Consider the following 136,777-nt stretch of genomic DNA (forward strand, 5'->3'; position numbering starts at 1 on the left):
ATCCTGAGTGACCTGGCTGATCACTCTGATCACACTGGAGGTGATCGTCATCAAAATCAAAGATTATGTCCGCCCGTCTAAATCCCGGGTACCGTTTTCCAATTTAGCAAACCACTTTTAAGCAGTTCTTTTAGAGACAGCGTTATCACCATAGACAAGACAAATGTCCCGGGCTATTTTAGTCTCAACGAAATGCAAAGTACAAAACGACTCGCAAATGCACTTAGAACACAAGATCTACTTTTAAACGGCATACCAAAAATATATAACAAGTGAGGAAAAGCGGTAAAGTTTTTTAACGCAATAACTTGTTTCCAACCTGATATATCAGCGCGGACGATGCTGATAGCTACCTTGGTGTGCGCAAACGCTGATGTGTCATTGCTTTTAAATATGAAAATGGGCAAAAAGTTGCTGGTTTATGATCAACCAAATTAATATTACGCTATACGAAAAAGCGAACTATATCCAGTAGGCTTTACCATCCTAGCAGACCTTTCTAGGTTACAACTCTAGAAACCGATAAGCTCATCCCAACAGGACCACTCTAACCTGCTACTAACTACACTACAGGGTAATGGGCTAGACGGGAAAAATAAATGCAACGGGATAGCTGCGAGTGCGTAAAAGTACGTCTAGCATGAGCTATCTAAGAGAAGTATCAGGGTAATGCGTTTTCTAATAGGGCGAAACCTGCTACTTAAGACTTAGTAGAGCGTAATATCGACTGTGTATTTGACTCGACGGGCCAGTCGAATTCCCGTCGGGCCTATTATGCTGGTAATTCAAAAAAAGGTCAGCGACTGGTACTACAGCCAGCCTGGTGCAAACTATATCACTTATCTTGTCCGCTTAACCCGTTGGTATTTAGCCACTGTTTCATCAGCCTGTTGTAATCTGAACGGATCTGATTCGCCGGACACCATCTGGTATGTACCATATAAATTAGCCTACAGCAGCTCTGCTCAAATCTCCTGAGATCCCGCAATACCGAACGCATCATCCTGTTACGCCAACTTTGTCTATCTCGCTTAATTTTTTTTTACCAATGGTCATCCCGTGACAGCTATTCCACGTATACTTTTTTTTTCGTTGTATTATTGAAACATCCTACTGCGATTCTGCAGTTGTGCCATAACATGCTCTAATGCTTAGTACAAGTTACATCGAACATTCCAGCTCTCCTGAGAACATACTGTGTAAATTGTGTCCACCGTTGAAACTTTCCAGCTAGAATATTACTGTATAGCACCCTATACTAGCAGAGAACGGGTACCTAGCTGCAATGATGTCGTTTTCCTATCATTTTTGCGTATTTTTTTTTTCCAAATAATTCATTGACGCACTGCATATATCTTCTTATTCAAGGAAATAAGTCAAATTAACTTAAACATATTTACTAGAAAGCGTGCATATTTCACTCAGCCTGTGCGTGTATGATAGCTTCCAGCCTTACACACCTTAGCCTAGGACCATACTCTAGTTAAAACTAGTACTCTTTCCCAGTTGCTCCAAGTTTTTTTTATGGGATCTCTGTAGAAGATCAGCTCCAACCTCGTCTAGTAATCGTCGGTTAGTATCAACAATGATGCGAGTGTCTCCTCAGACTTTAGCTGTTGCTAAGTGCCAAATATATGAATTGACTTTATGAAATATACCTTGTAAGGGCTCAGCGATGGCTAGACGGTCTAGATGACAGAAGATGTAGGCGGCTGTGCTGTGTTTTAAACAAAATTTCGTACAAAACATAACATACTATTACTCCTACCTGTATAGTTTTCTCGCAAGCGTTCGAAAGTTGGCACAGTTGTCCGTGCAATATAGTGATAGTCTTACAAAAATCAACCTTACAACCGTCGCCTCACGTTCACAGTAGGCAGGACGTTGATCAGCCTTGTTGTCTGTCATTGCCTGGTATCAGATCGAGTGGAGTTAAATAGCGTGGTAGATGTAAGGAGTGGTCTGTGCGGGGAGATAGACCTATGTTAGGTCCTTATTGTGGACGTTTTTTCAGGACTACGTTGTACCAAAAAAATCAGTCCAATCTGCACTCGCGAACAGGCCTATTTGTGTCAGACAGACTTGCTACCGTAGACATTTAATAGTTAATAAATAGATAGATTTTCTGTTCTCGTGTTCTATACGCATGCTAACAGAACGCTCACAAGACTGTTAGGCCATTTCGCCAGTAGTATAAAAGTATTTGTTACTTAAAGAGGAGTTTGTATACGGTATTGCAATTGATGCTCAGTGGTCTTCAGTTTCAGATGCTCAGTTTTGGAAACGAGTCTATATTCGATAACTAAGCGGTCTATCAGTAGATAAAGATATGAATACAACATATGAGGCACAATAATACAATTTTTTTATAGTTTTCGCAACCAAAAACATTTCCTGCAGCAAAGGTTATATGTAAAAATTTGAAATCACAGGATGATTACGACACGCATTCTAGAAATTCTCCCACTCTCCCTCAATTGTAAGGTAGAGACTTAAATATATTAAGGTTAAAACATTCATTAGCGCTGCATAGTACGTTTCATGTCGTAGACATATATGATCAAAACCTTAGAACTAACGAAAGGGTGCCAACGACAGCCTCAGAAATAATAGTGAGATACATTGTAGGTTTCTGGTTATTTCATCCAAGGCGTTTCGTTAATTAGGTCGAAGCTATATAACAAGGGCACGACAAATTTGAAATGATACCCTTGTGCTTTAACGGTCAATCTAATCATTCTCGACGAAAGAGCAAATAGTCACCGGCGCACCGGTTTTCGTAAAAGAAACACCTTCTTTTTTCCGGCATAATACGGTACGTAAGTTCCTGGTAGAAGCGTAGCTGGAAACAAATATTAATGACTCTGTATTTTTACTGAATGAGTGGCTCTTTTAGCTTGCTTATTCTCTAACACACTCACGGGTGCAAAATAATATTTTTTTTTTTATTCGCGAATGTCATGCCATCTGTTACATGGAAAACGAATTAGGGTAAAAAAACATCAATTCAATTTATCCCTCCTATATCGCTTATGTAACCTAGGTAATCTAACTATATAGTATCAGGACTAAATTATATCGGTACGCCTCGAAACATCCTCGCGTGCAGACTTTCCGTAAAGGACGTTCATGTCAGCAATGATAATGTTAACCTAAGACATTGCCATCTCATAATCTTCTTAGATCAATACTCGTTTAAGAGACGTTATCAACCGTGGCTGTTGTATGCAGCCAACAACGCAACAATGCAGATGGCGCAGATCTCTACGGGTCCCTAGTGGGGGTGTAGAGCGCGCCAAATAGACGCTGCATGTATACATGCAAGCACAAGCCAGATACAGGCAACACTGCCTATGGTGAGGGCTTAGAAAGCCAAAAAAACCCTAATCGTTGGCCTAGCCTTGTTAGCTTGGCCGTCTTATCTGGTGCTTATATCCATACGGCTGCGCTGTTTTTTGCCTTTCTCTCAACATAAAAAAAAAGACGACTCTTGTAATTAATCTGTACATTGGCGATGTTACGATTACTTGCGGGTGGTCTGGTCGCGTTCACGCATCCTCTGACCTGAATCCAATTAGGTTATAGTCAGAAAATGAAAAAACGCTTGCCATACACAGGTCAACGACGCGGTTATATTTAATTATTATCTGAGCATTGAAATGCGCTATTGTATGTACGGAAATTACTCCTAAATACTGTTCTTCGTTCTTCGTAGCGCATGAGTGAATTGAGAAGCGTGTCAGAACGAAACAGTTTTATAGTATAAATGACCGGGGGACTTCCTCTTGAAAGTCACACATTAATTAGGTGCAGTCTGAGCTCATTATACTTGGGCAAAAAACAAATAGACCAACAAAATCATGATGAAGAAAAAATTCATAATGTGCTTATCTACCGACAAATTACACTAATTAATGTTATACTATATATATATATATATATATATATACCTGTTCCAATCAAAGTTGTAATGTCTTGGATGCAAAATGAGACACGTTAGGTGCTCCAGGAGCAACGGGAAAGTTGTCTAAGTATTTCTATATAGTTATACGACATGGAATATTAGTGTACTTTAATTCCTAAGACTTTGATAAGTAAAACTTGAAACATGATTTTTTCTGTTTTATTGAAGCTTCTGCATATATGAAAATAATCAACTTGGCAATACATTGTCCGTTCGCCTTTTCTACTACCTGACACTTTGAATAATGAAAAGATTTGATAAGATACTTTCGGGCAACCTTAAAACCCAACATCAAACGTAAATATCTTTATTTTAAACGTAGAAGTTTGCGAAGAAAAAAAAACTAGCCTATTTCTGGTGTGTGTATAAGCCTGTTTTAGTTGATTGTTGGCCAGACGAGATGAGAGTCAATGGAAAGTTATGTTTCACTTCGCTTTTCGCCCAGTTTATGCGGCATTCAAGCTCGTAATGTCTAAATTAGTTCCTAAGGCCCAAAGATTTAAGGTGCCAGCCGATAGACAGATGACTAAAACTCGATTTTTTGGGCAATTTTCATCTTCTTTCCTGTATATCCTCCTGTAAAAGTGCCTTTAAACGGTCTTCATTGATTTCGAACGACCGGGGCAAGGCGCACCCTTCAGTGTCACAACGACATTACTTCATTGAATAACCCACCTTTCAGTGGAACTTCCAGGCGTGGGGGTCCACACCTTACATGACACAAGTATATTTTAGCAGCTTGCCGACTTCGGCAAAAGGCGAAATAGACAGATGGTTGGTGCTGAAGATGCTTCTGAGGCTTAAGTTCGGGTGTGCCCAGTGCGCAATAAAATTAACAACAAGCTTACGGGAAAGCGAGAGAAGGAGGATGCTTTTGAATCCTGGATGTAAACGTAAACAGACAATGGAGGAAAAAAAAGGACCATTTGAAGACAAACGCCATTACTTCTGTTCCAAACTGATAGCTTTGGCGTTCTTCAGACAGTTCGGCCTTTTAAAGGTCCTTTATTAAGCTAAGAAACTCGTAAGACTAGCGTAGAGGTTCTCGAGGTTTTAGGTAGCATTAAGGACATGGTAGGTTTTGTAAATATAGTGGGCATATACGATACTTTAATCGAAGACCAACATTATAAGCAAAAATACTGGCTAATCGCGTTTACCGGGAGAACAGTGGCTGTTTTTCGAAAAGCGATGAAACAAATTTACTGCCCTAAAAGCTAGGCCTAAACAGAAAGCTATCGGCCTGCTCGTACACGACTCACTCCGCTGATTCATCTAGACTGAACTACTCATTTTGCGGTTCCTAGAACCGCCTTTTGTATTGCTCAACCAGATTCAATGATAACTTCATAGTTTTAATCACGATCCATTGGAAAACGAGGCATGTAAAACACTCGAGCTGAGAAGTAGGTTAGGTTCAGAAACTAGGATATTTTTACAGAAGTAACCCGATTGAAATTTAAAAAACAGCGATACGTAGTAGGGCCTAATATAGACAAGCCTCGTCTTATATCTTGTTATCTGTAACTAATTTAGGACGAAATGTTTCAAGAACTAAAAACGGCCGTCACAGAGACAGCCGTAAACTTCGGCCCATTACCAACTGATTGGCGATTGATGTTGCACGGCAGAACCGATTAGACATTGTTCTGTTAGCGTTTATTCTTACTGGCGGTTCTCGTTGTTCCCTTGAAAGATGTCGAACTTAATTAGTACATATACAGCCGGATAGGCATATGGAGAAATGAAGTCTAGCTTAAAGCTCTTAAGCTTATGAGCACTACGAAACTCGATAATTGATCTTAGCAATTTTGCAAACCACATTTAGCGATTTTTTTTCAATACTTTTCCGAAGAATATAGATTGTTCTAGAACAAATGAATTCGTTTAAGTATTTGCTTAATTGGCTCGATAGCACGAATACTACATTTTTTTTTTAAATTGTTTCTTCTTTTTTTTTTTTGCTAATTCTAGCCTAGGGATTGTATGAACTGTAGAAATTGCGCCGTTTTCTATCGCATGATAGATAGTAATTTACTATGATGATAAGTAGACCTTCTCGGTTCATCGTCACACTCTATAGCACGGAAGGTCTATGCGAACAATATTCTTAGACGAGACATGTTCAAGCTGTTTTGATTTTGTGTCATCGTGAAAGAGATCAAAGTGCAGCCCTTCTGCACCGTATAGTCTAAACGAGTGAGAAAAGCAGCATTTTAATTACCTAATATTATAGAATCTTTTAGTTACTACGTGATATATGAACTATACCAGCTTTATATTAGGCTTGAAAATATATTTTTAGAATATGATTGCATCATGCTTTACAGAGAGGAGTGCTACCCTATGGAAGTGCCATGGTCTGTAGTTCCGGACGATCGAAACGAAAAACTTTTGGAATCACTTTGTTTTGCCCTGATTCCTCTTGTCGAGCAGCGACTGAACCCTTCGTAAAGTTTCACCAATGATAATATGATTTCGGCGACTTACTATAACAATTCCTAAATACCGTTGGACAAACCTAACCTAACCAGTTAGTCATCCAGTTGTGCTGTCTTGGTGTTTAGTACCCAATATTGATTAGGAAGTTTGTTATGGTTATATTGTTGGATTGAGGTCGCCCGTCGATTTCATATTGCTATATGCAGGACCGATTGAGGCGTCGCAGGGTCAAGGTCATTTGAATCAATAAGAATCCTTGGAAGCTGAAAGCCTTCATATTTGATCCTCGAACCGACTCACCTCGTTTGTTAAAGTCAGCTCGGTTGTCACCTCATAGCTGTAGAATTCATCACATATATATAGTTCACTTATGCACACACTACCTACGTAATAGAAAAAAATTCAAGCCATACTTGAATTTCAATAGAAGGAGCCCAAGAAAATACTCGCATGTGCTAGAAAAAACCTACCTTAAGAAAGTCGAAAGGCTAAAAATGATGCTCTTTACGTTTCTCTAGCATTCTCTAGCACGGAAACACTATTTATGCGGAAGCGTACGGGCATTTCTAAGTATGCGCCTGTTACTATTTCAGTCAAGAACGTTACACAATTTTAAAATAATGTAGTTTGTACTGCGTGTCTCTCCACACGGTACACTGCCCTACAAGTTTGAAACATATCTCGCTAATTAAAACGGTTCTGCCCTTGAATGAGCTGTCCATATATCATCGGTCTCGTATTATTCCGGTAGACCAACGGCCATAAACTATATTTAGTTGACGATAACAATCGCAAAAATAAACTACTAATGCAAATTCTAAGCCCGTGTTAGCGTGGAGCGTCTCGTTGCGCCATGCCTTATAAAATCGCACGCGGTGAATCTTTGGTGATTGCTCGAAAATTCGTTTTTAATGAAGTGGCCACCAACAGATATATAGAATGTGTAGAATAAATGACCAGATGACTGGCAATCATATCATTTGTCGTAGCAGAAAACACTCGCTCGCTATTCTTAACATTAAAAGATAGTTGTTTCTAAAACAAAATCACAAGTTCACCATTCCGAAGGCAGAAGGTTCGCGTCTAAACGCGGACATGAGCGCAGATTCATTATGGTCTAGTGCTCTCACGCCGGACGAACTATCCGTCGAGATTATGAATTTCATTAATTGCCCGAAGCCTACGATTGAAGTCATTCACCTTTAAAAATGGCCAAAAAAACGCTATTTGTAGTGATAGTGTCGATGCAAAGATCAAGGAATTGTTTTTGAGAGGGGAGTATCAATCATTAATTGAAGAGTTCAAATGGTGCACACGATCAACAGATTTTTTATGCGCCTTTTCGCACCTTCTGTACCCTTGAAATTTTAGAGCTTTAGCTCACTATGAGCTCAAATTTGAAATCCGTTTGATTTAAATATTTACGCTAGGCTTATTTTGGCCAAACCTTAACGGGTCTACACTGTTATTTTTCCCACTGTTATGATTAGTTTAAGGCAAGCAATGCTGAACAATGATTTAAAAGCATGATCGACATGAATGGCAGTCACGTTAACCAAACACGTCGATAAGGGATGCCTCTGTCAGTATATATAAAACGCTTAATTCAACATTTTGCTTCATGCAGCCTCTAAACAAGCAATGATAATTTCTCCTTAACTTGTCCCAGACACTGTGACGATACAATTAGGAATTTACTAGAGTGATCACGGTAATAATACTTCACTGAATAAATAAACCAGGCGCATGTACAGAGAAGTGGATCGTTGAATGACTATGCAGTGCCATAATAGAACATTACTATGACGACTCGACTGTAGCAAGCAGAGCAGCATGTATGATAAGTGCTTGTTGCTTTGAATAAACTGGCAAGTTAAAAATGACTGCAATATTCGTGTTTGGGAGCTCGATCATCACGCGAATCATGACCCTCCACACTCGAAACGATCTTGGTGCAGGAAATTTTGCCCGGTAGGAGTGCATAGATCAAATATAAAGTGGAACTGCTATACCTAACTGTGTTTGGGCATATTAATGCCTCACCTATTTTTAGCTAGCATGAACGCCTAATTCGTTATACCACGTCTCTAAAGGTTTCTCTTAAGTTTTTATGCGGATCCATGCACCTACAACATTAGCTGTTAAACAACGACAAACATGCTACCTCCAAAATTTCGGATCGAACAATTTAAATATAATACGTAGATGTTTGAAACCATTAACAACACCGATAAACCGTGATTGATATGATCGTATCCTCAAATTTAGCTACTATAATGAATATCTTTTAGATTGTATGAGTCGGGAACAAAAGGTATATACGTCATTAAATACTCCTACTTCAGCACGAATATTTAGATATATGCAATAAATTATATTTTAATAAATAATAAATATCCCTTTACGGAACCATAACCGTTCCGACCGTTTATGTTTCAAAGGTTGACACAGTTTTTTATTTGAAGCTCCATGTTGCATTGGTAAAATACTAAAAGTGTGCATTATTGACATGATAATGTACAGCACTGGCGAGAAACAGATGGCTGGCTACAACTTGGCATGATATTACAATGATCTATGCTCCGCTTAGTTAGAGCTATTCATGGAAAAGGGTGCCTTGCGAAGCGTAATGTTAATTAAAAGCTAAATGCAGACAGAGAACTATGTGCTGTGACAGCCATTTTGGATAGCATCAGTTTAGCCCATTTGTAGCTCGCCTAAATGGTCAGATTGCCCAAGCTAATTTCGAGCTGAGCCGCTTACGTTAATGTTTATATCGCCCATAATAAGTTTCCACCTTTCTAGCTTATCTGGGTAGTCACGGGAATACAACCGATAATTTTTAGGGGATATCTATCTCGTAGAAGTTGTCCTTCCATATATATAGGTATATCCATCCATATAAATATCTGTCATTACGCCAGTGTGAAGGCAGGCAGGGAGATGTATGCATACGAAATGTGCAATATTTCTATCAAGCTCGTGGCCGTTTTACACGTTGCGCAGTTGCAGAGCGTGAGTCGAAACAAGCTTCTTTTGTGAGGAAAGGATAGAAGGAAACTCGCCCTTTCCGATTCAGATAAATCTATATCCAATCATTTCATCATCAGAGGGCAGTCCAGACAAAGAACGAGGGAGAAAGAAACGAAGCTGTGCAGAAAGAAGCATTCACTCCCTTAGCGGAATCCTGATTTATAGCAGGAAAGCGAAAAATAGCAGGAGCAGGCCTTGAAATCGGACAGATAAACATGGTTCGACTGAGCTATCGGAGCCACTCGGTCCTGGTTTTTCAAAAAAAAAGCAACAACCTCAAGACAAATAAGAAGTTTTCAACCGCTCACAACTTGAACCAGGAGGTAACCAAGTAGATGATCATGCGCAGTGATAAACTCTGTTCGAAAGCAAATTCAAAAGCAAGACGAAACAATGAACTTGGAAAACTCCTACTATTATGTTCTCTGTTGATATGTGCCTTCGCACGAAGTTTACTTACTGAAAGGGAAAAGGCTAGCAGTATACTTATCGAGGTCAATGGTCCTGAAGTAAAAAGGGACTTATAAACCCTAACATTAACAAGAATTGGACGGAGATATTACGCAATCGTTATATATATCGCAATATTACTTAAATATCGTTATTGCTTTATAAGTTGCTAAGAATTGTTTTTTTTTAATTAGAAGGTAAAGCTAAGCACTGGAAGATCCCATAAGTAAGATGGGAAAGGGAGCGTACATTTTGAGTGTTCTATAAACAGCGCTAACGTTATAGGTAATAGAGTTTGGATAAACATGAGATCTCACATCGCAAATAACTGAAGCAGAAACGTACTAAACAGGCTTATTCGCGTACCTTGCTAACATTAAAGAAGATCAAGTTAAACAAATGGATTTGGAGAGTGAGGGTCGAATAGGTATGAATCAGTGACCTCAGACCTGTATGTATGTTCCTAAATAATTTTTACTTAACTGCTGATGGAGTTAGCTTAATATGTTGTACACATTAGTGATTAATTGATAGCCCGATAGAGCTTGTACAGTAGACATTGAGATCGATAAGCAGTTTATCAGACAATCTCACACATTTCTACTGGCCTATTAAAGATCACAGAAATACGTGGGTATGGCCTCACGTTTTCAAGTTTTCGCAAAACGTTGATATAACACGACCTTTGTGAGGATCGATGTGCACTCAATTGTGGTACAGCCGCCAATCACACAACTGGACTTGCTAGAGGCACCTAAACAAACAATTAATGAATAACTTCATCATTAATAAACGCTATTGGTAGAACAGTTCATTTAGATGTAACGTGATTATTAGGTTAAAGCATAAATACATAGAAAATCTGGTTCATTTTACGTCATAAAAAAGGCAACATTTCATTCAAATTCTACTACAAACAAACACAACTCCTCATAACTATCTGTCACCTTCCAAACCATTTATTGATTTATTCTTTCCGCCAGAAATTTTAAGGTCGGGCACTAAAAAATTCATCCAGCCAGCCTTTAAGAACTTCTTTACTCCAAAATGTGTAATTACTAACTTAATTGATTCGAAAAGATAATTATCTATCGGACTCATGTCTGGAAAATCTGGTGGATGGTACAAAACTGGCCATTCAGGTTTTTGCGGAGCTGCTGTCGCAGTCCTGGCACTGTCGTTGAGAAGAATGACTTAGCCCCGTCTATTGGGTTTGTTGTGTTGGTTAGCCTCGGTCACCCAACATAACTGGACCATATAACTGGACCAGTCTTGTCAAACGTTTCTCAACAGAGAAGAAAGACCCTTTAGCTCTACCAGATACAAATCATAATTTTCTTGAAATAAAGATCTCGCTAAGTTATTGGCGTATCTTCTAAAGCTATCCTTTATTATCTGCTTTATACTGACGTGAAAGCGCCACTTCTCGACACTAGTGAACACGCTGTGGAGAAACTTCTCTTCGTGTCCGTGTCTCAGTGCCGAGCGAAATGTTGGGAAGCCTCATTTCTTTGTGGTATTCGTTTAGTTTATTTAGCGCTTAGACACCTCATTTTTGAGTAGGTATAGATCTAAGGTGCTTGTTGATAATCATATGACTGCAGTTCGTCCAAGTTAAAAAATTGTTCGCACACTATATTCCTCTAGAATACCTTCACTCGATCCTTATCGATCTCACACGGCTGGTCAGACAAATGTGCACCCCGCAGTTCGAAGATGCTGTCCTTTAATTTTGCACAATTTTGAACGAACCTTTTTGTATAGGTATAAATATCTCGTATTGTTTTTATTTCGGTAAAATGCGTAGTAGGGCAGGCGTCTAAAACGCACCCTTTTCATATGCACCTTTAAAACCTGAGCTCGATATGAAATATCATTAACTCCACAATGAAACTCCAATGCATTTACGGAGAATGTTCGATTAAGAGATAAAAGTAGAGAACTAAAAAAAAAAGTAACATTAAGGACTTAAGGATATAAAAAAGGATTTAAAAGCATTAAGGATTTAAAAAAGGTGCTCGTGTTTCAATTTTATAAGCATTATGATAAATTATTTTTGAAATCCTATATTGTATTATTCATGTAGTACTATTTCAAAAAAAATTATCTATATTATTCATTAATTATTTTACGCTACCAAGTTAGTGGCGACGATTAAAGCACACGAATACGAGTAGCAATACCATTAGCGACGCTTTTAAACTCGAATTAACGATACAACCTGATCAACTAACTTCCAAGCACAACCATATATTCCGAACACAAACATATACTACGGGACAGCAGTTTAAAATTTAAAATTGCTTCTTTACTTGCATTGGATAGTATTTATTAGCAGTCACTGATTTGGGCCTCTTGGAATTAGATTTCTCAAAGAAACGGTGAATACAAGCCCTGGTAATCAAGTGCCAAGAAAAAGGCGGCAAAGGTAGCAGCCCCTTCAACCTCCGCTAAAATTTGATAAAGATTGTTCTGATTTTATTTGTCTCATTTGTAAACTCAACTAATACCGATTCAAGTCGTCAAAGAGAAATACATACCTTTTGACTTTTTAACAATGCATATACCGCATATTAGCTAGCTTTGACTAACGCTAATCGCTTTGTTTTTTAGGAACCGTTGCAATTTATTAGTGGGTAGCCTTCTTAATGCGAAACCTTTCATTTTATCCGGCTAGACGATATATACTGTTGATCTAAAATTTTTCCAAGGTAATCATGGTGAGTCAGTTATATATTGGCACGGCGCCATATACAGCCTAGAGCTAATGTATAGATTAGTATTATTGTAAAAGCGTATTTCTAACAGATGCTGTATTACGGCGCTTTGTTTGTTCGTAGCAGTCATTGCTAAATAAGATGAAGCCTATTCCATGTTTGGTAGTAATATATAGTTGTATAGTAGTGCATAGGCCAGTTTGGTCCAGCCTTTCTAGATCTTTTCTTGATTTGTCGACGTATTATTAGATTTATTGCGAGCGTCATGTTATTTATTTACAATACTTTAGTTCTATATCAGAACTACACAAATACGTGTTCTAACTTTATCGTGCTACAATGAAAGCATACATGGCTAGTACCTAAGGCAGCTATTTAAAAATTCATCTATTTCCGAGCTTAGTAGATAACACGAAAAAACTAAATTTCCTTTCCTATGCTTTACTTCTATCGTATCCTTATAATTCATCGACTTCAAATGAAATGGGCAATAAGGCTGTTTACGCAAAGGTAAGCTTCAAAAAACATATCGATATGATATCTTCATCTTGAACGTACATATGAGTTTACTTGTTGCTGAGATAAAAGCTAATTTTGATCCCTAATATGTACAAATCTGTCACCTAATTTCGTCCCTCATAACTGCATGTCATTCATTAGATAATAAGATTCCCCAGCTGTTTGCCAAAAAAACTGCGCTGGCTTAGTATAATCTATCCTTGTGTGCAGGGCCGTATTCCACGAATTTAAGTAGGCTTGTAAACCTATGACATCATTGTGCTTATGTTAAATCAGAAATTTCGCCTGAGCAAGTTTATACACGGAATGCCTAATAACTTAAAGAGGTTAATCGATGTGTTATAATATATTGCAGCTTCTAAGTAGATCCTAGCAGTACCCTCATGGTTTCAGTAGATATAACTGTTTGAGTGCTATATGAAACGTAGCAGAGCCAAGCGAAGACAATAATGCAGAAAGATTTACATATCAAAACACAGCATCCAGTTAAGCACCCGGACGAAAATGACGCTCCTCGCCTTTACTACAGCAAACAACATAAGTAAGGAACTATTTTTATTATCTACTCAACAATCTAAAACACCACGTTTACCAATAGACAACTTTAATATGAAAAACAAAATGACCAGGCTACTCTAATACTATGAACGTCAAACAGTTAGAAATAAATAGCCACTCTTAATATTATTCAACCAGCTATATAGATTTTTTCAAAATGGGTGACAGAAGCGAATCGTAATCGCCAATTGGGCTACTTTATGACAAACTCTTTTTTTCAGCAAAAGGAATTACGTTTTACTGGACGATACGCTACTGATAATAAATAAAAAATTAATTAAAGAGAATCTCTAGCTTATATTTTAAATCGTGACTCCACAAGCAGACTTCTCTTAATGTCCAGCGTGGCTAGCAACTTGAAGATAAAATGGAGTACAACTTATATAAATGAATACAACTTGGCTAATGAAGCACCTGTTTTAAACATAATATGCCTAACGCACGAATATATGACATAATTATGTTTTTAGTCACTTCACAAAAACCTAAACTTACTTACTATTCAAGTTGAGGAAATTACTTGATTCGGTTTTGATAAAAGAGGTCTGTGAGTTTTTGTGTTGTATTAGGCTAAATACCCCAATGACTAACTTCCCGTTGGTGTATTTGTTTTATAGCCGGGACTATTGTATTTAAGTTATCGGAATAAGCAAGAAAGCTTCCACAGTACCATAGCCTTCTCTTCCCGACAAAAGCCATTCTCTTAGCAGTGTATCTAAAATTACTGTCAAAAAACTATGATAGTAATTCATATCGAAGCAAGGAGGTTGTTATTACTTAATTCTTTCGGTGACGAGTAGTGCCACACATATGTAATATTCGCCTATTTTACATATACGCGCTGACAATAATAAATATTTATCGGGTGTAATCCATACTGCTTGCATACACTGGACGCTATCCAACACTATTTTGATCATTTTCAGGATCTAAGTTAAAGCGAGGAGAAACCGGCTTGGCCTGAAGTAGCAGTCTAAAGCCAGCGTTAGTGTATCGCCGTTGACCTGCCCTTATTCTCCAGTTTTAGTCATCTGTGTTGTTCTATTGAACTTCACTTCAGTCATTTTACCCTCATAAACGGTCTGCGTTCCTTCAACTTTTTCAGTTTTTTTAGTATTACTTCATTAACCTCTTTAGATATACAGGATATGACAGCAATGATTAAATAAAGAAACAAATATCTTCTTTAGCAACTTTTTTACATAAAAATCTTTATTTATATGAATAAACAAATAGTATTTGAATAGAAATTATTTCACATTATTTGAATCTTTGTTATAACCTTGCTCCGATTATTCAATAATACTGACTAAAAGAGGTAAATCGAAATTTTACTGGTCGTTTGTTCGACCATGTGCAAGCCGTGTTCCAGGATGTTTTTCTTTACTGGAGAAGGAATGTCTTATGCCCATATAGGTTTCATGACAAAGATATTTGCCTGTAATGTGAAATTTCAGCATTTTAAAGACTGAAATACCTCTGCTCACTTTCCATCTTTGAAAAGAGATACGACAAGATAGCCAGTTCTGTGCTTTCACCTTCAGCCGCAGCCTGTACTTGCATTGACTGGCCGCTCTGTCACATTCAGTTCCTGGCAAACTTTTTGGCCAGATTCTATAAGAAGCGCTTTTTCATAAAATGACATGTCCAATCATGATATGAAAGGGAATTGGAGTGGTTCAGAAGTGTGCTTAGGTATTAAGGCCTCGAAATCGGTTATGCGGCTTTCAAGCGTGTGCTGAACGTCGCCATCATACGCAGAGCTGCACAGCGAACGTTTTGCTTTACAAGTTTTATCTCTATTAAATCTGCAGTCTAGGAAGGAACAGCACTTATAGAACATAATAATCTCATTTTTCGAAAACACTGTACTTTCATTTCAATTGGAATAAGCACCATTATTATGTATGGCCTTCTACCACTTCGACGGTAACTTATTTACTCCACGATTGTCTGGATTTGGAGGCTAAGAGCTTATAGAGTCGAAAAACAATTACTACTATGTTGAGATTTAAACAATTTTCTCATGAAAAACATCTTGACAAAAATTCTGACGAGAGCAATGTCAGGTCAGTATAATGGATGACAAAAGGCTTATATTTTCACATCTATCTGAGTGCCAACATCCGTGTACTTATGCATGTTTGTCACAGTTACCTTCTGATCGAAGCCTCAACCAGATTCAATATGGATTTCAGAAATCCTTTTTTACAGTTGTTGAAACCGACTCACGATGTTTTTAATATTTAATATTTCACCGGATACATAGCTCATTCGGCGATATCTAAACATAAGTGTGAAAGTAAGTTGAAAACAAAGCAAAGTTACCAAATACCGCAGCACTAAAAATAGCGTGTTTCGGACATATGAGCTTAGGGTTTCGCGTGTGGTATACTGAACGACCCAATATTTACAAATTTTGACTCGTTCCAGACCTTTTAATAAAGTTATGAGCTTAAATATTTATTTATAAACATACAACTTACCACTGGTGGTCACTTTGACTGTTCTTATTTTTCTAGAGATTCAGATATTATCGGCACTGAATTTAAAACTACGATTAATTTACGATCATTAATCACGATTGGTATAGCTCTGCAAGTGCCAGTACGTTTAGTGTTAATCTAACGAATCAAATAAGATCGAATCAATTCTTTTCCCCTTTTTTGGAATTTTGATAAAGATTACGCTACATGTAAATGATATAAATACATGAACTTTCTTTATTTATAACTTTCCTATTCAAAGTACATCAATATGATAATTATAGCTAAATCTGTTTATGTCAATAATATAACAGACAACAATTATTGGCAACACAGATCACTGCAGTTATCATTTTAAAACAGCCTCTGTTTTTTGTTCTTTTCATTTCGTTTCTTGTTATGTTACGTGATGCTAGATTTAGAGATTCAACATAACAATTTAAGTATCTAATTTCTACTTATATTTACCAATACCGCTGTGTAGGTCACCGTTTAAATATCATGATTCAACCATGGCGTATCATTGCCTCTAAAAATAGACTGCACAAAATTAGTTCGTAATACTATGGCAATGATACTAGCAAAGGTTAACTGCTTCGTCTTATTGACTGCTGCCTCGAATAGTTCAGGTGCACACATGAAGTACGCCCCTATGTTAGAACCAGCATTCCAGTTGCTTTGCTTTATTGATGTCCCTTTAATTATCTCCTCATATACATGTTTGTATATATACGTTTTTTTTTAAAGACACTAACTCTAATTTCCTTTTCGGTGGTTATGTTAACGAAACCGTGGACCAAAAGAGCAATTTAAAACCAAGAGCAGCACCACGTTTCCCATGGGCGTTATGCAGAGTCATCCAGCCAAAATACTTTGCTGCCTTTCTTCTATTGCTTACTCTATTGACGGCGATCCCACTGATGTCCAAAAGGGTAGGTCACAAATGCACGAAAAATGCAACGGAACATTTCGCGTAGCCTGTTCTTGTCGTCATGTCTAGAGCACAAACTACCGAACAGAGCTGATGTTATCCTCGTCTCTTCACAACATCCTTTATACGTAATCGATATAATTGTTAGTTGTCGCGTTAGACAATCTATTCCTGCACGCTATTGTCTGACCACTATTCAGCTATCTTTTCAACTGAATTTTCCACATATTGGCCAGTTCCCATTCTTTTTCATCTGCTTGGAAGACAGCGACCCAACGCCTTCACTTTTAGTACTAAATATTTTTGTAGAAATATGCCTAAAAACAAAATTAGCAGTTGTCCGAGGTCTATACGCGCAAAATTGAGTCGAGTTCGTAGCTAATCGCCGTTATTGTCTTAACTGAATTTACGTTTCTCTAAGGGCCGTTTCACAGCGAAACGGCCTTATATTCGAGCTAGTTTAGCGACAGCACTCGGTGATGAATCAATCGACTATAAAGTTTTTATATGGATACAGGGAGGCGTCGTAGCAATAATTCAGTCCCGATTGCTAGCCAGGTGCTCCAACTGGTAATAGCTGGTGTGCGCACCACTGCTACCAGACGATGCTTGCTGCTGAGGCGTATAATAATAATAGTTGGAGCCTGATGCTATACTCCCATTGACGCTTGCACCGCTACTGGCACAGTTACTACTGGCTCCAACTCCGCCTTCCGTTCCGCATAGATTTGAATAGCTGATGTCCGGTCGGAGTTTGCCACCTGAACGAGCCATATCGTCGGCCAGAGCATCGAGAATGGCCAACAGTAAATGGCGCGACAGCTGACGCAGGCGGGACACCTAGTAAGAATGCAAGCAAAACCAAGCACGTCGAAAATTATCAGTAATGGCTTAAGGTAGGCGGGGCTTCCAGTAACTGAAAAAAGAGCTAAGATGCACACATTTTTTTATGTGGGATAAATAAAAATCAAAATGGTGTACCCATCAATGATGCAAACAGTTGGATACGTTAAGTGGCGATCCAATACTACCTCTTCTTACCTTGGCCACACGCGGGTACTGTTTCACGATCAGCGAAAGAGCATGTTTTTTCATATCCACCGCCTGGATTTTATCGGCGGCTTCCAGAACCTAGCAATACCCATAAACATGCCCATTGCGTTACCATATTAGTAATCATTTAGTACAATGTAACGCACGCTTGTTTTTTGCGTCAGTTTTAAAACAAAGCTTTAAGTAAGATAATAAATTATGTTTCTTTCCCACATGTCCTTTTATTCATCCAAAGATGACTGCATCATGATCACATGGATTAAGATAGCTGACGAAAAGGACAAAACGGAGTCCTAAAATCATAAATAAATTCACGAATCGACAAACCAACCTGAATGACGTTGTCTGTAGTGACATTCCTTTCGAGGTTCTGCTTACAGGCTGCCTGTAGGCGATTATTCGCAAAACCGTAAAAATACGGTGCCGAAAAGAGGTAAAGCGAATCCTCCGGAGGCATGTCCACCGATCCATGGTAAATAAATCTGTTAAATATAAAGACATCTGCCCTTTTAACTGATAGACTACCTTTAGACAATGCCATGACAAAAACGAATGTGAAATATACAATGAGATTCAAGAATATGAACATAGATTAAGCTAAAATCGAGTTGCCGTTATCGAGAGACAAACGTCTATATTACTCTACTCGACTAGGTTACAAAAAATAGCTAAATATCAGTCATGATTTAATGTGCGCATCGTGTTATGTCATCGTGCACTTGCTTTATTCAATTGTAGTATGACTGCAATGTAATTATGATTATTTATTATAAAATGTGAATTTAATATGGCTTCTTTACTGGCACATAGGCGACAGAAGCGAAGTTTTACCTCTACCCGAGAAGCCGCGCTGATGATGCGCGAAGGATGAATGTGAAGATCATTCAAGAGATTAGCAATGCAACAACATTTAAACGCAACATAGTCATTGGCGAAATAAATAGGTTCCTACCATCAGCATAGTCTTCGTTACAAACCTGAGCAAAGTGTGAAACGCTTGCGCAGAAGGAACCATCTCGCCGATCGCGACATTCACAACGTTATCTGAAGGCATGAACGAGCGGAACATGGCTTCGAAATACGAACACCTGCCAACATAAAACAAACAATCATTATTAAAATCACTACCTAAGCTTAACAGCTACCCCGAGCCAATGGTAAGTAAATAATAGGAAATAAGCCACTATAAAATTAGACTTAAATTAAATAAAAATTAATTAAAAATTAGATAGAAGCTTAAATCACTTAATATAACATCACGTTTTTATTCTTGTAACAGTAAGTTATAACGTTATGTATCCACTGTTACTATTCATGACTCTCTGGTTTCTTTTCTTTTAATAATACACACCTCCTCGCTAGAAAGTAGCGGGTTTTATCTCGAAGTTTTCTAGCAACATTTTAAGTTTTTAGCCCGCGTCGAAGGTAAGGCAACAAAGGTGACTGTGTGGAAATGACGGGAATGATTTTAAAAATACAAAAATTGCAACAGCCTTTCATGTGAAATTCAGGAGCATTGACGATCTTCATAAGGTGTGGTTTTGCATTGTCATGAAGCAAAATAATCTGACCTCGCTTTTCAGGTCTCTTCTCTTGAATAGTTTAGATAGTTTGATATAACTAAACCAAATAAACTTTTTTATCAACTGTATGGTTAATAGGAAGTAATGGCCATCGAATCAGGTCCTTCCAATCCCCCAAACGGACAGCAAAGATTCGTTCGAATAAAGGTCCTGTTAGGCCCCGCGCCTTGGTTTCTCCAGGAGCCACCCATTCCGTGCAAAAATCGGTAATTGTGATTGTATGATACTTAAAACGTAGATGTTGAAATGTAGCGTAAAGCTGTAATTTCTTATTGAATTGAGAGAATTAATGGGGTATCCAAGCTCTAAGACTTCGTGTAGACCTAAAAAACTTTAGGTGGTCAACGACGTTTGTATGCCTGTAGCACACCTTTTGGTTAAATTCTATTTCTTCAAAATTTCCTCAAAGATGTCTTCAGGTGCTCGTCATTAAACTCACTCAGCCAGCCGGAGTGGGGGCATCCTCCAGCTCTTGGATAATGTTGGCAGACGACCCTTGAGCAATTTTTTTTAGCGATAGCATCCTTATCGTAGATGTATATGTGTAGAACCATACAAACCTGGCGGCGAGAATACACTTGTGAGCCCTAACGGGCTGCCCATCTAGCATAAGGGTGATGTCTGTAAAATCTCCACCAGGCCCGCCCACCTCTCGAAGAAGGGCAGCCATGTCCTGCTCCAGGTTCGAACCCCCGCTCCCAGCACCTCCGGCCGCACTACCACCACTAGCAGCACTTGTTGCAGTAGATGACGACGACACTGTCCCATCGGGCCCTCCCTTGCTGCCACTACTTCCTCCTCCTACAAGGCTGTTTCCCGAAACTCCACCACTTATCATAGGACCCCGATGAGGAGGTGCTTGACGTCTGAAAATCAAACGGAAATTCCTCATTTCATGCAAACAACAGTCTACGCGACAGTTACATTCAATTAAACTGGAAGTAATAAAAAAACGAATAAAAATTGAAGACGCTAGTTAAAATTTGCCATAAAGCCCTTTTAGTCAATTTATCTCCAAAACCTAACGAATTTCGTTTGAAAGTCTACATCTACATTTCAGTTTTAAACTCAAGTCATACACTGCCTAAGAAAAATAAAGTAAATTAAAAATGTACAAATATCCTAAAGGTCAACTAATAGTACTTGTTAGCTTATAGCAGTAGTATTCTATTCTGTATTAAGCAGCTTACCGTCTAATAATTTCGACCATGAGAGGTTGTGAAATGGTCTCAAACTCTTTGGACATAACTATTTGGTTATAATTACATTCCTTCACAATGAAACGTAAACAAAACTCCTGTAACGCAAGAGCAGCACCGATGATATCACTTAGCGTCATATTAGATAATTAACCTTCACTATTTAAATATGTTTCTATCTGTGCGTTTTGATTAAGTATCTGTGTATTGGATCAGTTTGGTCCAACTGATTCGACAGCTCGTAAAATGAAGGGTTTGAGTTTATAACAGTCTCAACATATTTTTATTTTACCATAACGTCCTTGAAGAACAGCATAAGCTATACTTTTGAACTGTAACGCTTTCACTAACCTTAATCGAGTCGAGTTTAAGCTGTGAGGCATTTTGCAATGCTAGAAGAACATTACGGTGCTTGATAGCTGCTTCAAGGTACTGCACCGTGAGCTGTTCCAGCTGTCGCATCTGAAACTCTACTGATAAGCGATATACCTATATCACAAAACGATAAAGCCGTATATGAGTTAGATGGTTTGAGGGCATGTAATCACCTGGAAACCCTACCATACACCTGAATGGTATCTATTGTATAGTAGATATGGGTGCATATCATATGGAACAAAATAGTAAAGACTAATCTGTTTCAACAAACAAGTACCTGCATCATGAGCAAAACGATATGGTTAGAGCCTGGCTCCCATTTGTGACTGACGTCACCATCAGTGGGATCAATACAGTCAGTGTAAATGTACGTAAGGACTAGCTGAAACGCCTCCGGGGGTACATCCGGAAGGCGGACCGAAAGCATCGAACACGTATTTGTGTCACTTGGTCCGTTCCCTTCGAGCAAAGCCCGTTCTTCCTGTTCCTCCTTAAAATCAGTTAAAGATCGCAAAAATTAGGTGATCCACACGGATTGCTATTTCAGACCGAAAATACACAGTTTTTGGTCTATTTATATGCATATTGATAAACGCATCGATAACTTTTATTATATGAGATATGCATAGTTACTATGTATCGGAATAAAAACAAGGTGAAAAAGAGGTGAGTGTATAACAAAAAAATAAATACCTTTGCCCTGAGAATTCTTTCCCTTAGGAAAGTGGACCTCGCTGCAACGAATGCCATATGGGCAGGTACCACGATACCTTCTTGACCTACCAAAAACTCAATGTCGCAAAACAAGCGATTCCGCAAAAGACGGCTAAAGTCTTCATGCAGGGTGCACTTCGGATGCGACGAGAATTGAAAACGATACATCTCTCGCGACCTGCAATCATATCAATTTTTACACTTAATTTATTTGTAATCTGTTATACTCTACAGATTTCAGCAGATTACCCTAAATTCCTTTAAAACTTACTTCAAATACCTCAAGACATCGTTTTTTCAAGAAACTTATTGACTGACAACATATCACTGGTAAACAAGAAGGTAATCAACATTCTGAATAACTAAAATCATCTACACGATATTTGTAGCTAGCAAGACTTCGAAGGCTCTTATAACATTTACTTTCTAAACACAATTACCCAATATAATAATAATTACTGTGATTATCACTATTATTATTATTGTATATATTCAAAAAGTTTTCATACCGGGTATTGTTATCCTTAGTTCCTCCAAAGATGTACATAGCATCGCCAATAACTGCTGCGCTATGAAAGAGGCGACCCGAGGGAACCTAACGCGCAAATCGAAGTGGTGTTAGCCTTTAGGGCTTAGAGAGTCTGTATAATGGATATTGATCGAAAAGTAAACAGACAGAATTATAAGGGGTCAATAAAACGGCCCACGACTTGAGTGCGTTTTTCAATCCACACTTGATGCTAACGGAAGGATTAAGTCGCTGCTACTTACGACGCTGCTAGTGGCAGGTTCCACCACGCTCCACATTTTCTCGTCCAGATCAAACGAATGCAGGTCGTTGCTTTGAATACTGTCAGCAGTGCCACCAAACACGTATAGGTGTCTAGAAATTACAGCAATGAAATTGACGACATATTATATGCGCTATATTGTTCCAAAAGAAGTTTTCATACTTTTCAACGAGAGCCAGCCAGTGTTCATATTATCTTTTACACTATGTAAATGAATACTAAGCGCACATGTCACTTATGGAGCAGCGAGCCTGGTTGGCCCTTTAATATATAATATTGATAATAAAGTGGCAGCGTTATCCACATAGCGCGTGTAGTACGATTTACATCAAAAGTCCACTCATTATAAATATAGTTTTCTGTAGTTTTAAACATGAAAATGATTTCTAGCCATGGGGTATTCACTCCAGCGTTTCCTCTACAGACCGACTTACCTAAACTTATCCATACATATATTGACATTTAAGTAACAACGTGCGCAACTACACAGGTTCAACACGCAACAATTTTTACCAACAAATACAAGCTTATGGATATATCCATCCATATTACAGGTATTAAACATATTGAGTGTTCACACCAGGAGCTACCCTACACTGTCCTACTGCTTTTTGCAACGAATTCAAACGCGTCCTACCTAAGTTCTTGTTCCCACCTACAATTCGTAACAGGTGTTTAATAATTTTATTGCACTACTCCCTGTTATTAGTTACAGCACTCCGTGCTGTTCCGTTGCTATTACTACTTGTAGTTCTCCTGTCATTATACTGTTCCAGTAAGCCCGCCACATTGCATATAAAAGTTTTTTTTTAGTTTAAACTATTTTTAAGATGATACGGATTTAGACACAAAAACCCCTACACGCTTTGGAATATAGGATACCAATACGCTACATGTAAAAACATAGTCGGGACAAGTGATATATGTTTCCATGTATAGCATACTATTCCTTACACAAGTTTCTCTATAGTTATTGTTGGCAAATTGGAATATCCTCAAGCTCACTCATACCTATCATATGCGACCATCGTATGCCCGTATCTTCGCGTCGGTGGTGGGGGAGCGTTGCGAAGAATATGTTCTGTTGAGATCCTCGTCCACCTTCTCAGCCAAATGTTTAATACACATATACGCTTTTATACTCCATAAGCAACAATGATTCTAGTTGCTAAGACGAAAATAATAATAACTCGAAAATCAATCCAAAGGAATACGTTAATATTTTAACTTGTAACCTATTCAACGATAAGTATAGGGCGGTATGCCTAGTACCGGCAGCATTTGTAATCGCGTATTTACTGTGAATTTTCAGTCAAGTTACAAATGATAGACAAAACATTGTGAATGAAATGCCTAGCCACAGGAGCAATCACTTTCGTTCTTTTTTTGCACCAAGAGTTTGGCAAAACAGCTTAAAATGCAGGATAATAAGAGAACTTACATGCGCTCATTGAAGTGAAATTGATACAAGGAATTTGTGATCTTAGCGCCACTCTGTCCACTGAATACAAACATAGAATCTCTAGCCACAGCAACAGGGAAATTGCAACATGTGGGCGGACGTTCGCCTAATTGGTTTACCTGCAGCAGCCGACGAGAAAAGTTTATCCTGTTATACATCTATATACATACGCTACCGCGCATTCACTCATTAACATAGCATCATGCTAACCTATAACACAAGAGGAGAATAATTTAAAACGTCACTTTGTCCATGTAATTCACTTCCGAATATACAAGCAGAACTTAGAAGCTAAGCCCGAAATCAGCATTTAGACAGTTTGATGCTAAGAACTTCGGTGTAAATCAAAGTTTTCAGAGGCTCTTGTTCAAGCTTGTTTATTACGAACATCTCTTAAGTAACATCTAAATAGATTTTAGAAGAAAACTACAAAAATTAATCGAGTGCATACCTCTTCCCAAGTCTTTTTCTCTGTAAGACCCCGATCGGCCTGACCCCCAGCGCCGCTACCACCTGGACCGCTATTTGCGAGTGATGTGCACCACATATCATTTAGGCGAGCGTTGCCATCGTAACCCGCAAAAATCCACAATTTCTTGTCGTACACGGCCGCTCCATGAGCGGAGCGTGGTACAGGCATCCTGAAATAAGGAAAACTGTCCTGAGATTTTTCGCGAAGAATCAATCTTCATACTTGCTTTTTTTAAAGTTAGGAAACGTCAGTATTTTAGTATATTAATAAATAAATACTTTCCTAGTACAGTACATACGGATTGGCAGATTTTAACGTTATTTTCGCGCAACGTAAATACTATCTAGCTAGCTGTCAAAATCTCCTTGTTTTCCGTTTTATATCCGAATTTTACTTTATCTCTGTATTTGACCCTAGTACGTACATGTTTTTTTTTCTTATTTAGTCCTAAGGGTTGCAAACCCAAAAGTTAACACAACAGAAGATAGCAAACAGAAGATCTCACATTTCTGCAAGCGGATTAGAAAGCAGGTAGCACTTACAAGCAGAAATAACAAATGTTAAAAAATAAATATGCCAATATAGGTTCTTTGTAGAAAATAAAAATATCAAAACTTAATATAACCATACACGTTTATCAATTTAACCATAGATCTTTCTATCGCCCAAATTCCTATACCTGTTTCATGGTTCTTGTCATTAACACTTACCTCCCTTCAAACTTCCATTCAATCCATTGACCATTCGTGAAACGGAACTCGTGAAGATCATTTTTATTAGCGAGATTCTGATTTGAATGAAGATCACCGGTATAGCCGCCAAAGATGAACATCGAACTTTCATGAACAACGGCCGAGTGATGGTACCTATAATCCAAAAAACAATACGATCAACGACTGTTAGAAATAATCGTTCAGTTAAAATGTTAATTAATTATAAGTAATCATCATTAGTCACTGTGGTTTCTCTGTGAAAGAAAGAGACCAATTTTCAGGGAACATCATATATTAAAAATACCTCGGCGCTGGCGCTGCTCCAGTGGAGAACGCTCTACATGACGACCACGATCTGTCTCGTCCATCAAAACGTAGCAAATCGTTCAGCATTTCTCTCCCGTTGTCTCCACCGAATACGTAAATCGCATCTTTGTACGCAACAGCCGTATGTTTACTTCGTCTTGGGGTTTGAATCAAATTACAATTATGAGACAAAGCAAGACAATAAAAGCCATAACGATTAATAGTAACCTGGAACAATTTTTGATATTGACATATAAAAAAGACTTACTACCTTAAGGTTTGCTAGTAAAGTTGCTTGCTACGTGGTTACTAACTTCAGCGCGTAAACAATTTCAGGGCTTACCTGGCGCCAACGAACTCTTCACAAGGTGGCATCTGTACCCAAAGATGCGCTATCTCGAATGGCCCAAAATCAAGCGTAAGACACTCGGACCCCTCTGCTAGCCACCCCGCCTCGCCGCTTTCACCATTTGCCGCGTCAACGCCGCCACCGCAGCACTCGATATCGCCATGATGTCCACCGTTGTTATTCGGTGGGGTTTCGGCCATTCCGGCACCTCCCACTACACCTGCACCAACCCCGGCGCAACTTGCGGTCAGGGGCCGGGAGGCAGCCATGCTGCCGTTACGTTTGCGGCCTTTTATCACGTCACAATAAATTGTAGAAACGCGTTTAAGACAGTAGTTATCACAGTATTGTTTCCTGCAATCATCATAGAAATGTAAGTCAGAGTAATTTTTTCCAAAAAAATTACCAAGTTCAGTTATAGCATAAGTGGAATGAGAACAAAACGCGCGTAAAAATCAACTCGTTATTTATACAAAATGTGTGAGCTTTCATCGATTCAGGGAAATATAATTTATTTTAATTTCCAACACGTATTTTGTATGCTGCATGAACAATGAGATACAGAATAATCTTATCTTAGCGCTTTAGTGTTAGATTTTGACAATAATAACATAATATGCTACAATTCTAGAAAAGCTGAGAAGTGCCAGAAGATATCCTGCGTCGAAACCTAAGAATGGCAAGCGACGCTCAGTGTAACAGCCATTTTGTACAACTGAATCGTTAATCCAAACAATATCTACAAACGAAGAGGCTTACTGGATATATAGCAATCGTATGCTTGAAACTTAACTAAAATGCAATCTTACACAGTACTCATAGTGGAATACCTAAGCACTCCATGCCTTCTTTCTGTGCTTTACCGTACAATTACAGGTATCTTTGTCAGCGTATTCCGAACCAACTCGGCAGCAATGTCTTAACACTACACAGAAGCTCACGTTTATGCCTATACATTTGCTATTAATATAATAAACGTGTATTAAGAATAAATGCTAAGTATATTGTACTACAACAATTAGCAAGGTAATGAATAAAGCTAGTACCCATTATACGTACTTAAAACGCGTCCAAAATACGTTATAAATAATCGATCTTTATTAATTATTATACGTGTTCAGAGGTTGTGTAAACAATACATACAAGTTGTCATGATTCCCGCCCGACCTATTTCTCTGCATTCTCCTGCGGTTTCCACTGAAATGTTTCCGCGAGCATAGTTAACTATTTGAAATCCACGTGTGTAGTCTCAAAAATTTCTTACACGACAAAATCTAGCGGTCTATTAAATCCGCCCTTTCGATTCATATACTGGCGGTACTTCCTTTTCTGAATTACATGTACACCACTTACGTCATTCCCCGGGACCTTCCGTCCCTTAGTAGATTCAAACCCACCAAAACCCATCATTTTCATCATTTCAATTTCTTCGTCGTCTTTACCGGCAAAGTCCGCTTCAGTAAGTGGTTTTTTCTCCATCAGATAGTCTGGTACTGCGTTTCTTTTCGGTCCTGGCGGCCCAGTTCCGTCTTTATCTTTTCGTTCACGCCTATCACGACTCAAGACCCTGTCTTTTCTCCTGCCATCACGATCTCTGGAACGCGACCGTCTACGGCCATAACGTTCCTCTCTATCGCGTTCAATTCGGTCGCGGTCGCGGCCTTCGCGAGGTTCACGATCTCGTTCTCGCCTCCGACGTTCGCGGTCTTCGCGGGATCGCGAGCGATCTCGGCGATCCCGTCGATGTTCTCTGCTTCGAGATCGACTGCGAACCATAGCGTTCTGGTTTCACAGGAGAAATACCCAGTAGATGATGAGAATAGGCAGCTGCCCTGAACTATCGATCTAGATTGCTCTAACAAAATATAGACGTCTGCAGCTGCCTTCCTTTCGGTTCACAGGGGATATGTCACATCTAAACACACGGATGGACGAACGTACTGGACGTACGACAAGATGCCGCAAGTGGACAATTTGAAGAGGATGAGAACGTAGAGAAGCACTAACCAGTTGAGCCAGTTGCAGCTGTATGGCCTGCTACGAAGGCTGCATTGGTGTTCGCAGAATACCCCTGCCTCACCCCCTAGTATGACGGCACGTTAGATTTCTACAAGCACAGAAATTCCGCGGTGCATAATTTGTGTCCTCTACTAACGAATTACAGCCATACTTGTTGTGCGGTAGGAGCACAACAGGGTTTATTGTTTTTCGTGGTTGACACGCAGCTAGATTGGCGGAGCCACAATAAATGATAACCAAGCGCCGGCGCACCACAGTTGAAACGTTTCTTTTCTTAGAAGCGTTAAAACGTGGACACTGAATAATTAAATAGTATTTTTTTTAATATCGAATACGTACTTAGGTTATAAGGAATATTTACCAAATAGCTAGGAATAAGTTTCGCAAATAGAGCTTAATCTAACAGTATCACAGGTCTTCGTTCGAGAGTTGGCTCGCATAGTAAACAAGAAAGAAGGAACGTATTGTTTTTCAGAACAGACCGTGACGTGCAAATTAACGTGGCAGATACCAACGGCGGGCCGTTTCTTGATAAGTGCGTGTTATTCATTAAATAGGTGTGAAGTTAGGCCTCGCTGAGATGTCGCAGGGGAAGCTGAAGGTTAAAACGAAGATTCCGAAAGGCGCGCAGAAAAAGATCATCCTTAAAAGTGAGTTGCTATCTTTGAAAGTTTATGTAACTTTACTCGCACACAGGTTCTGTAGTACGATACGAACTTAATAATTTTTTCAGCTCTCTTACGTGTGCATTCCAGGTAATAAAAAAGTGCTAGAATAATAGGCATGCTAGAGCAAAGCATGCTTGAAATAACCTTTTTCGTAGCAATTGATTTAATTCTCAACATTTTTCTTGATTTTTGCAGTGAAACTAAGTTTCAATTGTAATCCATTTGTAAATCATTCATTAAATAACACTACATAATTATCGAATCATTTACAACGCTATGATTACACTGAATAGTTGTTGTTACTTTCTTTGATTCTCCCTTATTGTTAAATAAAATCCGCCTCATCTAATATTTTGAAAAGCACCAGCACTTATGTACCTATTCATGAATATCAGTTGTTATACATGTTGTCAACGTCTCATGCTAGCTCAATTCAAAATGCATTTATTAATATTGGTAACATTCGATTTTATACAGATCAGATGCCGATTAGAAAATCAAAGAAGGTTTTGATAAAATAATGTATTAAATATTTATTTCAGGAGATGATCGAAGTAGACCTCGTAAGGCAAAACCTATCACGGTGAGGCAAAAAATCAAAAGTAATCTAGAGAAAAGCATTCGTGCAAAGATCGAAGACGAGTTGAGGTCGAGAGTCACACATGGTGATGGCAAACCCCTTGCAGGCGGAAGCGGAAGCCAGTCTAAAGGCAATAAAAAGTAATAAATAAAAAATAATAGTCTATTTCAGTGTGGAAAACTACTTTACATTCTCTTCTTTCTGATTTTGCAATTATCGTATTATTTCGTTTTGAGACAGTTAAGAATTGGGGTGTTGCCATGGAAGCATTTAACAACCTAATAATTTCTCTATGCAAAAATTCATTGCTGTGTGCGTCTTAAAGCAGCGTCGGAATAAATCGGTACATTTATGTGTGTAGTGAGATGTTTGAAAAACAGTATTTGACAGTCGTTCTTTTAAATTTGATTCAGGAAACTATCCGTGTAGTCCGCGTGTATTACAGTATTATCAAATCTTCGTTTTTTTTCGAACGTTTATTTGGTGTTACATAAAGAGCTCGTTTTATAACTCTGAATGTAATCTTTGTCCATAGAAAGAAGCTGAGAAACTCAAATGCGTAACGCTAGCAGCTTTCGAATTGGCCAATATAACGTTACTGCAGGTTTGTTTAAGTGAAACCACTGAACCAGACCTTCATCTAAATTATTATACACTTGAAGATTTGAATTGTAGATTTTGTAAGGGATGAATACACATCGCCCCTTTTGCCATATTATAACAACTTCTTAGTTCAACTCAACGAATTAAACCGTTAAGTGTCAGTCATCTCTTTTACAAGTGTGGACGTGATAGGAATCCGAAGAATATCTTCTTTTTCGCAGTTAACCTGAAACAACTCAAGGCGTATAGAGACACTAAAATCTTAACGATCAGATTGTATTTAGAAAACAAACCTGTGTAGACAATTCTGAGACTGAAACATTTTACCATTTTACTACGATACCTTCAGGTTCAAAAAAACAGCGTGAGATATTTGTCGACTACATTTATGGTGGCTGCCTATCTGTTAATCGTATATTATAACCTGCACGCTTTAACTGTACATTATTCGATAGTCGCAGCCTTTTAGCTTTGTGAATTAAAGTAAATAGATAGTTGAATGAGGTATGTACAATGCGGATGGTTTGAAGCACCCGCTTCTGCCACTATTAGAACAATCGATGGTTTTTACCACACTTACCAACCTTACCACACTTAAGGAACATATTGCATGATACTTGGTCATCTTACGAGTTTAAGTTCACTAGGCCAATCAAACAAATGCCAAATAAATAATTTCGGTATAAAGCGGATATTAAATGAAGTTTATGTGAGCTTATTAAGCTTCAAAAGAATATGTTGATCACGCACCATTCGTAAAATAACAAGTAATAACGCTGTTATGCATTTTGATCATATTGCTCATATTTTATTTATCATATTTTTTGAAGTCATATATAAGGTTTTATATAAAACTATGATTTTCGATATTCACTGGTTGTCCGTGATTGAGGTAAATCAGTGCATCTAGATGCTAAGGCAAGTTGAATTAATACGATATTCTATTTAAGAAAAGCCTCTATTGATCAACGATATACCAACCTTTATATTCCTTTATATTACGATCTGTGTAGAATATTTATTAGAGAATGTACGTGCATTTTGTTTCGAATTTGTCTTTTTCGTATGCACGTAATGTACGTAGTTTTGGTGTACTTTAAAGATTCAGCTCATTCCAAAACATTACCTCTCACCGGTATAATCAAATTTTTACGAATGTAGCCTTTATTTCGTAGGCCAGCTTATAGTCCCTACTGTGTAGCAATTACCGAGTAGATAACTATAGCATCTATTGCAGGTAACGATTGGCTTGAATAGCTCAATCAATAGCACGACGACAGTGAGCCGGTGCACCACCCGCAGTGAAAACAAATGAAAAGCGCTAGCTAATATTCAGACAGTCTTAGGAGTAACCACAATAACTCTCATGGATATGAGATCATGTCGACGCAAACTGTGTTATTGTGCTGACCGATTGTTTACTAGTAGCAGACGCGGTCACCTGTTGTCGTGAATCAAAGTTTAGGGAATCCAGCAGTAAGCCTAACGAATGGGATTGAATATCTCGTAAAACGTTATGTATATATACGTTGTTGGACATATGAACTCATAAAAATATTTTATCAGTATTAGCCGATAAATCACCGTCATCAGTGTTTGTAAATAAGAAAGATGGCGACACACAGGTGTGAGTTGATGTTGACGGGATGGAAAGAACCCAATGCTACTGCCGCTTTACTGCGCTTACTAGCTGTTGTACCGTCTACTGTGTAAGCCAAAGGGGTGCTACCGCAAAGCCGGGAGCGCCGACGAGGAGAAGTGATTTGTGCGATCCGGTGCTGGTGGGATGTTGTGCCGCTTTTAAACGGTGGCGTGAATAGCCAGTAGCCCGATAGTGTATTGGAATAACGTGACGCAATATCATCAATAGATGCAATTGTAGTACTACATGGTAGAGTCTGAAAAGTTGGAATACAGTTTGAAGAATAGTGTTCGACCGATTCAGCCGAGCGCGGCGTGAATGAATGTGGCCGACCAAGGCCAATCTTGACTAGATTCGCACACACTCTGTATAAAGGAGATAAAGTTTGTGCCCAATGTGACTGAATTTGGTTTGGCAAAGTTCGTAATTCATAAAATTGCACTCATGACGTAAACTCGACAAAAATTGAGAGGCCTGTGTGCTCGCTTTTAGCTGAGGTAAACCGTTCCTCCACTATCTATTATCTATCACATTAATAATCAACTTCGGTCATCTGGACTAACACTGCTGTTCGTATTGTAGGTCAGTATGTTATATGTAAATTTAGTTACTATTTACGCATAGGGCAAGGTTGAAAAAGCTGGCTCATACAGAGTTGATACAGAGAGTCGCTAGCGAAACATTGTGCCAGATGTATAGAAAAGTGCAGCATTTTTATTATTTGATACGTAAATACATTGAATAATAAACGTTGTCAGTCTGCAGCAGTAAATAGCATTGGACCAAATCGAAGAATCGAATTGATTTCAGATCACAAGTGTTTGTGTTATCAGCTAAAAAGATAAGTCAAGGCACATTGTATACAAATACTAGAATTTCTTTCCATGATACCGTTTTTCTTCACGAGCTTCATTTCATGATATAATATTCGTTTTTAAATTTCCGTCGGTGTACTCAGACTTTTTGCAAATTATAGTGATGTCTTAGTGAAACAGAATATTCTCTATAGCTTATATGCAAAATAAGTGATCTTTTAGGCGCTGAAACAGAATAATTTTGAGTGCACATAGGATGGTGCGTTTAGAATAGCGAAAACTTTGGCGGGTTGTTTGTCATAACGGATATGCATCCATTTATTGCTCCTGGTACCAGGCGAAAACCAGTTTTTTTAAGAACCAGACAAATTTTCATAACGAAAGAGAGTACGTCGTTTTCGAAGTTTCAGGGAAAATCAATTACTATTTAGTGTCTACGCGCTCTGCGAAGCGTTACGATGTCAAAAAAAAGACAAATGATTGTCCACGCTACTGCAGTTTTTATGCGGTTTTTGCGGACTTATGCGAAAATCCGATAAAGATTTCTAGCAGGTAATGCAGGATGCTCCTGATAGAATTTTCATTTAAAAGAATCGAAAATTTGTGAAGGTGACCCAGAAAGCCATTTTTGATATTTTTTAGAGAAGCGATTGCAGTTTTGAAGCTCAGAATATGAATTCACAGTTGGGTCGTTTAGACGAGCCCGTACAATTTTTATTTTGAGACTTTCTGCACCTTTTGAACTTATTAGCCGCTTTAAGCTTTTGCATTTCTGGGACAGTGGGCCCACTGTCAACCCAGTACTTAAACTCGCTGAAATTTTTTGTATGTAGCATATCTTATATTATATAGCATATAAAAAATATCAGTATTTATTCGCATTAATTTGTTACTACCGCAGACAAAAGGTCATACAGGTTTATAAGTAATCTTCCAGAAACCGCGTGTCGCTGTGAGAGGGCCGTAAAAGCAAGTATGAGTCCTTAGGGCTAATGCAAGGTTCGATTTCACAGGTAGCTATAGAGGCAATAACGAATAACAGTTGTATGAGGGACCTGTAGCCAGCACAGATTTCGTCCCGGTTATTTTCAGGATTCAGTTAGGACTCGTTATTATTTTCAGCTCTGAACTACTCGTTCCACTTTTTTCTTTGACATTGATATATTCATACCTTGAAGGTGTTGTAGACCCTGCAGAAAAATAAATGCGAAATTTGAAGATGTATAAGTTGAACAACTTTAATTTTGGTACAGGCAATTTTCTTACAAATATTTCTTTTTACGATGTAACCAAGGTTGTTACGGTCTTGCTAGTCGTAGGATTCAAGCTTGAGGCTTAGTTTGCCTTTAATTCTACATGGCCTATTGTGACTTTTTGGTTTTTTGATGATATCGTGGTTTTACGGCGAAGATGATAGCTTTCAAAAACTTACATAACACGGAGAATGAAACCAACAAGCCGGATATCTGCGAAAAGCCATTTCATCAACGAATTTAATATGAAGAAGTACGACAATGAAGCACATGTCACATTTGATAACGGGAGATGTCGAATTGCTAACATTTAGCGATGAATGTGAACCATGCTTATAAAATAATTATACAAATAATCAGCACTAACCCATACAGTACATATCAATAGGATATTTGTATGAACAAGTTAATTTATTCAGAACCCAGTTGACATTATAAAAAGAGGTCGGCGTAAAATTTTTGTTTAACCGCGGCCATGGCTTTATGGCTATGGGAAAAACGATTAAATGGGGCGCTAATATGCGATTTTATACGATTCCTAGCTCACGTTCCAAAGAGTTATTTAAAATATATTTATTTGACCTCTTCACAACTCGATCATCCAATATGCTTCTTTGATTCTCAATATGTGCCAAGGTTATAAATCATTTGGCACCATATATAAAGGTTGCCAGTATTAGCCCACCTTAGTGGTAATTGACTGTACTTGATTAGATATATATTATGATTACTTCTTGCAGAGAATGTGCGTGCCTCCAAGGTAGCAATTGTCGTAGTTACCTTGAGGGTTTTATAGGGAGGCAAACTGTAAAGCCTGCATAGACTTCGCTGTATAAACCTATGCATTTTGTAGGTGCCAAGTATAGAGGGGTTTGCGTTACTCGCGTGCACCATTAGTCAATCATGACTGACATAATATGCCGTGACAGTTGATACCTTGGTAACTATTCAGGTACTTGTCCGGAATGTCTTACTTGAATAAATGCAAAATAATGGATTGTCTTTTGTAGTATTAGAACTATCTCCATGTCGGTTGCGAATTCTTCAAGGTGAGATACCCACTTCAATCTCATGTATCCGATGGCATATGGAATACTGTTCTAATATTTTAAGGGAATTTATAAAACCTTCTTTATCCTTTATCCACGGTAGTGTTGTCGTATTCTTAGAAATGTTGCTCATTCTAAGATGTCATCATTGGTCTTATTTTATGCGTTATTTTCTCACGTCAGTTAGACAATAAATAAAGAATAATGGTTATGTCGATGAGGAAGGTACTACGCCACGCTACGTTGGTGTTTATACTCACATAAATTATGATGAAACACACGATGCTATAACATGCTTGAAAATATTATTATTTCGAATTTTTTTTAGGATTGACATCTGTCTCTGTACTTAACCAAAAAGAAAAACTGCAGAAGTGAATTGCTCGTTGAATTTTATTTCAATAATTTTTTTATTGGTTTTCGTTTGCGAGGCAAGTCCCTGTCAAAACAGACAATAATTTAAATTGTCTTGCTCAGAGACGGTTATCGGTTGGCTATGGAAAGTGAAATTTACACCGGGGCACCCGTTCCTGAGCATCCACGTTTTGTGCGTCACCGTCGAAAAACTTGGTCGGAACTTCGTCAGGTGGTGCGTGATGTACGATGTCGACTTTATCACACAGCATGCAGAATCCCGGCGGCTGTCGTCTTCTGTAGGAAACAAAATGGAGTTCGAATCTACTTTCTGTGCTCGCTTGCTACCGGACGCGAGATGACCTTGCATTACGTTGATGTCAACGACAAAGGGTAAGGACGTCACGTGTGTTTTTGGTGACAGATTTCAGGTTCAGCTTCTATCTCTTTACATTGACCTTTTCACTGCCAGATATGTAATTGAGCTTCTTATTCAAGTTAGTAATTGGATATTGTCAGTTTCGCATGGGACTGAATCAGAACGATAGTTCATACCGTTAATTTCTTCTGTTCCATATGGTATTATAGCGAGCTGTCGAAGTGTCAGATGCTGTTCGAAAGCAAATTTCATTCTACGCAGTCGTGTTCGTATGCGCGATCATCAAAGGAAGAGCAACTGCAATTGGAACGGAAACGTGTCATGATGTGCGGAATCGCAGCTTTTGACTATGTTGCTCCAGGCAATTTCGCATTTAGCTCTTCTGGTTCGGTGTTTCGGTGCCACGATGAGTTCCCCCTAGGATGCGCAGATCAGGGTGTATTTCCTGAAGAAGTACGAATCACTGAACAAAATCGACGAACCCGATTAGATCCACAAATGTGCCCTTTTGATCCTAACATCACTGCTTATATTTCACATAATGACATATGGGTAAGTTTTTGTGCAAATCAAAGGAGTGGTTTCTGCAAATTAATAAGTAAATTAATTATTCTTAATAACCTGAACTGAAGGAGTGTAAAATTTCATCATAGTGATGTGATACCGAGATCGAAGCTTACAGGTATGACTTGAAAAAGATTGGTAACTTTACACATGCATAGGTTAAACTTGTTATTTGAGTCCAAATTGAAATCCAAACGATTTTTATCTATTACGGGGGATGAATAAAATGCGGACTACTGATCAGCCAGGTTATAGGTGTACATATCGTTGTTAGTATTATAAAATGAGTTTAGATGCACAGGATATATATTTATAAGATATTAAATATATTTAATGTAATGTTTGCTTTTTTTTAGGTTTATAATTGGGCGAGCGGGCATGAACTCCGTCTGACCACTGTTCACGAATCGGATGCAACGCTTAGCGCAGGCATTCCCTGTTATGTAACACAAGAGGAGTTCAACAGATTTTCTGGGTTCTGGTGGGCTCCCCGTTCCACAGCGGATAGTGTCGATATGAGGAGTACAAGTCCTCCACGGACAAGATCACCCGTAGGATCGAGGGAGGAAAACCAACCCATTCGGTACTCAATTCTTTATGAAGTCGTCGACGAGTCAGATGTCGAAGTCGTCGAACTCCCCAACGCTACTGGTAACTTTTTGAGCATGCAGAATATTATGACTGTTGCAATAAAGTCTCCATATCAAAATAGTGAAGATGAGAAAGTCAAAAGAATAAATAATGCTAATAATTACGCCAAAGATATTTTCGAATAATGAAATAATCAACACCACCTCCATAAGCTGCACTACTTGGTGTCTGTTTTTTTTTTTTTAGATTTATAACAAACCAACAAACAACTGTCAGTCGTATTTAGTAAGCAGCAAATCGATTTGTGTTCTCAAGAACTCAGACACGTAAAGCTGTGAGCACGAGAGGCGGAATTACTCTTCAATATAGGACCACTACAGAGGCCTGCTGAACGTTATCGATTGTCTTGATCGCGTCAATCGCGTCGATCGCGTTGTTGTACTAAATTAAGCCATGTAGCATGGTCGCTTTCGTTTGATTTTCTGAATAGTAAAAAAGACAACTCTTAATTACCTTTTCTAGTAGGCAAACCTGCCTGATATGTGTGTCCTACGTTAAGTATTTCACTAAGGATGTTCATTGTTACCTCATCCCAAGAAAATGTATGTATAAATTTAGGCGAACCCAAGCTGTATCTTCAAGCGCATAGTGCTGCTCATGAATGAATAGCCATCAAAGGAAGACGTATGCACCTGCAGCAACACTTGTTTCTGCCACAAAATATTTTATGTGGCAATAGCTGTTATTAGGTAGTCCAGTCGTTTTGGGCCGAGCCGCTTGATCTCCTGAGACTATGCCTGTTATAGCGTTGTGTGCCTTTTATCTTTCCTGTGGGCATCCTTTGATTTCTGTGGTTTCACGTATAGTGATGTAGAAACCATCTCAGCATCTTCAAATAAACAGACTAAATATATCGGTAGCGGCCCATCTATTGGCCTTTCTGAAACTGTATGCCTTGAACGAAACTTTAAGAATGTTAACCAAGCTCTAGATAACAATGTTAGAAATCGCTAGTTCTAATTAGTCACACTGTTATACCAATTGCTGTTAACTGAGGAAAGCAGTTCATGTAGACTCTAAGACAGGAGTAGAATTCTTATAGCTCTGGCGCACGACGAGAAAGAGGATTGGCGTTTTTGGTTTTACTTTTTCTAACATGAAGTTACGACGGATAAGGTTATATGCGTTGTGAAAATCGAATTCAATTATAACTCGAAACGGACCTTTAACTATCACGAAGACTCTTGCTATGTGAATAGCTGCCTTAGCTCCACCCTTACTGGCCATGTCCATTTGTTTATGTATTATCGCGTTGAAGATTAACGTTTTGCATAGTATAGTTTAAGCCTGCTTCCATTGATTACGAACTGCCCATAGAAATTTTTTTTCGCAACTTTACAAAGTCCCTGTAGGATCCTTTTTCCTAAAGGTATGATCGTATCAACGTGTTTCGAAGATGCCGAACGCCCATCAGGTAAGAGAGTGCGCTTGTATCACCAAACTGCAATCCGAATTGTAGCTGATTGAGGGAAGACTGTTGAATCAAACGTAACCTGCTTAAGTCACCCGTTCCTTATAAACATTATAGTATATATGATAATTTCTTAGATCTGATGAAAGTGAGATGTTAAGGGCCTTTTGCAACGTTGTAGTTTTTTAGTCTAAGGTTGTTTATTGTTATTTGACATACTCCAGAATCCTTTATCTCTTGGATTGCTTAAGTATTACTGACAGCAAAACTGAAAGCCTCGCCATTTTTTGAACATTGAGGTTCCCTTAAGCTATCTAATAGTGTGCTCACAGAGTAAAGCGCAGATTTTTCTAACATTCGTGTGCTACGCTGGTTCATGTATTCTGTCACAAAAGATGACCGTGGTCAATCGCAACACCCTTTGACGTTAACAAAAGCCCGCTTACTTTGCCTTTCTGTAGCACTTGCGCCTTTTTGCGCATGTATCCGATACGCGATTGAGTATTCTTTAAAGTTTGGCTTATTTTTATAAATTCGTTATATCAGTGTATCAATTATATTAGTGTATGTCAAAAGTTAGCTTAGTCATCCGTCTCTTAATGCAAGTTGACTAATAAAGCGGCGAAATTTTTTCCCATCGAATGATAAAGACAAGATAGGGTTTCAAATTTTTGAGCGGCAATTAGGAACATCACAAAAGTTATTCTCATATCATATAAAAGCTGCTTTCGGGATTTATTTTCAGTTAAAACAAAAGAAAAGGCTTGATGTCTATCCATTGTTTTCAAACCTGGCATAAAAACTTCGAAACATGGTCGTTGTCCTTTTTCTTATACAGATGTTGTGCCAGTGGCTGCAGGAACTATAGTTTGTATTTATAATGATGCAGTATCGAGGAAGCGGGATTTTTACGCAAAATTTAGGGTCGAAAACTCTACACAGAGTTTTCGACCCTAAGCCTCTGTGAAGACTTTTATTGTGGCACATCCATTTTCACTAGCACTCTTAGAACAACTTGTTTTCCGTAGCATTTCCACAACTTGGTGTTAACGAAAACATCTGCAGGTTGAAGCAGTTTTCTCATTGCTTTTGTTTGCTTTACGATCAAAATTGTAATGAGGCACTGAAAAATTATTATCTAGAATATTATTCCAGACTCGGCGTGTATTTGCCTGTATATCTGAAATTTCAATTAACTCTCTTGAGGTCTTAGCGCCGGTCTTTCCTTGTTGATGTTTTCGTTCATCTGTTCCCATTTCTGTTCAGTACATATCAAAATAGGGTTCCCTCAACTGCTTTGTCACGGGTAAGCCCTAAAAAGATGGATGGTTCATGCTCCTTTCGGTGTCGCATATCCCCTAATGATTGTTTTGTCGCTGAAGTATCGTTTACTAACAAATTTGTGTTTTGACAATATTTAACTGAATTCATTTCTTCGCTACAGAGTGTTTTTGCTACATTTCGACATTAACGCAAGTGATGTGAGACAAGCTGTTATTTCGTTACTAACTTTGAATTAGCGAAATCATAGAGGGGTTGGGGCACAGAGGAGCGTCGCACTTACTCATCAGATGTTCTAAAATATGTCTTTTATATATATACCATACGATAATGTAGTATCTTTTCAATAGCATACTTGAATCCTATTCAGGATCTACTATCAGTGGCGACTAAAATCTTACAATAACTGTAATTTTTTCCACATGATATCTTACAGGTGGGGTTGAGGAGTATCACTTCCCGCGGGCGGGAACACCCAATGCCAAATCAAGTTTACGTCTTGTATCATTCTCAGTCGCTTCGAACGGCACATTTGTAGATATTTCCTATGCCCAGATATCGAATCCATTTATTGACGCAGCCGAGTACGTTCTTAGAGCAGGGTGGACACCGGATGCACGCCACATTTGGGCTCAACTTTTAAATCGACAACAGGATACGCTGCAGCTATTGCTTGTGCGAGTACAGCGGAAATCCTACGATAAACTGGCATCTTCTGGTGCATCTTACGGAGCTTCTGCTATGGAGACAGAGCCAAAAATGAATTTGTTACCATCCGAAATCAATGACGATGGTTTAATAACCCATGCGGTTCTCTTACTCGAGGAGAAAAGTTCTGTTTGGATAAATGTGCATGATGTTTTGGGTTTTTTGTCAAACGAATCATTACCGCCACAAACGGTCACGATGTCGGGAGTAACTGTATCGTCTTCGCCAACTAGTGAAGGCAGCAGAGATGTGCCATTGTGCGACGGAGGAGACACCATAATGGAGAACGGGCTAGGTGCCGAACACTACTGGGATTCAACAGCAAACGTGGCACCGTTGGCTCAAGATCCTTGCCAGGATCAAGGCGACCGCTATCAACAATTGCAGCAGAAGCAGCACCAGCGAGCCAATCAGATTCGCACATCATCTTCCCCGCAAATACTTGAATTCGTGTGGGCTAGCGAAGCAACGGGATTTCGGCACCTGTATCTATATCGTATTGACCTTGAAACAGGGATGTGCATTGAGCGAAGACCATTGACTGGAGGAGATTGGGAAGTTAGTGATAAATACGTCTGGATAGATAATCAGCGAAGACTTGTCTATTTTATCGGACTTAAGGATTCACCTTTGGAAAAACAACTGTAAGTGACACAGTGTGTAAAAGCGGTTAACTAACTCGGTCAAAATAAAATAAAAATCACTTTCTAGACTTGTTGGATTGTTGGAAATTAAGAAATTATCGTAGTTATTACCTCAGGCATTTATCTCTCTGTACTACTTTTGAGTACGCATCTATTCTAAATATTACGAATTCTAATGCTGATTTTTGTTCTACATGCTTCCCTGATTGCGTGTATCTGTTATAGATACGTGGTCAGTCTTGACGAAACACTAGGAGAAATACAATGCTTAACTTCGCTCGGAGCATCCTACCAAGCATTTGTAAATCCTGAATGCTCATTGGTCGTGACAATTGAAAGCCATTTAGCCCAGCCACCTTTTGCTAGACTGTATCGACTTGTTACGAACGACAGCGATGTCGGGGTTCGTTGCGCTGGAGGGGACACTGACACAGTAATTCTCAAGCAGCAAGAGGCAACCAGCATTCGAAGGCCAGGAGGACTGCGAGAATATATGCCTCAGTTGCAGTTAATAGGTTAGTGAGCTTTCTGGGAGTGATCAAGCATAGCAAAAGTTGAATGATGCTAGAAGGTAAAAGCAAAAATAGAATCGATTATTAATTCTGGATAGAAACAAATTTTTTCCGGTGAGGTATACAATTTAAAATTTTCAAATAATTTCCTCAGGTAACCTAATGGAACCAGCAAGTGTAGACGAAAGATATCGTGTTCCAGAGCTTTTTCAGCACCAGCTCAGTTCGGGAGATACGGTGTTCGGAGTTATTTTTAAGCCACGTAGCCTCGATGAAAGTCGGCCCTATAAATTTCCGACAGTGTTAACGATTTACGGCGGCCCGGAGGTTCAACTAGTCACAAATAGTTTTAAGGTTAGTTAGTACCGCCAAATAACGAATAAATCGCTCGGAGCTGCTCAGGAGAATTACAGAAGACTAATTCTTTGCATATGATTTTAAGAAGAATTCTAAGAACCTTATTCGACCGAAACTAATCACACGATGTGGCACAACCATTTCAATAGGGTATGCGACATTTACGGCAGCATCTTCTTTCGTCAGAGGATTTCTGCGTGGTAACTATGGATTGCCGGGGTTCTCGGAATCGTGGTGTGGCTTTCGAAAGTCACTTGAAGGGTCGCATGGGACAAGTGGAAATACAGGATCAGGTCAGGAAAAATCTACCTATGTTAAATACATAAAATTCACTAAAGGAAATTATAGGAATTATTATCATTATCATCGCCATCATCGTCACCATCAATAACCTTAGTTTGGCTTTTATTTACTTTCTTTTTTACATTTTACAGGTAGAAGTATTGCAATGGCTGGCTGAGGATCGGGGATACATGGACATGAGTCGTGTGGCCATTCATGGTTGGAGTTATGGAGGATATCTAAGTCTTATGGCGTTAGCGCAAAGGCCCGACATTTTCAAATTAGCCGTCGCAGGTACCCCTTAGTTACTATTTAGTAATAGAAAACCGGCATCTTTCTCATAGTGTGTAATACGGGTAGTACCTTTTAATAATGATATATTTATAATTGCTTATCGAATGAGCGTGAAGTTTTTGCGTTTTGACTAGTAATAGAAATCTCATTCCAGCCATATGACTTTTCATTGTTAGATGTTCCTATGACTCAGGACTTGCATCATAACCATCCGACATTCCTGATGTTTTTCACCTTTTGTGTTTATGCGTCTATGATTTGTGTAATATGCAGGTGCACCTGTTACGCAATGGAATTTGTACGATACTGGTTACACGGAGCGTTACATGGGTCTACCAGAAGCAAACCGGGAAGGCTATCATCGAGGTAGCGTCCTAAGTCATGTGAGTCAATTCCCTGATGAGGAGGGTCGACTGCTGCTCATTCACGGACTGATGGATGAGAATGTCCACTTCACACATACCACTTCACTTGTTCAGGCGCTTGTGAAAGCCGGAAAGCCGTATCGACTACAGGTACAGTTCGCTTTTTCTAAATCAGAGCATAAAGTAGATGCTATAAGATTATGCGGAACGCATTTCTTTGTTGCTACGATTTTGTCACAAAATAAACAAGCGACATATAAATAGGCAGTCTCAATTTTGAAATTCCTACTTTAGGTGCAAAGCAATAAGTGTTTACGAGCCAGTGCAAAAAGAAATTTATATTTTTCCTTGTGGAACACTGCTCTTAATGTTTTTTTTTTCGCTAATATTTATGTTGTTTTGATTTAACAGGTGTATCCGCAGGAGCGACACTCGCTGCGCCATCTTGCCACCTCGGAGCATTATGAAACAACGCTTCTATCGTTTTTGCAAGATAACCTCTGAAAGCTGCGCGCTCAAAGCTGTCTGGAACTGGACATGAATGATTTCCCACCCACCGCGGCAACTCTCAATGCTGCGCCTGAGTGTTTATAGGACGAACGTGGAAACAGAGCCTTTCTTCTATATATACATAATACTTCTTTTCATTGTGCCTGAAACCATTAGGGAAGCTTTCATATTTGTGGGCTTAGACTGGAAAATAGTACGGTTAAATGAGGCCGGTGAGAGCGTTTTCAGTTTGTGTAGACATAGGGAGGGGATGCTGAGATGAAGATATCTGAATTTGACAGCAGCGTATGCTGGGCAATAAGAGCCTGAGCCGGATGGCGGCTATTGTGGATGCCGTTACTCGTATATCTAATGGTACGCCGCTTGTCGCGAGATCTTTTCCTAATTAAATTGTCTATATTCTATAACAATACCAAAACTCGGTACGGTGGCGCTCAGGGTTTAATTATTAATATTATCGTTGTTGTTCTCATCGAAAGTGTAGATAATAAAGAAACATAGCTTTTTGAATGACAGTTTAAATAACCTTATGATAATTACTAAAGGAATATAATAAATTGAGCCAAAACTATTTGACAATCTTATTACTTGAAGATCTAGACTGACTAGATTTATAGCTCGATAAATAGAAAAAAAAGGATGTTCAAACCTCCAGCGTACAAATAAATCACATTATATATAAATATTTAACTGCTCATGGAAATTTATTGATGCCGCGTTATATTCCAATATACTTTATAAAAAAAAATTACAAATGATTTCGTACGCTTGCCTTTATAATCTTCGCAATATTTCACGAAATTTTAAAAAACTGGAATTGGATAGCAGACTTTCTGCAAAGAGTAGTTTGTACCGATTCGGAAATGGCTCTTTTAGCAGAATTGTTTTCAGCACTCTATAATAACTCTATACTGTACTACAATAATCGGCTCGCACTGGAGCACTTGGGATTTTTCAAGGTTATCTTCAAGAGAATTTACCTCGAAAGCAATATCTTATGATGTACATATAGTAATGTATTACCTCAGTATGTTCATTCGAGCGGATTGCCTGTTAAAGAGTTAATTTGTTAGTGCCGCAACAACGACGAAATGGAAACATGGTTTATATGTTCCATTAGTGCTAAACTGGATAGAAGCTGCAGGAAATCCTCTAGAGTGTCGAAAGGCAGCTGTCTAAACTCCCTTTCGACTGCCCCACACATCAACTAATTTCCAGTTTCGTTCTCGTCCGAAACATGAAATCATCTGTGATTAGTCCATTGCTTTATTTAATACAATAATTATTTTTTATCATATGTGAAGATCTGTTTACCCCCCATATTATACGCTGCATATGTAATAGTCCGAAAGTCCCGATTCCTATTGCAAATGAATCAACGAAATTCGCTCGCTCGAGCTGGTGGTCTATACAATCCTGATTGCTTGTGAGTTCTTTAGGCAAATTGTTAACTATGCACTTTGAAATTTTACGGTAGAATTTCTGCAATTTGCACTGTCCCAGTTGGAGCTACATACAATTAATATATATTTTTCCCAACTAAAAATGGAAAAGGCTCCGGGGGCTTTAACTTTTAGAATTGAAGTTTACAATCTTCGGACAGCATCTAGTAACATTATATAGCTCCCGTTATATGCAGAGAATGTGTTCAGAAAATCGTTTAGCATATCATGTTGCGACATTTTATGTAATTTCTGCCCAATAGGTGGACTCTGGAACCCGGCCTATTGTTTTTATGTGGCCACTGCAAACGTTTGTCGCCTTTGAATAATGTAAAGGAAGACGTTATTTAGGTCCTCATAGGACACCTGTCTAATAAGTGCCTAGTATTCAATATAAAACCTCGACGCTTTACAAGTGCGGACCTTTCCCTTACCACTTGTTCTCACCCAGTCGATACTCCTATATATACAGTAATTGTCGCAGAGATCAAGCGTATCACGATAATGTTCAATAGTGCATTTGCCCTTGACCAAACAGCAGCAAATGTAGCCCTATCGTTGTACTTACCAGCGAAGTTACTTTCACGCATCATGATAAACTCATAGTAGACTTTTAAGCAACTTGATATTTTTTGGCTATGTTTGATGCAAAACTGCGAACGCCGTTGGCTCTGCCATATATACGACATGACTAATTTATATTACATTAGTTGCTTAAGGAAAAGGCAGGCCAGCGAAGGGATCATGACTATTTATCAATTCGCAATACATAAGCCGCATCAGATCCACATCTTACTATAATCCAGTAGTTAAAACACGACTACCACGGCGTTTATAGTGTAACGGCAACATGCATGTAGTGAAAATATTGCTTAGATACGTTACTGCTCGTTCATTTATTATACCGTCTTCTTAAAAAAATACTTGCAATTTGGCGCCATACTATTAAATACGTTCATGTTAATTTTGCTTTTTATGGAAGTGTTGCCTCTCCGATGTATCCAAACGAAATTTTAACTTAAACAGGTCGCTCATTATTCGTTTCACGCTGAACCGGACAAAAAGCTAAGTTCTATGAAGCTAGGTCTATTTACTTCTCGAACGATGATAATGGGAGTACCCGCTAGGTTTAGCGAAAATGCGGCTTGAAGTTCAAATGAACGATCAAAAGATGGGTAGAATCTAGTTTGCAAGGTAAATGCTCCCTTATGGTACGATTGATAAGGCATCAAAGTCGCGCCTCAATCAAGGAAGCCTTCATAAAGCTGGGCATTCAAGTCATAAAAACAAATACAGGAATAATATGCGTTTAGGCGGTCGTGAATATCGTACCCTCATATTTCATAGCGAAATTGTATGTATCTTTTGAATCCCCTGGTGGCATAATTATTATTGTTATTACTACTACGGACGAATCTACTTATAAAAGGAAACGATAGCTAACCAAGTTTTATATATAGATATCTTTCAATAATTATAAATTTGTAATAAGAATCAAGTCATATTCTGATAAACGATAGCAAAATTAAGTGACAGCCTGTATAATACACTAGAGGTTCAGTAAGTAAATACACAAATACGGAGAAGTCATCCCACTTTTAGATGTAAAGAGCGCGAGACATTGTAAAAATAAATTGGGACACAGATAGTGGGCCACTCACTATTTGGAAAGCAACTGGATTCACTTTTCCAAGCCCAGTTCTTGGATCATACACGTGCAGGTTGCTTTTTCGCAGCCACTGAAGATGATTATGAATATTCAGTACTCTCACAGAGACTCAGGTTATTGTATTGACCGCTGGTCTATAATTTCCCAAGTGGCGGCGTTATAGAACTGCGCAATTGCTTCCGCGTTCATGAGACCTCCTTATTTAGGGTAAGCTTTCATACTCAGGAAGGTCGGCCTAATCAGATCCAACTGAAAGAAACAGTTTCCGAATACACGCATTCTATAGAAAACTGCTGTTAAATATGTTTGACGCATTATGACGGTAGTAATCGGCAAAAATCATCAACACAGGGGAATTTCTTTTATGGTCAATTTTCGAAAAACCGCTGAATACAACTTTCGTGCGTATAATGAATTAGAATACTTCTTCTCAAATGACGCTGAACGGGCTTTGCTGTCAATTGTTTTATATCTAATTTGGTTATCTTGCATGGTTACTGTCTGACGCAGCTCTTTTTAGTGAGTATTCCCTTCAAATACAAGACATTGCACGCCCTGACTGAAACGTAACGAGGGTGATCGCATCCAAATGGAATTACATTAGTGAAGGTCTTTTGTTTCCCATATTATATATAATAAATTGTGTTGTTCATTGGGTGATATTTTCGTGACGAGGTTGGACAATAATCTGTGTTAATGAAGTACGAGTACGAAAGTATATTTCGATTTCTTAATATTTGTCTGGAAATGAAAAAGTTCACTATCATATTTATGTCACAAAGCTTTGACAAAAAATAATGATTTTTTCTTAATTGGTGATGACACACGTAGCCTGATTTATTACGTGAGAATATCAAACAACGGTGGGCTGCATGCGGGTGCAGCTATGAGTGGACGCCTATAGGCTACAATAAATCCGCTCACATTAATTTTCTTCACCGTTAAGTTATTCGAGAAGCTGTTTTCCTGGGAATATATAGAAATATTACATTGCTGCAATAGGGTTGGCAGACAAGATTTTGTCGTATATCTTATGCTTACGTTAAGTGTACCGTTACGCTGTTTGCTTGAATTCAAATGTGTCGGATGCCCACGTTAGTTGCGGCATCTTATAACTGAGTGCCATATTATTAGTTTATTTTCTACATAAATGATTTGATGTCAGAGCTAATATGTCTTATTAAATGTTCCCTTTAATAAAAGAAAGCAGCAAACACCAAAACTGAGTCACTACGTATATGTCAGGCAATAATCTGTAATACGTCTATATAATTTTTTTTTAATTAATCGTTTTATCAAACCCTTTACATAGTGCATTAGATATTTGATAGCTCTATGCATTGCCATATGGAGCTAAAAAAGGGAGATATCGTAATATGTAACTTATGGACAAACAATTTAGATGTACGAGGCGAGTCATTGGGTTTCACTTCGAAAACTAGGAGAAGCGTAGCAGTACATATGTATTCTGCGCGTGTAAACTTGACCTTCTGAAAATATCAGTAATGACATAGTGCGAAAAAAAAAAGGAGAGTGGCACAGACGTTTCCAAACTTGAAGATTTTTAGAATCGAATCTTGCAGGACAAAGAGCATCGAGAGGAGAAAATTTCAAACAACATTGTTGTCACCAATGCCAGTCATTGCTTGTCGCGCCAAAATAAGTAAGCCTATTTTGGCCCAGACGACATGATCACTACTGAGTTGTCATCGCGATATATTTGGCTGAGTGTCAGCTGTGTCTTAATCCGCTGACGAAATCTCCCCGTTGGTCCGGGTGACGCACGACACGAATGACAAGGCGAAGGGGTGATATGTCATCACTGTCGGTAGTGCGGGGGCTCTAATAGCATACGGCATGGCAATACCTTCTATTGCAGATCTGGTCGGTTGCCCAAAGCTTCCATCATTCGAGCTACTTATGATTTCACACGTAGCGTTCAATATTTATTAAGGGACTCTCGGCCTCTTTAGTAACCCGCGGAGTTTAGGGCTCTGGCCCGCAATGTTATCGACGTTTTTGGCACATACGATTCTTTTTCCATACGATTGACTGCAGAGTTGGGCGTTCGCGCTGTAGTCACCCACTCGACTATACATCTTTTCCCTCCTATTTGCCTGTCGCCTCGTGAGCCTGAGTAAGTCTTCGGCCTGCCGTGAGGCAGGCTCCCTTTCCACTCACGGGATTAGTGCCCTTTCCCTTAGAAAGACCGAACATGAGAGCGCTCTGATTGTAGCCGCAGCGGCCACGATGATTTTGCCCTGAACTCTCTCTTTCTTTGTCTCTCTCTGACTCGCCATCTGTTTCTCTCGCCCTCCAGGTATCTACATTATGATCGCAATACTGTAGTACACCGATATTGAGCCGTCTCGTGCTTGTGCATTGCGCTCTCTCTGAGTGCCGCTGCTGCTGCTGCTGCTACTGCTAATACTGTTCTGATGCTATTCCTTCGCCATTGGCCTTTTACATGAATCGCTTGTCTAGCGGTGATGCTTCGTTCGTCGCCTGCTGTCTCTCGGCTCGATCCTTCTATTCTACTCTTTACACTTTACTTGCACTAGTACTCTGGCACGGTCTGCCACGAGATGCTGCCAGTGCTTTCGTTGACTGAGTGTTTGCCATCGCCGCTGTTTCCGCTGCTTTGCTTCACCTTACGGAAGCAACTCCAGCTGCAGCAGCAGCAGCAGTGGTGGCCGCAACAGGAGTACGTACGCCATAAATACCACCAGAGGCAGGAACGGCAATCGTACTACGATGCAGCGGGTTGAAGCTATTCTTCATCGATCAATGCTTTTCTACTAAGGGACAACGGACACGGAGTCGAGCGAACGACCGAGTGTGTCCGTTCGAATCGAGTTGGCTGCAAGTCGGTGGTGACCGCCAACAACAACAAATGTAGACAACACGTGCGGGAAAAATGAAACGGAAAGTTCGCGAAAATGGCCGAGTCATAGGTTGTTTAACTAGTTCTTGCTTCTCTCGGCTGAAAAAGAAAAGTTCGCCAAAACAGGCAGCTAACGAGAACATATCGACGGTGTAACAGGGATATATGAACGTTCCTCTGGTGACATCGGCGACCAATCCAACGTATACTGCCTTCTGCTGGCTGTCTACATTCGACGTTCGTTGGTATCTCAGTACAAAGTTACACATAAATCGTTCGCGCGGCTTGCGTTACCTCTGTCGCTGTTAACTTTCAATGTTAATGATTTATCGAAATGCATCCGTTTTTACCATAGTCGGCAATACCGCTAATGACGAGCTAGTTGAGAACTTAACGTAATTACGAACTGCGTAATCGACCGATCGAGCAGTATGTCTGCCTAATAACCTATGAATGTGTACCAGCGTACTAACGGACATGGTGCCATTTTCGCCGCTGTGGTTACTGTTCGTGGTATTGCCGTCGTCGCGGACACCGTCTTACGACAACGTTGTACGAAGGCCGTATCGGCCACACCAAACACTCTGATCAGTTTGTTCGACGCTGGAGGGCGGGCGAATCGCGCAAGAACTGGCTTTAGAGTGTATGCGAAACTGTTCTAGTCCTTTGAGCTTGCGCATCCGTTGCCTGCTTCTATCGCTCGTGCCTTCGGTCAATTCAGCGTTCGAAGATGTGCAGTGACCCGTCGCCGACATCGCACATATAAACGTATATCGTACATTGTTCTCTGCGTGTGTGTCTTTCTGTCGGGCTTCGTGTGTGCACTTATGTGAGTAAACCGTCTGCCTCAATGTTGCGACGGTTCGGTCGAGCTACAGTAGATGTAGCATTGCTGGCCTCTAGTGCCTACATGCGGCATGCTGGTAATGTTCAATGATGACCTTTACACGACGACATCTGCCGTGGGGCAACAGCATCAAGTTCTGATACTGAACGGAGAGTTCGCCGCCTGCCATTTCCACATCTTTATCAGCACTTGTATTGCCGCTGCTGCTAAAAGCCTCGTATGTATTGTGAAACAGTATTTTGCAAGCGCATACATCAAACTACTTACTGTTGATCAATGTCAACGGCCAGATGTGTATTGTATATGACATTGTGCTTATTGTTAGTGAAGAAAGGATCACTAGCAGGACATGGTTGCTGCAACCCGGCGAATTCTTATTTTTGCTCGCTGCGAGTGGAATGTCCCGTGATGAAGCTATTCGTAGAGAAACTTGTCGTGCTATAACTGCGGACTATGTGAGGAAAAGTTTATTGCTTTATTAAGATGTACAACAGTGTTCGTATTGCCAATAGAGAAAACAGCATCGAACATCATAGACGTTTGTCTTCGACCTCTAGTGTTGTAGTTTTCGGGACGAAAAAAACAATCCCAAAATTGACCACCGACAGTCATTTAGGCACTGAAGCAATTTGCCACTGTGGTGGGGCTGATTTCGATAAGTAACGATAAACCCGCGAACGCTTGTGCTAGAGCAATTCACGGTCCAAAAAAGTGCTTAAGATATACGCGCGCGAAGGGTTACGCTTTTTCTCCAGGTCGTCCATCCCTGCAGTGCTGCTCGTGACGGTGAATAGTACGTGCGAGGCCGGCAGCAGTGCTACCATTTTGACGCGGCTGCACACGAAGAGTAAGTAAAAAACGTTCGATCTCAAAATAGGTTGTATTCACACAGTTAATGAGCAAAGAAAAACGGTCCAAAGTACTTGCCTTAACAAACGTAGATCGATCGATCACTCTTCGAGTTGGCCCCTTCTGTCAACGTCGATACTTTGTCACACAAACGCCAACGTTCTTTTATTCGAAACACAATACACTGAATTCTTAAATGACCTCTAGCATAGCTACTATATGGCTTCGATTGTAACAGTTAACTTTTGTAAAGTTAAACCATTGAGTTACAAAATAGTCACGGTTTGTTCCCGGCCGGAATATGTATTAAGCCAACAGGTACGCTATAGTAAAATGCTATATCCAAAAAGCATTTACAGCTGATTTCTAAAAGCTAGCTTGTCCATATATTATAGAACCGTTGTCAATCAAGCATAGAATGAAACAAATACTAAGATAGATACAAAACACGTCTTTAAAGAAATGTGGCTGAGTGACGTTAACACTTTTTGGACTTTCTCTTAGAAGTTTACATTGGATTACAATTGGGGTGAAGTAGAGCTACATGTAGAAGTTATTTACGTCAAAAATACGGATATATAGAGCTATCTGAATTCATTCAGACGCGATGTTTGTTATTCTACAATGGTATCGACGACTTACCATTCCCTATTATTATTATTAGTGAATTTTCAAAAACTGTAACCCTATTCCCCACGTCCTTTGATAGTACCACATACAACATAGCAGCCCTAGAGAATAGCCAGTACTATACATTCTGAATCTTATTGAACACATGTATTTTGTATAGTGCTCAGGTTTAGAAGTACTCATCGACTTTAACTAGACGGCACTACTTATAGTTAATGGGTTAATCGTGTTTTTTCGGGTACACTTTCGAAACACCTACCGTGCTTATCAGGAATGTGCCAAGCCCACAGATCGATAGCCCTGATGCTATTAGTTTGTTTCTATTGCTCTCCGAAGAAAGTTTATCGTATCATGCCCGCCAACCATCGTGGGGTCGCTTTGAGTTCATTACACAATGCGTCCAAAATCCAAATCTTCATTAAGAATTCCTTGCTGTGCTTGTTTTTATTTCTCCAGAGTCTACCAAATTCGTGACGCCATGTGTTGGAAACAGTATTAAGAGCTAATTTCAGTATCAACATTGCTTTTAGGGAACACACTCAACATACGTGTACGCAACCATAGAAGCAAAGACGATTTATAATCGTGGTGACATTTTGAAACGCAATGGCATTCTTAAGAATATATGACACAGTGTCTCATATTTAGTACCATACAGGGCAGTAGGTATTTCACGCTTAAAGTAGTTTTAAACTGGTCGAAATCAGCCAGATGGTTAATGACACATGAAACAGCGAATGATTCGGCTGGTTCTGTGATCGAAAACGGCTAGATTAACTTCGAATTTTTCTACATGTACGTGGTAATCTAAATCCATCGATCTGCGTCGTAGGTCGCCGTTTCCAGAAGGGAATACGTCCTTTTTTGAAACAAATGAGATATGCCATCTTTCTGATCACTCGTTGCCGAGTTCGTGGAGTAATGTCCACCAGTCGGCCATTTATTTGTTTGTTTGCGTTTGCTTGGTGCTGTACTCAGCGAAAACCCGACAGTAGTCAGCGGCGGTAAACGTCGAGTCATATATTCCTCTGGCAGCTGTTCGTTGATAATCTCGACACGAAGCGCAAATATTTAATCGTTTGGACCTAAAGAAAGAAACACGTCTGAGAAGTCAGAGAAAGATGACTTAGTCAACCTATGATAATGATTTCCTCTGCTTTGTTAATACTGAAAACGATCAGCCTTCTAGCGGTTTCTGAAACGTCGGCACAATGTGACTAAGCTTAGATTACAAAGTGCCTTGTGCATAGCGATCAGTTACTTTTTTTGAACAAGGACATTCAGCATCGCGTACGTGCTGTGTGCACGGTTTATAAGCATCAAGCGTTTTTATGATTGTCACAAACCAAATGGGAACAGCGACATGTCAAGCTTCTACACGTGTTCTATATACACTGTGATGCCTTTTGTTGCCGTTTTTAAGAAAGAAAAAATAGGCATAAAGCAATACGTTTATAATAATAAATATAAATAATAAAATTTATAGAAGAGGGTGCAAGGAGTGTTTTCTTCTAGTAAATTTTTTGCGGTGTCTCTAAATTAACATAGGTTTAACTATGACTAAGACTCTTTTGCCATAAATGCACCAGGATTACTGTAAAATACTGAGCTGCCATTCAATATAGGTATACGAACTATAAATGCTAATATCAAAAAGTGGTCACGGCTCATGTCAACCCTGTCTTTCTCGTGTAAAGTACGTGTATGCTTTTGCGTATGTAATCGGTAAAAATGCCTAAAACTTTACAATGGCCTGCGCGGTTCTTCTGAAAAGGCGAAGAAGTCCTAAAATCGGTACGTACCAATGTAACAGCCAAAGAAGGACAGGATCGTTTTTACAGTACCGTGCTAAACAGTTGCGTTGGCGTGTTTAATTGAGTAGTTCCAACCGTATACACACCTGGGCCGCCCTCATATCGGCCGTCTCCGTGGAAAAATTGCCCAACAATGATAACGCAGGTGTTTAATAGCACTTTTCTGGAGAAAAACGTTGTCTATACATGTTATATTTTGGGAAAGAATGAATTAAATCAGGACTCTACCAGAGCGATAATGCTAATCAATGTGTAACCTCCATCAGACAAAGCCGTGTTTTAGAAGACGAACGAGATGACCAGAACGAAAATCCTATCATATTCTATTATTATGAAGCAGGTTACGACACTGTCCTTAAAGGACCAACGTGAAAGGACTACAGTTTAATTAGCGTAATTGAGGAAAGACTGTTTGATACTGCTGTGATGTGTCTGGCTGAGCGATAGCCCAGTAGGATATGTCAGTTCTGGCACTAAATTAATTGATCGACAACTAAATCTCAGAGATTAGGGAACCTTAACGTTGTACTTCAAGAGATTATCAGATGAGCGTGCTTGGGTGCGTGCAAAATAGATGCACGACGAGGCATCTATTTTGCAGAACTTTTTTTCTCAACAGTGTCTTCATTGACATCGTATTGGGTCACATTCAATTTGCGTATGCATTTTAGAGTATGAGCAAGCCCAAACTCTAAATCCTAATACGAATTATTGGTTGTTATTTCTGATACTAGTCGTTCCAACTCATGTCGAATAGGCACAAGCAAAAGTTGAACAAAAATGCCTTCAATAGAGGCCACCATTACACAAACACACACACAGTGTAATATACCTACCGAAAGTACGTTTCAATATAACCGATCGTGATGAGGCTCAGCCTAACACATAAAATTGCAATACTATATTGGGGCAATACTCAACAACTTCTAAAGGAAATTGAATTTCTTTAACAACCGATACATATCGAATTCGGCTGCTGACGACGCAACGGCACGGTAAACCCTACAGGCTGCCGTAGTTCCACTGCATGTAACTAGCAAAGTTGTACTATTCCTTTGTGGACCGAACTAAAAGGAAGATTGTGATTAAGCTGATGTATTAACTGACGCATTATGCTGACACCCGCAATCGGGTTTCACAAAAACATTGACTTTAACACTATCTACTAACATAATCCACTTCTGAAAATTTTCTACTACTTAGATCTCGATGAGTTTGACCCTGATCGGCTAACCTCCTAGAGAGAACTATAGCGATAGAGAGACTGTGAAAGATAAAGAGCCACCAACGCGACTTGCTTCCGGCCTCGGAAGGACGGTATGGTATAAATCGACCTACCCTTTATATCTGCGAATTTGCTAAGAAATATTGAGATTGCTTCCCCAGTCAACTTGTGTTGAAATTCTTCAGTAGAGCTAAAGATTTCAACACCACACATATCCTCTCTCTATACTCGACCGCGTAGTACACAGTTTCATAACATCTCAATAACCAAATCTCAAAGCTATCATTAGAGAAATATTAGCAAATATGTGAAAAAAATTATTACTCTTGCCGACGAAGGCTAACTACTGAAGTATTGTCGGCTTCAGCACCCTCAGCAGGCGACTTCTCGAAATAACACCAGCGGCTGGCCTGTGTATGAGTAAATATTTGAGACAACAATTCACGAACATATAAATATAGCAAATAAATGTAATTGTCTGGTCGAGTTTAAATACGTTGGCGCTCGCTTCGCTTGTGAGGCTCGCGCCTTACATTTTTCTTCAAGTCTGCGTCTCTAAATTCAGTATGAGTCTAGCAGATGACTCTTATTTGACTAAATATCTTTAGACGTTATGGTTGAGGACCGACAAAAAAACTGTAAATATTCAAATAAAGCGATAAACCTAAGTACCTTCATTGATATTAATATGACAGCTTAAATTCTTGAGACATTATTAGGTTGTGCCTGAATATGTGTCAACCAGATCTAATTATCGCTGATGTAACACTGCTCATCTTGTTAGCTAAATATTATTATCTAAGAAAGAATGTAGCGTTGTTAGAAGAATGCGGTCGATTACATATAATAAGTAAAACCGCTTCTGAATATAACCAACATTGATTGGTTGCCTTTTAACAAATGCCTAACCAAAAGCAAACAAACAAAATAAGCATAAAATACAATAGTTTTAAATGAACTTAGATGACAGCGACCAGTTATTTGAAAAAAAAAATTACTCATATATGAGATTTACTACTATAATAAGGTCTTACTCTAAACAGACGTTATCTTATGTTTAAATATCTATAATATGATAACAGTGACCGCCGCAGCTATTTATTTAAACATTTTACCTCGCCATAAGGTCTTTAATACAACATAATGTTACTCCTGTTCATCGTCATCATCATTGTTGTTTGTTGATACATTTCATTTGAATTCTCCCCGTTAACAGTTATAGTCAATTAGGCGAAAACGCCGTTGAACCGTTCCAGCTTAGCGTAAGCCCTTATTTTTCACCTAAACGAACATAAGCCAATTGCATTACACCACTTTTCCGATGTCTATGTATAGAAATTATGTAATCACATAAGGATACAGTGGGCCTTAATTGCCGAGTAGTTTGAGGGTACCAATAGTTTTTCAATTATCTCATACACCTTATAATGCAAACGGTAAAAAAGGAAAAAACGGTCGCGGAAAAATCCTGGTATAGCCAACTAGGGAGGCTTGTTCACTAACACTAATGCTATATGAAATCAACCAGCATTTAAAATTTTCTTGTCTATCACACATACATAGGTAATATTTATTCACTTTCTAAAATATTTTTTTAATTAGCTATTATTAGACAATGATTTTACTGGAACGGTAAGCTAGTTTCAGTAGGAACTAAGATTTCTAGTAGAGTTCCTTATCTAATATTTAGTGCCGTTTTTGACGGCGACGAGAAGTGGATGTCTGTGCGCTTGAGTTTTAAGCGAACTGCTACAGAAGTCGGTAACTACGGGAGGAAAATAAGGTGGATTTACGCGATCGCCGTACAGAGGAGTTGCAAACGGGTTGTCATTTTTCGTACTGGCTCGCCCACCGACGGGCAACTCGTTCCCTGTCCCCGTCTTCCCATTTCGTGTCTTACCGATAATGGTTTAACCAACACGAGATGTGTTTGCGACACTGCGCTTCGAAACAATGAATATAGCAAATCGATCACTAGATACGTCTGCAAAAGTAATAATAATGCACAGCATATATGTACGTATAATTCAACGCAATACACTGAGCGCCATATTCAAATATGGATGCACGTTTGGGTGCTTCCTTAATCATTAACTATGGAATCAGAAGCTGATTTACTCAACGCTTCTGATAAATGATTTATCACAAATATATGCGCGGCTATATTAGGATGCACGGATTAGCGAATTTAGAAATTATGATCCCTAAAATGAACAGCACGTGCCAGTGTTTTTCTCACACTGTGAATGTGCATACATCGAAACAGGCAAAAGGTTACTTGATGACTAATAGGAAGCGTCCAACGATGCAAGAGCACATGCTCATGGCACGCTTGAGTGCTACGATAAATAAATGCGCTGAATAAACAAAAGCACAGTAGATGGAATCCATGTTGGGAACAGTCAACTTCATACAGGGCTAACAAGATTTGTACATTCACAGTAGAACTGTTTACTTCGATTGAACTTCAGCGTTGGAAATTACCCTATCAGCCCCCAAAGACGTTCCTGTCTGTGAGCGAAAAAGGATCCTCCCGCCTGATTTCAAATAGTGACAAAATCTGGGAACTATATAGATATACAATAGGAAAATGCGGCAAAGCGAACATTGCCAGCTAACAACAGGCTTAGATCCTGTGTTCGAATTTTGTATTGATCACATCAGGGCCGAATATGATGACAATGGTGTGATGACTGGAAAACAACGGTTCAATAATCAGAGAGTAAAACATTCAAACAGACGTCTATCTACACAGTAATAACGTGTATTCTCTCAATTTAGTCCTAAGGGTAACGTTTCTTATCCGGGTAGGCAAACTGCTAATAGGCAAACGTCGTTTACCATAGACATTCTTGACTCAGGAAAAAAAAACTCTAAGGAGAAGCATAAATAGTCCTATTCCAGATGGGGTATAGGTGTGATAGGTACAGTCATGACATAAAAAGTCAGATAATCCCCAATTTTTATCAGAATTTTTACGATTTTTCTGAAGTCCAGAGCATTGTGTATGTCTAGCGGTCAGAAATAGATATGATCAAAAATGTACATCTGGATTGCGCTTTAGAAGACTAACAAACTCACCTGTAGAAACATATACGGCAATAAGGTGCGTTAGAAGAATAGAAACATACTCTTTTTCCCATTCAGAATGCGCATGTTTTCAATGATACGACACGTTAACTAGATAGTACCGGCGAACTAGGAAGACTACTACATACGGAAATCAATATGATCAGTTGTAGGCGGGCGTTTTGTAAATGAGTTGACTAACGATGCAAAGATGACGATAGTTACAGATGGATCTACCACAGTGAGACGATGACGTCGCCAATAGCAACATCCTAACACAGATGCAACATAATAGAAAATAGCTATAAGACAATTTTTAAATATAACTTCAGGTCGTTTCAACTAAATAATGTGTTGCATTCGATATTCAGGCTAAGAATAAGGGCGGCTATAAAATATGTACGTAGATCTGATCTCATGATCACCTAAGCCATACTCGTCTCTCTCTCTCTCTCTCTATATATATAAGGAAATTACGTATAGTATTCAAGGTGCTATGTGAAACTACGTACGCACTAGGATTGGGATTGTTTACATAGATCCGTATGATTTATGTGCGGTCACGCGAAAGGCTGAACTCCACAGGTAAATTATTAGTCGTTTGGCCTCCATTGAAACTTGTTGAACAACTAGTGTGTCTGTGTGTCATATTATATTCCAGTATGAATAGCGAGAATAGAAGATACCATCTGTTCCAGCTGGCGATGTCCTACAACTCAGCATGTGCCTTAAGCATAGGGATATGTTCATAGTTCTTCTTTAGGCAAACCTTTTCAAGTCACTTAGACGGACCGTAGTATCTGGAACTAGGCGTTATGAGGAAAAACATGAATAAGCCTACCATAGAATATGATTATTTATAAATCTTTATTTAAAAAGCAGTACACTTATTGATGTTCACGAAGTGCTTGCCTGGTGGCAACACAGCCGTCTTCTACCGAATCTAAACTCGTTTCTTGCTTCCAAATTGGACTATAGTCAATTTCGAACAACCTTACCGACATAATTAAACGAGAAGACATTCACCTGACCCTAATAAATCAGCTGAATAAATAAAATGAAGCCGGTCCTTTGATTAGGACACTGCACATACGACAAATGTTACCAACTTTTTGCCTCGAATACGTGCTCACAAGGAAATAGAATGAAAGGATGGTTTGAACGCAACGGTTTGATTTTTGTTTTTGCTTCCAGCAGCTACATTTGTTCGATTTTTAGCAGATTTATGCGGATCCTTATTTTTGGTTGTTCAATGTGACATCTCTCCAAATGCTTTAGACCTTCATTTACGATACATTGAGGCTTCTCTAGCAGTATACTTTTGGCAAGAATCGTATGCGCTCTTGTGTCTGCTAAGCCTATCGTTCATGGGTTGTCCTAAGTACGACTTCAGACACAGGTTCCCTCGATTGCAATTTTTCTTTGATGTTGCAGTGCTGTTAATGCAAGTCGCGTGACTGAACTCAATTTGTCGCTTTAGCCTAGGAATCGAAGAGCTAGATTAGGTTGTCCTTCAGGACCCGTAGGGTTCTGTCCGGGTCCACGTAAACCTGCTCGCCCAATTAAAGGATTTTTTACAATGCTCTAAGAGACGCCCATTGCCGGCCACTGTAGAGGTGCTATTGGCGATTATCGCGCGGCTACTAATGAACTAGCGTAGACCTAATTGATAGGTCGGAGCCGGGGGCCTGCCTAATGAGTTCAGTTATTGCGGCTATCTTTGCCTGATTATGACATTTAATGAAGAAAGATTTTAATCTGTGCTGTATTTCGAACTCGCTCACTTAAGGAAAAAGTTATCTTGTTTTTGGGTTCGAAGCTTTCCGACTTCTTTTGGATTTAGGGTCTCTACCCTATCAATTTTGGAGACTTCGCTTAGGTCATATTTTAGAAATGATTTTACGTATTCTTTTAACAAATGAGTGAACATTGATAATAATAATAATAATAAGCACTGAGTGCTGATACAGTTAGATAATCTATTGGTATCTTCGTACAACAACTTCGTACAATCGTAACAAGTGCTTTAATATCCATATGTTTCGCTAACTTATCCCTTAAACATCGCTTAAGGACATCGAAGATTCACAAATTCCGGACTTGATTTTTTTCCAATAAGATCGAAAAAAATGGACGATCTATGTAGAGTATTATAAAACGTAATAGCAGAATGCACTGGCCGTAGACTGCAGGGACTCCAAAGTTGACATCCAGGCTGCAGAAGCGAGCTGGTTCAGATGAACAGTTATGTAAGGATTAACATTACAGTATAGGATAGAAAAAAGACGACGCCTTGTTTACTGTCCTTATTTTTGTAGCTCTTTTAAGGTATCTACAGCACTGGGTCTGCTTTCTCCAGTCTCGATTTGTGGATGAGTGGGCATAACCTGCGCCTCGTTACTTCGCAAGTGATCCTCATGAATTCTGTAAGTAGAAAATAGTTTTCAGTGAGAACTTTATGCATCGTGTGTGATGCGGATCCACCAAGCAATAATATGCCATCCTTGCCTTAATTTGACGCGCAATGGCGTAAGATGCTGTAGACTACCAGATTATCTATGAAGCTGCGCCAACCTAATCTAATTAAAAACAAATATTGTCACAATTTGCTTTCGTTCATTTGCACCAAAACTATGAGAGTGATTATTTATTAAATATCGGTATCGGTATTAAGGCTAATTTTTAAGGAACACATATAGGAAACTCTGCGTGGGGTAAAATACACTGCATGTGAAGAGGCTCATCGCCTGCTTTCATCCAACCCTATTGATTTTGCCAATGGCTGATCTGAGTGGCAGAATCATTAAGACGTTTTGGTCGGCCAGGCAAATACGTTTTTATTCATGTAAATATAGAAAGATACTAGGTAGTGTACTTTGATCGTCCTAGTAACCGTATCTATGGCCAAATAATGGCCTAAACAAGATGGACCAAGTCTCCCTAGAAAACGCACCAATAACAAATTCTTGAAGTTCAGTTTTAACAATTACAATTCGTTCTATTTGTATTCACTGTGCTTGATAATAAGCGGCTCTATATTACGCACTGCCTGTTTTTATATAACAGGTTCAATGTAAAATCATTTGTGCATTTGTTTTTATCTATCACAGGTGAGCTGTTCGTGGTTAGTGACACATATTTAGTATTGCCATAATTTTCTTAAGGATGGTGGACGTGAACCCCAAAGAGGAGGTACCTCTAGAGTTTAAACGATTTTTAATACCTCAGCGTGTGAACCGCTTTTCTGCACGCCTATTTTGTCGATCTTTATGTTTCTTTATTTTATTTTTTTTAATGTACATCTCAAACGGAGAAAAGCTTAATTTTATTAAAACCGTTCAGTCGGTTCTAAACAAGCGAATGTTTGAAAGGCGAATTTTCTTATAGGCTCAGGATGTTTTTATAATTTTAATATAACAGTATAAATTGCTATCCAAAAGCGCTGCTAGGCTAATATAAGGTTATTAGGTTATCATAGTACCTGTTAGTGCTCATTTATGGCATAAACTTACGTATCCGTCTATGTGTGTGTGTGTGTGTGCGCGATACGGCGAATGACAGAATCAAACCAGGAAAGAGCAAACTGTGCCACTGGCCTTTGATAACCTTATCTCTTAACATTCTATTTTATTTAATTTGCTAAGACGCTACTGCTAGCAAGAGCGACAGGCCCATCGTGGTCAAGGGTCCTGCTTAGGTGTCGCTTTCACTTAGGTTGCCTTTTTTTCGGTTTTTCCATTTTATACGATATGTGGCTTGTCAAGCGTCTTAGCACCTATCTAGTGTGCTGTCATACCAACGTTTCCGTAAGGCCAACTAGGTATCACCGAAAGGGTGGACCAGCCAAGGGATACCAATGTGTTCTCGAAAATACATAAGTGGACGATACCTTTCCGAGTACTGATGCTTCGCTTCGAAGAAAAATTGAATAAAAACTGTTTGCTCACTGAAGGCACTGGTATTATTCAGTAGTTCGTTTTCATTTTATTCAGCGGTCGCTCGACAAGTTCGAACGTAGTCTATCAAAATACAAAACAGAAGAAGTTATTTGTCGGTAAACCGACTTCGTTGAGGTTTGGCATGCTAGTTATTTCAAATAGGTAATAATAAATATATAATAAAAATCCAATATTAGTCCACTAGATCGACACGTGTACTCCAGATTAATTATTTTTTATATTTATATATATTTTTTTTTGCTTGATTATCATCGAAATAGTACGATAAGTGCGCACGTATGTACGGGTTTAGAATAAAGCACACGTTTTGGAAACGTCCATTTATCTGGTCGGCACGAGTGGATACGCACTGTTCAAAGAGTCCCACCGCCGTTGACGAACACTGCGTTATCTCTTCATCGGTGAACCCTCGAGAAGAAAGAATCTCTCCATTTGTATCGAGGGACGTCTCCACTGGTGGTGTGGAATTCTGCGAGAGGGTACATTATACCACATAATGATGTGACGGGTGATTTCGTAGCATTCGATAAAGAGTCAGAAACAGTTATATATGATTGACGAGTACGGTGAAGCTAGGGCTTAGGTCTGTGTTAACTATTCGTGATTTAAAAAAGACGGCGGTTTTCGTGAATAATTACGCGACGGAAACAGCGCGGTACCCCATTTGATTCATGGGATGGGCTTGTTTACGAACTAGTAGAAATTGTGTTCTGTCGATGCCGTCCAATTCATGTCGACGAGTCCGTTGTGTCAAGTGCAAGTTGTCAAGCGTTTATAAGAACGTACGTGAAAAATGAAACAGTTTGAATTAATTTATATACCTATAAATCACAACTTAACTTATATTCGTTGCAGTGTATTGATATGAGGTATATAGATCTAGCTCTAATCTTCAAGCTTTTTAAAATCAAAGGACATTATATTATTTTATACTATTATAAAAAAAAAAAAAAAAAAAGTTTACTTACACGCGTAAACCGTAAACGTAAAGACTACGCGTAGACGTAGTTAGACCATCCCGGAAGACCCTTCAATAAAAGTTACATCGTCAAAATTGACTCTATCATATACGGGTCAGCCGATGGGAATTTTAATTACTGTTAGTTATTAAACTATTTTTAATATTTATTTAATTGTAGTTTAACTAGTCGTTTAAATAAATTCATACTCTTGATTGAATTGATTTAAACGATTTGACGACAGTTATCTATTTTTTCTTAGCTGAATTATGATGCACATGTAACTTCCTAGCTGTTTTCGGCGTTACACGTAGGCCACAAATCCAACAACTTTGCGTTCCTTGCTTTACTTATACGTTGAATATGGAACTGGCAAGGAACCTAGTGAACAGTGTAATATATATATATATATATATGGATGCTGTGAAAGCAGTTAAACATTTGACATATTGTGTTGTATTTCAGAATCCAGGTCTCGTTAGCTAGTTACGAGAAGTAGAAAGCGCCAGCAGCAACAATATGTCTAAGAAGTTATCACTGGCGCCGTCTGTTGTATCGTCGGAAGACGACGAACCAGAGGTTCAGGAGATAACGCCTCTAAGCGATCCTGTTGCCAGTGCTGCAGTTAGTACGCAATGTGGCGACCCCCAGGAAAACGGTGCCCAGCCACTGTCAACACCAAAGGGCGACAGCCAGAATGGCAGTATAATGGTTATCGAGAAGCTACAGGTCACGGAAGCTGGCGAGAAACGATCTCGCAATTGTAAAGAGTTGAGAAGTGATGTCAGTGAAGATGGCTGCTTTTTCGGCGGAGGGATTGAGGTCGACAGCAAGAGATCGTGGCTCGTTGCGGTCATCTGCGCCTGGGTGATGTTTTGGACGTTACTTGTCAACAGAACTAGCAGGTAAATAAATTGTCTAGCTACTTTGATTGTTCTAGCGACTACTTCAATTTGAAAATAGAGGAATAATATAAAAAAAAAATTGTAGATGCTATGAATTCGAGCGGGCGAGAATTATCCCGATTTGTTTATAACCCCTTGTGGTAGGCTCCAGAAATATATATATAAAAAAAAAGGGTCCTACCTAGATATATACAAGGGTCTGGGAAGGCCATCAGTAAAACTCCGAGCATTGAATTTAGTCTGTCTTTACGGATACATTTAGCAAATAGTGAATTTTAATGAATTGCTGTTAAGTTTGCATTGTAGATATTAGAAGAGTCATGATTATGATTAATGAAAACCGATAGGTCTTGATTTTTTATTTCACATATACTTTTCATTAGATGAAAAATGTTTTTGATTTTTGCGTATTTTATCTCTAAAACCGCATTAATCACACGTGTGTCTTTTCTGCCCAAAAACAGGTTAGCTGACTGACTAATTTAACGCTGTCATGCTAAAAGCAATTTTTCGTTGCACAAAATCAACGATAGGCTTTCATTTTTTTGATTTCAGTGTAATATTTGTTTCACTAAATGAGGAACTTGGGATGCCTAGAGAAGAGGCTGCCACTCCCTTCTCTATGCTGGGAGCTGTATCTAATATATTTGGTAAGTTATCGAACTTGTGAAGAGGAGTTCGAACGGCCAACTTCTGGGCCAGCTACGCTCACCCAGAGAATTCCGTTAATTCGAATAAAATGATTTACTGTTATGGAACATATACTATAATCATGTACGTTATTGATCATCGCATGTTTGTCAAACGGATATCGTGCTTTGACACGTGACAGAGAGTCAATATGAAGCTCTAATTTAGACAACAGAAGAGTGTGCCGACTCAAACCTAAGTAATTTTTCTAAACGTAAGACATATTTGAATATTTCAGTATTTCAAAGATGGTCGCACATCTTGACGCGTCGTGTAGGCCTACAGCAGGTTCATGACAATCCGAGATATCCAAACTGTTCGACGGATTGACTAAAGACACCACGCAATCCAGTACCGACATACGATGATACACTAGCCACATTGGTGTTGGCCTATTTTGTTAGCATTACAAAAACATTGAAAGCGATCGATTTAGGCGAAACATGAATGATATGGCGCTTCGTAACGCACCGAATTCTACTGGTGGTTTTTCTTTGCTATGCTGGTAAAGGGACAGGTCAAAGGATAACATTCGTCAATAGATCGTTAGATGGATTTCCTTATATATACATTATAGCAGTAAAAAAAGTTTCCAACAAAACAAAAACTAACAATTTCCAAAAGTATCTATTACTAGGTTTCATCTGAATTGTCTCTATCTAAAATCAGTAATTTTTACACATGTTTTTTTTTTAATAGCGTGCCCTTTCCGTGCATGCGTTAGCTGTAGTGAAAGCAGATTTAGCGTCCTACCGAAGGCACAGTGGGAGTTGAGAAATAAAGGGGAACAAAGTTGCTTTATTATCGTTGTTCGCTCCACTCTTCTGTAGATTCAAACATATTATAAATAACGTCTTTCTTTATGGTTCAAGATCCATTTCGCAACACCTCGTGCTCTTCTGCTATAGGGGGTCCACGTTTAAATACACTTACTTTTGTATTTGAACGTAGACATCTGCTTCGTCTGATGCGTTTTCGACGCTTATGTCGTGTTGCGTTTTCCTTTAATAGATATAAAGCAACGAGGAGTAAATATTGATTAGACATTGCTTCAATTGCAAGCCACTGAGTAGACGCAAATTAGAAATACGAATACTTATCGCACGAAAGTGACTAGCGGGCTGGCAAATAGGCGACGATACGTAAGGCTAATAAAGCCAATGGAATGAGTAGCTGAATATAAATTAATTTTATATACATTTTCTCTGTTTGATTCTATGCATCTGCTATGGGGATTGTTAAACGCAGCGGTTGTGAGCGGTCTGCTTATTCGATTGTTGCCATTGCCTCGGGTTAGTGCCTTAGGGACATTTCTCACGAGCTTGGGCATCGTCTTGGCAGCGTCAATCTTCAACCGGTTAGCTATCAAGTACTGCATTGGAGTTATCACGGGTAAGATAAACTATTATCTGTAGAGAAGAGAAAATGGCCGCATCGAGTATATTGATGCAGGATAGACAGATGTAATCGCTTGCTCAAAATAGTATTTTCAACATAAACAGGAGAATAAAACATCGACTTGAAAAAACACTGTGGACCTAAGGCGCAGGAGAATTCAGGCTTGTAGCGTAATCTAAAGCGGTCCATGTCACACGACCCCGTTCAGTCGTCGAACTAATTCATTATCTAAACGGTGACTTCGTCAAGCGTTTCTCTGAAGCGCTTCGAAATAGACATCTACTCATATATGTATAGATCCTATCGAGCAGTCGGAACTAATTCGTCCAGCTCATTAGTTTACGTTCGGTCAGTGCCCCGATCGTGACAACCAATCGCTCTACGCTTCGAGTTGTACATCTGGTATCGCCGTTAGACGTTCCATCAGACGCCAGTCACAATCAATTAAGCCGCCGTATACAATTCGTAATACATTCGACGATATAGAGTTGTTAGTTAACCACCTATAATAATCCATCGTTCCAATAAAATCGTTAGCGATTAGTGAGAAATTTATAGGGGATCATAAAAACGTTTACAGAAATACGTTGCTGAAATAGTACCGGCAATGACGCGCCACAGTGCACTCTTGCTGCGCGCACTCCATAGTAGGGAATCTCCCAAAAGAGAAAATTCCTTGACAATATATATATATGACCGAATAATCATGGCTGATTGAGCAGCTAGAAAAGTTTAAAGGCCCACTGAGCTAAACTGCGTTAGGTGGTAACGGTGTTTTAATATTTGGAGCAGACGCACTCGCCAATTATAAGAAAGCTTGACGCCAACATCATCTATAAACTTTGATTGAAACATTCCCTCCCAAACAACTTGTCGTATGTTGACTAAAGCTGGAGAAGTAATCACACCACTCAATATTTCAATTCTTCAAGGCAAATGCCTTGAGACCTTCAGAGGGACCTTAACCGTTCACTTATCTAACCTATGTATGTTATCTCCCTATTCTAACTTGAATAAAGAATTAGGTTGATTAGATATACATTCATTATGGATGCTACACGTCTACATTATTTTGCTAAAGTTGGGAAACTTTAATTGTTGCAGCAATCGGACAATCGTTAATATTTCCGACAAATATGGTAGCTGTCAATACCTATTTCGAACAGCATCGTACAACCGCTTCGGGCGTCAGCTACGTTGGAGGCACCCTCGTGTCCTTTGTTATGCCAGACGTATATGAGGCACTGGTGAAGAGGTAAACGACAAATCAACAGCCATGCTCACTTCGCAGTAAAAGCTCATTTTCAAGTGACTCAATACTTTCGTTGTCCAAAGACCGCCTATGCGATAAATCCTCATCATTATGATTATGTAGATATGTAATTCTGTTTGTTTTTTATTTAGTAGACGTAGGTATACGCCTGGTTCAAGACTAAGGACCATTGGCCTACTAGCACATATTCCTGCTTCCATTTAAACAGGTTCGGTCTTCGAGTGACTCTTGCCATTATCGGAGGGTTAACTCTCAACGCGCTGATCGGAGCGTTTATTTTACAGGTTCCGGCTCGACCTAAACGAGTCGACGTCAACTTGTGCAATAATAATAATACTTCTGTACTAGGTAAGCCATAATCTACAAGGGCCTCAGTTATCTTCAGCCTTATTCCTTTCCAGTGTGCCTATGTACATATATGAAATAGTTTAGTATGAAACGTAACAGTAGTAAACTCTAAGATTTCCTTTACACACAGTGCAATAGAAATGGCTTATTTATGTTTACTAATCCCGGCTTCGTAATGCGGAGCGTTTTCTTCATCTCTTAGGCTCTAGTAGACAATAGGTAAATTAGGCCAGCAACAGGCACCATCGACTCCAGCAGCTGCCACTTTTTAGGGTAACGCCTCACCGGTTCACCCGTAACCAGCTGACAACTGCTGATTTGCAGAAGGCACATTTTCAATTATAGAACGGGTCACTATTGTAACGTGAAGCAAGCTACATCGGTTTTTGATTTCCGCTTAAGGCACCCGCCATTCATCTGTCCATGGTTTCTGCCCTGACAGTTGTACGCGCATAAATTAGAAAATGGGCCAGCCTCAACCATAGCTCTCAATCCTTCTTTATTCAGATTCGTAGAAGATCATCCGCGAGACCCATTTCTCAGCCCAAGATTTTCTTGGACGCCTTGAAATAACGCTTCGTCCTCCTGGTAGTAGAGCCTTCAACAAATTCAAAGCTTGAACACTTAAACGCTACTGCAGTTGAAACGACTTGATTCTATCTTTCCTAACTCACACAACTTGCCTGCTAAAACCCCGAATGACGATATCCAAGTGAACAGCCTCAGATTTTAAAAATTACGGACGCATTGCGAATTCAAAAAAAAAGCGCCTTGTGAAAGAGGAGATGAACGTGTGCCACGTTTCGTACTCTACGATTTCATAGAACAGGAGTGGTTCTAACGTATAAACGATATAACGATCTGCGTACAATGTACCCTGCCGATAAGCCGAGCTAATGACTAATAGTAGGATGTATTGTGATGGAAATTTGCAGCTGATGGTAAGTCGAAACCAGCTAGACCGACTCTTCAGCTTGCTGAAATCTGGAAAAACCCTCACAAGCAGCTGGCATTCATGAAACGGCCAATATTCTACCTCATTATGGTACGGTACGGAAAAATTTACTAGTCTGAACTAAAAATTTGTATGATTTTCTTAATTGGATACATGTTGTCGGATCAAGGTAGCTTCACTCAGTCTAGTTTATTTACTCTAGGTTTCAGGTATTGTATTCGCATACGTCCTTGTGCTATTCAATGTTACTGTAGTGGCATTCGCTAAAGAAAAGAGCTTTGTCAAGCCCAAACTTACGCTGTGGTTTTATGCAGCGGGTGACCTCGTCGGCAGGCTATTTTCCGGGCAGTTATCCGGTAAGGGCATTAGTATTGTTTTAGTCAAAGGTCTTAAGTTAAAAACAATTTATCCTTTGGGTCGGATTACGACCCGAATCGTTCTAAAACAAAGTTAGTGTATATTTACGAAAGCCATATGTTCCAAATAATAAAAACGTAACTGATACATAGATGCAAACGAGACTTAATAGGTATACGTGTTTCAGTTGTTAATACAGTTGTTGACAAAATTGATTATTTCCTAATAAAGATCTGCGTCGTTGTAGAGGTTTAGAGTAAAACATGTTTTAAACTATGCATTCGGGTTGAGTCTGATGGCTGGTCACCAGCATGAACGTAAGCTGCTAACTTAGGTAGGTACACACGTTGCCATTGTACGGTATAGAAATATAGAGTACTTCAACTTTACACAAGCTAAACGGTTCTAGTAGAAACATTAAAGACTCGGTAGACTCATTTGCAAACGTAGGTTCCATGAAGTCGGGGTAAGTTAGCTAGTTTGAATGCTCGCAGATTACCTACTGAAGATCTAATGAGCGGTTAATGCTCCCACAGTGCCTTATAGGCACATATAATAAGCATATAAGAGTACTTTTAATCTTTTCTTCTACATGTTGCCTTTAGAAAATACAGAACCTACATTGGTGCCAAAATCAACATACAGAGATGCAAGCCTTGTGAAGAACAACTGTGACAGCCACATAATACAAGTAGTAGTCTCTTCATCAGCATGGAGCACTGGATGAAGACCTTTTTTTATACAGCTTATTGTGCGGAGACCGCACGATCCCAGACGATTAAGACCCAAATTCAATGCTGAATCGTATTTTTCAGATCGGGGTTGGCTTCACCGGCGTACCGTAATTGCTTTGGGTTTCTTATTAGGTTCCGTTGCCACCTTCGGCATGACGATCTCTTCGTATCGGGTAGGTCTTTACGTAATGCAATTTTCGCATGCCTCTAATAATGATATAGGGATTATTGTCATACGTAGGATCCTAACCGTTCTAGCATGGTTTATCTTACATTTTTGGGGCTTATTTTCTCGCTTCCGACATAAGATATTCAGCCTCGGCTTCAAGTCTAAGGATATAGGTATTTCATGGTTTTCCATCATGCTTCGTTTCAGGAGGCGTGTTTTGTATTCTGCTTGCTTTTTGGCCTATCGGCAGGCTCAGTGATGATCCTATTTTCTGTGCTTCTTACCGAATATCTCGGATTAGCCAATCTTCCGCTTGCCCTTGGGGTACATTGTCTTGTTAACGGACTGGCTGCTTTACCGCGACATGCGCTTATACGTAAGTATTCATCCTATTTGATGCGTGATCACAGAAAGGACTTTTTTAAGGGATGAGAATGCAAAATGAAAAAAAAAGGGTTTAAAAGTGCTATTTCTTTAATATCAAAGAGAATATCACCTGTCTTATGAATTCAAAAGATGTAAATTTTCAACCACTCGCAGTAGTCGAATTTATGATTGGTTCATATTTTAAGAACTTGTTAAGCTTGATAATTTTGCGATGACATGTGTAAGTAATAGAAATCAATACATTTTTTTAAGTTTGCTTCTAGCGCTCCTCATCGTGAAGTTCTTGCTGCTTACATTGGTACAATGCTGTAATAGGTCACCAAAAGCACATTCGGTCTTTTTACTGTATATATAGAAAGAATATGACTATGGATATCGCATCTAGCTGAAACTGACTGCTTTTTGTGTTCTTCTAGGATTCTTGTCTCAAGATGGCTCGTATTGGCCTCTCTATTTGTTCATGTCGGTCATATCGGTAGTGACTGCTGTCGTGTGGGCACTTCATTGTCTATACATTGATTTTCGATCCCACTTCGGTGTAAAACGAAACCCTTTCGCTGAAGAGTACTATTCACCAAAAGAGATACAATTAGAGAAGAATATCTATGGCGATCGTGAGGATGGCGCCCCGAATACCCTGCAAACAGGATCAGACGCAAATGAAGAAAGATCATTTACGACTGCAAAATCATAGTTGTCATAAGGACCTTAAAGACAATAGTCTAGCGTATAGTTTTTAAACTGGTAGATATCTACAACGGTACGACCTGTTCAGATTACGTGCCTGTAACGTTGGGCCTTCCATATTTTCAATGCTGTAAAAACGATCCGATGGTGTAAATTTTTTTCTGTTATATCGATGGCTGCATTTAACTCCATACAGCACGTACTTGTGCAGAAGTTCGAATTTAAGAGTGACGATTCAGGGTAACTTATGAAAAAAAAAAAAAAAAAGAGCAAAAAAAACATTCGAGTCAAGTCGGGACAGGTCTTCGAGCACTTCAGCACTGATCTGCTACCTCATCTGTTGCGAAAACCGTTTATCGCTGAGCTTAGCTTGTTTTTCGTATTGTCAGAGAGGGAATAGGCAAATATAGCAAAAGTAAAAACAAGTAAATAACAGAACGTTTCATATTAACAAAGATTGCTAGCGTATAATTTATCGTATACGGGCATTTTTGTATATTACTACGAGACGTTCAATCTGGTCAATTTAATTCAGCTATTTGGTATATGCATTTACTTTACGGCGACAATTTATCGGAAGCAGTTCTATGATTTGATAACATCCTCTTGTTCTTGCGGCGACTATAACTCGTTAAGAACACGCGCAAGTCTAAAAGTTAAGACATTTCGAATAAGAGGGTGAACGGGAAGCTTTACTCGGCACTCCACAGACTAGCCGATAGATATATATATACACCCTTTGAGCTGAATATATTCCCCCGATTCGCTGAACCTTGACCAAAGGAGCACCCCCCATTGGATGCATTATACATACGTTATACACTATGCGTTTGTTTAGGTGAGCTGTCCGGACTAGAAATACAGTAGAAAACGTGACTGAGGTTGTCGTTAGGTCAGTACTGCGTACCATTATAGCTCACGTATACTCAATATACTGAGAGTGGGTAAAATGATTGAAGGTTTACACATTACTAAATGTGCAACAGTGTGTCATATGTTAGCAGGGTAATGAGAGCTACGATTTTACAAATTGCACTTTGCAATTGTAGACCGTAACGCCGGTTCGATCATGTGTGGCTTAATTGATATTACATACGACTCATCTTTGCATTTAACGATGTTCCCTATTGTCTCATAATGGTTTCATGTATCCCACGAACATATTACTTTTAACAGAAGTGACATACAGGTATACTCAGAAAAAAAAAAACACAATGCTCAATTTTAGCCCAATTTATAAATAGCAATTGCTAATTGTGTTTAAATATTTAGATACTTATGTGAAGCAAGGAAGATCTATACATATGCATGCGTACACGTCGCTGGCATCTGGCCTCAAAGTCAAGCTCTGTACGTATGTCTATATACAGTTTGCTCTATTATTATTATTATTTATTGGTAAATAACATCTACGAGATCGATACAACGCCCCCAAAGACCATTTTTTTGTTTTTCTTTTTTTTTTTTGATAGCTTAACGGTTTAACCTTTCATTTTCCTTCGTGCATCCAAACGCAGCTGAAGAACGCATATGGTGAGATACGTAGAATAGTAAAGAGAGGTATCTTTACTTTTTTCGGATATCTTTAGTGCTTTAGGTATGAAAATAGTGTTCATACATAAGATGATGCCACTGCATGAAAACGAACACAGTAGCATGGAGGAGTCTTAGCCAGAAACATTTTCTATACAGCAGTATATTTCGCTAAAAGGGGTAAACCACAAATAGTCGGGTGTATAATTCGTTATATATATCTTCTATTGAAGTTTGGCATGCGAACGTAGTGAAACTGGCTAGAAAACACATTGCGAGATCATACTAAAATAAGTTGAAATTGTTACGATGAATGGGCTGTTCGTTGAGAGAGTAAACCTACCCATATATAAAAAAAAAAAAAAAAAAAACGAAGACCCAGTTTCCAAATGATCCGACCCTTTTTGTACGACGTTCCGTGTTCGGTACTCAGCCAACTTCCCACTACTATAGACGTTCGACTGTATAGTTATGACGCACGCCTTCGTAGAGGCCTCGTGGAGGTTACAAAGTTATCAGAAAATTGTATTAAAACTACACAGCAATCTTTCGAGCTAAGATTATAGATGAAATTCGTTCTTGAAACAATTTCATGGATAACCTAGAAATACAAATAATTCCAAGATGTTTCATCTGTGGAAAATCAAGCTTATTGATTGATCAAACTATTGCTGATCTCTTTTTCGTGTTCTACTTTTATACATGCGATATTCTATATCCGATAATAATAAATTACGTTTATATAAAAAAAAAACACGTCAAACACCACGAAAGATTACTTATGAAACTGTCGACATTTGGTCAGTGTCCTTTTGTTTCTTCTTTGTAAACTCTTCAAAGCTTGAAATAGATTATCGAACTGAATATAGACTGTTTTCAATATATTGTAGGTAGCTGTGTGCTACGAAATCCATTTGGGACCGTAGATTCAATAGGTTCATCGCCGAATTTTTTTACGTGTCACTTTCTTGCATGCTTTCAAATGTGGCGCCGCGGTCACGTGGACCCTCACCACTGTGGCGGGCTCTCGCGAGTTATCAACGAAAAAAGGAATTGTCCGGCGACGGTATTAGAATTGCTTAAAAAATAGTGCCAATAAATACGGGTAGGCGGAAATTCAATAAAAGTGCCTTTCGTGTGAATGATTGGTCAATGGTGAGCCAAATTTCACTTTGTCTGCATAGAAGAAATATAGTAGTATCGTTATGGTTAAAATAACAACTGAACTTCGACCTCAAGGCACAACACCTAATTAGGACCAAACAGTGAATACGAAACCCACATCAAGCGTGCCTATCGGCCAATTCAAGATGCGATATTAATTATTTAGCATATTGCACTGACATATAATATTGGCAAAGTTTACATTCACATACGTGTAGATATGTTAATATATTGATTGATAGGCTTACCCATGTTGCTAGCCGAGCGTATAGAGACGTCCTTTTCATGGCGTACCCTTTTCTATTTAAGGACACCCGTCTATCGCCTAATGACCTATAGCTTCAACAACACAAACTAACGATTAATTAATTTACATAAGCCAGATTGAGGTTTTTTGGCTAAGTTCACAGCTAAAGGCAAGAGGCCGAAAAAGAGTGGTCGGTCTCCCGTTGGCATGCAACTGTCTCTATTCACCAAAATTCAAATATTTCATATACTATATACTTTGGGGTCTACTAATTAATGTTTAATTATAAAATTGCTCGAATGTATAAGAGCTCATTGGAAGGCCCAGTTGGAAGGCCGCTATAAAAGCAGTGATAAACGAGAAGGATTAAATGTGTGCTTAAGCTGTGATGAATATAAAATGCGTCCGCAGACCTTATGCATTTGTTATACATTTTCTATCTCATGGGGATTATTTCAGTCAAAAATGGAAGTGCTCTCGTTACGCAAACAGTGAAACCTTTTGAGAGCGTTCATTTGTAAATAGATAAAAACGAGATGATTTATCTGGTGGCATTAAGACGATTTGTTCGAGACACAGACAGATGAAACTCGAAACTTTTTATTTTTATTGTTTATTATTTTGTATGGCAGCATAGTTTGGAGAAATTAGAGTAACAAATATTTAACCTGATAGTAAACATTTAAGATGGAACTTCTCAAATTAAGGAGGTGAATCATCCGTTTCGACTACCATATGGCTGCAACTATTGTAGAGCCCTAGTTTGTCTGAAAGCAATATTTCTTCAGTTGCTTTCACGCGTTTTTCGATATTAATAATGTATCGCTCCGAAGCTCTTAGCCTTCAATATGAAATTTCTTTATTATAGGCTCGTGAAAGCTTTTTTTTTTCGGTATTTACTTGTCACTAGAGGAGAGAGAGAGAGAGAGAGAGAGAGAGAGATCTGCGGATGTTCAAATGATTCGAATTATTTAAATGCAAGTTTTAATTCACACATATGTCGATTTATGGTTCGTAAGTTTATGGGGGTACTAGTTTCTTAGCTAATGGAGCCAGCTGCCGGATTCTGAAGTCTCGAGATATTGTTACCGACTTATTTTTTGGTATCTCATCCCAGACTGCTTCAACTAGAAATAGTCATTTTCTCTTGCAGTATACGCTGTACATCTGACGTTCAGCAAGAAGCTCGTGATTCTCCAGTAGACGCCATTTTCGGCCAGACCTACTGAATGCGACGATTATACACATTCTGCGCTTTTGGGGAGGACGCTCCAGGGCAAGGGTAACTGGTCCTCGCCTCTTCTTCGCTAGAGAGTGAGGGAAACGCGCGCTGCGACTGGCAGCGTTCAGTCAAGCCATCCTCGGCGCTTCGATTTCTCGAAACGTGCTTCGAGCGCGGCGTCCGTTTGGCGACGAAGCCTTTTGCTTTTAAGAGCGAGAGCGAGAGAGAGAGAGAGAGAGAGAGAGAACGAGCAAATCTGAATACCTCCGAGAAAGCTGATGTGGGCGCGCCAGGTTCAACGAGTCGTATAAGAACAGCAAGAGCTTAGCTCGACCTTTAAAAACTAACGAACTATCACAATTATTTACAAATTGACACAGCATCACAGATATACTTCTCAACGGCACCGAAGCGTATATGATACTTGTGAAAGTGTTTGAGTATCTTAACGGAACTTTTTAACAGAAAACTTTATTTAATTTCGTGTTTTACAGTGATTAGTGTGTGATATAAGTGGTAAACTACTACGGTGGCAGCAAACGAGTCGTCTACCCGGCTGACTGCATTGCTGTCTACAACAATATTCAGTTCAGGTGATTGGGCTGGGAACCAAAGGGGGCACGTTGCATTTCTTTAATGTCCTGTCAACGGAAATTATTGTTACTGTTGTCGTCCTTAACGCTATTATTGTTGGAAATTGGTTATGATAAGGTTTCGTAAGGTTAACGAAAGACAGTGTTCGAACATGTATAGAATAGCTCATTATGCCGTTTGCTATTGATAAATACAAGAAAGAGGAAAAAAAGGCCGCACCTTTTGGTTAAGTTCAATCTAGCTACAGGCCTAGTTGTTTTTTTTTTTCTCTGATTTCGATCTGCTGGAATGATTATATATTGGTTTTTCCTTTGCGCCTGATGCTAGCTAGCATTATCAGTGGTATCTTCATGTTGCAATTAACGGAACGATGGCGAACTAAGAAGATATTGATGAGAACGTTTATTGGTAGAATCGTATATCATAATCATATGCTAGCTCTCGTCAGCGGTAGGTGAACTGCACATAAAGTAGAAATCCTAACGAGCATTTTTTTTTTGTAGGCTTAGGCTTTTGTTCAAAATAGGGTTATACGAATTTATAGTAACTAACAAGAATACCTAGTTCCTAGATGAATCTTAGCTGGTCCAATAAACAGCATCCACACGATGCAATATGGGCACGGAAAAAATCCATTTTCATTTTAGCTGATATTAACTAATACGATTATACTTATGTACGAACGACCCAGTTTCGATGATTCTCAAACGGGATGATCCGCAAACACGGTTAACACGGCCAAACTTTCGATATGTCATCTTCTCGTTTTTTTTTATGTAAACTACTTGCTACATGCAAACGGCCCCTAAGGAATACATTGACGATCTAGAATATTTAAGCCGTCAATGGTTCAAGGCTGAATACTCACATCAATGATTAAAATGATAGCACATTAAAATTGCCGCCACGGCCATTTATCAAATGCAAGAAAAAACCGGCCATTAAAAATGCAGCCTATAAAATTTTAGTCGCGAGGCAGGTATTCAGAATCAGCAAACAAATACTCAGAGCTCTATATTGATCCTTTCCATCCGAAGCACTGTCCTAATGTTCTTGAATAGGTACAGCGCTAGCTTGCATTTCAAAAGGACCTCCTAGGCCCTAGCTGCATTTCTCACATAGACAATATCCCTAAGTCGTCCTACAATTTGAGGCTTTGCCATGGTGCTAGTCTTTTTTAATGCCAGTTCTGTGTTATACTGGGGATACACTTCCCGCGCCGGCTTCAACAGATACTTGTGTACAACCATTAGATTCCGCTTGTTCACCTAGAACAGACGTGTTCGCGCCGGTTGACCTTCTTCTCATGACGTAGTATTAAATTTAACAGAACTCCCTAATCGATATGTCGTTGTCAAGTCGAGTCCTGCATTTTTTCAAACGTATGCTTCATTATAATTCAAACGAAAAGAAAGTAAAGTGATATATAGGTCTAGGTAATTTCATAGTCGTTATTAAACACAACTACTGCACAAACCATCGCGTGTGTATCTATGATGTGTGTATATGGACGAGGTGCGACATCAATTGCTGGTTCGGCTTCTGCAATACTGCGGCGTATTAAGAGAAATAGTTTGTTGTAGGCTGGGTCGCTACTAGATGTTGATTCATGCCTCCACTGAGGTAGATTTCAGCGATACCTCAGCTGACCACGTCCTTTTATCAAACACATTATGCTGCCTCTACTGTTTAAGGCTTACTGTGACAATTGCTAATAGTCTTCCGTTCGTTTTTACTGAAAATGTTTATTACGCATATCATATCGTCGCTATATAAAGTAAACCTCCTTGGCCAGCTATCTGTCTGGCATACTTATTAATGATATGTTACAACATCGTCCCCAAGACGGTTACGCTTTTCTGTCCACTTTGGTGATTCTGATCCATGGTCTAAGCACACGTTATTGTTTGCAACAACGACAGCTCAGTGCTAGGGCGATTCTCGTTATGTTAGGTAGGCTCACATTGATGCACAAGCAATGGTGGTCCTGATCCCGTACCCGCTCGGCGCACGAATGACTAAATTTAGGGCAACAGCAGCGGCAGAAGCATCAGAGCTAACAGTCAAAAGTGGTCGTCGAAACCTGCGAGAACTTTATGAACTCTTGTGTGTGATATACAAAGGTATTGACTAGCGTATGCTCTATTGCTCCGCTAGCCCATCGCCAAACTTAGTTCTCCATTGGTATTCTTAGCTCTGCGTTTTGTGAATGTGGGGGGCTGGCGGATTCGGGGTTTCATGCTCAAATAGTGCTGTACACTTAAATACTACTCTCAGTGAAGTCAATGGCCTCCAAGTCTTCGATCTGCAAGCCCTGAAGGTAGCTGCCTGTTAACGACAGCGAAATCTGTCACGGACTTACTCACAAAACCTGCAATTTATATATGCTATTGGCCGCTGATGACAATGACGCACCCAGTGTTTAGCACACGGTGGCTGTCCAGTCACCGGTTTCTACTGACGCGGATGCGTCCTGCTACTGAACGTACGAACAATTAGTTGTCTGAAGTTTGAAAACAAGCAGCCTATCATTGTGTTCGGTGCAGGGCTGATTTTAGGCAAAGAAACTACCGGTCAGTGTAGTTCAGTGCATAGGCGGAGGGAACACATCCTTGCTAAACCTCTCATCTCCCTATTGGCTATATAGGATTAGCAGTATGCTATAACTATTCAGCTAGGAAAGGCAGCTACATATTCAAATGGGGTCATCATGAAACGAGCCAATAATGGCTGGAAAGAAGACAAATATGAATCTGGAAAAGTACACACAGCTACGATCAGGACGTCGTTTTTCCATAGTGCTTTTCGTACTGACTTTGGGTACTTGCTAAATTAGCCTCAGCAACTTCACCTATTTACCATTGGTTGCGTGATTCGTAACATTAAATTAGCGAATAATGGATGACAGGTGGGGCGACACGTGTATTTTCCTCAAGCGGGCTAAATTGGAGCTAGATTGGTCAAGCAGGCTACGTTGTGAGTTCGTTAGTTTGTATCCGGTTAGTAACAACAGAATACATAAGCAGGTAAATGTTCTATATCCGAGCTTCAGAGTAAATTAAAGAAAGCACATCCAATCGAAATAGCATGAGTGGTGACGATGTACTTCAAATGATTCATCATCGATCCGAATCAGAGCGCGTACTGCAGGTAGCTAACCTTTGATCGATCCAGCCATGATATTTCAGGAGTAGAGCTGATGACGATTTCAAGGGCCTTCTGTGCGCAGTATTTTGCTGGCGCTGGTCAGAAATAATAGGTGATTACCTAGAGTGCAGAACTGTCGGCATAGCGTGCTATAATGACCTGTGATTGAGGTCGAAAACCAATTCGACAAAATTTACCTGCAGTGCGAAGCAGAACTAATTAGAGGTTTGACCTAGAACAAGGTTAGAATATACCGCCGGCGGACATTTCCAAAAAAACGTCAGAACTACAACACTAAAATGAAGCTAGAAGCGAAGGGGCATTTACCGGCTTCCATATTGTGACTAAGAGTAATTTGTATTTTCTAAAGCACTCGATCATAATATGAAAAAATAATATTTATTGCCAGCATACATAGGGTGTCCCAAAAAATGTAGACACGGTTCGAATCTTTCAATTCTTCTTCATATATAATTGAAATCTAAAAATTCGCAAAGGGTGCGCAACTTTTCGTCCTGGCGCAGACGCTTGTACCGATTACTGTTCTGGTTGATGCTGGTGGCTAACGAGCCTTTCGTTTATCGTGTTGCATTTAGGCGGCTCTTAGACTTCCGCTTTTATACTGTAAACTTTATCTAAAAGACTATCTTTCTAGAAAGACATTCGGATCCGCGTATTCTACCGGGCCTTTTCGATCAACCTATTTGTCTATTTTCGGTTCTCGCCTTATGACAGCGGTGAACATGCGCTCTGTCCTTTGTTTCTCGAGTTCTACGTACGGTATAGGGCGTTATGATTCCATCAGACGGCTGGCGCACTCCCAGCACGAAACAATGTCTACCTGTGCCCGGGTTCGAACCTAGACCACAACGTCTCTGTAAGATTAGGAGACAAATACGTTACTTACTAAGCTATCGCGGGGCTTAGTGCTGTTAGGAGTAAAGTTACCATTTTTCCTAAAATCTTCCCGCCTGTATGGTAAAACAGATTCTTGAAATACAGTGTATACATTTTTTATAGTGTATATAACACCCTGTATTTATTAGGTTATGCATAGAAATACCTGTGAGCACATGCATAGGTGCAAACCTATTAGTATTATTATTACAACGGGATTCATGTAAATGTCGATTTATTGAAAAGTATTTAAATAATATTATCTACAGTGTCAATTCCATGCCTTGGTGTCCTGGCATCAGTTGATCAACAGGATAGAAGCTTCGTGTCATTGATTTAAACTGGACGCACTGTAAAATTAAGAGAAATTCGTCGTATACTTTCCACTAAACTCTTATCAATCCTTGTTCATTTATAGATTTCATAGACGTCTCTTATTATAAAATATTTCTTATGTCTGATTGGTTATCTTCAATGATTTATTTGTTGGGCACAGCGAGTATCTTGACGCTGACACAGTTATCTTCGAAGCCTTACTGCCGCCGTGAGTCATGGAACCGATGGCGCCATGAGGTGGCTCATTGGCTAACACTGTATGTACCCCACCCATACGACAACAATATAGCTAGTTTTCTATATGTATATATACAATATATAGTTCTTGTTTGTTTGCGACAAGCTCTACCCTCAGTAAACCTCCGTGACAGGCCTAGAGATTGTGGCTTGCTTCGACAACGTTCTGCATGACGCTGTTCGTTACATGGGCGCCAAATAGGAAAAAGTATAAGAAGTAAACCCAGTCACGCCATTCTTAACCTAATTGCTGCGTTACAAACGACCAGTGAAATCTAATATGGCCTAGGAATTATACGTTAATTCCTTTAGCCAATTGTCAATTATACGTGCACAACTGAAATGTCCGATAGCGTCGGCGTAGCTTTTGACGGCAATCACGAAGCGTTAATTTGCCACTCTGATGAACCAGCAAGGAAGTAGAAATACGTTGAATAACTAGAATCATTTGACTAATTTAGCTACCTGCACTTGACGAAACTATAAAAGCAAAACGTTCGTTTGCTATGCAACTTTAGTACTATGTCGCTGTTGTCAGATTAGTCTCACGCGTTACTGTGTCGCGTTTGTCTACTTTCTGCATTTAAATCAACTTATTTCGTTTGTCATCTTTACGCACCTCTATCCTCTGACTGAAAACGCGAGAGTTCTGAAGTTCGCAGTGCGGCCCTGCCAGTGATTCAAAAACTGTATGCTAATTCCTGTTGGGGCCTCGCTGTTGATCAAAGCGATCGAGCTCTGTTTCTCTATTCTAATCTCGCTGGACGCTTCACCTCTACTTCCGCGAAGGCTAAACGGTCATACACTTCGACGCGTTGCTTCTTTGTACGACTTAAAGTAGCACGGACTCGTTTTCACTCGAAGACTTCGGATGCTTTTTGTCGTTTGGCTTGAAAAGAACGGGTAGGCTTTTATTTCGACCAACTGGACCATCTACTCTCTGAAAGTTAGAGATAAAGATGATATCGGCTTAGTTTGTTTAGCTTTTGTTGGATTAAGCAGACGAATTACAGCGAAATCTATGGGCCGCTAAGCAGAAGAGATTTTAATGTGTCTAAAGCGAAAACTCACCTCTGTCTATATGGTGTCGGAATTAATTCCTGGTACGTCAATGATCGATTGCTTCTTATATTTGATTAGTGCTACGAGTAGCAAATGGAACTAAGCTTACGGTTCTGTCTGCAAAGCACTGAACGTACCGCGAAGCATAGTAGAAACCTTTTGAGGTTCATTCTCTTTGTTCGTTCATGATTACAACTATTTTCGTCACGTTTAGACGAAAATAATTATCATCTTGCTTTCTGATGTCTACCAAAACAGGTACGAAAGATATTCATCTGTATAACAGAAAGGGATCTTAGCTAGCCAGCCAGCTAACTAGTCGTGGCAGAGGTCAAGCAGATGCGTTACCTGAATATGTAAAAGTGTGATAATTCAGTTGACATTTTCTAGAGCTTCCGCACAGCAATGGACAGCACTATTACCGCAAGGCAAGGCCTATTTAGCAGCCCAGCTCATTCTTCTGCAAAGTTTAGAACGTATTCTATGTGATTTATGCATATCACGCATCATCGCCTTTTCCAACGAAAGGAGTGAGTAAAATTTCTAATTTGCCTCATGAAGTATACGTTAAGTCTATAGGCGAGGTAACTTCAGTCTACATACGTTTTTAAAATCAATTTATACTTTATAGCAACGAAACGTGACATCACAACTCTGGCGTTTCGCGTTTAAATGACAATAATGATTTTCAAGTTAATAACTTAGTTGTAATTTTCTAAGTTTAGGATAAACTGCGCCGAAGGTAAATTATTGGATATTTAATTAAGGCCAAGTGGAAAGCTGCCTAGTTGGTAGGTCAGTTACGTATAAACTGGCGACGCGTTACTTTTCAGAGCCCTATTTGAACCTGTGAACATCTCCATGTAAGATAAACGTAACGGAACACTTTTTCTTTGCTAAGAACAACGGGTCGATATTTGCAGTAATAAAGAAAGTCGTTTTGTCGTTAATGATTCTTAAAGTGATTCCCGGACGCGTTGCTGTGATAGCTTGGATTGATTCTTGTCCGCAACTATTAATTCTCTATTTTGCCGAGGTGATGAATTTATCACGGCCATGCGGCTACCGAAATTCGAAATTCTGCTCGACTCGTAAAATCAGCAGATACTTCCCAAGTAAATTAGTTCATGGGAATTTATTTACTAATTACCTCTGATGTTTAGTGTTTTATACAGGCCGTTTCGGTATTATACATTTATGAAATACCAGATGCTCACCAATTACGTTACTTTACTTCCAAATTCACGATTTGTTTTCGAAATTGTCGTTGCGCGAACGCCTATGCATATGTTCACAGTTTAGTAATGTCGTCAATCTCTTGCTTCATTTGATCTTGGAAAGGATCTGTCGCATGAGTCTTTGACATCGGACGACAATCGACTTAAGCTACAGCAGCAATGATGAATGGCGTGAAGCGTTTGTTCGTCCTTCGACAACATCTTCCTCCGTTCGGGAGCTCGATTGCGTCTTTCTTGGCTGGATACTACGCGCACGTGCGATCCTTCTATTCAGTTACTGTTATCAGTCGACGCAAATTCTTGTGGTTTCCAGCATTGAAAATAGCGGCATGGTCGATGGTCGGTGATGAGCTAAGAATTTTTCTAATACCCGTGCTTTCTCCGAAGCGAAGACGCAATGTCTTTAAATGATGCCAGATTGCTGCGTGTTATTGAGGATACTCTTAATAATATCTTCTACTTAAATATAACTTATAACATTTTCAATTCGAGATCGCACATTGGCTTTCAGCAGGTCTTTCTCATCGAAAAAAATACTGTTTATGTTCCAGTCGACAGAATGTGTCTATGTTTTCTGTGGGATTATTAGAATGATATTTTCGAACTAGCTTACGTGTGGAGTTGAATCCGTAACGTTCATTTGTCTACGCTCTTCGAAAACGAATGGGAAAAATTAGATATCGTTGTTGCCTCCACTTTGTTTAGTTTTCATGGTTCTAACTCGTGTTGAGGGCTAATGCTGTACCGCATGTTACCTCTGTTTTGTGACTGCTCACTGACCGGTCGGATATTACTCTAGCATTTGTACCTAGCGTGTCCGATCAGGTTCCTCCCCGTTAGTGGCGAATCTTCCGTTGTTTCGATATTCGTCTTCGTTCCTTCGCGGAACACATCAACACAGCACGAGATAGATTGTATGTATATCTTGCGATGACTGGGCAGGCATGTACGCTTTATCGGACAATACCGGTGTCTCGGGAACGCCAAACATTCGATTCACTATACATCATCGTTTATGGCTCGCCAGGTCGCTTAAACGAACCGAGCTTTCTTTTTTACGAGAGGACTTTCATTCTAACTTCGCCGTTTACACTTCGAAGCTTTATAGGTCTTCAGCTAAGCGGATTCTTCGCTGAGACGCTATTGAGCTTATCCATTGATATCAGGGTACGCAGGCCCAGTCGTGATTTTCTTGGCGAACCCCATAGTAACTACCACGATAACATGGCAGTTGTCGGCACCCATCTAATATACGCGTGACGAACCTATCGGTCTGCGGTAACTTACCGGACGAATAGTATGATGAAGAGTCAATGTGGGTAAGTTTTGGCGAAATAATACTTTTGCCACAAGTAAATCAATAAGCCTTCACACTTCATATTTCAGAATTAGTAATCTGCTTTGGGATGCCGACAGATTTGGCTGATATTCTAATGAACGTCCTTTTTTGTCGCATGCATCGAGCCAATACGAACCTGTGTATAGTTGAGTGTTGGCAGGCCATAACAGCACCTCGAGGCTGTTTTAGACTCGTATTTAATCCCCTGACTTCGCACCAGCAGGATTGTCACGTCCAAGGGCGTTGAATGACCTAGATTACGAGTTACTCTTTCTCATTTTGATTAGAAGACTTAAAGTACTTTTCTCACAGTGTCGGAGCAAATCCCATCAATCAGCCCAAGCAGAATTGTCACTTTGAACGGCGATAGTCCTGCCTGTATAACAAATGACTGAAGGTATCAGTCGCTGAGCCTCGGGCGATGTGTCGCAGTAGTATTCTTAGAGATCAAGCCCTTTAGGACACGTCTTATAGATGTACATGCTTAAACAGTGTCGTAAGTTATAAAGAAATATTAAATCTACTTATTAGACAACCTATCAAGCAAATGTCGTGCGGTAGCTTCGGCAGCGCCTGGTACGGAGGAAGCGTTCGTTGTCGTTGTTATTATTTAATATTGCCTTTACGATCAACACGATCCAACAACCGCCGTGCAGATTTCCGCTTGGACGTTTTACTTCTACGATTGTCGGGGAAGTCTATGGTGCTGTTTCTCTTGCTCGATATATCTAAAATGTGTTCTCAAATATTGTCTTTGTTGGCATCAGCCGTGTGCCATGAAGATGTGTCGTTTACATGTTGGATTTATCATGCTGCATGGACAAGAATCGAAGAGAAGAGTTAAAGATAAAATAATTTTTGTTTAGGTCATGTATATTATTTGTTCACTACCTCACTAGAATCCTTGTGTAGTGTTATGTAATATTTGAACAAGGACGACAACTAAAAAAACATGCGGGAAGATGCAGGAGCCTATGAAAAGTAGGCGTCCGATCGCACAGAACTGTAGTTCTAGTAGCCGTTAGTTTAGATGACCTATTGCAAGCTTTGTAATATGTTGCAACGACGCAAAACGTACAGCAGGTGTTTTGAACACTGTAACGTTAGCCGTGCAAATATCACATTAGATAATGGTTCTGTTTTCGTAAATACTGATTAAAAACAATCAAACAAATTGAAAACAATCAAACAATTCCGCCGTTGCGAAAATGGTTGAAAATAATGCACGTATAGGCAATATTATCGTCTACCTGATTTCTAATATAGAAAGCAATTTTATTGTGAACTATTGTCGATTTTATCCAGGACGCCATCACTCGACAATTCCCATCGGAATGACTTTATGAATTCCGAGGTTTACGCTTGGTATTTAGGCTGTTAGGTTTTGCTTCCAACACCTCAATCGCAACGCAAAATAGCCCATCTACAACAGGGTTTGAACCCAGGCCATCATGTGTTCCTGGGTGAAGTAGTTGACATTGCTGGCTTTGTGACAGTTTAACGACTATTATATGGGCTAGTGTTCATGGAGCTGGAGTCAGTTCCTAAACAATTGTTTTTGAGGTGTAAGATGTTTCTCGTGCAATCGTTATTTTCGTATGAATAGAGGACCCAATTGGCGCGATTTATGGGAGCGAACATTTTCAAGAATGAAAGAAAGCGTTTCAGCAGTAATTAAAAAGAAATCAGTTCGCTTAGTTCGTTGTGACTGGTCGCTGATTGACTTTCTTATGATTGTTATTATTGTTATCATCGGCTTACGTGGTAATATCATGCGCTCGTGACATGTGGCATGGTTCCACGTGTGCCACTCCGGAAGTCGACCCAGCACGTTTAATTGAGTGTTTATTAATCGTGAGAGTTTAAAAATGACACATTACGTGAGCAGCAGACACGCTTCTTGAAAGATGTTAAATTTAAGACTAAATTCGAGACCTAAATACGCATCCTCCAGAAGAAGATGTATGTGTTTTTCTACGTTTCTTTTTTTCATTGTCCATCGGATAATCGTTCTGATGAAGAAGACCGAATATACTTTAGAACAGGGAAGATAAATGTTAGAAAAAGACAAAGACTGCGTAGAGTATACATATGTAAATGCGACTTTATCAGATGGAAGCATAGTCATCAAATCTTCACTAGGCTCATTCCTGCAGGATACAGTCGTAAACCGATGAATCAGTTTTCCTCGCATTGCCAAATAGGGGGATCTGGGAGCATGGATTCGAGTAGGCCCCAAAGTAATTTTCCCTGAGGATCTGACTCACTGGCTCTGGACTCGGGGCTAAGTCACACTATGTCGCCTATGTAACTATGTTAGATCGTAGCACTGCTATCATTAACTAATGCCGACCATTACGATGGACAAAAAAATTCTTTCTCGGTAAGCATTCGAATAGTGAGATAAAGCTTGGTCTCTTAGTAAGGGTCCTTGAAGTGAACCTGAGTGTATCAGGAGCTCTACTTCTATTCCATTGATGAAGGGTCTTCGGCGCATTTACAAGCAGTCGTTGATAGCAGTTCTTGATGAAGGCGACTTGTGGACTATATACCAGTTATTGAATAAGTGGTATATAGTCCACAAGTCTATATATATATATATAGTCTACAAGTCTACAAGACAAGGTGTATAGTCTACAAGTTCATGATCACCTCGATGTCTGTTATTCTAAGCTGGAGTCGGATAATTTTAGAGCGTGAATTGCTGCATTGCATTGTCGCTAGCCATATATACTAGGAAATCGTATATGCACTTACATATATTAGTTAACGATGGCACTATAAGAATCCTATTGTCCTCATTTTATCTTGTTTCACTAGCTTAAACTATCTGCGATAGGGAGCTTGAGTACGACTTCCTCGATAACGAATTGGCTAAGATAAAGGTTGGATTGGATAATGTAAAAAAGTTATGTTCTCGACTCGTTTTTACTTGATGCTATAAAGGGATGACTATGTCGTAATGTTTGCGGTAAACAAAAATGGCGGAAAGGTTGTGTTGCCGAAGATGGGCCTAAATTGAAGTTCGTACCGTACACATATTCTGCTATTTAAACACTGCAGTAATTTAACTGTCTAGCCCAAATGTTAGAGGTCCAACGTTGTGACAATGCATAATAGAAACAGAGATAAAATCATCGAGCACCCAGGCGCGTTATAAAATGTCCGCTAGAAGGCCAGTATTGTTTGTCATTTTCCTTTTAAATATTGCCAGCGCATAGGTATGTTTACGAGTAACGGAAATGGGCACTAACATATAGTACGTCACCTTGACTAACGATTAAATTGGTCGCCCTATAAGGGGGAGCCCTGTTCTCCATAAGTGAACACACGCTACACGCGAACACATCGGCGTTGTTCAATTTTGCCCTTATTGTCGATGTCATGAAAACCCTTAATTGCTCTAAAAATTGGCGATCAAGAATAGGACAATAATTAGGGATGGTCGACCGGCTGTAGTTTGAAGGATTGGCCCGACAATTACCTCTTGATGCATGGCACATGGCGGGATAGCTAGCATAGGGTAAGTTAGTCTTCTATCTGAAAAATTGTCTCGAGCGCGATCTTGGCTAGGAGTGCTGACCATCCTTCGCTCATAGTGCCATGAACTACCGCCGAGCAAAATGATTAGCGGAAATTGTCAGAGTTATGTAGGGACAGCGATGTTAGCGAAGACAGGGTCATTATCATCAGTTATCCTATCCTTTTTCTCCTGAAGGAGAAAACTAACTGTCACCAGGCGCCCGCCACTCTGCCGGTTACAGCCACGATCTGACGTTTCCATAATGAACAGTAGCAATGACTATATGTACTGATTTGAAAGGGTTTAACCTCTAACAATCATGTCTACTGACCCGAGGAGCATTTATATATCTACCTTGCAGTGTAGGAGCGGGATATTATGAAGATAAAGAATATTACAAAACACTTCCTTCTAAAATATTTGATAAAACTAAAAATGAGCGATTTCAATATGTGCGTATACAACGAGTTGCTCTAGAAATGGGCTGTGTAAAGGTAAGATATTTGTTACACAACAAATATCTTTTACGGGCCTCCCTAGTTTAGTGCAACCCTAGTTTCTAGCAGTATCATTGGCCTCGCTGTTACCGTAATTAAACGTGTCTACAATTCTGTCGGGATGAAAGCAAGCGAATAAGTTAAGTTAGATTTCTCTATGGCCATTGACTAATGGTTATTAGGCCTACGGCGGTCGATAACACAAAGCAATAGCCAACAACTGGTTTATGGACAATTTCGCAAACTGTGGTGATAATGTCCACCTATATATATGTCTGTCGAGATAGCACAATTAACGCCTGCATGGTTACCCGATACACACTATCAGATATAACGCGGTGCGCTATATCTGGTACGGAAGATGGAGCGGGACGTTTGTCGCCCTCTCGTGTTCTTTGGCTGCCCTGTGTACCAGGGTCCGTGGGTTTGAGTACGAGATATTCTAGGAAAGCTATTTACATCTAATGGTCCAGTTTGTCCTCCTCCTTCTCCTCGATGTGTGTCCCCAATGTGTGATGTCCTTTCCACCGGTTCAGAGAATCCTGCTTGAAATAGTAGTCCCTGTCAATGTAGCGGCACAAATAATAGTGTTCAGTAGAAGGACCTTGGGTGATCGTTTATAACTCCTCAGTCAGGAGGGACCATCACAGCGGGCATTTTTGGTTCTGGTAGTGTTTACTGGACCTGACGGTGGCAAATAATAGGACTGACTAATCTAATTTAAATAGAAATAGAGATGATACCCAATCTGAGTAAGTGAAGGAATACAATATGCAGGATTTTGCATCCTGTTGTACGGAGTATATAGAAACATACAGTATGAGAGTACCTGCTAGACAATGTCGTTTTATACCAAGTAAAGCAGCAGGTACATACCGTATTTTAAAGTAAAACAAAAAGGCTCATGAATGTATAGCAGTGGTCTATAAATACACGACTTGCAAAGACGTCGAGTATGAAAAGTAATAAAAGAGCTGTAGTTAGCACGATGATTTTCTAGGAAATGGTTGTTGAACCTCGGAACTTGTTTAACGTGAGAATACCTTTTAAAAAACACTTGAATTTTAAGCGGAATTTCACTACAGCAGCGGTAACTGGAGCCTGGCATGCTTAGGCCTGCTTCCTCGACGGATTGCTGCCACACCAGACAGGCCTTAATTATGCTAAAGTAGTACATTATCGGGTTTCGAATCGCCCGTCATTCTTTGTTTGAGAAGATAGCGTAAGAAGATAACGACGGCTTTACCATCAGCTATCCAAAATGTAGTCTTTAGTGTAGACACATGCATAACATAAACGGCTCCCAAGGAATCCGGTACAAAAGCATCTCCGACACTAGATAAGCTCTGATAATGATGTGAGGACAACAGCACGCTCACAGCATTATTGTTTCCCTTGGACGACCCCAATTCGTATTTCGCTCTGCTGATCTAATGAGCCCAGTTAAGCCCACTCCAATCCGTGCCAAAGTATTGCGATGCGAGTTAACTGGAAACGGAGGGCTTTTGCTTGCTTTATACGAACGAGAATGAGACGACGGCTGTTAGCGAGGCTAGCAAGAGTCGTAGAGATTACCGTAAAAAAGCTCCGGAGAGAACAACAGGACAGGAAGCTTACTAGAAGATGTGCCGCGATTTTTTTGCTGTTCCTGTCACTTGTTCCATGGTCGACTTCTTTCCTGGCTCGCTTGTCGTTTGGCAGTGCAAAGCGCGACAGGATGGACGCTACATCATTGCAGTGTTTGTTGTTATCGTCGTTGCTACCCGCCTGTGTTTAAGGACACAGCGGCACTGGGCGTAACGACAGCAGCAAAACAGCAGCTGCCAGCAGTTACTTGGAATTCGGCATCTAAAGAAAAGTTATCCCAGCGAACGTGAAGGTCGAGCTTGGCTACGGTATCGGCCTGCTTCTGGCAAATAGGGATAACAGCTTGCTCGTTCAGTAGAAACTGACTTGTTGGTTACAAGATGCATCTTCTTGTATAGAAAATCATATAGCTATGAAAACGCAGACCACGATCATATTAGGTATGATCGTGCGCGTAGTCGACAGAGTCGTTAAATGCAAGGGGGAGAAATGGGAAGAACCGTTAGGGCGCCAAGTGTATAGAAGAAGGAACAAACAAATGCAAAAATTCGTGTACGCACCACCACGATTAACTATGAAGCCATGCATGAGACACGTATGTGTATCTAGCAGCGTGCGAAGACTTTGTGCATTAGAATAATTGCCATTTGGATAATTGTCATTCTCACGAGAGCTAATATAAAGCGTGGAAACAATATTTACTAAAACTGTAAGCTACTAATCATATTATAATACTAATTACAATTGGACAGCCTTTTAGTGTTGCTTATTCCTAGAAACACTTTTATTACCGTTTGGTAAATCAATGCATAGAGCTAATCTATAGCCTGTGGTTCCTTAGCGGTCATTTCTTCGGTCCTTAGCGAGCATTTCTTTTTTTATAAATATTTAGCTAGTTTTAATTGATTCGCTTTTTCCAACCGCGCGTTAAAGGCTTGTACCTAATCCCTTTTCACCCTGTAAATTTGCATCTCCCTACTCTTTTCAGTTGAACGTCCGTATTCCCTAGATATTCGTCCAGAGACGCCGCTAAGAACTTTGTCATCCTGAATGGGTATTATGATTTTTAAGTGGACTCTCGGAGATCCTTCTTGATATTTCACTTTCTTTGAATAATAGGTAGCATATTTTTCCTTTTAAAGGACTCCAATATGGTTAACTCGTGACTAGGACGATACGTTTCGGTTCAATTTTAAGGTCAACTGTGCCCAAGGTTTGAAGTTGTGGCATACTTGAATAACGCCTAACCACAGCCCCTGATGCAGCTACCTATTTCGCTCTTAGGCTGGAACTGAGCAAGTGTCGGAGCGACAGTCGACCAACATAGCCCCGAATGCCGGCCTTGATACCCTTTTCCAGCCTAGCTTTTAATGACTTGCTCTTGACAGCATCTTCGATCTTCTCATGGCGCAGGCCCTGAGAAGGGCCCTGTATAAGGCAACAAGCTATGTTTTTGTTGTATAACCACCGGGCTATTGTAATTTTCGCAGAGGCTCAGAGGGAAAAGCGAAATTAACGAAAGGTTCGCCAAACCATAGGAGCCGTTCAGACCACACCCCTTTGTCCCACTTTATACTGGGGCTCGTTTGCGGCATGCTAGGTAGGCCCCCGAGCATTGCAGTTCCCAAACAGCTTCCAATGGCATTACTGCCAAAGGAACGCTTCCTTTATGGCTCATTAAAGAGGCTAGTGACCCGTATGTAGGACTACAACAGTCGAAGGTACAAGACAACAGTTTGTTCGTCGAGAGCACCGCCAGTGAGTAAACACGTGGCCCCTTCTGACGGAATTGAATGGAACCACTTTAGGTCTGATACTCGACGAAGATGGCTGCCACAACACGGCTGCTTATGGCACCCGCCACGTGAGAAAGGTCACTGATTACGGTTGTACTCACAGCAAAGCTGCTTTTAACCTCGACGCTCAAGACGCAGCGTCAGAATGTTGTTACCTAATGGCTAAAATGGCCCCTGTGGCGGTATTCTAGCTTCGTTGACGTAAACTACTTAATATGCATCGTCGCATATAATAATATCCATATTAATATGCATAGTGGCGGATCTCGAACTCTTCTGGGCTTGCTGACCTTTTAGACTAATTGTTTACTTCACTATCACTTCCGAGTTGAATTTGAAGCGCACTGTTGTGCAAAAATCAATCGCAACTTTATTCTTAATGGCTATTAAATGGACCTGCGGGCTTTGTATCGTATTGCTTTCTACAATTAACCTATCTAGGCTAACGTAAAGTATAGGTCGAGCGCGTAGAGTTCCCTAAAATAACCCTGTCACACTAACCTTATATTTAATCAGCTTGTCTGAATATGTTCGCTAGGAAACTCAACCAATTCTAAAAGAGACAAATCCAGAGTTTGTTACGTAAGCTTCTGTAAATTTCTAAACTGTATTTCAGGGCCTTTTAGTGACCGCTAATTGATCCTGTGTTTGGTAAATAATAATGGCGTTCAACGTACTGCCATTCATTCAGTTGGTTAGGCTATTCATTCTATTCCTAGAATGGCTTCTTTACCTTTATTAAAAAGTAGTGACATACCCTACCCAATACATATATCCACAAATAGGACACTTTCGACTCGAGGACTCGGAATTTTTGTATATGGACATGTACCGCATTTCGATTCAAGGCATCAGAAGTTTTTTTCTAGTATTTAGGAAGGCTTTCCTCCTTCTAGTGGTTTCAGTGTTAACACTCGGCTACCATTTTGAAAGTGGGAAAAAATCGCAAGAAAAATCTCACCAAAATATAGCTAACCTCAGCCGCCATTAGTCTTGTCACAGATCTGTGTAAGGAAATTTTGCAAAGAAGCCAAAAAATTTGCGACGGATTTGTCAAGATTTATATTACGAAATGGACGAAGCAAGTGCCTGATTTTGCACGTAATTTCATTCGGGTAAAAATGGCGGCAAAAAAATGACGATGCTCTAGCGATGTGTCAAAGATCACCTCGACCAGATAGGTTTCGAATCGATTTAGGCCGGGTAATCAAGCAAACATACACAAAGTTTGAACAGTAATATTATATAGATTGATGATCTTCGGTAGGATATGGCAGGCTGTAGTTTGGTTATTTGAACGGAAATTTCTAAATATGCTAGAATCGTCACCCCCGACGGTCATTTTTATTTACTGTAGTTACGACTCAGCACAACTGCAACTTCTATTCAGGACCTAAACTTTTAAGGCATTCCTTCTTTTCGCCAATAACGTTACCGAAATTGTGTGTCAGACGATGCTGGCAGTTGATGATTGATTGTTTCTCAGATCTACTAAATAAGTGTTCGAGCCCAGAATACAGAATTTTGCCAAGTTAGTCGTAAATTTTGATTGCGACCGTTAGCTATCGATATATCTTAATGGTTCTCTGAAATCAGAATTTCTTGCGCCAAAAAATCAGTGATAGGGACATCGATCGATCAGAATAGAGTTACGTATACGCACTTCTTTTTGTTTGGCAGGACGAGAATGAGGCTGTCGTCTTCAGGAAGAATGTCGTCAGGTTATCCGAGATTGGTCATTGTGCTTCTGGTAATTGTCGTGGCCTGCATGGCTCTCTCGGTTGACGCCGCTAAGGAGAAACGAGGCAGGAAGAGGAAGCAGGCGCTCGAGCCGATGGACAACGAGACAGGATCTAATAACGAACTCGGTACGATGCGTTCGAGGACAGTTTTGGTAGCCTAACGACAACACACATGTTTGTTGATGTACTTCGTTGATAGATGTAAACAGATATGTGACAAATTTGTATCGTGGTCGAAAATAATAGACCAGAACAAAATGTGCCGACTGTCATATGCTATATTTGTGATTCCGTTAATAGGCAAAATAACGATAATCTCCTTCTCTTAAACAGGTAAAGATATGCATACTTCGGCAAATTAAGTGTTTTTTTAGGCTTTGTTTCTGAGACTGTATTCGGATAAAACCAGATATTTCAAATGAATTTTTTAAATGTGCTATAATTACCGTTCTCATTTACACTGCAGTCACCGCCATTCACCGCGACTGTACTATCTAATAGTAACTGTGCGCCAAACGATATTGATAGTTAAGAACTCTGTTTCTCAACTACACTAAATACAAACAGATCCTAAAAGAATCATATTTTAGGCTGAGAGCAGGCCAAAAATCCCCAAAACGCAAGACGAAGTATAGCCGAATAACGATCTGGCTGCAAAATAGGACTTCTTTGGTTTTCCAAATCCAATCTTCTTGGTTTCCCCGTATCAAGCCAATATTACGCAGAATACTCCTTTGAAGACAGCATAAGCTAATGTATCGAAAATTATTTCTGAAGACGATCCCGTTGTACGAGAACTTGCTTAGCATCCACCAGATCTGGTAGTGAGAATTGTTCAGTTTGTCGCTCCGGCTGTAAGACAAGGATTAGTTGGATAAACTATGCTCAATGGCAGCATAATTATGTAGTTGTCAAGGATTTTAGGCCATAGCAGCATCGAGTCTTTATTGAATAAAAATATAACCGCCATTAACGCAGAAATCACCAGTAGATTGTTAGGAAACTACAACGTTTATTAGCATTTTGAGATCAGAGATTGTCAAAAATATGCAAAGTTTTGGCATCCTGCTCCGAGTAAATTAGTACTTAAGGCAAATACCATCATAAGGCTACTGAATAAGTCGAAGGCGATGAAGTTATCATCATCATACAATAATATTTTAAAAATAGAAGGAAATCCGGTTGAGAAGTTTCCTTTCTTTGAATAACAATGGATACGAGCGAATAGCTTGCATACTAGGACGCATCAGGCAAGGTTGCCGATGGTCCGTCGGAAATTTGCAATGATCGTTTAGAAAGCACAAGGAAAGGTGTTCATCGCTAGCATAAACTATCAAGCACAAGTATTGACGCTTTACCCTTCCTCGAGCAAAACGCGCTATCGGCCCCATAATTTTACCTACGGCAGACCACATATTCAATGTGATTTTGTAAGAAACAGTAGCAATGCTTCGTTCACTTTGTCCGACTAATTATTCGCGCAGTATCTTTATTACTCACGTTCCTTACCCTTTTATGCCAAGTAAGTATCTTCAAGTAAAGGGCAAGCAAACGTCCTAAATACCCTCAAATCTTGTGAACTGAATATATAATACATGTTAGTATATTAGTATGACTGTGGTGTACAATAAAGTGACGTTTATATCGCCACTTTATTGTACACCATAGTTGGTCTACCCTGCTGATAGTTGGAGAGCTTCGGTTAGAAGAAAAAAGGTAGTCAGAAATAATCACTAATTGATTTCGGTACTTGTAATAATAGTAATTATTGCGATTTGCACTATTTGATGGTAACACCAATGGTGCCACTATACCAGGCCTTCTAGGATACCAGGATTCAAAACTGGGGTTTTGTTTTTGTCCTATTTGTTGTATTGCAGTGACAGGCGCCTGTCATAAGGTAGCGCTACGTCGTTGCGGACAGAACTTCATGAAAATTTTCAACCTGGTTGACTACCTCGATGGCATGGATCACTACAACGCACAATGCGCCCTCCGCAAGGCGTTCTTTGCTTGTCTCGAAAAGGTAAAGATTCAGAATGTTTGGCTTTAACTTACCTACAGTAAACGATTCGCTTTCATGTCTCGACCATCAATAAGGATAAATAATCAATAGACTTTTAACTAAATAACCTGATAGTTCTACAGCTCTTCAAACTATAGTATCAGTTGATATAAAGATATATTCTTATGTAAATAGAAAAGAATGCAGGGTATAATTTTTAAAAGTTTGTTTGCGTGTTTATTCTCCCTCGATTGGTTCCCGACTGCGCAGATCTATGTGTTGGCCTTTAATGTAGATTTTGTTCCTATCAAAGCAATTGCTAAAATTGTTGCTGTTTTTATCATATTATTACTATAAGCATCGAATACGAAATGGATTTACTTAAAATTGAGGTATTGTTTTACTGGGTTATACCCAGATCATTGTAGACCCATATTTGTATTTATTGTGTGTGGTCTGTAAGGCGTCAAAATAGAGGGACGATAATAATAATACGAGCCATGAAATAAAAACTGATCCCATTAGCTCTAGGCAAGGCTCCGTCTGATTCAAATGACTTCCGTTCTTAAATAGACAATTGTATTTTATGAAATTTCTGACCAGGTTCGCCAAAAGCCTTGCAGACGCCGCCGTCAGTTGGCACCGATCGATGAGAAGAAATTTACCGACAAACTTAGCGAGGCTATATGGGCAACCCGGGTGTGCGTTCTGGGCATTCAGAGAGTCGATGAGATCCCGAGCACCCGGCAGCTCGTGTCCAGCCATTCTCAAAAGAGACCCTCACAACGACAGTAACCCAACTGTCCTATTAATTGGCCACATTAAACTGAAATGGGCATGGAAACTATAATCACTGACCGTACAGTTGATCAGAACAGTCTACAGATTGAAGAGAATACAAATCAACAAAGCATTTGCCATAATCTAGAATACGAGTAATGACGTTTGCGCGAACAGAGATCGTCTAACAGCTACCCACAATAGCACATTCTCTATTAAAATTTATCACAATCATGTACCAACGATCACATGGATCTGTTCCATACAAGTTACAAGCAACACATAACAGACAAGTGCTTACATGTTTATCTGTCTTCCTCCGGAATATAGTAATATATATACATATATATATATATATATAATTTTGTATATGACGCATATATATATATATATATATACATATACAATCTCATAAACTGCGCATTCGTTTCTAGAAGAAGTTGTTGAACTTAACGTAGTTAGAACGCGGTACTATTTGAATTCGTACGAAACATTGTTGCGATTCTCTATAAAATAAACCATTTTGTAATAAACAGTGAAAAATGATTGAAGAGACAAAGACATAAATCCGAGAGTTTAATAGTTAGCGTCATTGGTATAGTAAGCAAATATCTCATGGGACCAGCTTTCATCACGTATTGCTATTGGTTGTTATCATACTGACCTCCAACAGGTGCTTTTAGCAGAAGATCAGCAAGCTGCCTTAAAGTCCTGAGTAGATTAAAGGACTAGACGTTGTGTTAGGTCTATTTAAAGCCGCCATCGTTACATTGATCACCTTCCAGTTTAAGGCAACCCAATAGTTCCCGTACGACAGGTCCATCAATCGCAACAAAATCAGTCTCTCATGTTTAAGGTCATATAATACAGGCCAATAGAATTTCCATATGGAAGTTGACAGTAGTATTTCGCGTATGTTTTTAACTAGCGATGGGGTTAAACACAGTGTTTGGAAAAACGATGGCTGTAAATTAGGAGTTTTCAGTTGACATCGGTTTCAATTTAACTTCGTCGTTTGTTTTCATCTAGCGTCCAAAAGGAGGCCGCACTCGCTTTTTTTTTTTTAAATAATTTCTGAATAAAGAACGCAATATTGAAGCATAGACTTTTTGCCATGTACGCAGGGAAAAACCATTCAACAGTGCTGTTTGTTGGCAGTATTTATTGCATTTCCTGCTTTGTGATGCTAAAACAACTTGAAAGAAAAATTTGAAGCACAATGAAGAAAGTCTTGTACTAAGTTATTCCTTTTATTTCGGAAATAATACATATTATGTAGTCGCTGCAAAGCCTCGTGGCATTTCCTACTATTATAGGTAGAAAGCCGTCGACGGTAGTATTATTTTTACGTAGATATATTATAGGTGGGAGTGGAAAAGTTCTTCCTGAAAGTCTATCTCAGATATTGTAAGGTAGAAATCGCATAATTTTCGCTACCTACTAAAAGTACTACCACTATAACTGTACAAGATGACTGTTGTTGCACCCATTGAAAGAGACGGAAACAATTAAATATGTTATTACAGGTACGACACTAAATCTATAATAATGATAATGTTATACAAATGTGATATATGATGTACATAAATAGCTTGGTAAGTTACAACAACTTGATACTGGGTAACTATTATTCGTTGAAAAGAATACACAAAACAACAACAACAACAGAACTCTCAATATATATATATATATAAACCCAGTTAACTTTCGTCAAAAATGATCGGTTGTTGTTCTTGGCTAAAATTGAAGAACTTAACAGCTAGTCCCGAAAACAAAAGGTAACTGCGATTATATAATTAGATGTGCCCAAATTCTCTATCTATCTATCTATATATATAGATCTGAAAGGGAAGCCACACTCAAAACATGTACTGATACTCTGCATTTCACATGATGTTGAACAGTCGACAATAGAAACTAAAAAAAAGGAATTATAGAGGAAAATGAGAGAGAAATAATAATAATAATAATAGTAACAACAGTATGTCATGTTATAACATATGTATTGTTAATTTGTACTCAACAGTAGGTAAATAAAGGATTAAGTATTTTGGTCTTACTTTAAATATTTTATGTTTTATATGAATTATCTTGCATATAGGGTGACCGAGGCAGCATTGATAGGTGAAGGTTACTTTTACACCTGGTGCCTTATTGACCAGCTACATATAGCTAGAGCTTACGGACCCCCCAGGGACAAAGGCAGTGTCAAAATATACACGACGAAAGTAGAATTTGCCCGTCGACCATTTTTTTTTTACCGTAATGATTATTCCTGCAGAGTTAGGGTTTTATTCAGTGTCACTTGTTGTCGATATCCATACCCACGTAGCTTTTGTTTAGAACGATTTCTTGGGGCGTCGCTGGCGAGCCCTGAATTGGAATGAAAGAAGTATGCTTTCAGCGATTGCCGTTTGTCAATGACAACTACGAAGTAAGTGTAGACCTTAGTAGCATGTTAGGAAAGGATGTGATGAGTTAAGCGGTAAATGCCACTTTCTCCTAAATCTCATCTTATCAAAATAGCCCTTTACGTTCTCTCGTTGGAGATTGTATCATTCGAGCAGACTGCCCACTCAGCCGTATTTTTTTTTCCTTTCTATACGCATCTTCTTATCCTTTCTCTTTTTTCTTTCTACGCGCTTTTGTTCTATTGAGTTGAGAGCTCGTGTGACCTACAACGGCTACGGCGCTATCTCTAGTTCTGGAGCGGCTCTGTTTGCTTTTTACCTTTAGCAATGCTGAAGCAGCCCAATTTCAGGGGTAGTGAGGTAAGAAAAGATCTCCGCAGCTTTCTAATGAAAGTGAAAAAAAATTCTAGAATGAAAATAATACAACTAAATTTCTTCTGATTCACCATTAAAAGTTTTAACATAAAACTTAGGCTAACAATTTTAATATGCGGCACATTACGGATTTCTTGCATAAACGATATGTCTGTTACCTGCATGTGATATCTCAAAGAGCCTAATTATTTTCAAACCAAATCAAAGTTACTATAGCCAATACTTCCAAACGTCATCTGTTCATTTTTATTATATACATTACATGCTGCATAATCATGGACAACGTCCCGGATTTCGTTGCTGAGCAGACATATTTCTTTGAAAACGCATTATAAAACAAATAAATCAAGGGTCGTAGCGACTCCAAAGCAAGGGACAAACGGGTGATTCTTCTTGTCCATAAGCTACGTAGCGTGTCATTTTTAAATTTTTGCTGCTTGTGGGGGGGCTTACCAATAAAAACGTTTTTTCAGTACAATTAACAGTACAGCAAACAACTGATTCGAGCGTTCCTACGTAACATGTAATCATTGTGATACAAGCGGCACGTAACTAAGTGCACCTTTAACGCTGAATAATGAAATGTAATAGAACAGAAAAAATAACATTTACAACATTCAGCCTTAGTCAAATGTTACCGTCGTTAGTTAATAATGCATCGTTCGGTTTCCTTGAGTTAGACAAGCACATAGTTGATTGAGCCGGCTAAAAAAAAATGTAGACATTTTTCGCACGGAAAAAATCTATTCCAGTAGGTTTCCCTGCACCGATCGCCTGCCTAGCTGCCCATATATTTGCTCTTCCGTGTTGAATGGCAGACGTCGGTGGGCCCTGCAAAAACCTAGTGGCGGCCCTAGTTGCGGTAAAGGCGACGTAAAAACGGCCAACCAACGATAGCCGTCGTTCGCAGTGGCAAGACGACAGCCGTTGTCAGTAGTTCCATCAGCAGTAATGCTTTAGACGTCGCAGACTACGGGGTCATTCTCCACGCCGGGCTAAATTCCTATTAGGAGTGACAGTGCTGGCACGATGTAACGATTAGTCGCATTCCGACCAACATCTGGAATAACCGGAGACTCTAGCGCATCATATCGGTGAGATCTACAATGGCATTTGTTTCGTTGGGGTATCAAGCCGGTTCCTCTGAACCTTGTTTGCGGACCCTCCGCAACGAGTGACACCAATCGCGTGCACACGAATACATTGTTTTTACATTGATAATTACGCCCAATAGATATATAAATAAGGGGTGAGTGCCTTTATGTAGAGGCAAAGGTTCATCACACGCTTCATGCTAACAATAGAAGTTGCAAGCCTTTCAAGGCTTGCTTCCTTTTGTCGAAAGGCAGATTTTATTTTTCTACCCGTGCAGTAGCTTGGTCGACTGTGGTTGTGATGCGATACGTGCGTATGTCAAGCTTTGATCTGTATCTGACTTCGTTGAGTTCCACGAGTTTTCGAATCAAAAATCAATCTGCCATTGTCGGAGAAGTGCAGTGTGCTTAGTTAGCTTTTAAGTGAACACTACTGTTACCATTGCTCATAAATCTATACGAATCGTGATATGTTTAAAAAAAAGAAAGCGCAAAAGGGACGCTATCAGTGACGATCAAATTCACGCAACGGTGGATTAGCCCAGGTGGCTACAATTTACGCTGTATTTTAGTGAAGGCCTGCCAAGTCGCACGGATTTTGAGGTAAGCCTCATCGTCCTTTGCTAGAGTTGGGCAAAAGCTGCTGTCTAGCTAATACCACACGTTTAAAAGATATAGTGCATGGTTTTTAATGATAAATTTCTCCAGAACTCAAACCTCCTTGCTTTCCGTTTTCGGATAGATTTGCACACTACGAAGCATAATATTTGTCAATAGCCTTAGTTTGTAGACAAAGCTTATATCGGTTCATGTCAAATATTGTTATATTCAGATTTCACCAGGCTATGCTTGCTAATTGAAATAATTAAGCTTGAAAAATAGTTCCTTGTTTTTCCGCAAGTGTCAGCGGATCTAGATTTTTGCTGTTGGCGGTATTCAACGAACAGTAATCATAACATGTATAATGAAAAGGCGACTATCGAGTTTGGCTTATTCACTACGTCTCAATGGGGTGCTCTGTTTATCTCAACAAATTTCCTTCGGTCGGCCTAGAGATTGCAAATTACGTAGGGGAGAAAGAGGTCCCATTGGCGCCAAACCGGCTACTGCGTCTGTCGCCCTGTTGCCAATGGCAAACTTTAGCAAAATCTACAAAAAGGCCAAAGCTAACTACCTGTACACATATGCCTGTTACCTCCACACGATAGACATGTCGTTAGATCGGTACGATCTATCATAGAACGTTCTAATAATTCTAGCGACAGTTTGCAGTATCTTCTGCTCAACGTTGTAGTGAAATTCATAGCAAACAGCTTAAGTTTGTGTTTTGGCCTGGTTTTACATAGTATATGGCAAGAAAATGTCAGGAGTGACAAAATTGTCACTTGATGTTCGAACAAGGAAAAAAAGACACGTTCTAAAGCTGTTTTGAAAAAAGCAAAAGTAACAAATAGCGTCAAACAATCTCTATGCATTGAGTTTCGATTTGTTTAGTAGGCCTTTTCCCGTTTAAGCCTATCTTGTCGGCCTTTTTTCATGTTGACTCATTAACTTCCTAGATTCAACAATTTCATCAATTTTATGAAGCAAAACAAAATGCAGGATTAAATGGATATTCTATAACGGGGTTCTATCAGAAAAGTACATCTGCTTATTTGGCGCTTGTTCGTTATCATTCATAGGTTGTCCTATTATTAGGCTTTGGTAGTAATGTGATGGTCTGTCTGTTCTACCACATCTGCGTTCCCAACAGTTTTCGTATGATCATTCCGGATTTCATTATTGGTTTGCACTACGCCTACTGATGCTGTTACTAATAGACAACGTAGAGGAGCCCGTGTTACCTACATCGATGTCAAACATAGCATAGACAGGTAGACAGACACATAAACACGACAGAGCGGAATGCTTTCTTTGTTTAATTTTCATCAAGGCTATTAATATTCATATTATAGGTATTTATTAGCTATTATCGGTAAAGGCATCGTTGGCCGATCGCATTGTCCTTTTCTTCCATTTTTCCTCTATCCGCTCAGGGCCGGGTTCCCTTTTTATTCTAGTCTTTTTTCCTTTTGCTCTTCACTCAGCTACGGCTAGAGCGATTGAAGCTGTCGATTTGTATCGCTAACAATATACGTTAACTCCATTATTAGGTATCGATGGAAGAGCCGTAACGTAACAACAGTGGGCGCCAGGCTTAGAATTGAAAGGGAACCAACCTGATTACGTCGCGAATCGAGAAAGACGCGTATTTGCTAATTGTACCGGGTGACAGCAAAATTGGCTTATGGTACTTTTTCCTATTCAGCTATATCTAGATTGTGCTTATAATAGTACTAAGCAGCCAATAAACCATTGAGGGCCGTCATGATGTTGGCAGCCGGTTCATGCTAGGCGTTAGAGCGGATATTTTATCATAGAATAGTAGAAAGTCTCTGAAGTTGACGACGAGTGAATCTTCGCAAATATATGAGACAATTTGAATCATAAAAGGTTTCAGCTCGATACATTCCGTTTGAGAAGTTACGTAATCCTAAAGCCAATGCCTCAACAAGAAATTTGAGGTCATCAAAGTTGCGTTCTACCGTTCCTTAGCTTTGAATATCCGCTTTCAATATCGCAACAACATCTTCAGGGCTATTCGTCGAGTGCAATCAAGCTACTCAAAATAATTATTTAGCATGAAACTGAATAATATACCTGTTTTAATATCTTACCATGATAATAATCGTCCGCTATCGTAGGCCGCCGACGATATCATGGAACACTTAGACTTCACGTTTATTTACATACTCGATGTTTCATTTTCGTCTGCTATGTTCTACCATCGTTCTTTATCGAGCTTGTCCCGTTCCTCGTCGGCCTGAAAACAGGCTTTTGTGGTCTTCAAGTTTCTTCCCATTCCAAAGGTGGGTCAGCACCCATTTCTAACATGGTTAATGCGATTTGGCTCCTACGTAGCGTAGGATAGTGTAGTGCACCGAGGTGCCTTTTCTGTTCTTAGAGCGCAAGCCAAAGGAAAACCCACTTACGACTCACGTGTGAGTGCGAAGATAATCTTCTAATTTTCGATGCTAAAATCGCCGGATTCACGAGTTGTACTTTTCGGCTTTTTTTCCACTGAGTACTTACTATGGTTGTTCAGAGTCCACCATAGCACTGCCGTGGTAGTACTTCACGCAAAAAAAACTGCGTAACAATTTGGAATTAGTAGAATCTTTCAAAAAAAATATAGGACATTGCGATAGGATTATTTAATTCTACTTTTTAGAACAAATATTCCACTTGTACTATATTAGAACATATATATATATATATATATATATATATATATATATATATATATATGTTACTTCTATGCTACTAAGTTGATGAACGCGCATGTTGCTTGTCTGTAGAGTCGTTTGCATCCTTCAGTTGTTCGAAAGGTGCATGTATATAATGTATAAGAACCAGAAAAAGAGAAGGACATGTACTCTGTGTTTGGGGCAGTTGTTCCATAAGTGTTAGCTTATTAAATATAAACGTGCATCTATGTGTATAGATTGTTCTGTCAGGGTCTAGTTTATCAGGTCATCATGTTTGAAGATTATTGCAGTACGAATAAGCAAGGAAACACCTCCTACAATATATGAGAAAAAGCGGGCTGTTGTTCTGGTGACATCTGATAATATTACCATTGTTATGGAGACCTGTTAAGATTGTGACTAGAAAGCTCATGCAAGCTGGAAGCCCTCACGTTTTTACTAATTCTATCCTATATTTTCAGTGTCGTATTCAGGGCCGTTTGGATATCATTGGTTTTTATTTGAATGGTAGATAGTAGCTTAATTACTTATTTCGGAAGTAGGCAATGTGTTTGCGAGGTAATGAAAATGTTTACGGGCTAAGAGGTCAAATGCACGGGAAGCGCTGACGTTTGCATCCTCGAGAACCGCTATGGTAATTCAAATGTGACGAAGCGTATTATTTCAATGTGTGAATTTACAAAAGATAATCAGCTTTTGAGGTCACTCTTATAGCCACTTGTGTACGCGACGCCACATAGAAGTGGGCATACAAGGGTCACATCCGTTTTTCGGTCCACTGAGCGCGCCTCTCACCCCAGTACCGATAGTTCTGGAGTACGCCGTCGTTTGTGTGGCAATACTGGGTCGCCAAATGGGCGCCATCACGCCTCACACCCTCAGGTGTCATAGAACCTACAGAATGTCACGCTACTACAATTTTTCCTGCAATTTTTAATATCGTCACTAGCTACGTCAGGCTTATATGGCTTCTCTTAATCAAGGCTAATTTAAATACTTCTTTGTCAGAATATAGCTACTTATTAACGTAGAATTATAAAAGATAAGCAGAGCCTTAGCTACCGCATCTGTACAGAATACAAAATTCTATAACATAAAGGAGGTAAGGAAAAGGGATTAATAAAAAAATATCGGTTGACTGTCGGTGTCTCAACTAATTAGAAAAGTTAATATTTTAAAGAGATCCAAATATAGAGTAGCAAGAAAGTCGTGGTTGGTAAGCGTAGCTATGCCATTGCAATGGACACCTATCGTTTGGGATTTGTCATACGCCAATTAGGGGGAATTCACAGAAACAGTTCCTTGTTTTTCTTGTTGTCACAAAACAGAATTTCAGCTTATTGATGTGAGAGATGTCAAGAAAATGATGTCCTGATGTCGAAAATGCCCAACCGAGACCCACCTAGAGATACCTGATCTTGCATACAGTATTATTCTGGAAAAATGATATCCTGCAGCCCGGACATTAAGGGCGTAATATATTATTATGACAGAGAAGAATAATTACTTGTTTGCGAGAGCAAGAAGCTGTAGCGGAGACTAGTCCACCTTAGCTTAGATTACGAAGTGGTAGTTATCAGATGTTTGAATGGAAGCTCATTAACGAGAGGGTCCCAATCTGAATTCGCTTGCATCACGAGTTTACGCAGAAATTACAGATCGGTGTATTCGAATGAAAGATCAGTGATTAATAATGAGTCGGGCTTACGGACTCTATAGTTGTAACTATAATTGCTACTGTTTTAGATATATTCGAAGATAAATTCGACTATCTATAGATTTTAGTTCGTGAAACTGAGAACAAGCCTACCCTTTCCAGATCCAAAGTGACAGCTTTATTTATTTATTTTGGAAAGTATATTGTTGTCTGCAAGTGCTCGGTTGGTAATATCGAGAGAGGCGTTAAGGATCGCCTAATAAGCGGATTTAACTTATACTATAAATAGAACTGGGTCTAAATTTTTTTCGTAACCAAGAGGTTTTGTCAGGCGAAGTTAACTTAAGCCTCCGTCTCTTTAAAATGTGCATGATCAAGCTGTTTTCTTCCACACAATATTATTAATGAAGAAAACCATCATGCTTCTTTGTCATGAGCCTCATACAAAGTAAATCAATAGCCCTAATATTAACGAAAAAAAAAAAAATACGGAATAGTTTGCCATTTAAGTACATTATTTGGCATTGTTTCTCTCCTACTAGTGTGACACTGAGCGAAATCTATCAAACAGCTATTTCGGACTTTACTTCAGTTTTGCGTCTGTGAGATTCGTTGAGTATTTTCAATAGATAAAAAGCACATCTCATAAAACGCTATCTTGTTACATCGGATCTCCATTTCTATTTTGACATCTGCCCTCATAGGTGACAGTGCCAAAGTTGAGTGCCATAATATTGACTACACCGTTACGGATATACGACAGTAAAACTACCGGCAAATCTACACTCACAACAGACCCTAACAAACGAATCGGCTTTTGCGTTGATTATGGATATCAAAGGCGAACGAGAAAATAGGGTACAATCATAACAAGAACCATTGAATTGAATGGTAAACACCCATGCTAACCAGCTCTAGTACCGTCTACATCTCGTCTGAAGTTTTTTGCATCAGGCTTAAAAGTGGCTCTGACTGGTAAAGATAGATAGGTATAAAAAGAGTTAAAAAACCTAACTTTAGAAATAACCTGAATTTACGTTTTTTATTTAATAACCTATTTTACGTTTACGGGAACATACGTTGTGGTTGAAATGTTACCCATATCGAAAGTCTGTTGATAAGAGCATTCCTTATTTTAGCTGATGAAAGTTATTGCCTTTGGTTGCCTTGGGCTCAATTATATTTCCATGAGTTTTTACTATGTGCCAAACCTACAAAAGGAGGTAAATATTTGAAAAACTTATTAAAATCAATAAATTTATATAGTTGTAGTAAGTAGATCCAGTAATGTAACTGGAATTGCTTAGCGTAAAAAATTAGGGACGTGACTCAAAGAATGAATGACCCCATAGAGAAAATGAAGTAAGTTGACGGTCCATTAAATCTGCCAAAAAAAAAGTTTTAATAATGAAGTCTCATTCGAATTGGTACACTTCGTAACCTTTATGAAGTTTAGCAAAATAATCCGAGAAATACTTTCGAATTTAGTTATCCTAAATAATGACTATCAATACGACCGGTCATTGTTTCGTCTGATGTACGGCAGATATACAGACGGCCATTAATTTCCATCATATTACCGCCTTTTCAATAAAAAAAGAAAACTTTTCAATTGCAAGCTATTTCCGGCATGATACTCCAGGTAACTAGGAGTCACTTCTGATCGGTGAGAATAGGGTACGTCTTCAAATGTATTTGTTACAATCCTGTATCATGAGGCTGATCTTTGTGAACTAGCCTATCTTGCTAGTTCCTAGATAATTATCAAATTTGTTCGGTTAGTGTTTTATGTGAAGTAAAACACAAAAATTAGGCCATAATGACCCGAACGTAATCCCCAACGTTGTGACCCAGAAAGGCGTTGTTTATACGAGGCGAAAAAACCAAGCGCGGTAAACGTTCCTGCATCGAAGAGAGGCGTTCGTTGCTGGGGCAAGCAGCGGTAGCACCACCATCGTTTCGCAAACTTGGCATGCGAGAAATCAGATCACCATTAAAGGAGTTTCTAATCGATACCTGTTTTGTTGGACAGGCAAATAATCCTGCTACATAGTCGATGTCTATCCTTCGGCCATCCGATGACCCCACGTTTGCTGTTCATATTTTCCCGCTCCGCTAGCAGACTGAGAAAGTCCCCATCGAGAAGACGAGATCGAGTATTGCGCGACTACGAACAGAAACGATTCCAGCGTATTCATCGAAATAAAATAAACTTTAGTATGCATCAAAAAGATATCAAACCGATTTTAGTAACAACAAAATAATATAAAGCATAGCCAAGTAGACGAGACCGAAAATTCGAGGAGCAAACCTCTAACAGCGATAGTCAATGTCAGTCGCTAATCGGTTGTCCGGGGTTGGAAGAATTCAGATTACGTACATTAATTAGCTCGTGTTAACTTGGGGTTCATCTACTAACGTGCATCTAAAGCAGTAATAGTCTACATAAACAGACTAAATTAAATGTCAGTAAAGAAAGCACTCACAGAGAACGGAAGATTACGTACCTTGTAAACTTCTGTGTAAATAGCGTGTTTCGTTTTACCTATGAAGCGTAGTAAACACCCTAGCAGTAACGACCGCCAACTCTAATGTCGATTAGCCTTTGTTTCAGTGATCCGTAAGTGGTAAACGCTATTACCATTTCTTTTTCTCGCCTAGAAGAAATCCTGCCCTCTTGTCTCAATGAAAATGATGGCGGTAATCCTTATGACAACGCAGAATCCTGGCGACGCATCGACGGCGTAACGTTTCAACAGGAACAACAGTTAATGTTGTTCTTGGCAGAGTGACAAGCCGTCGACGCATTAACCGATGGAAGAAAAGCTTACTTACACCTAAAGCCTGTTGTGATTTTTCCTTTTACCTGCGCTTCTCTATGCGCCAGACCTGATTGGGCGATGTTCACTACGGCTAGAGCGTACTGTTTACTTCTGTCGCTGGGAATACTTTAATTTCGTCTCTATCTGCTGATGCTTGGTAAAGTGGTACATTAAGTTAAGACGACTTTTCAAATATCTACTATCCAGCTAGTGGATTAGGTACAGCGCTAGAAACTTGCGCAGTTAACAAACTAACCTCAGGCCGTTCGTATACGTAAATTTATACAGAACTATGCTGTAACCTATTCCGTCTAATATATATATATATATATATGACAGTAGGTGATTGTTTTATCTAAATGCAGCTGGCTAAACCGTGTAGCAACAAGCAGTAGAAGACGGATTACTGATTACAATATATGATTCTTGGTTCATGGCAAAGTACTTATATCACAAATCACGCCATCTGGCAAATGAGCGAATAATGCGTCATTGCTAGGATAAGATAGCACGCTTTTCATGATCAGGTCTTAGTAGACACTAATTATCGGATCTGTCCTTTGGGAACCGCAGTCCTATCATTGAATCGTTCTAAATATAGAACACCACAATTGTCAAAACAAGCATTGTTAACAACGAAATTAAATACTACTTTTACTACTACTGTTTTCTGGAGAAGAATGATTATCTATAGACAAGCTGTTTGTTTTAATAACACCGTCTTGGTGGCCAATTCCACGGCTGTAGCGTCGCGCACGTCTCCGCAAAGGCTCTGCATTCCACGACACATACACAAAATAATTTTCCGGTTAAAACAATTTGCGCTCAAGGATGGCTTGTAGGCCGACAAAACCATTTTTTTTTCGGGCTCCAATAAAAAAAAATTAATGCTACTGTTAAAACGTATAAAACAGTCCTGAGCCCACTACTCCAACAAAAAGTTCTACGGACCATTTTGTCTGCTAGTGATATCATTTTTACGTACTTGATTTGCTAGCATGACGGCTTGTGATAGCTAAATGTAAAGATTTCGGCATTGCTAGTAATGCACTCGTAGGATACCTACTTTGAGGTCAAATCATCATTACGTCTATTGTCTCATAGTATGGCCTAAGATCGCTAACTCATTGAAGACCGTTCTATTAGGAACAGAATATAAGATCAAGCTGATTGTTTGAACTGTCCTAATATAGTCTCCAAACTTTGAGGCGATTTGACGAAGCAGATTTTAGGCCACGAAAATAAAATATCAGGAACCGTAAGGCGATCGTTTTCTACATTCTGGAATATACACGAAATGAAAGCGACTCAGACTTTTATATTTTTAACTTTTCTCAGAGTGATTGTAGGCTGTTGAAATGAATAGTATTATCGCCGAAGTCGTCTCTTTACCAACACATAATATATAAGCTTTGTATTCAGTTATTCTTGGAGTTCTTAACAGTCAACGGTCCGATCTAGGTTACGCAGTATCGCGGCTGTACGTGCCTCCATTCTTATAGTTGGCCTAATCCATCAGGCACAGCAATGTTGAACGTTATACAGTCTATCAGGGCTAATGTTAACATACGTCCCGCGTAGAAATTCATTCGTGTATCTTTCAACAGAAATGAGATTTTTTTACTTTCATATAACTTTTATGCCAAAAAGCTGTTCCAGACCACTCCTGACATGACAAAGATATTATGGAACTGATCTCGGTGCGGGATTCGGACTGAGCAATATACATTTGCCAGTTTCCACCTATACGACACCTGTTACAATTATAGGATACCGGTTTTACTATAAGTAATATTCCAAATAATATGTGCTTACCACGACTAGCCATATAAACACTCCCGGGTTATTATGTTACTGTCAGATGGACGACATGTTAATAAGCTATCAGAAAGAAAAGGAAAGCTGTGGCAAATTATACGCTACAAATAAATGCGTCTATGAAACAATAACTAGAGCTATATTCACAACCAAAAACGCAAATATTTTCGGCTTTGTATCTTCTGAACCCTTTTTATGGGTTTAAGGTCTGTAGCATCAAGTGTACCGCGTATTTATTTCAAATTAAACTAAAATATACTCAGACATCTTGAAGCTAATAGGTGCGATGCTGAACTATTTCTGCTTCGCTGAGCGTATGTGCATGCTCTATCGGGATCGCTCGTATCGTCTATTTCGGAGGATAACGTGGCATCCGTCATGGCGAAGATCGATATGTTACGCGTACTTACGTTCGTATCGCGTATACGCATCGGTTACAGGCAATGGGAACATCATCAAGTAGATCAAAGAAGGACAACGAGAAAGAGTGTATTTCATCGGAACATGGGCGACTCGGCTGGACGGAATTGGTTACAAGGTGAGAAAAACATTAATTACCGTAAGCCCTAAGTACCAATAATGATGAAAATATATAGATATTGTAAGGTTAGTCTCGTAACGTCTAAATAAAAATATTTTTATGTTCTATCAGGGTTAATTAGAAGCTTTAAGGGGTTGCACAGTACCAATTATTTAAACACACCCTAAAGGTTTTCTTCTAATACATATTTTAATCGAATATATTCAGCTTGGTTCGTTTGTAAGAAAGAGACAATCTGGTGAAAACCTCTTGTCCACCGATGATAGCAAATAATGGTCCTGCAAAATGGCCTATTCAGTGGGCCGTCGCAAAAATACAACGTAGCCATAATTATGGAATTTTCTTTAACTACGATGGACGGTGAAGTTTTGTCGATTAAGTTGATGTTGGACGTTGTGCCGTTTTTACCTTAGTTAATAAATCACCCAATTATTTAATGAAGAAGTTGCGTCGTTCAAAAACCCATTAGGCGTTTCCCGAATGCTTTATTATTACTGAACCATCGTTTCAATTGGCAAATGAGCCGAGATATCTAAGGTGCACTCTCTTTAGCAGTATAATAGGTATCGATTGTGTAAATTTGATTCAGGAATAGTTGAATCGATGGAGTCCTAAGGAGTGCTGACTGAAATCATTGGACGTACCGTCTCAAGGATGTTACAGAATATTGGCGTATCTGATTTTATTTTGTGAAGCACAAATCTTACGACACGCATTCCACCAGTAGGATCCAGCAACAATCGTTGAGTTTGTCTAATAAAACGCATATGGTCGGCTACAAAGATGTCAGAGGGCATGAACATGGTAAAGCATGTGGAAGGATTCAGCTTTGATGGTTTGGTATTTCTTAAACGTCTGTTATTATATCTGGGTCGTAGTGCGCATATTTGCTGGATTTGTAGAATGCTACTGACTAAAAAGTAAACGAAACAGCAGCTTGTGCTTCTAGTCCTTCAGAGCATGTAGAACTTTACCGATAGTTCCTGCACCTGTAGGTAGGTGAAAATAAACTGATTTATATATATAAATCAGTTTATTTTCAGTGTATATATATAGAACATTCAACAGTAAAATTATAGTAATTACCATATACAAACTAGAGCTTCTAAGTGTTATTCGACGTAAAGGTCGGTTTATCCGCCTATTTTGAGTATTTACTTATTTTTTATAAAACAATTTAGAGATGTAGAACTATTCGAGATTAGAAGATATCTGTACGCTGTACAATATAACGGTTATGCTTATACAAGCCATACGTTCCAGTGTCGTTTCATGTTTCCAACGATGTTTCATAAAAATTATTATTTCAAAAATGATGAAATGATTGTTTAATAAAACACAATAAGAGCTGACTACCTCAGACCGTTACCTCGCTTTTATAAAGATAATTGGATTCATAAATCTGGATTTACATATATCTAAAAACATATAATGATAATAAAGTCCACAACGTTGCGTGTTTAGGCCCTGCACTAAAGTTATATAATCAGGTTCTCAGTAGCAGGACAATTCTTCAATTCAAGGCAGGCAACTTTATTAGGACATACTATATTACTAATTAGGAGCATACAATGCGGAAAATGTAAGATAACATTCCTTGGATGAGCAATAAGACCCGTTTCATTAAAAAAAATAATTTGTTTATCACTATTTCAAAACAGCTCAGCAATAAATAACCGTAAAAAGTTAAATAAGTGCATCTACTTTTCAAACTACAAATTAATAAAGAATAAGCTACCTAGAATTGGATAAGAGAAAGTAGGTTACGACCTGCTACGACCAACATTTGCTTAACGCTACCTTTGAAAGCAAGCCCTGACACAAAGACAAAACGTTATACCCGTACATTTGCCAAAAATTGCTCTATTTAGCGGCCTACATGAACTTACTACAGTTAATATATTATTGGAAAAAAATACCAATTTAAGACGGATATATCATTGGCTCATATAACCTTGTTTATTGGGTATATATAATCTAGGGTCGGTAATGATTTTGTGCGATGGACTTGGTCATTCAGAGGATTATTTTTATTATGAACACTTATTTCACTTTCGCTAGAAAACACAACGCTTTATCATTAAAGCTAGTCAAAAATTATGATTTGTCTATCACAGGTATATAAATTTCTGCTGCGCAGCGGTAGACCAAAAGTTAACGAGTAGTGGCACATCCAGGAGTTGTATTTTATTCGAGAAAAAAGGAGCGACAATAGGAACTGGTACGGGCCGACTGGAGTGTGTCAATTTGACCGCACTGAAGCCTGTATAATTATTATGGTTATGCATAATTATATGATGACTAATTATCTATAGAAAATTCTGATCCATGATCGTGATGATTTGCAATGTGATGCATAGTGTCCTATCTAGACGAAGCTTTAAAAACGATTCTTGTTAGCTTTGTTAGTATCCCAGGTATCTATGGAGCTGTAAGGATGCTTGCGACGCACTAGTCGAATTGAACTAACTTCAGGAACAGGCACCCATTGCAACGAGAAATTGAGTTTAATGCTTGATCGGATTACGTGGCCGAAACGCTGCTCAGACCCTCTAATCTAATGGCTGATTGCGACACGACCAATTTCCCTATGTCACTTAAATATTTGAAATATAAGTACTTTTTGTTAGTAGGACAATAGTGGCAAATCGCTTTACGATATCTATGCGCGCTTAAGGGGGGTAAGTCAGGATACTGTCCTGACCTATGTTTAGTTAAATCTAAAATCTCTTAACACATAAAGAATTATAAATCCATCGTGTAGAAATTAATCTCGAACTAGTGCCCATGAAATACTGTCATACTTTCAACAAGAAGGATAATTAGAAATCCTTAGTTTATTGGTGTTCCAGCTACTACTTACGTTCACCAGCCTATGCCTATGCCCGTTTTCTTCTTTCTGTAGCCTTTCAGCTCTCACAATGGGGCTCCGACACGATGACCCCGCGTTATTGCATTGTTATGAAAATTAACCTATACATTGATCTAAGGTAAACTTCGCTCGATCAGCATCTTCTTGATATTGCCCTAAGAAGAGCACTGCCACACGTCAACGCCTGTCCTCATCAAAGATATTTATCATATTTGAGCCTTGAGTAGTACTGCGCCCAATGAAGCGTCTCGATTTGTATATGCTCGTATCAACAATGAAGCTCAGGAACAACCTAACAGGACAGTTCGTAAAGGACATTCAGTCTTGTGTATAAGTATTGTCGGGTTTTACTATACGAAACAGGCGGTATAGAAAATTCGAAGAGTTAAACGCAAAAGACATGCAATCTACTTCCACGCTTACTGAAAGAAGGCAGCAACATTGATGTTCTGTTTACTAGCTTTATCTAGAAGGTATCAAGAATGAATAATAATTATTTATTAAAACTTTAGACAGTTGAAAGCGATAGTGCACTTTAATATGAGCAACACTGAAAACCAGGCGTAAGTTTTCTCGCCTCTGTCCGACGCGCTGTGTTAAAGACTCGACGACTTGGTAAAGCATCAAGAATTATTACAAGAACAATGGATCTAATGAAATAAAGACCTTCACTTCCATACGATTTTCCTTCAGCACTTATGAGGAGAAAGGTATGCTAGGCCACGAGAGAGCTTTGCTCTGCCTATTATATTTTACGTGTCAAACCTCTCCGCATTTTTGGCCAACTAGCAAACGTGTTACAAGGACAATTTGCATTGGCCTTATCGTTCACTGTCTTCGAGGATTGGACTACTAACCTCCGAAATGTATGATCTAAATCGCCTCCGTAACGACGTACGAAAGCCAGCTAAACGTTATCTGTAGCGTCTTCTAAGCCCGCCTGTCTCGAACATATATTCGACAACGTGTTGGTCTTCACGTAGCACTATGTACAAACATGTTAATAATATATTGGCAGTACAAGAATTCGCGTACTTCTGGCACTGCTATCGCCCAGCGCAGCCATTCATATCAGACATTCAATAAGAACGTCACAGGACATCATCATCTCAATGCCTATACAGTTGTGGGTATTGCGACCATAACTGATAGCCGTCAACTGACGGAAGACGAATTGGCTAGGGTGTGTTTCCTACATAGGGACAGAATAACGAGCTACTCCATTTTCGTCCTAAGAGGTAGTGCACTGGTGTCACAAGAGGTCTGGCCTCGTATCCTTGGGAGACAAGAAACGACCCTTTAGAATGATATGTGCCAGATTCTCCTTGGATCTCTCATAGGAGAAACTCTTAGCTACGTTCTTTAGCCGTTACTTAGACATCCTCAGAAATGGCCAACTACACGGTGAACGTGAAGTGAGAAAATGTTTGGTTCACATGAATCAACAAAGAAACACAGCCAGTTCGGGAGACGTCCAGGCCATAAGCCCTGCTTCGAAATGCGGACCAATCTTAGTAAAAAGTATACAGGTTTACTGACGCAAATACATTGAAACCTCGCTTAAATACAGTACGCCTTGCTAAGCTCGGGTCCCATCTGTAAAACATGTTCATTTTAGATCGGTACCTTGAATATGATGGACGCCACACAGTTGGGCTGCGTAAAAGTTCTTCTACTTTATATGCTGCAACCTCACACACAAAAGAGCTCAAACTGAAGGGCAAAAAGGCATGGGGCTAAAACAGGTGACAGGGAGGTTTGAGCTGTGACGAGTAAACAAGCAATAATCCTTCCAATCCTGCAATACTTTTCGAGTACAAAGCATTGCCGATATTCTGACTGTCACCTGTGAGCGCATTGCAATCTACTGAATGTCGCGTTTAATAATTCGCGGGCATCTCGGCCCCCACATGTTGTACTATAAGCTATCGAACGACTTTGCTACACAACTACTAACGCATAATTTGCCTGATAATCAAGGTCTCTGAAAAATAAAACAAGACAAATATTGCTCGATATGCTATTCATTGTTAGTATATGCTTTTCAGCTTCAACTCAATAGGTTTTCTTATTCTTGTAAGCCTCTTAATGTAGCTGACCATACCTTCTCAAACTTTCAAGTTTAGCAGTTTTAATGTTCAGTAAAATGAAATTAAAATTCCTCGCAAACTTTAGACCTGTAGTGATCTAATTTTGATTTCTCATAGAAATAATGCGATATAGCTCAGCTAACGATCCAATTAAACCAGGATTAAAATGATGTAAAACCAGGACATTTCGAGTCTAGAACCCAATACCACAACAGAAAAGCGCAGACGTATGAATTTAGCTATGGATTCGTTGCTTGTTGCTTCTTTCAGTGTTAATTTCTAGAGAGTATTGCATAGCGAACGGTAAGGCATGACAATTTATATTCATGACAAACTTAAGTATTTCGAATATAATGGGCGTTTTTCTCAATTCATGTAACAGTATTAACGTATATAACATATGACGATGTCGTTAATCTTTAATGTTGGTATCAATTGCCAAACATCTATGGGTTCGAAAGCACGCGTAAATATATGCTGGTTGGGTGCCGAAGTTCATGAACCTAACGAAGTAGCAGCGCTTAGTGATAGTGGGCACAGTGGAAGTTAAAACTTACGTAAGTCTGCCTATAGGAATGCCTCAATGTAAGTCGGCCGATCCCATACGTTATATAACTCGACAGCTATTATTCATTTCAGCACGTCAAGTAGGGTTTTAAGGGAATTTCCAGATTGTCGCAAACCAGAAAACAGCCCTGCGTCTTGCTATACGCTGGAACGGCAAACCGAGTGAGTGCCCAACCATTTCGCGCTACTCCTTAATAGGAGTGATCTCTTTAATCCTGTTATAATTACATAGAAATTGCCTTCTAAAATTCAACATAGCTTTTATATATTTTATTTTATTTAAAATGCATAGTACGATTCTACATAAGCCTGTTAGTTATGAGACATATTTAACAATATCTTTCAGCCTAGTTATAAAAACATGGCACGATTTGTAAAATATATTATTTTAGAGCTTAGGAGGCCTACGTAGTTTTTCAGACCCAATCTTATGAGAGGTCATGCGGAATGAAACTTTTCAGACTTAGTCGTAAACATGGTTAGTCAAAATCATCTGCCTTTACAATGATCTACAGTGGCCGTTTCTTTATGTGGGATGATAGATATTAGTTCAGGAGTAAATATTTGACGTCGGGATACGAAAAGTTCACAGAAGTTGATAGAAGTTTTCGTTAAATGTAGCAATTTAATTCTTGCGACTTGCTTGGCCCCTGATTATACAAAATTTCGACTAAAATAGTACGCCGATACGACATAGTAGCCTGGGATAAATTATACACTGTATGGGGAAAAAGGAATTCTGTAAATAACGGCGATCTTTCTGTTGTATAAAGACCGATATTTGTCGCTGATGCACGGCGTTCTCTATTTGCACAGTTTCTGAGATATAATGTCAAAGCTTCTGTTACAGATGGTCCCAACCGTATCCGACACATTTAATTACGGCTTCAAACATAATTCAGAACTTCCCTCAAATAACCTAATTTACTAACATTTTCAAGTTTGTTAAAGAAAAGGCTACAAAATACTTCGTAAAAGTTGACAACTTAGTTGGGCTCTCTTTTTATTTACCTAATACATAATAGGTTAACGATCTAATGCGCGTTGATTTGTTTCATTGAATGAATAGTGACCCAGATTCACCAGTCACGTTCCTGAGTATAGCGTTTGAGGAATTAACAAGTCTACCAATCCAAGAGATTCCTGACCAACTTTTCAACACTGTCCAGTCGCTTGATCTCAGTAATAATCGATTCAGGTAACCGGTATATATTTATTCTACTCATATTGTGTAATAATTTTGATAGAAACTCAAATGGATGGGTGTAAAAATTGTACTATAGAGAATCAAATACTGAATGCTCGTCATTACTTTGTATAAGTTAATAACCCTACCTGGTGGACTTAGCTGCATATTAATCATCGACGCCAGTCATTTTCAGTTATTCGAAATCTAGAATTTTAGGAAACTACTTAATCATTGTTTATTTAGCACTTGGTGCGCTACGAACGTGCATAGGACTTTGCCGGTTCATCGGTGCCCGTCACATTAATGTACATCCCACCCAGTACATTAATCAAAACGTATGACCCTAAATTCCCAGAGGAAGAGTCACATAACGTTCCACAGAAATCAATTGATCAGGCTAAATGCCTTCCTAGCCAATGCTTTATCCCGATCAGAATCCCTTGACTTTCAACTGCCAGCACAAAGATCTGTGTTCACCTAAAACATCGAATACTTTATGTGGTGACGCATCGTCGCGTGCGCTAGACGGCCCCTTTATTTTCGTGGATTTGATGTGCGTCGCACTGCTCAATCTGCATAAAAATCAGGCAAAAATACAAAAGCGGATAGTTTATAATAACTTGAACTTAGGTTTCCATAGTGTCAAGTTAAAAGGGGGTGGTGTGATAGAAGTGTGTTAATGGCTTCCTTTGATTACCGTTAATCGACGTGAATAACTTAATTGGCATAAAAACGTAACAAACACACGGGAAGTGCTATTGGAAAATGATACATACAATGATCCGGCACCCCGTCTCCCTAAGCACAGTGGCGTCTAGATGATAATTTACGGACTGCGATTCTTAGCAGAGATGTACAGTTTTTATCGGAGTTCGAGAGCCTCGCATCGGTAAACCTGGATCACAACCGTCTAGAATGTCTAACTGCGTTTCCGCGTCTTCCACGACTACGTTCTCTATCGCTTAACTTCAACCGAATCTTGTCACTTCATCCGTTCGTGACATCGCTGGCTACGCAATGCCCCAGACTAATCTTCCTCTCGATGATGGGCAACGAGCTCTGTCCAAACTACCTCAACGGTGGAACCGAGCAGCAAAACGAGCTATATAGGTGTGTTAAAGATCATCAGATATTCTTATATTCTCTCGCTAACTCAATCATGACTGCCTCATAAAGAGAACGCACTGCGAGCAGCTGTATTCACAATTAGGCCTTGGAATACCATGGGAAAAATCTGAAAACATAAATACATTATGTTGGTACGTACGTATCGATTGTTTACTGGGTTATTTTTGCATTTTCTGTTCGATGCGGTTAAGCGTCACATATCGCTATAACACAGGTCCCGCTATTTTGTCCGGGTAACGGAGTTTCAGCATGAAAAAGATGTCTCTGACGAAAATATAGCGAATTTTTATTAAAAGCCTTTTGGCAACGTCAAACGGCTGCAGAAACAATATAGAATATAAAAGTATAGAGTTGTTGTCCAAACGCTGATGATTCCATAACATTGAAGGACACGGTCTAACCTAACAACAATTCTCTTACAAATATGGTTTAAAGGAATGCTCGTCGAACTTGAAAAGTTGACGTAAATGCAGTCAGTTATATCAAAAATGAATCTTCTTTCATTTACCAAGCCGTCTTGGGTAACGTTTTTAGTCTAACGGCCTCGTCGGACATTCCACCCCTATTCGGATGGTTTCGGCCGTATTTGGCTTCTGCAAAAACGAGTAACAATTATCGAGGGAACTGTGTAATCTTTTGCGATGCAGCCATCTTCGAAGTCAAAGTAGAATAGTATCAGCAAAGAAGATGAACTTTTTCGGTCGTATGTAGCACCCGATATGAACAAATAAGGAGCTGGACAATGGATAAACACTTCGGTTACTCTTGTGACAATCGAATATATAGAAATGAAGACATTGCTGCTTATTGTGCGTGACGTGCGTGAACGATACTCGTCACTATTGAATTTCCATAGGAACTAGTTCTAATTGCTAGCCCACATAGGCGTATAGCGCGAAACACGCAGATAAAACGGCCGCAAACTTCACAACTTGAAAGCTCAATACCGTTTCATCAGCAAATACGTTTAAATTTTTGTTGTGCTCAATTGATACTTCTGTCTTCATAAAATACTTCACAACCGAAAGATATAAGGATGGAAGTCAACGAAGAAGGTGTTTCTCATGACATACGTTCTACGCTATACATCTGAGCGTTGTATCTTTCTACATAGAGAAGATCAAGCTGGTTTCTTTGATTACAGTAAATTCTATCGCGCCTTTTTGTTTTATAGCATCATTCAATGTATAACGAATTATTATGACTAGTTGCGCTCGATTGCAGGTTGTATGTCATCCGTCATTTCCCTAATTTGCGGTACGTGGACGATGGTCCAGTGTCACCCATTGAGCGGGAGCGGGCAATAGCCTCCTCAAACACACACTCGTCACTTTCAGCGCAGCTGGGCCACTCATCGCTTGGGAGCGTCGACGAGGGCATCGACACCGAGTAACAACACGTTAAATGTCGTTTACTAGGGTCGTATTGTTGTTACCACGCGTCACATAACTGCCTTCGACACTGATTGGTCTGCCACCGTAGACAACCTTTTTGTAGAATCACAATGTAGCAATGGCAACACTGCGGAATGCCCTTGATAGGCATATAGGGCTTTTTCTTCTTGGGTGTAAATAGGTTTTATGTATCACCAGGGGCCAACTGCGACCTAACTAGGAACACTTATCTCTGTGCAGTCAAATTCTTAGCTACACCGAATCGTTTACGTGTTTTCGTAGGATCTGAAAAAGGGGCTTCCACAATGTCATCGTAAATTTTGACCAAATTGCACTATAATATTCACTGCTCATTAAATGAACGCCCACGGTCCTGGCGCTCTCTTACACCTGACATAATTATTAGAAATTATTAGGAATGTATTGTACCTAGATTGGGAGTGTCGTACATGGAATATTCATGGGGCTCGTTGCCCTTGTTTCGAGGAGGGAATTTCTTTTAATTATTTGTTTATGTCATCTCGTACAGTACCGACCCATAAAGAACGGATAAAACTACACATTCTTAATAATATTCATAACATAATATGTAACGTTCAATACAAAAATATAACTTACACATATACATACAGATGGTGGCAGTTGATCGTTCGGAATTTTCAAAAATTCTGCAGATCTCGGTTACTCATATATAATAGGCTATCCATATCCGAGACGTTATATCTCGGAAGTATAGATGTTTTATTCTTCAGGAACAGGTTAACTTGTACGAGTCCGATTGCTTTTTTTTAGCAGCGTCAAGTGCTTTGTCTAACGCTGATGCGTTCGTCAATGCGACACTGACGTCAAATGATTTATGCGCGGTACGGCCCTCGATTAGCAAAATTTAAAATATACTTTAGATCATCTTCTTTTTTTCCATACTGTTGGCGTTACCAACAATGCGAAATCTCCAACGGAAAAACACTAGATGAGACCAATCTGCGTTTGATTGAAATATCTGCAATGCGTTAATGAACCCTGATACTTAGCGTGCGAGCCATGGAACTCGTGCTTTTTTCTTAGGGAAAACATGGACGCAAAATGGGCGAGATACTACTCTTTTTTGGTTTTCGCGCCAAGGGACTAAACGAAAGCTACCCAATAAAGAGAACAGTCTCCACAGTTGCAGGGGAACGAAGTGCAGTGCATAAACTCGGTCGAGACTGATAGAACATTGGTTCAAATACCCAGATTTTTGTAGTTAAAAAATAATAACGTCATAGCATTTTATAGCCGTTAGAAAATATAACTGGTAGCTTTAATAACAAAATTTTGAGGAACACCCAACCCACTCAAGTAAAACATTTAGCCATTAATGGATTGAAAATGTGGTAAGCGTTAAGATGAATTGCTGGAAGCACACTTGAAATCAGCGGGATTCTTCGGCGAACTTTCGAGCCTTTATTTTTTGGCCGCATGTCGACGGTTAGAGGCAAAACGAAGCATGTCTCACTATACACTATTGGCTGGTCCTTGGACCTAACGGTTTATACCTACATGGTATTTACTATACAGCGAGTAATATATCTGCATATCGGCCCGTGATCAAATCGTATGGACATAGGACCGGAGAGTAGTGAGCAAAAAACGACACCCGCTCTAATTATGTACATTTCGTTTAAAGATTTTGCGTTGTATGAATAAAGTTTTACTGTACAATTTATGTCGTCTTTTAGAAATATGACCAGCTTTTTTTTTATCAACGTGTTAAATCTTTAGAACAAACTATAAACATTGGAAAAAGTTAACGCTCTTATCTAGTGTTTAATTATCAAAGTACTAACTAAGCTTCATGTAACTTCATCAACTGCGGAAGGCTCAATTATCTATGCAAAGTTTCTTTCTTGTTTGAAATAATACAATATTAGAGCACCAATTGAGAAGCTGTAGAAATATAAGCTGATACTAATTGCGTCTAGCAAAGCTGGTTTACCTGCAGTGGAAAGGCTTAGTAATTTCCGTAGTCAGTCGACTTATCCTAGCAACCACAACGTAAGAGCGAGTGGGTATATCAGATATTTTATAAAGATCCGACGCGGTCCGACCGTTGTTACAGGTGTTCTTGCAGGTAAATAGCTATTAAGTAACCTTGCGTAAATTCCTGGATACAAGTTTCTCCATCTTTTCAATATTCAGCATTGAATGAATGTATCTTACCTATCCAAAATACGATATGTGATATTATATTGTGAAAAAAATAGATACGACTTTGCACGATACGAAACGAGCGAAGATAGCAGCAGCATCAAACGTTGCCGGCAAAGCTGAACGTTCAATCAAAGTTTTTCGGGGCGAAATTACCCTGTCCTTTTTCAGGCACTATGTACTATCAAAATGTAAGACTGCCGTTGCCTTCGGCTGTTTCCTGCAGATGTTCCCTGGTATTACCCGAGCAAAATGTCTCACGCTCTTCCCTCTGTTTAGCGTCTATTTAATATAAAGCTACGTGTTATCAAATGATCATAGGCAGAACTTCACTGGTCGCCACGCGTCGACAGCGAGTACGTTTGTAGGCAGATACGTCACGGTATCATGAAAGGAACCGTTTACAAGTAAAAATACATGTGTTTTCAATTAGGCTATCTGGCTAGAGTCCTCCAAAGTGCGATGTGATGGACATGTGATTCCACGGAGGCCATACGCAAGATATCCGTCTCTTAAACGGCTAGAACGAAGCGTCTGTAGTAATCTCTACTGTAATTTTAAAAACAAACACCAAAGTCTTTACTTGGTAGCGCTTTTATTATTGCGTAGCAAAATTAATATAATTATAAACCAGCATAAGGCTAGATAGTAATAAGCCGTTTTTACGTACGTTATAGGCCAAAGTGAAATTTGTTTAGGATTATTCATAAAAAAAATGTCTAATTAGAGGCCCTTCTTGCAGCTTGATTGTCGCTAAGTTGTTGAGGCATACAGACTTGAGGGCCTGATAGGCTAAATTAAAAATGCATCAATGTACATGCATGAACCATTATACATCGATTGTTTCCTCCGCAGAATTAACCTGAGCTGCGTAAGCTCTTATTTACGATTGATTCGAATCACATCGAAGCAGAGAAATACAAGGGAACTAATGGGAAATCGTCTGAAGTTGTGGAACGTATCTGGCATAGTAGATACTCATGTTGGAAGCATTTCAAGGCATAGAATGTTGGCGACTGTTTCGTAACAAATTATCAACTTTAAATACTTATATATCAATAAATAACTACAGTATAGACGCTGTCCATTCGTGTACATAATACAGTATGAAAAATCGCGCCGACGGGCACTTTAAAGTAAAAAGGTGATCTCCGACTCCAGTGGCAACCTAATTATTCAATAAAATAATTAGAACGATTTTACTGCAATCCTGGTTGAAGATTGTTTGAAGAGTTCGAAGAGCGAAGAATGATTCCAGTAAAATGTAATCTGCAAACACCAATGGGAGAACCGATTCTGGAGTGTCCTGTAGATAGGTAAGCTGCAGGCTTCTCTTTTTTTTCTTGTTCAAAGAGGAAAACAATGAATAACGAAACTCTGGAGCATCAAAGCCCCATGCAAAGCTTGCCTTGCGTGTCCCCATGATAGCTTAATAGGAAACGTGTTTGCTTTTTGCTAATCTTAGGAATACGTTGTGGTGTAGGTGCGAACCGGACATAGCCATATTCCTTTCGTCAGCCGTCTGATGGAACATCTAATGGCAATACTGGACGTAAAGTCAGAAACATGGAGGCTGGTCTGGCGTTACACAACACGTAATTTAATGACGTATTGTTTTTTTACGCTTCGCTTTGCTTGTAAGCCTCCTAGAAGACAGCAACTCGTTCTTCCGTTAGAGACATTGAGACGCTCCTACTTTCGCTGTGTCATATCAGTAACAAACGGCTATTCTGTTAAAGGATTTTCCAATATCTTCACCAGTCTTTGATGAAGCCTACCAGCGTTGTCATCTTCGAGATACTAACCTAATGAGAACAGTAATTTAAAAACTTTCTATCACTAAGCGATATCCTTGCTTCCAAGCACACTGATGACACCCAATGAGATTGTAACCCTAGATACCCAAAGGCGAGGCTGACATATTTACCACATTTAGCCTGCTAATTGGACACTTATTATTTATTAAAATTATAATTATTAAAATGATCGGTCCCCTCCAAAACGTCATAGTGGAAACGATCTATACGCCGGTATAAATAGACTTATCGGAAGCTTAAGTAAGTAATTTTAAGTTGCGTCTTGAATGTTTTAAAAACCAGTAAAAAAACAGCTTCTTTAACAAGCGAGCGGTGTTTCGATATTCATGATGAAACGTGACAATATGATGATAACAAATTATCATTGGCTATAGAAAATAGCTTTTAGGCCAATTTAGAACTGATGGTGCACGTCGTGTTTGAATTCGAAGAAAATCGATAAGTGAGTAAAAAAAAACTAGTAAACTGAAGTTACGTGTTCGCTTAAAGCTTAAACTAATGCTAAACAATATAATTAGCTTGCGTGACACTTTCATAAATCTTACGACACTAATATGCTTCTTTTTTTGTTTAGATTATAATAATAGCAATTAATGGAAATTCAATGAGAAGGAAGATTTGATAAGTGTCAATTTTGTGATCGACAGAGCAAATATGTGGTACTTAAAAACGTACGTAACTACATTGCCCTGTTATAGATTAGATACGTGTCACCGAGTTACGAAGACATGTACATATATGTCCTCTCATACTCTACCACTCACTACTACATACTTAAGGTATATATGTATATATATATATATATATATATGAGTAAATACTAATAATAAATATTCCGTTTTTCGCACGTTGAGCGTAAAATACAGTACCTAGTTATCTTTAATATTGATAACAAATATACATTATACTTAGCGGCTTAGAAACGGCGTGTTTATGTGGGAATACGTTTGTCTGTGATCATTTCTGCTACGTTCATCTTCTTGCCTTATAGCCAGTTGAAACGTAGCTGATGTTCATTCACCTTACCAAAAAATAAAGAAGTGAACGTAAAACATCGACAAACCGGCTGCAGTTGATTGAAGACAAGCAGCATTGCGGTACTATCGCTATTGAGTCCCATATGCCATCGAGGTAAGTGGTCCGATCAGCCGAAATGGCACAGTCGACGGCTCAAGACAAGTTAGTTCGAACGTCACGTTGAGATAATAGTTTTAGACAACATTCAGAGAAATCAAGAGATTTTTAGCCTCTCCGGTTGCCATCATTTTAGGTGGAGATCGATGGTGGTAGTAAGAGCGTAGATTCTGTTAGTTAGAGGAGGTTCAGTGTTGAGCATTTGACTGCGTTCAACTACCCTCATAGAGCCCCAATAATCGTACGAATTCTATCTTTCAAAATTCAGCAGACGGCTATAATAAATGCAGATTTTGGAATAAGCTCACGTCAATATGATGCTTTCTAGCTCATATAAGCCAGCATTCAATGGCTAAAAGCGGTATACGTGTCACGATTTACTACAACACAAATCCGAAATATAAAATTCCTAAACAATCGTTACACAGCCTATCGTTACATAACAATCTAGTTAGGCAAAAAATATAAACTTTAGTAAATTGATTATATAATCTTTAGACTGTTTATTTCGCAGTTTGTGCTATTATTTTTGGATAGCAACGATTCTCCAGTCTCTACAAGGATGAACTGAGAGCCAACATAACTCATGATAAAATAAGAGACTAGGGGAAGAGCCATGATAATGCTAGCTGGAACACAAAGCAAGCCACGCTCCTTTTATATATACAAGTAGTACTGACAAAAACGGGAGGTGATTGAAAGAGCCTGCTACCGGTTAAATATCGATCGCTTTTATTGAGCTTACATGGGTGAAAGCTCGATTCTATTAAGTTACAAAAAAGATTCTGTTGTTTTTCCGCCATTTCAGTTTATATGCTCCGGGTTTCAGGGTATCATAAAAGATCCAACTAAATCCCAGAAACGATCTTGTAGAAATTACTTTGTTTTTCATCGCAACGAAAGACATATTGTCAGACAGTTAACGATGTCACCTTCCGTGAGTTCATGGCTTACTTTTCATCTTGTTGAATCTTTTCTAGTGCGAGCAAACGATCGAGAACAGTCGGCTGGGTTACTTCTAGCTGGGCAGAGAGCTCTCGCGCCGACTGCACCATATTTTGCGTCGTCGTGTAGCCGTGTGGGGTTACGTAATTTGTATACCTTAAAATGTCCGCTTCAAAATGCGGTTGAATCAGGACTGACAAGCAGGAACGCTTACTGCACGTTTGCGTTGGACTTCTGACGATTGTCTTTATCTTGACAGAGCTTTTCCTACCGCGATCGTGAAGAAGACAACATCTGATCTTATTGAGTTCCATAGTTGAACGCACCGAATAGCTAGTTCTAGCATCTTCCGTGTCCAGAGCATGTCCAACAGTCGAAAGCATTATCCTGGAAAGTTTCAGTTAGCTATGATTTGGCAGTCCGATGCTAATTCTAGGTATCAGCTCCAATTGTTTAATTTAATCATATTGGCCCGAGTCAGTAGAACACTTTGAAATAACCGGATTTTTAATGACAAAATATCGTATGAAGCAGCGAATTTGTTAAGTCTGTTTTACTGGGTCAAGACGACCTGATACCGTTCACAAAAGTATGCCTTATATGATTGACTGCTCTACTGGCTTGACAAATGATGGTTGCTCACATAAATCAAGCGCAGATATCGGTACTCATGAAAGCTTCGACTAGTTGTTCTCCTCAAAAAATAGACATTAAAAGAAGTAACGTTTCAGATAAGAACGATAATTTTACTCACATTATTACACGAATTACTCACACCCTCTCTGAATCTCTTTGAACTAACGATTACTGAAAACGAATTCGCTACTGAGCTTTTTGTACCGTCTATTGTATGCAGGTATGGATTGTTGTTGAGATATGGATATAATTAATTTACCTGTACTCGAATACACAACTTGAGTAACAACAGTTTGGCAAATGACGTTGAAAAGTACCGACTAAACTATATATATTTAATTTTTGCAAAGAAGTGGCAATCTTTCAGAGGTTGAAAACTCTTTTCAACCTTAAGCTTTGTCACCCGCACTTATGCTATGTCACCGCACCGGGTTTCCCTCATTTACTTTGCGTTTATATTGACTACGAGCAAAGCCTGCCAGCGGAACGCTGAGTCTATCCGTGGAATATTTTACATCAACATCCCGCGAGAATTGGTCCCGCAACATTAGCACGATAATCGTCTGTTGATAACTTTTTCTAGGTCTCGAAACAGGACTACCGCTCTGTCTTTCTTTAAATTAAATGTTTAGGTGCCATTATGAACACTGAGTAGGTCTTCCATCATGATTTTCACCGTTTCTATGTATACCTTCTATAAAAGCAACGAAGGTTTCTCTAGCACAAACCACTTGGGTTTAGGTAGGGTAATATATAGCCGCAATGAGCAAATTTGTAGAGGGTTCACTTTTATCTAACTCTACGGCATAGTAGCTTTAGATGGCTTCGAATTGACGAAGTTGCTTTGGTTAATTTCTAAAACAAGAGTTCCAATTTTCGTTTAATATTTTCATTAAATTGTGCACCGAAGCACAAAAGTAAGTACATGGCGAGCCTAGAACCAACCGGGTTGAGCTTCACGGCCAACAACTTCACGATGACGGTGTCGCGATATCAATTAAAATGTTTTATCGATCACTTACATGTTCCACTAGATGTTTTCGAGCAAGAAACAATACAAACTAAATAAGTTATTATTTTGTAAAAATTCAGATTTATATAAGCGCTTTATGAGATATACACTAAGCTCACGTATAGACAGGTAAAATAAAATCGTTCACATTTATTTTCGCTTCACTTCAGAAAAAAGGTCCTGAATACCTTCTACTTCGTTTTCTTCTGCTCTGTGGCGGTGCAAAACTGTCTCTGAAAAAAGAGCCCATGACTCAAGGGAATATGCGCGGAAAATCCGAGCGTGGAAGGACCGATTCGATTGGGACACTGTCCTCCTCATTCATGATGTCTATATGCTTTTCTTCTTGCTAACAGGCAATATAGGAACGACTCCTGTTTGTTGAAAAGTAAATGGTACGTGTGTAGGCTTCATAGAAAACTGCTCAAAAAGCCGATATGAAGGAACATTTGATTGCTAAAATTGACAGTGTTTGATTCGTGCAATGATTTTAGTTATATATGGTGTATATTAGGGACTAATGAGACATTTAATCGATTTTTTTTTTGAGAGAGGTGAAGCCTCATAGCGTCTATAGCTCTAAAAATTACGTCCGTATTTCATACGAATATTGTTTTTTATTAATTGAATTAATAAACTTGAACTTAAATTAATAATGATGATGAGGGATAACTATTCTTAAGGGAACGGCTACCTGTTCGATTGAAATATTGTTCAATTGTAAATTTGGTTTTCTTTTTATATATATTGTAAAGTATCAACGTTATGTGGACGAATTTGTATGTAAATAGTTAATATTGAGAGCTTGATAACTAGTTTGGATCTTATATGAACCATGTTTTGCACCAGTAGACGCTAAGTATCGCCTTGAGTAAAAAGAAGCATTCCCTTGTGTGAATGTGTAATTATCATAGATCCTACTGTTAGTGCTTGACTTATACAGAATTAAAGAAAAAAAATAACTAACTTGAAATTGAACAGATGTACTTTTTCTAGGATAGCACGGGACATTGTAACGGATATCAGCATGTAGATCGTAGATTACCCGACTGAATAGACGACGGTCCACCAAATCAATTTGTCGCGCAATAATGAGTGATCACCAGAATGAGAACTAGCATGTCCAGAAGATGCCGAAATAATCATTTCATATGATCTACACCAAATACTGCGTAAAAATTGAGCAAAAAGTATAGGTGCTATAGCCCTATCGAGTACGCCTGAACACCGATCACATTATATTTCATGTGAATACCAGACGGCTCTTGTGATGAATTAAGTGACGTTTAATTGTGGTAACAACTATTGAACTCTATTTCCAGCCCTTACTTCTGGTACCAGGGGGACCAGCTGACAAACCTCGCCATTTTGTCACGTATGATTTGTCAGCTCAACGAGGAGCCCCATATTAAAACGTGTGAAATGTTTTGCTGTAGTCCTAAATTTACTATCGTCTGTAATACGAAACGTTTTCTGCTGAAGGAGCTAAGACTATTTTAGTTTGAAGTTCATGTAAAAAGTAAGTAATAAGTAAGATTAATTTGTTTTAGTTGTAATAGAATTGCCATTAGTGCACCTAAGCTCTTTTTTTGGCGGATCTGGCCGTTATAGTGCTTACGATCGCATTATGTTTTGGTGCGGACTTTAGTATTTCCGTACATGCATGACTTTAAAATATGTATGTTACGTACTATCTAAAGTACACTTTCAGATTATCGAAGCTATCACAAGAGTTAAAATATATATATATATATATATATATATATATATATATATATATATATATATTGTCCTAACCTTGTTTTGCGGTAAGCTCTAGCCGTATGCTTACTTGCTTCTTAAATGTACTAATAACTTGAACAAGGATATAAGATTTTATCCGCACTATGACCTGCAAAGAGATTAATATATCATCTATCATTGTTTCGAATGTGTCAACTCTACTTTTCGTCTAAAAATCTATATCTTCGTTTTGCGTTTCTCGCAGAAGTTAGCAAGCGACCCTAGGCCGTTCATTTTAAATTATGAGCCGCTGCAGAAGATGGCTTGGATGGAATGGGATGAACTCTATTAGACTGTATTGGAACTATAATAAATTAGTTCCACTCCTCTCACTCCTGGAAAGATGATGCCTCCGCCTCTACTTTAAGATAAAATATTTTCGAAGATACCGGATTACCTGGACAGATTCAATCCTTACAGATGGTTTTTTGCAGCCTGTTAAATTTAGCCGATCGCAACACATGCTATTATAAGTATTTTTTTGGATAAGGTGACATAATTTGATTCCACATGTCAATATGGAAACGCTCTTACACAAACTATGAGTAGTGTTTGCGCATCTTGCTACCTGATGGTCGGGATACCGCTTAATTATGATATTTTTTTTTAATACATTATTACACAAGATAGTGTGCTTTTACTTACCTGCGTGTTAGACCTCATAATACACGTGATTGACTTCGTTATAAGACGTTCAATGGTACCCTTACTTGAAGTCTGCTCGTTATTTCATTTTTCGTTATAAGTGTTTACCGTTTCTTGTTGTGACATATGACTCAAATATGTTTTTGTCACTGTAGGTAATTTCATAATAATTTAGCGCAAAAATTGATTTTTTAAAGAGTGCTTAAAGGTACGTCAGCCGCAAGGCAGAACGTTGTCTGCACGCATCTAGACTTGCCCTAATACTCGCAATGGTATACACAGTCAAGGCTTTTATTTTATATGCTTCCATAACTTTGCTGGACGTAATTAATTGACACTAGGATCTTTTCGACGGGTGATGTTTAAATAAATCGCGCTCGTGTCACCAGTTTTCGCCCATTTCACAAAATTGACTGATTCATGACAGGCAAACTACTGTTGCTTTAAGCTAAAATTAGAGTTACCTTGCTATGAATGTTTGCTTACATATTTACCAACGATTTCGAATAAATTAATGGTTTTGCACTGCACTGCGACAACGCGAATTTATGTATATGGAAGGACGAGGAGCTATAATTGACGGGGAAGGAAGTGGACGCAGACGAACACTGAATGATGAACGACTCAAAAGGAACCGTTGAGCGCAACATGTTGTTTGATAAATAGGAGATAAGACAGGCCGCTAATTTAGCGGGATATTTGAAACTTCTGATTAAGTTTTAGGTAAACGAGTTAAACCCAAACAGGAATGAGTGAATAATTAGCGAAACATTTTTCATTTTTACATACAGTCTATTATCTACGGTCTACTGATTGTTTTTTTTGCTCAAAATAGTCGCACAAATGACTCGGTCCTTATTCTATAACTTTGAAAAACTAACGTTTTCTTATTTTTATAATGGGCGATACCCTTTATATTCCACAAAATAAAGAGCTCGATATAGAATTTTGTCTTGGGTACCGTCTTGAACACTCTTGAGCTTAAAGGGGATTTATTGAAGAAATTTGTCGGCAGTCGATATGTTTTTCATATTAAGGCTGAAGAAACCAGTCATGGAAGCACCAGAAGCACATATTAGAACTATGTGTCATTTAAAAATCCTCACGTAAATAGTAATAGGCATAACCTAACATCTGGGGTGGCTAAATCCTATCGGAAAATTCTTTGACCTTAAAATAACTTGGCAGACATGATGAAAAAATTAGTCGTAATGTATACCAAAAGGGCTGTCTACGACAGAAGCCGATGCAGCCCCCTAACAGAATGGGTTCTCTCAGGGCGTATCCAAGCCGAAACTTGAACTTGTCATTCATGTGACAAGTAATCCAGCTGTTTGTCTTATGAACTGAAACTATGTGTATTAGTAGCAGTAAGCTTAAGCGGTAAGTTTGACCCTCGCAAGTAGGACTGAGCATCATATACGTGTAACATGTAGTGCCATAGATGTGCATAAAGACGCACAGCGGAGGTGATGCGGGTGTTCGATTTTAGCTACATAAAATCCTTATGAATTCACTTATAGAAGTTGTCGTCTGTAGTTTAACAAGTGACCAATTTGAACCGCAGACTCGCGCATTATACATTTTTTTACTGTTCATATGATGAATTCTTTCTTGCACTAGCGTTTATTGTAATGAATGTAAGATCTTGAGTGAAGTCAATATGATGCCATGGCACGGGACATAATCGCTTTATTTTCCGTATCTTTTTGCTGCACAAAGGCAGTCTATGTTTCCAATGGACTCTCATATTGTTGCACCTGTGATAAAAAGCCCAGACCTGGCATGCCATTCATATTCGAATGAATGATTATAATGGTTGGACTGCCATAGGTCGCTAGATAGATAAGGTGGATGGTCGAGCACACACATTGTTCGCATTAATGTCCTACCACTAGGAATTAGTTTTGAGGATAATGAAGAAAAATTAACCCGGGAAACCTAACCGTTGCGACTTAGACGAAAACCGAAAAGCGCTGTAACACTTTGTTTCTATCTATTCCACAGTGTCTACATATTTTTACTCCGATCGATATGAGAACTGCTTCCCTGTACCGTCATCAATAAGGTTTCATTTTGAAGCAGGAGAAATGATGAGTGAAAAGGTTTAGGTTTTTCGTTGCCTATACCACTCAATGTATTATTACACAACCATTTTCAGTGGCCATAGTAATATAAGTGTAGTAAATATTAGAGAAATTGCTAATATAGTAATAACTAAGAAGGGTTGCAGGGATCGAAGCTATGAGGTTAACTCCAATGCTCGCGTCCCCTAATTCCGTTAACCACAGTTTTGTTCGCCGGAGAGTCATAAACAATAACATTTGGTTTTATATATATATGTATATCGTTCCAGAACATTGGATACAACGTTAACATAAAAGCACGTAAATCTAAAAGTTTTACCTGAAAAAAATTGACTAGAAAAAATTAAAAATACCTGATTGAAGCCTCGTACACTTCGTATACTCCATGATAAGTGTGGTTAAATAAAGAAACACTATTTAAAGCACATGAAATGACTGGGGTCTTTCATCGTGTCTGAAATTTTCATCTTGAGTAGTCGGATTCGAATATGTTTTTGTTAGTTTATCCTGATAAAGTGGCTCATGGTAACAACAACTGATTATTCGACGTCAAAACTGACACCGTTGCGACCAATGTGGTGCACTACAGCTTCTGACATGATTTTTGGTTATGATCTTTAACGACTTGAAAGGACGCAGGTAGCAAGTTTATAAAGTAAATTGAGCGTACACTCTAGCACGCAGGTCGTTCATGTAAGTACTTACTGCTTCGCTGGATCTTCAACTAAAGCGATTTTCTCCGAATCGGTCTACCGTTCCTGAAGCCAGTTTCTCTTACTCTCCACGTTTACATCTGCTCGTAATCTATCTGGCCTGATCAGAAAGGCGTATAGCAAATCAGAACAAGGCCGCAGCAAGCGGTTCACCCTTTCCCGAAATCTCACATCCTACAAAACCGCAACTCGCGAAGCATCTGACCTCAAAAAATAACCACACAAAAAGATAAAACATAGCCAAAGAGAAAGATCCTCTCATATCTCTTCAGGGCTCACCTTTTTTTTAGCAAGACCAGTCGGTGTCGCCGCCACTGCTGTTGTTTGTATCGTTAACCTCGCTGCCTCATAATCTCGATGGCGCTGAAAGCCGCCTGGCGTCACTGGGGCGAGGCGTGCGAGTATCAGGCAAACTAAGGCAGGCGACCAGGGGCTAAGGTAAACTGTGTATTATGATGTGGGCAATGGGGGCCGTCGTGTTCTCTTTATATTCCCCTCTCCAAATTCGGCGTAGACAAGAGAGGAGCGTATCAAAAATGACAATTTAAGCTTTTTTAGATGTTGAGTTTTCTGTTTCGGTAGGCCACTGCTTTATCTCTTTTGATCTATTCTTGATATGTGTCCTTTCCTTTTAGGTAGCTGAGTCCTATCTTTGCTCCTTCCATCCTTCGTCAACCCATCCAGTCGTAGTAGCTGCACCTACTCACATCTTGACCTACTTTAAGGATTTCGGAGGTTATGATGCGTGCTGTTTCCCCTAACTTTCCCGGAAGGACTTCACCGAGCATCCTATCAGAAGGATGCACTCGAAGTAAACATATCTCCTATGTATGCACACAGTAACACTTGCGTGAAGCGTCTGCACCTAACGGACCATCATCGTCCGTATTATCAGTGTCCAGCGGCTCTCCAGTTGACGGTTTATATGGCTGTAGTAGTCAATATGACCAGCTACATATATAAATGACTCACGCAGGCGTATATAAATATCGAAACAACTGGAAACAATTATTGCTCATAGATTTGCATGAATCTACGAGTGGTATTACTAATAGAACTCCAAACATTAACACTTTGGAAATTTACGTGTCGAGCAGCGTACTCACTGCTATTTTGATGTGCGAGTAGGAAATTAATATTCAAATACATCACACAATTGGATATTTCCACAACAGTCATTAATAACCGTGTCTGTGGAGATGATTAAAAAGAGCGATGACAGCTCTCCTTCTGTAAATTAAAACTTGTCTGCTGTTCTAGAGAACCTCTTAAGTTTTAAGTAAGGTTTCGTAATCTCTAGAGACAAACAGTGTTTGAATTCAAAGACGAGCTTCTGTCGCACAAACCGCATATAGGGTCGAAAAAGTCGACTTTTTAATTACCACACATTGGCGTCACACCTGTTGTCACTAATTAGCTTTCAAGGAAAAAGGAAGGGTACACGGAAAAAAAGCTTATCGAGTTGGTTACTACTTCACTGGTATTTTTGTTCTTGTCATTGGATGTTTCGGTGAGGACTTCACTCTCGGCCATTACACGACGTTAGCTAAATCCGTTAGGTGACTGCCTAATTGTAGTACGTTAACCCGGCCAGCATTATACACTCTTACCTAAGAACAGATTGAGGCGATTTCGCTGCGATAATATTTAAAGTATTTAAATACTGCTTTTCCGAACGTAGCACCCGCGTCACTGTTTTTCAAGCAGATTGTCGATATAATTTGCGGACGTTACTGTCCTGACTATACACATACGATCAACTTTTAATACCGTCAAGTACCATGATTTTACCTACGCAAATGACAGATCATATAAATTAACCTTCAGATACAGTTTGACTTAACGACTAGTCGCTTACTGTCTTCTAGAGGGCATACCACCTCTAGTTTGCTGGGCTAGGATTTTTTCCCTCTTTCCGTAGTACCGTCTAGTGGTCTCTTTTCACTCGAGGATGTTGGGTTCTTGCCATTTTTGTTCTTCAGTTGCCTCTTTCTGATCAATTTATCATATTTTTTTTATATCATTAGGAAAGGTGACGAAAACAGGATGAGCCTTGCGTCACTGGGATATTCGGAAAGAATCTGCCCACCATACATTGAAAGCTCGATAGGTCAGCTTGATTTATGTGCGCAATTCGTAGCCATTCGTAAGTATCCGTATAAAGTACTCTGATAATTGCTAAGGGTACAACCTTAATATAACAGTTATTTAGATGATCAGAACTTGCACACTTCCTGGCCTTCACAAGTTTGACTCGTTTGTGTTCTTTATTATTGCCCTATTTGCCGAATCTCTGCGACCAAATCATGATGAAATGAGAGCGCGACCCTGGGTTTACAGCTAGATAGGTAAACTGAACTGGCAGTTTATCTGATTTTGACACATCGTACCCCAATTCCCTTTTGCTTAGTGAACGGAGTGCCCTTCAAAGTACTGCGATCGAGATAAAAGGAAAGTATATTTAACATAAATTATCGCATTAGCACTGTTCAATACCAAAAAATACACGATTTTACACGAGTTATTTACTGTTATCGGCAATTAATCTTATCCAATACTCGTGAACGAGCAAGAATTGTTACGTATGCGTGTGCTGAATTTATCTCGACAACGGTTTCGAATTGACGATTTTAATAGTACTATCTACCTTTTTCACGAAACATTTTTTCAACCTTTGCAATTTAATTTTCGAAAACGCTTATATTTCTTCATATTTCGGTCACAGACTCAGAGCCGATACGTATCGGCGTTTGCATATTGTCTACTTCATCGGTTGTTTCAGGGGCTGAATCTCTGTGAAAAGTTTCCAAAGCTAAGTTGTGAGATTGCAGAGCTGCAGTGCCATAGCACGCTAATGTGGTACCTTCAACATGATAACACGTTAACGGAAGCAGAGCGCCGAGCGTTGCGTAATAGGAAAGGCCTGAGGGCATAGAAAAATTGGAATAATCCAAGTAATGGTAATGAAATGATACAGTTGGGTTATCAAAAACAGTAATAAAATAGCTGGAAGAAGCTAAGTGGCAATTATCAAGGCAGTACACTGGCTCAATTATAATATTAGACGTTCAGTGTGAAACGTGACAGACGGTCATTTTATGTCTCAAGCTGACGTTGTTTTGTGACGGAGCGATGTTAGTGGCGGTCGAGATGAGGGATCGTTCACTCGGACATTTAACAGTGGGCCATTGAAGGTCGGAGTATAAGGATCGTTTACAAACATGATTCGATCTTTGAATTATAGCGACGGATAACCTTTGTCGGATACAAGGCTTCCACAGCCTGGTATTTCGCGGAGCTTCGGTTGTCAGAAAAAACGTAAGTCGCTAGTTAGCACAGATTAACGCGGGGAAATTTCCTATTTGAGAATAAGTCTTGTGGAAAACTCGCTGCGAAAGTAAATACCGGAAAGTTAAGAGTTGTACTAGAAGCCGACTTACCTGTAAGCGTAAATGTGTTGACACTCAGCTCTGATGTATGTTAAATACTATACATATTTAGCTTGGTCAAATGAGTGAGGTCTATAATTATATATATAATAATTAATGAGGTCGCCGCTTGATATGAGTATGGATTACAAAGACAAAGACGTGGAGACTTTTGCTTCACTGTGCTCTTACGTTACAACGGCTGTCTATTGTTATCGCAGAACTGTGATTAAAAACTAAAATCGTAGACGGTTCCACTTGTGGGTGGATGCAGTCAAGCGCCTCCTCAAGCAAATCTATGTCGAATATCAAATATAGTTTAATGAATTTTCATTTGTCGATTAAAGCTAAGGCTCGCTAAATAGGACAGGATGATGAACAAGGATACAATAGGAGCAGTAGACCATTTCAATTGCACGACAACGTTAAAATCAAGGTAGTCGAAGTGCCGGAATAACAGTTAACGGTTTTCTATCGGTCAGCGTACCAGCTAGACACTGCCTCCATAGGTAATAGCTTTTCTAGAATTTCGACCGATTATTGAAGAAATTCTTTCGATTTCAGCATGTCAAAATTGTTGTTCAAGCCTTTGTAAGCTTTCGTATACGACACTTAGCTAGCAGCGGAATCAATAAGATACTATTTAAATGACAGATTTTCATAGATAATAATGGTGCAACATTCGATTGAATCCACAATAGGGCTGGAAAGAAATAAAGAAGTTGAAGGTTAACTATGTCACATTTTATACTGAATGGCATGTGTGTTCCTATTGGAATAAGATGCTTCAGCTCCAACGTCTACGGGAGCCAAAGATGTGTCTACCACTGGGCGACAATCACTTTATAGTCATTTTCTAATGTAATATATTATATCTGCATTGTAAATAGGTATCAACAACTTTCTTAGACACTTTTGGCTTCATTAACGAACACCTCAAACTGTGTGCGTTTTGGATATGAGTTTTGTTTTTAGCATTAGTTTTTCTAAAACATTTACAAACTATTGGCAGCATCCGGAGGTTTTGATAGGAAGAGTTTTATCATCATTATATGTACCTATTTCTGATATCGACAATGATTCACTGTTCACACATAAAGAGAATGTTCATAATTTCAGTGTGGCGCTGCTTGAGCTTACTTCACCAACGAAAAATTATCTTATTTACCGTCGTTGGACAGAACAAACACGATAGTAAGATTAATTAAGCCCTCACGTAACTGATTTTAACTAATATATATATATATATATATATATATAACATATTGCTAAAGGGATTGGATCACATCACTACGCCTCATTGTGTTGCTTTACGGAATCAATTTATTTACTTTGTTTACTAACGCACTGCGATAGCAGACGATACATTACATTAGTTAGTTCCATAATATCAAGTACAATTTTAATCCGGCGAGCGTGTATACATTTTACTGTAAAGAATATAACCGCAATCAGTCAGAATGACTACATTTAAATAAGTACCTCTCTTGTTTAAAAAAAAAATATCTAGTGAATAACATCTAGTGAATTTTCCTTATTCCTTTTCGTCATTTCCTAATTGTGTAGTATAAAACGACCACAACTGAGGACGTTGAATTGTTATACCAATATGATAATGACTGCACTGGGTTACATTCGACAGCATTGAACATCTACTAACGTTATTGCTCCACTAAGCGTTTCTGGCTAAACTAGAGGATTTAGATTCTTGATATCAAATTTTGTCCTTAAATCACAACTTGGTAGATTAATTAAAGTGTCTTTTTCAGGGTTTGATATGTTAGGAAAAATGTCAGCAGCCCTAATGGTGCAATAGAACTGCCCATATTTACAGCATTATCTCAAATTTTTTCTATTAATCCCTCTTT

At 39.2% G+C, this 136,777-nt stretch overlaps 7 protein-coding genes and 4 long non-coding RNA genes across 24 annotated transcripts; 6 read left to right on the forward strand and 5 right to left on the reverse strand.

Moving 5' to 3' along the window:
• Positions 1-16,379: 16,379 nt before the first annotated feature.
• On the reverse strand, positions 16,380-28,437 carry LOC111264549 (leucine-zipper-like transcriptional regulator 1). The gene is made up of 18 exons (XM_022840554.2): positions 28,128-28,437; positions 26,115-26,474; positions 25,770-25,928; positions 25,463-25,618; positions 24,732-24,921; positions 24,260-24,399; positions 23,830-23,919; positions 22,799-22,910; positions 22,537-22,622; positions 22,007-22,205; positions 21,591-21,803; positions 21,287-21,424; positions 20,927-21,033; positions 20,297-20,602; positions 19,131-19,241; positions 18,485-18,635; positions 18,142-18,231; positions 16,380-17,940 (listed from the first exon to the last, which is right to left on the reverse strand). The coding sequence occupies exons 2-18, from the start codon at positions 26,387-26,389 to the stop codon at positions 17,638-17,640; spliced, it is 2,826 nt and encodes a 941-aa protein (XP_022696289.1). The 5' UTR covers positions 26,390-26,474; positions 28,128-28,437; the 3' UTR covers positions 16,380-17,637.
• On the forward strand, positions 19,233-20,277 carry LOC147752936 (uncharacterized). Of its 2 annotated transcripts, XR_015312723.1 has the most exons (3): positions 19,233-19,310; positions 19,815-19,942; positions 20,146-20,277. It is a non-coding gene; the product is annotated as an uncharacterized LOC147752936 (long non-coding RNA). The 2 variants fall into 2 exon arrangements; XR_015312724.1 differs by having other exon boundaries at positions 19,249-19,942.
• Positions 27,197-28,132, reverse strand: ytr (U4/U6.U5 small nuclear ribonucleoprotein 27 kDa protein yantar). The gene has a single exon (XM_022840558.2). It carries the CDS (start codon positions 27,894-27,896, stop codon positions 27,381-27,383), a length of 516 nt encoding a protein of 171 aa, XP_022696293.1. The 5' UTR covers positions 27,897-28,132; the 3' UTR covers positions 27,197-27,380.
• A 95-nt stretch (positions 28,438-28,532) lies between the features above and the next one.
• LOC111264553 (uncharacterized) lies at positions 28,533-29,570 on the forward strand. Its single transcript, XM_022840559.2, has 2 exons — positions 28,533-28,789; positions 29,350-29,570. Exons 1-2 carry the CDS (start codon positions 28,720-28,722, stop codon positions 29,529-29,531), a joined length of 252 nt encoding a protein of 83 aa, XP_022696294.1. The 5' UTR covers positions 28,533-28,719; the 3' UTR covers positions 29,532-29,570.
• Positions 29,571-30,852: 1,282 nt separating this feature from the next.
• On the forward strand, positions 30,853-43,632 carry LOC111264548 (dipeptidyl peptidase 9). Of its 3 annotated transcripts, none has more exons than XM_022840551.2 (11): positions 30,853-32,214; positions 35,186-35,496; positions 35,692-36,034; positions 36,403-36,697; positions 39,826-40,741; positions 40,967-41,256; positions 41,408-41,607; positions 41,760-41,903; positions 42,045-42,186; positions 42,460-42,701; positions 42,963-43,632. In XM_022840551.2, the coding sequence occupies exons 2-11, from the start codon at positions 35,246-35,248 to the stop codon at positions 43,053-43,055; spliced, it is 2,916 nt and encodes a 971-aa protein (XP_022696286.1). In that variant the 5' UTR covers positions 30,853-32,214; positions 35,186-35,245; the 3' UTR covers positions 43,056-43,632. The 3 variants fall into 3 exon arrangements, with proteins under 3 accessions (XP_022696286.1, XP_022696288.1, XP_022696287.1); XM_022840553.2 differs by having other exon boundaries at positions 30,853-32,129; positions 35,227-35,496; XM_022840552.2 differs by lacking the exon at positions 30,853-32,214 and having other exon boundaries at positions 35,181-35,496.
• A 5,937-nt stretch (positions 43,633-49,569) lies between these two features.
• Positions 49,570-72,708, forward strand: LOC111264551 (monocarboxylate transporter 12). Of its 4 annotated transcripts, XM_022840556.2 has the most exons (12): positions 49,570-50,750; positions 59,809-59,916; positions 62,874-63,313; positions 63,869-63,963; positions 65,252-65,395; positions 66,506-66,656; positions 66,883-67,022; positions 67,958-68,067; positions 68,180-68,333; positions 69,150-69,241; positions 69,445-69,613; positions 70,041-72,708. In XM_022840556.2, exons 3-12 carry the CDS (start codon positions 62,928-62,930, stop codon positions 70,316-70,318), a joined length of 1,719 nt encoding a protein of 572 aa, XP_022696291.1. In that variant the 5' UTR covers positions 49,570-50,750; positions 59,809-59,916; positions 62,874-62,927; the 3' UTR covers positions 70,319-72,708. The 4 variants fall into 4 exon arrangements, with proteins under 4 accessions (XP_022696291.1, XP_086826243.1, XP_022696292.1 ...); XM_086970117.1 differs by lacking the exon at positions 59,809-59,916; XM_022840557.2 differs by lacking the exons at positions 49,570-50,750; positions 59,809-59,916 and adding an exon at positions 61,895-62,231 and having other exon boundaries at positions 62,881-63,313.
• A 1,429-nt stretch (positions 72,709-74,137) lies between these two features.
• Positions 74,138-97,323, forward strand: LOC111264554 (uncharacterized). Of its 2 annotated transcripts, none has more exons than XM_022840560.2 (4): positions 74,138-75,070; positions 92,411-92,598; positions 94,353-94,498; positions 95,081-97,323. In XM_022840560.2, the coding sequence occupies exons 2-4, from the start codon at positions 92,418-92,420 to the stop codon at positions 95,270-95,272; spliced, it is 519 nt and encodes a 172-aa protein (XP_022696295.1). In that variant the 5' UTR covers positions 74,138-75,070; positions 92,411-92,417; the 3' UTR covers positions 95,273-97,323. The 2 variants fall into 2 exon arrangements, with proteins under 2 accessions (XP_022696295.1, XP_086826245.1); XM_086970119.1 differs by lacking the exon at positions 74,138-75,070 and adding an exon at positions 81,174-81,280.
• On the reverse strand, positions 79,339-80,804 carry LOC147752937 (uncharacterized). The gene is made up of 3 exons (XR_015312725.1): positions 80,760-80,804; positions 80,308-80,628; positions 79,339-79,465 (listed from the first exon to the last, which is right to left on the reverse strand). It is a non-coding gene; the product is annotated as an uncharacterized LOC147752937 (long non-coding RNA).
• Positions 97,324-97,900: 577 nt separating the features above from the next.
• Positions 97,901-120,244, forward strand: LOC111264546 (leucine-rich melanocyte differentiation-associated protein). 7 transcript variants are annotated; one of them, XM_022840549.2, is made up of 7 exons: positions 98,051-99,137; positions 106,717-107,081; positions 109,183-109,280; positions 114,885-114,974; positions 115,882-116,010; positions 116,848-117,111; positions 118,354-120,244. In XM_022840549.2, exons 3-7 carry the CDS (start codon positions 109,186-109,188, stop codon positions 118,520-118,522), a joined length of 747 nt encoding a protein of 248 aa, XP_022696284.1. In that variant the 5' UTR covers positions 98,051-99,137; positions 106,717-107,081; positions 109,183-109,185; the 3' UTR covers positions 118,523-120,244. The 7 variants fall into 7 exon arrangements, with proteins under 7 accessions (XP_022696285.1, XP_022696278.1, XP_022696279.1 ...); XM_022840547.1 differs by lacking the exon at positions 98,051-99,137 and adding an exon at positions 106,245-106,319; XM_022840543.2 differs by lacking the exons at positions 98,051-99,137; positions 106,717-107,081 and adding an exon at positions 97,903-98,028.
• On the reverse strand, positions 104,258-106,710 carry LOC111264547 (uncharacterized). The gene is made up of 2 exons (XR_002682924.1): positions 106,610-106,710; positions 104,258-106,269 (listed from the first exon to the last, which is right to left on the reverse strand). It is a non-coding gene; the product is annotated as an uncharacterized LOC111264547 (long non-coding RNA).
• A 3,910-nt stretch (positions 120,245-124,154) lies between the features above and the next one.
• On the reverse strand, positions 124,155-132,011 carry LOC111264556 (uncharacterized). Its single transcript, XR_002682926.2, has 3 exons — positions 131,761-132,011; positions 131,474-131,581; positions 124,155-124,993 (listed from the first exon to the last, which is right to left on the reverse strand). It is a non-coding gene; the product is annotated as an uncharacterized LOC111264556 (long non-coding RNA).
• Between the last annotated feature and the right edge of the window lie 4,766 nt (positions 132,012-136,777).

This window comes from Varroa jacobsoni, unplaced genomic scaffold (genome assembly GCF_002532875.2).
Source record: "Varroa jacobsoni isolate VJ856 unplaced genomic scaffold, vjacob_1.0 scaffold_872, whole genome shotgun sequence".
Classification (NCBI taxonomy): Eukaryota; Metazoa; Arthropoda; class Arachnida; order Mesostigmata; family Varroidae; genus Varroa; species Varroa jacobsoni.

What these genes read in the sequence shown, in the direction of transcription:
- LOC111264549 (XM_022840554.2), bottom strand. Translation starts at nt 26,389, where the DNA reads ATGGCTGCCTCCCGGCCCCTGACCGCAAGTTGCGCCGGGGTTGGTGCA. An exon ending in ATGGTCGAAATTATTAGACG is followed by an intron (nt 20,603 to 20,926) that starts GTAAGCTGCTTA and finishes TTTGATTTTCAG; the next exon opens with ACGTCAAGCACCTCCTCATC. An exon ending in AGTACCCGCGTGTGGCCAAG is followed by an intron (nt 17,941 to 18,141) that starts GTAAGAAGAGGT and finishes CATTCTTACTAG; the next exon opens with GTGTCCCGCCTGCGTCAGCT.
- LOC111264553 (XM_022840559.2), top strand. Translation starts at nt 28,720, where the DNA reads ATGTCGCAGGGGAAGCTGAAGGTTAAAACGAAGATTCCGAAAGGCGCG. An exon ending in GAAAAAGATCATCCTTAAAA is followed by an intron (nt 28,790 to 29,349) that starts GTGAGTTGCTAT and finishes TATTTATTTCAG; the next exon opens with GAGATGATCGAAGTAGACCT.
- LOC111264551 (XM_022840556.2), top strand. Translation starts at nt 62,928, where the DNA reads ATGTCTAAGAAGTTATCACTGGCGCCGTCTGTTGTATCGTCGGAAGAC. An exon ending in AGCTGTATCTAATATATTTG is followed by an intron (nt 63,964 to 65,251) that starts GTAAGTTATCGA and finishes TGTTAAACGCAG; the next exon opens with CGGTTGTGAGCGGTCTGCTT. An exon ending in TGACGATCTCTTCGTATCGG is followed by an intron (nt 69,242 to 69,444) that starts GTAGGTCTTTAC and finishes GCTTCGTTTCAG; the next exon opens with GAGGCGTGTTTTGTATTCTG.
- LOC111264548 (XM_022840551.2), top strand. Translation starts at nt 35,246, where the DNA reads ATGGAAAGTGAAATTTACACCGGGGCACCCGTTCCTGAGCATCCACGT. An exon ending in GTTGATGTCAACGACAAAGG is followed by an intron (nt 35,497 to 35,691) that starts GTAAGGACGTCA and finishes ATGGTATTATAG; the next exon opens with CGAGCTGTCGAAGTGTCAGA. An exon ending in GAAAGCCGTATCGACTACAG is followed by an intron (nt 42,702 to 42,962) that starts GTACAGTTCGCT and finishes TTGATTTAACAG; the next exon opens with GTGTATCCGCAGGAGCGACA.
- ytr (XM_022840558.2), bottom strand. Translation starts at nt 27,896, where the DNA reads ATGGTTCGCAGTCGATCTCGAAGCAGAGAACATCGACGGGATCGCCGA.
- LOC111264546 (XM_022840543.2), top strand. Translation starts at nt 97,996, where the DNA reads ATGCTGAAGCAGCCCAATTTCAGGGGTAGTGAG. An exon ending in CCAATTTCAGGGGTAGTGAG is followed by an intron (nt 98,029 to 109,182) that starts GTAAGAAAAGAT and finishes CATCGGTTACAG; the next exon opens with GCAATGGGAACATCATCAAG. An exon ending in CAGCAAAACGAGCTATATAG is followed by an intron (nt 117,112 to 118,353) that starts GTGTGTTAAAGA and finishes GCTCGATTGCAG; the next exon opens with GTTGTATGTCATCCGTCATT.
- LOC111264554 (XM_086970119.1), top strand. Translation starts at nt 81,243, where the DNA reads ATGCATATCACGCATCATCGCCTTTTCCAACGAAAGGA. An exon ending in CGCCTTTTCCAACGAAAGGA is followed by an intron (nt 81,281 to 92,410) that starts GTGAGTAAAATT and finishes TTTGTTTGGCAG; the next exon opens with GACGAGAATGAGGCTGTCGT. An exon ending in TCTTTGCTTGTCTCGAAAAG is followed by an intron (nt 94,499 to 95,080) that starts GTAAAGATTCAG and finishes ATTTCTGACCAG; the next exon opens with GTTCGCCAAAAGCCTTGCAG.